Consider the following 141,082-nt stretch of genomic DNA (forward strand, 5'->3'; position numbering starts at 1 on the left):
GTAGCTATCTACTTCTTAATCCCCTCAGCTCTTCCCACTTTCCCCCATACCCCTCTCCCATCTGGCAACCATCAAAATGCTCTCTGTATCCATTATTTTGTCTCTGTTCTTCTTGTTTGCTTAGTTTGTTTTTTAGATTTAATTGCTAATAGACATATATTTTTTGCCATTTTATTGTTCATAGTTTTGATCTTCTTTTTCTTAAATAAGTTCCCTTAACATTTCATATAATAATGGTTTGGTGATGATGAAATTCTTTAGTTTTTTTCTTATCTGGGAAGCTCTTTATCTGCCCTTCAATTCTAAATGACAGCTTTGCTGGGTAGAGCAATCTTGGCTGTAGGTCCCTGCTTTTCATGACTTTGAATATTTCTTGCCAATCCCTTCTAGCCTGCAAAACTTCTTTTGAGAAATCAGCTGACAGTCTTATGGAAACTCTCATGTAGGTAACTAACTTCTTTTCTCTTGCTGCTTTTAAGATTCTCTCTTTCTCTTTAAACTTTGACATTTTAATTATGATGAGTATTGGAGTGGTCCTCTTTGCATCAGTCTTGTTTGGGACTTTCTGTGAATCCTGGTCTTGCATGTTTATTTCCTTCACAAAATTAGGGAATTTTTCTTTCATTGTTATTTCAAACAGATTTCCAATTTCTTGGCCTTTCTCTTCTCCTTCTGGAACCCCTATGATGTGAATGTTGGACCTCTTGAAGTTGTCCCAAAGGCTGCTTACACTATCCTCATTTTTTTGGCTTCTTTTTCTTCTTGTTGTTCTGATTGGTTGTTTTTTTCTTCCTTATGTTCCAAATCATTGATTTAATTCTCAGCTTCATCCACTCTACTGTTTTTTCCCTGGAATTTTTTCCTTATTTCAATTAATGTGTCCTTTGTTTCTAACTGGAACTTTTTTATGCTGCTGAGGTCCTCACTATGTTCCTTGAGCATCCTAATAACCAGTGTTTGACTGCGCATCTGATAGATTGCATATGTCCATTTCATTTAGCTCTTTTCCTGGAGTTTTGATCTGTTTTTCATTTGGGCCATATTTCTTGGTCTTCTCATTTTGGCAGCCTCCCTGTGTTTGTGTCTGTGTATTAGGAAGGGCTACTTTGACTCTGTGTCTTGGTAGTGTGGCCTAATGTAGTAGGTGTCTTATAGGGTCCAGTGGCACAGTCTCCCCTATCACCCAAGATAGGTACTCAAGGTGTACCTTCCGTGTGGGCTGAGCACACCCTCCTCTTGTAGTTGAGCCTTGGTTGCTTTTGGCAGATCAATGGAAGGGATTTACCCAGGCCAGTCAGCTGCAAGGACTAGCTATGACCACTGACCACCAACCTCCACCATCTGTGGAGGACCAGCTGTGCAGGGGCAGGGAGTTGGTGTTCCAAAGTGGTCTCTAGCTGTCCACTGGGTGTGCTGGCCCTGGGTGGTGCAGGCCGAGTTCAGACTCCACTTGTGTTTTGCCCGGGGCCACCCTGAATAAGCTATAAAGCAATCTGAGATGGCTGCTGTTTGTGCTGGGTTTGGAGATTCCCAGGTGAAGCCAAGCTGTGAATCTAGGCTGGCTGCTGCTAGTGCCAGGCCTGGGGCTCACTGAGACCAGCTGTTGCTTGTTTGAGAGGATTTAGGAAGTTGTGAAGCATGAGTCAAGACCAGCCATTCCTATGAAAAGCAGCTTGGGTGTGCTTATAAGTTAGGTGGGGCGGAGTCTCTGGGGATCTCCAAGGCAGGTCAAACAGTGTTAGCCAGGTTGGTGGAGTCTCAGATGTGGCGTCAGCTTGCAGGCTCCGTGGTGGGAAGGTTTAGAAAAGGGACAATGGCCTCTGCTTGCCTTGATGTCAGATGCTTCAGTTCCTACCTGTATGCCACTGGTGCCTTTGAAGCTGCTACACTGCTTCTGGAGCTCAGAGGGAGTGGGTCTGAGTAGGTGAGCCCATGTATGGGTTCTTTAAGAGGAATTGCTTGAGGCTCCAGAACTTTCTTCCACCTGCTCAATCCCCACTGATTTTTATAGCCAGAAGTTATGGGGACTTACTGTCCTGGCACTGGAACCCTAGGCTGGGGGGCCTGGTGTGGGTTTGGGACTCCTCGCTCCTGAGATATCCCTCCCGAAGTTTTATCCACCACACGTGGGGGAGGCACCAGCTCATTGTGTGTCTGTGCCCCTCCTATGGGTCAGGATGGATGTAGTTTCTTCAATTCGGTAGTTGTCAGACCCATTAAACTCGATTTCTGACAGTTCTGATTGATGGTTGCTCTGTATTTCAGTTGTAATTTTGGTGTGGTTGTGGGAAGAGGTGAGCCCTGTCTGTCTATGCTGCCATGCTGACTGGAAGTCCCTGTATATTTGCTCTTTTAAAGGAAAAAAGTTGATAAATAGCAGGTTTGTGGGTCTAGAAATGCCCTGGCTTCTTGCTTTCAGTGGCAGAGTTAAAGTGACCCACTGTGTCTAACAAGAAGGTATCTGGTGAATTTATATCTGCCATTGCCACATGAAAATTTTCTTAATCATTTTTATTCAAGAAAACATTGCAACTTCTCAAGTGTCAACATAATCAATGATTAACTATTAATGCATGCAGATGCCACCTGCTGCTTTACAGACCCTGTCACCCCTCCTGGCCCACACTCCAATGGCACCTTCCAGCCTCCCCGTGGCCAGAGGGCTGGCGAACCAACTTGGGAGAAGTGGGGCTTCCAGAGACCACCTTCCAGAGGTCCTCACCTCCTTGCTCTCTTCCTCCTCCCAACCGTTTGGAAGGGAGGCAGCCCAGTGACCTGGCAAGTCCCTTGTGGAAGATGGCAGCCTGGTCCCTGAAGGGCTGAGTGGGTAAGGGACCCTCTGTTCTACTCAAGCCCCACCCCCCACCCCACTGCCCTCACCCAGCCTGCCCCATCAAATAACCTTTTTCAACCTTCATAGGAGCAATGACCACACTTGTCTTGTGTTTAAGCCAATGAAACACCTTTGTGACTATTGGTTATAGCAGCTAGCCCACCCCACACGCTCAGCCAATTGTAACAGTTCCTTTTACTCCTTTATCCTGAGACCTTGCTGACATTTCTGGATTTTCTATTCATCTCATGGTACTAGCTTCTGTTCTGTGGCTTTAACTCTCCAGAAATATCATTCCCAGACACTGAGGTTCTGTTCCCAGCACCAGGTCGTCATCATTACCGTCCCTGCTGCCATTGCCGAGACTCAGCTCACATTTGCTGTTTTCTATCCATCCTGTGCTAGAGCTCCTGCTGTGGCCTGCGGCTGCACTTCCAGCACATTCCATCCCCAGGGTGTCTGGGTACCTGGCAGGTGTTCCAGTGGCCTGAGCAACCAGACTCCAGACACATGTGATCAAAGGAGAGCTCTTAATTAACTGCAGACTCTTCCAGCAAATGGAGCTTGCAAGGCCTTTCCTTCCAGAAGGCTCTGCTGGTTGGCAGAGCTCTGAGCAGGTGCCAGGGCAGAAGCAAGACTGCAGAGGGTTGGCTGTTCCAAACCACATTTTCCAGAGACTTGAGAACTAAGAAATGGAATATGGAGTCTGCTCATACCATGGGAAGCACTTTTTCCACTTTTGCTGTATGAACTACACATACTCATGGCAAAAATAGAATAAAATAAAATGAATAAATGAAAAGACACTCATAACATGATCACACAGAAAAATGCCTCATATACCTATACATATATGAACACAGATAATTATGCCTGTTGTCCTCTGTGAGCTGTGATATATGACCTGTCATATAGAGTTCCCATTTAATAATCACATCACGGTCAGTTTTCAAGGTCAGTAAACGGGAGTTGCATAGAATGATGTTGCTTGAATCAATACAATTTACTGACTAATTCTTCGCTGTTGGCCATTTAAATTGTTCAGATTTCAGCTTTTCTAAGAATGAATGTTGTGAAAACATTGTTGTGCGTATATTTTGGGGAATATCTCTTATATTCTCAGGCAAGTTCTAAGAAGTTGGACTCTTTTAAGGTTTTGGGTAGGTGACAGACAGCAAAGTACCCCACAGAGACAAGTGAGAAGAGCTCCAATGTCCCAACAGTCACCCCCCTTGACATTGGTTTTAGTACTTGCTCACCCGGTAACTGAAACCTGGTGACTCGTTACTCCTTCCATGTACCGTTGTCCCAGCAGTGCTGTCCGATTTTCGTGGCAATTGACCACTTGCTATTCCTGTTAACTGCCAGCAGCCCTTTTACCAGTTTTATTTTTAGTTTGTCTTTTCCTAATGGACAAATGAACATTCTTTAACTGTCAAGACTTAACCCCTTGTTTGCTGCGTGCATTGCAAAGCTTCCTCCCAGTCCGTCAATCATCTTTTCACTTTGTTGCTCAGTGCTTTCGTTATTGTTGTTTTGTTTCAGTCTTTCAGTTTTTCTTCCCATTCGGATTTATGCCCGTCCCTTCCATTATTGCTGGGAAGGAGTGTGTGTGCGTCTGTGTATTTGCCTTTACAATCAGCTTTGCAAATGCTGGGTGCTTATTTTGGCTCATGGGCGAGGTGAATTCCCTGTCCACAGGGAACATGTGAGTGGGAGACCAGCACCCTGAGCCCGGCCCCCCTCTGTGTCTGCAGGGAAGGCTGCTGGTGCTGCAGTGATGGACTGGGGCCCAGACCACCCGCTGGCTGCGTGACCCCAGGATGGGCTGTGCCTCCTGGTACCTAAATCTACTCGCCTGCAAGTAAGAACCATAGTCATGGCAACCTCATGGGTTGTTTTGAGGATCAAATAAGCATATATATATAAAATATGTACTTCTATCAGCATCTGACACATAGTACGCACTGTAGAAATGTTATTCTTGTAGAGTCTGATCCTAATTTAATTAAGATATATGGTTGTTTCACTGCATAAAATCACAAATTAATATTTTATAAGCTCTTTTTAGAATTTCCCCAAGTCATCAGATCCAAGTGGGCTGCACTGGACACAACTGGAAGCTAATGGTGCAGTCGGAACTTACACTTCCATAACCATCCCTCCCGCGGCGAGACGCCGGGCCTGGACTGTGGAGCTGCACGTGTGTGGGTCCCTGGGACTAGCTGCCTCGCGGTAGGAAAGTGGTTGGCAAAGATGGTGTCCCAAGGAGGGGAAACCTAGAAGGAGAATCAGGGCCCTCCAGAGACTGCCCATTAAACAGAGAAATACGCTCTGGGCGCCAACTTGGCTCCATGGCCTGGATGGGAATAGACCAGAGCTTCAAGCATAACCAAACAGGCGGGTGTCCAGGAGCTTTAATGCAGCCACAGCCCATCGACTGAGGTGGACACAGGCCACTGGAGGAGTTGACGGGCTGCAGGCTTCTGCTCGATTTGTCATCCTAAAGGGATGAGCTCAACCCATACGGAGCTGGCGGGGATTCCCACACTGTCAGATTCCGAATGAGCCTACGTGCCTTCCTCCTGTCAGCCACTGCGGGCAGACACAGAGGGAGTGGTGTTGGGTCCTCAGTAACTCTGCTGTTTGTAGGGGAAAGAACTGGAAACTATGGATGAAGCATTATAGGAGAGGAATGCGTTTCTGTGTGCTGACCACAGAGACGATGCAGGTCCCAGCACAGCACAGCTGACCGTCAACCCTGCCCCACTCCCAACCCCCCATCTGCCCTGACCTCTGCCCTGCACCCCTTTGCTTCTCCTCCAGCCACTTGCCTGGGATCTCATCTTGCTATGGTGAAAATGCAGGTGTGCTGCTACCCCTGTCCCTGGAACTCCAGACCAGCACACCTGTATTCTTCAGGGCTCTCCAGAGAAATGGGACCAACAGATGTATCTATAGGAAGAGATTTATTACAAAGCATTAGCTCACGCAATTATGGAGGCTGACCTGTAGGCTGAGCTGGCAGGCTGGAGACTCAAGAGAGCTGATGGTTTAGTTCCAGTTGAAAGAGGAAAAGGCCAATGTCCCCATTCAAATGTTATCAGGCAGCAGAATCCTTTCTAACTTGGAGGAGATCAGTCTTTTTTATTCCCCTCAAAATGTCACCTGATTAGTTGAGGCCCACCCACAATGAGAAGGGTGATCTGCTTACTCAGTCTACCTATTTAAATGTTAGTCAAGAACACCCTCACAGACAGACCCAGAGTGATGCTGAACTAAATATCTGGCCCCCTGTGGCCCAGTCAAGTTGACATGTGAAATCAACCATCATAGCTCCTGAGTGGAATGGTATATATAGCACCATCACCTGCCAGTTTGGGTGTGGGAGGGGAGGGTCCTCTCCAGTCCAGGTGGAAGCTCTTAATGAGGAGCCATCTAAACCAGAAGCCAGGCTCTGAAGCTTCAGAGTTCAGGGTGGCCCTCATGGAGGGTCCCAGCCACAGGGAGTGGCTGGAAGCCACCTTCTTAACTTGTGCCCTGCTGCCTGTTCATTACACAAGGTCCTAGCCTTCCCAGAGCAGGTGGAACCAGGGGCTGCAGGTGAGCTGAGTCTCCCATCGGGCCCAGTGGCCTCGGGTTCCAGGATGGAAATAGAGTGGAGAGGAAGGACAATTCTGAAGGGGTTGCCGCCTGGGAAGCTGACAGGACTGGCAGTGCAGGAAGGGAAGCCACACTTGTCCCTTCTTCATTCACACCTTGCCAGTGGGTCATGGCGAGGGCACATCCTCAGGAAGTGCTGTGAACTCAAGATGACCCTCAGGTAAGGCAGGAAAGTACACCTGTCAGAATTACCCCAGAGGGTCTTTCTCAACAACATGGGGGTCCTGAGCCCCTGGGAGGCACCACATAGAAACTGGCCAGCGTGGCAGCGCCCACGACTCTAGAAAATGAAGCTGCTGCAGAGCTGAGACAGCATTGGGGGAGAATTCTAGGAGCAAAGGGCAGTGTAAGGCGGCCCTACTTCCGGGTACAAGCCTCCAGGGCAGAGGCTGCCATGCTGCATGGGGGTATCTGGCATCCTGGGCTACGGGCCCAGCAGCCACCACACCACAGTGGGGTAGGTGCCTGCCCTTCCTTAACCAGATGCCATCAACCTAAGGGCCCTGCCGAACAAGAGCCGCTGTGACGGGGAGGGAGGGAGGTATTTTTAGACTACGATCTGCCAAGTGTCTTGAGCAGCATTAGCAGAGCCAGGCACGAAAAGCCGGCTCTGCACACGGCAGCACCAGGACTGCACTCCCACATGCGAGGCCTGTTGAGGAAACCCCTCTCCCATCCAGATTTAAGCCACCCACTTCCCTCTCTTAAATAACCAGGATCTCAAATTAGTCATGAGAAAAACCAAACCAAAACAAAAGGCCATTTCTTTGTTGTAAAAAGGAAGACAAAACCCAAAAGCTGCCATGTGGAGCAGAGGCTGCTCCCTGTGTTGACGTTTATCTCTCTTCCTGCACCTTCTGGCTTCTGTTCGTGAAAGGACAGAGGTGACCTGCAGCTGAATGGAAGGAAACGCAGGACAAATGGGCGGTTTCGGCAGAGCGGGGCCATCAGCTGTCCCAGAAATCCTGAAATAAAAATGGTTTTCCCATAAAACGTTTCCTTGTCATAGATGCAAATTAGATATATTTTTAGGCCGTATTAATGCACCGAGCACCAATGTGTAGACTGCCACTTACTTCTGCCTGCCGCCCCCCCCCCCCCCCCCCCCCGGCAAACTGTACCAGTGTGTGGCTCCTTCCTTTTAAATCCTCTTTTAGAAAAATGACTTGGTGGTTCCCCACAGGAGGGTTACATGCACGTGTAGACTCAACAATTCCAAGAGCTGCAAAGGAGAAAGCAATAATAAACAAAAAAGTCACTGGCAGTTGCATGGCCAGAAAAACTCCTCAGTTGTTTCGGGTGGGGCAGGCCCATGCACACCACCGAAGGAACGGCGAAGGCAGAGGGAAAGGAAGTAAGGATTGTCCTTGAATATAACAGAAGAAAAAGAAATGGTGTGAATTTGAGGACTGCTAAATGTTACATAAATAAATCTTTGTCGCAAGAAATAATTTCTGAATGATCCCTCAAAGAAAGCCATAACACCCTGAAAAAAGGGCTCTGGGTTGGAACCAACTCTCCATATGGCTCGACATCCCCAGTCAGGTGCACGAACAGACCAACCGGGACAGGAGAGAAAGCTGGAAACAGGCCCATGTATGTAGGGGAGTTAGTGTATGATGAAAGTGACATTCAGGGGGTCATGTTCAGGGAGGTCCACACCCAGGAGGGTCCATACCACTAGGAGGACCTGCTTGCAGTTTTGATGCTCTGTGGTTACTATCTTGACATTTGAATAATTGTGTTGTTGAACTTGTGTTCTGAAAATGGAGCATGTTCAGGGCTTGGAGCCTGGGCTCAAAAGTGACCACATTCCTCACCATTTGCCCACCCCCGCTCAGGGACCACTGCCACCTCTGCTCTGTGGGAGTCCTGGACACAGGGCTGGGAAGGGGTGGAGATGGGCTCATGAACCCAGAATGCTAAATGGTAGAGTGGGGTCCCTGGTGCCTGTGAGGGTCTGTATTTGCCCTGCAAGCTCGTATTCCCATTCCCCAGGGAGCATGACATTACATAGCAAATTGAAAACACCATGACCTGGACAGAGAGAAAGAGAGGCACAGACACAGACTTCCAAGGAAAGGAAAGGGCTTTAGTCCTGCCCTTTGAAAACAGTGCCCACATTTTCATTTTTCACTGGGCCTGCATATTACATAGCTGGTCTGGCCCTCGTGAATTCTACAGATAGGTGCTATCCTCCCAGGGTTTGCTCTTTAATGAAAATTGAGAAGGCAGCCAGACCCCAAAAGAAAAATCCTATATTACCTTTCTCTTGTGGTTTCTCGGGCCTTCTGCACCATCTGTTCCACCACCCCGTTAGCTCATTTGTGTGGCCTCAGCAAGAATACCATCTGCAGCCCTGTATCCTGGTCTTGGCCAGTGCAATAAGGCAAGAAAAAGAATAGAAAGCATACAGAGAGGAGGAAGTAAATCTGTGTCTGTTCATAGACAAGATGGTTATAGACACAGATGTAGAAAATCCTAAAGAACCCACAAAATGCAATGGAATTAGTAACTGAACATAGCAAGGGCAAAGATACAAAATCCACACCCCAAACCAATCACACTTCTCTATGTTGGCAAGACACAACAGGAAAATTAAATTTAAAAACACTATTTACAGTAGCAGCAACAAACAAAGTATCTGGAATGAATTTAAGAAAAAAATAAGCAAGACCTCTACTCTAAAAACTCTAAAGGATGCTGCCAAGAGAAATGAAAGCAGTGAATGAACAGCCATGAAGCCACTACCAGGGAGGGAAGACTCCGCCCATTTAAGTGTCTATTCTCCCCAAGATGACCTAGTGACCACTACTGTCCGCATCAAAATCCCAGCAGGCTTTTTTGTAGAAATTGAGGAGCTGATTCTAAAAGAGTGATGGAGACACAAAGGGCTCTGAGGGTCCCCAGCTGTGCTGCCGAGGAGCCTGGGGGACTGACAGACAGCAGCTCCATCTGCTGCGAAGCTACAGGATTCAAGGCAGCCGCGAAGACCAGCAGTCGATGGGACAGAATGGAGTCCAGAAATAGACCTGCTGCAGGTCAGAAATCACAACAATGGTTTCCTCTTGGCCTGAAATAGCCTGTTAAACTCCCTATCTCCACTTATAACAGCAGTGCCCAGCACCCACCACACACGTTTAGGGCGGTGCAGTGAGAGGGCAGACTGCATCCCCTCCCTCTCCCCTCTGCTTGTCCCCTCCTCTTCTCCCTTCTTCCTGTGGGGGCAGACCTGTGACCTGGGGCCTGGAATCCTCGCAGAGGGGCTTCTCTGGAGTCCTCAGTTACCGAACGGTGGGCACATCCTCTGTCCTCCTCCAAATCTGCCTGTTGGTGTATGTGCTCAATACTGAGCATGAACAACTGAAATAAAACACAAGTCTGGCTCGGGAAAGCTGTCTGTGCGTGGTATTCTCAGCCAGCCCCCGCTCAAGGAATCGGGACGGGGGCTCACCCTGCGCCCACAGATGGAATGGGCTTATTTAATGGGCAACCAAGATATTATGACAGTCAAGGAAAAAATATGTCTTTCCATTTTGGGAAATAGTCAAAGCTTTTATATTCCACCAAAAATAGAAGTGGAATTCTAGAAAGCAAAACTAACTGGGCTGAAGCACGTCCACCATCCAAAGGAACCCGCACAGACCGCGAAGGCTCTCATCTTTCTGGAATGTGTGCCCGTGTTTCCCTGAGGTCCTGGACCCTGGACAGGAGGGACTGTGGGACCCGTTTCGGGTCTGCACCAGCGGGGCCACGCCGACCCTGCTCCCCAGCCTGCCACACCATTCTGTGCCCTGGCCTGTGTCCACGCGGGGCTGCGGTGACCCTGAACCTTCAACGATGTGTTCTCCCCAGCCTATACCTGCCAGGGGACCATGATAAATGTGAGATTCTTTCCTGAAATTTTTTTTTTGTCACTTGAGACTCCCCCCTGAAAAGAGACTTGCTTCTCCCACATTCTCCAGTGCCTTCTACTGCTCAGCCTTGAGCAGGGCACGTGCGGTGGTGGCCCAGGGGGAGGGACCGAGCAGAGAGGGGTTGCTGGAGGATCACAGGCTCCCAGGAAGCATTGGGCACACAGGCCTCAGAGGCATGGGTGGAGGGAGGCACCAGGCCCTAGGCAGTGGTTCAGCTGCCACCTCTCTGGGGAGCTCTGCCACCAAAATAAGCCTCATCACAGATCACTGCACCTGTGCACGGGGCCCTGTGGAGTCTGTCTTGGTGTTTGGTAAAGAGAATGTGTAGCAAAGGGGCTTTGCCCAACCAGCTTGAGACAGCAAACATATATATATATCCTCTCAGTGGCGCTCAAACCCCCATGTCCCTGCACACTGCGTAGGAGCTCTTCCAGGACTACAGGGGTATCAACCTTGATACCTCACCAGGGAGTTCTCCCTGCCTGATTCTTGTCTTGCCAATCTTTCTTCTCTTAAAACTTACATTTTAAAATATACTTAATATGCTATTTCACTTACCAAAAGGTTATATATAAATACAGGTAACTTACAAATCATCGTGCATGGTCTCTCCTTCCTCAGGGCTGCGGCTATCTTCTGTAACCTTGGTCTGTAGGCTCTTCCCTGGCCCATCCCCTGCCATCTTCCTGCTAGCGGAGGCCCTCACCCGAAACTCAGCTTATCACTCCCTTACTTGTAAGTGTATCATGTGTGCAAAGCTGTGTATATCATGGAGGGCCTGGTCATACCGCACCTGCTCTCCACTGCTGCTGGGGGAGAGGATGAGATTCACACCTCCAGCTCCAACTGAAGAGCAGTCATGTGCCTTTCCCTGAGTTAAACGACACTAAATGAAGGCCGGTGGAAGATGGCCACAGGAATGGGCTCCCGTGAGTCCTGCGTCCCTTTGTGACTTGCTTTGGTCAGTGAGATTTTAGTAAACACGGGACAGAGGCTGGAAAAGCCCTGTACATTGAGCTTTGCCTGCCAGCCTGCTGACCGTGGGTGACACGTGGCCCACCCGTGGTCCCAGACTGGGGCCCATCTGAGAAGGCCCAGCCCACACACCACAAAAGCAGAGCTGAGCTGTTCCAGCTGCTGGCCCACAGGACCGTGAGCAAATGACTGCTTTACACACAGATGAGGGCCTCATGCACATACTCCCTTATTCAGGGTGACTCCCCAGAGGGTGTCCCAGGAGTCTTGATTTTTACTTAGTTGTCAACGTGGCCCTTGAATACTGTAGCTGGCACTTGGCCCTCAGGCAGGGTCATGGGCTCTTTCACTGGCTGACCCCAAAGACAGGTTTTTCCTTTCCCTCAGACAGCAACCTGAGGCAGGTGACTGGCCTTCTGTAACACTTTCCCCTGTGGTTAATTTATGCTCTGGATCACTGAGTTTCTATGTCACGTTCAGTTGTTACACGACTCCTGGATAGGAGGAGGAGCTCACACTGATGGAGCGCTGACCACGCCCCAGGCTCCACACGGACTCTCCTCCTGTGAGTCTTCTCCATCGCACATGTTAGGACAAAGGCAGAGGTCCTGAGACATGCCTAAGGCCCCTCCGCGGAGAAGTGGCAGCGGCTGGACTGGACTTGGGAATACAGCCTCTACACCCACTGCCCCCACCCTGCACCAGGTTTGGCGTGCCCCGACCCTCTCTCCACCCTTTAAACATGAATAAACATGAATAAAGAAACCCTCATTAAAATTGGGGTGGGAAGCCCTGAAATGGGGAGCCCTCATATACACTCAGCACTGTCTGCAGACTTCAGTGGGAAGAAGCTACCTTGCAGTCCCCAACAGGCAAAAAGCCCACTTTACTATGGAGGGAAGAGGAAGGTTTTCTCCTGACTCAGCAACAGCCCAGCCAATGAGGGACCACCAGCCTTACCTCTCAATCCCCTCCAATGGACTTCCGTTCAAAACTGCCCCTTCTGACTTCCTTATTTTTCCCCATTGAGTAACACTTTTCTCCTTTGTTCTCTGGACTTGCCTATGATTCCCCCGGAATTTGCAGTCCGGAAATGCAATACCTCTGATATTCCCGAATAAACCCATTTTCCTCGTAAAATAACGGGCTGTTTTTTTTTAAGGTTGACATCCTTGAGCTCTAGTAAATCACCAAAAACCGATCTGCTTCTGGCTTATTACCCACTCTTCGGCTCTCAGCATCCATGCTCAGGTTTTTCCTTATTAAACTTTATTTTCTGTTCTGAATGGAATTGCAGCCTTGAGTTATTCTAGTCTTCAGAAATGCACTTCCACGTATGCTTATTGCATGTAAACACTTCTTGGTATATAACCATATTGCATCAAAGTAAGTTTATTGTATGCACTGTAAAAAGGCTTTAAAATGTGTTTACTGTCAAAACCAGCCAACTCAACAACCACATTAACTTCGGTAATTTGGACTTGCTTCTGATGTCATTGAGAGTGCTAGAGGGAAACCGGGAAGCCCCCTGGAGTGTGGGGAGCCCCGATTTCCCACTGCACATCCAGGGTTCTCGGGAACGTGGACCTGCCGGAACACGTCTGAACGTCCAGTTCACAGCGGGACCTCCCCGAGAATCTCCAGTCTCCCAGCTCCCCAAGCTACGTCACCCTCATCCCTGCAGGTCTCGCCTTTCCCAGCCTCAGCCTTGGCTGGGGCTCCGCAGCTGGGCCCCACCACTGGCAGAGGTCTTCTCGGCGCGGCGCGTGCGCGCGCACACGCACGTTCTGCGTCTCGGCGTCGCTCCCCGGCGTGCGCGCGGCCGGGTGCGGGTGGACAGAGGCGGAGGCTGTTGCGGCGGCCCGGTCGGGCCGCGCACGGGAGCGCGCTCGGGGCCGCGCCAGGCCACGGCCCGCGCGCCGCAGCCCCGGGCGGCTGAGCGGTGCGAGCCCCGGCGTGGCGCGCAGAGCGAAGCAGCCAGCGGCTGAGGTGAGGTGAGACCGGGGCTGGCGGGGGTCCCACACCTGGGGCAGACGCAAACCGCGGGATCCCTGTTTATGTAAGCGCCGCGGGGCAGGTGGGGAGGCCAGGCTGGGAGTGCGGCTCCAGCGGGACGCAGTGCTGCCGGTTGCGTGTCCGGAGGGGCTACAGGCCGGGTCGCCCGGGTAGGGAGACGGCACCCCAGGATGACACCGAGCCCGGGACGGCCCGCGTCTCCTCCCTGGGGCGCTGCGTCTGCGCCGGATGCTCTGCGCTGCGAGAGAGGAGGCTGCGCCCGGGGATGGAGGGGATACTGCGCCTCGGGACGAGGCTGCGCCCGGAGAAGGGGAATCTGCGCCCCCAGAATGAAGGGGAGACTGCGCCCTGGGATGCGGCTGCGCCTGAGGGGTGGGGGGCTGCATCCCTGGATGAGGCTGCGCCCCGGGATGAAGCTGTGCCCCCGTAGAGGGGAGGCTGCGCCGGGGACAGCCCTGTCCCCACCCTGGGAGTGCCGCGTCTGCTCTGGATTCTCTGCCCCAGGGAGGGAAGGCTTCGGCCGGGGGTGAGGCTGCGCCCGGGGTGAGGGGAGGCTGTGTGTCCGGAATGAAGCTGCGCCCTAGGATGAGGCTGTACGCCCAGGATGAGGCTGCACCCCCGGGATAAGGCTCCGCCGCGGTTGGCCCTGCGTCCCTTCCCGAGGGCGTCGTGTCTGCGCGGGATGCTCTGAGCCGCGGGGAGAGGAGAGGGTGCCCCGGGGGAGCGGACGCTGCGTCCAGGGTAAGGTTGCGCGCTCCGGGGGGCGCCGTGTCCGAGCGGGACGCTCTGAGCCTCGGGCGGCCCGGGGCGGGGAAGTTCCCGCTAGTGCCGGACGTCTGGAGCGATCCGGAGCAATCTGGGGCGATTGGGGGCCCGAGATGACTCCTGACGTGTTCACATCTGCAGTGGGAAAATTACCGGGTTGTGGATGGGTCGGAGGGAAGGTGTCAAATTGGGCTGTGGACGCTAAATCGTGTTGGAGTCCCGATTTACATGCCAGATAATATAAAATGTATTCTAGCCCCTATATATCCCGTGGGAGACCCGTACCGTTTTGTTTGGTTCGCAGTTAATATTTTTAGCCAACCCGTTTTGGTTTTACTTATGATGAAGGCATTTTGTTTTCTTCTTACACAATCCATAGTGGTTAGCGTTCCATTCTCGAGGTATAATGAAAAGTGGCTTGGTGTCAAACTTGCCTCTTTACTCTTAGTGCTCTAATTAAGAGGATCCATCCATCATTAAGTTTTGGGGATAGAAACATTTAATCCTTTTTGTTCCCTTTTAAATTGGCTTATGTGTGGAATGCCTTTGAAAGGTGCTATCCAGGGCTGCGTTTTCCAAGACACTGGGCTGTCTACAGAACAGTTCCGGCGCAGTGTCTTTGATTACCATCTTTTCTTTGGGGCTGAGGCTACTTTTTCCTCTGCTGGCTGAGGGCTTCCCAAAGGGAAAAGGGAGAAGGGAGGAAAAAGGCAAAAGGTTGAGTGATAGTGCTCTGCCCTGAGTAAGAGAATTAGCTGCCTCTCTGTGCTGGGTCCTCATAGGGCAGGATCCTCTCTCATGGGCACCCACAATAGGGGCCTGGTAAACAGGTGATGAGATGCACTTGAGCTGGGTGCCCCATTCTGCACGGAGGTGGAGGTCAAGGCTTTGAAAGGAATCCATGGTCTTTGAGTAAAGCCTGTTAGATGTCTGAGGCTTCCTGAGACTGCGTGCATTTAGCTACGTCTTCAACGAATTTGAAGAGATAACTGGCAGGACAGAGAGGAGGCCTTTCTGCAGCGGGCAGTGGGGAAAAGAAAACTGGTCCAGCCCTGAGAAAGTCAGTACACATGTATCCGAGGTTTGACGCTCTCAGGAAGTCAGTACTAGGAGCCAAGAGAAAATTAGCTAATGACATCATTGACAAAAACTTCTGGACTCATAAGGCTAATTCGCTCCTTTGTAGATGTATGCGTCGTAATAGCAGTCCAAGTGCTTTTTGATTTTTGGAATACGAAAATTCTTTTAACTTATATTTGTCTGTGAGTGAATACAGCAAACTTAATACATTTGGTTAATACTTACCCTTGGCCCGCTGCGAGCTAGGCCCCCCTGTGTTCAGCCAGGGGACACAGACATGAACCAGATAGGCAGAGATCACAAAAGCTCAAAAGCTGGTGGTTTGTTTTATTAAGCACTCTCGTGGCACTGCATTTTTCAAATAGTATTTATAACTTTAGTTATAAAATTTTCAAGTGTATAGCATTAAAAATTTTTGCAGATTTAAAAATAGCATGCACACAGTGTGTTCTGAAGGTACAGAAAGCTGATAAAACCTGCTTTCACTCCTCGCCCAGCTGCCCATCGCCTCCAGCTGCTATGACTGCGTGTTCTTCTCCCCGCAGTAGTCAGAGTAGTGGGCGCACAGTGGTGTATGGGTTTTAATGTTGTTTTTTGTGTTTGCCGTAGCAGACAGTGCTGCAGGGGACATTTTTATACATGGGTGCCGTAAAACCTGCTAATCGCTTTTTATTAATCACCAAAATTCCTTTGCTATAAGGCTTATTAAGAGCTGGGCTTTATTCCCTTGAGTGTTGTGACGAGCTATGTCAGTACCTAGGACTGAGGCCTATTATTTAAATAGGTAGAAGATAGCTAGAAAGGACACTGTGGAGATTAATAGGTGAACTTATACACTTTCCAGCCTATTAAAAACTTGAAGAAGAATTACAGGTCTGTAGTATGAAGCTGAAAAGCTTAGAGAGGTCGAATTTTATTGGAAACTCAATGGGTTTTTTGGTGTCAGTTTTCTAAAATGTGAATTTCTATATCTCTAATTTGGTGATAGACACGGCAGTGTTTAAAAAAACCCTTTATAAAATATATTCATAATATGTGAGGTAGGAAAGGCCGGTTGTGAGAATTTCGTTGACAAATTGTACGTTGGAGTCATTGGATTTCTCACTCCCTGAATGATTCTCTTCGCAGTGCGCACTTGGTGTGGAGCACGGAGAGGGCAGGTGCGGTGGCCAGCCGAGGTCGTCACGTGGCCTCGCTGCAGCGCTTGCTGTTGGGCTCGGACCGTTAGAGTCCTCACCTCTTTGTGAAATCTGATGAGTGTGCTGGATGCTCTTCTCCACCTGCACATATGTGAGAAGCTCTAGGGGTGTACGAGGAAAACTGACTTCTAGGCTTCCCGTCCTTGTGATGGATTTAAGAGGAAGACAAGCGATGGCGGGGCCGGGGTGGGGGTGGGGGCGGGAGGGTGCTGGGAGTTGCTCCAAGGTGCCTGGTATTTTTGTTGGCAATGCAGCGCAGCCCTGCTTGCCGCTGGCGTGGTTTTGTTTCACCTGCAGGGTCACCTCGCAGGGATGTACCAGGTGCCAGGTATTGTTCTGGGCGTGGGAGACCTGGGAGCTAGCACACATGGGTTGTTCCCGCCCACGTGGGGTTCATATTATGGGGAAGGAAGGGACCTTAAGCCCCACTTAAAGTCGTAAGGCCAGGCTGGGCAGTGTGGTAGGGGGTCGCGGGGCAGGAGTCTGAGAGGGAGGTCAAAAGATGGAGGGAGCTGGTGCTGCCCTGGGGCCTGGTGCAGGCAGCAGAACTCTGGAGTCAAAGCTTTGGGGCCACGGTATTGTCCTGTGCTGGTGATAGCAGGGGGGTGGGGGGCGGGGGGCAGGAAGTGAGACTAGTTGTGGGGGGTATAGAGGGCTGAGGTTAGAAATTCAGATGCTCACCTCTTTGGGATGGGAAGCCTTGGGAGGGCTGCCTTCCTGTCTGCCCCCCCTCCCTCCCTCTCTCCCTTTCTTCCTCCTCTCCTCCCTAGTTGACATTAAAGAGTTTTGAATGAGGGAGTGACATGATCTGATTTATCCTTAAAAAGAATTGCTCTGGCTGTTGTGTAGCTAACGTTTGTTAGGAGCTCTTGACGTGCCAGGCCGCTTAAGTACTTCACGTGTGTTACTTAATGTGATCTGATAGTCCGATGGGCAGGCACTGTTGTGTCTCCAGTGGGTAGAACTAGGCACAGAGAGGCCTCAGACAAGTGGCAAAGGCAGGACTACCCTGGGCAGCTCTTCCCATCTCCCTGCCACAGACAGGAGGGCACAGCAGGGGCACCGGTGACCATGACCACGCAGGGCTTGGGCCAGGGCAGAGACGGCCAGACCCGCTTGCTGTATGCCAGCACCCGTGAGGCGGCGGTTCTGGTGAACCGTAGCCTGGCCATTTGTACTGTCTCGGGGGCGTGCCGCCTGTCAGACTGACACGTGCTTGCTCATCTCTTAGCTCTCACTTATGCTCTGGGGAAGTGCAGGCTTTTTTAAATTTTAATATTTTATTTTTACTTGAAGGGAGGGAGTAAGAGAGGGAGAGAAACATCGATTGGTTGCCTCTCGCAGGTCCCCAGCCGGTGACCCAGCTGGCAACCCAGCCGTGTGCCCTGCTCCGGGTGGGGTGGGGGGTAGGGAATAAATGGCATCCTTTCAGTCTGCAGGCCGTTGCTCAATCCACTGAGCCGCACCAGCCAGGGCTGGATGTACAGACTTTTAAAGTCACATTTCTCTCGTGCTTTCACAGGAGAGGAAAGTATGAGTGAAATAAAGCAATTCCAAAATGTCTTCACATCTAGAATTGATTCTTCCAAATCAGCTTTGACGTGCTGCCCTGCGGTGCGGACCACTGTGCCGAGACAGAGTGCTCCTGCCTGCAGCCCTGCTGTCCCCGGCCGTCCCAGCTCCCATGCGCAGCCAACAAGTCTGGATGCTCTCTGGTTCTCACTAGCAGGTGTTAAGGAGAGGTTTCCGGTCCTGAAGGGACTTGCTGACTGCTCCTGGCCAGTTCCGCGGCCCTGCCATGCCTCCGCAGGGACAGCTGAGTGTGTGCAAGCTCAGAGGGACTGCCCTCACCGTGGCTGCAGCCTGGCGACATCCCTCCAATGCCAGGCATGCCAGTTTCCCAGTTGTTAGAATGTGGGGTACGCCCTCAGCACTGAGGAATGTGGCCTGTTTAGCAGGTGAGCCCATCAGGATTGCCCATAGACCCTGTGAGAGAGAACATTCCAGAAGGACCCCAGGGTTGTTGGTGGGACAGGTGGCTGACCGTTGTGAGGTGAGGATGTCTCTGGTGGGGATGGGGAGCCTAGTGGCTGCATGAGCTTCAGACTTGGGAGACAGTTCCTCGGTTGTCCCCACAGACCACACCTCAAGGGCATGGCCGGGTCCTTGTCCCATCGTGCCCCAGATGTGTGATCTCGAGCAGACTGTGTAATCTTCCGGGCTTTGGTTTTCTCCCCGTGAATTAGGAAGAAGACCAGCAGCAGGTCTCCTCCGGTTGCTGGGTGGATAAACTGAGCTCAGGCAAAGTGCCTAAAATATGCCTCACCTGGAGGACTTGAGAGGGTTTACTTTGCTTGTTACTTTTAGGCTTAGTCACCTGAGTGCAGGTGTTTGGATAACTTAAGGTTGACTTCAAGAAGATGTTGGGGCCATGTATGTAAATATGGCAGTGATTTGCGTATCGATGGTGTTTGAAACTGGAGGCCGGGCTGTGGGTCCAAGACGGGAGAGCAGAAGGATGAGGACTGAGCCTGGGGGTTTCGGCCAGGGTCCAGGAGAGGAGAGGACCTAGCAACACCCACTGAAAGGGGCCTGTTGAAGGAGGGCACCTGGAGGGTCTAGTGGTCTGGAGCCCAGGGCCGAGGGCTGGTTAGTTCCGGCTCTTGCAAGAGGCAGGTGGCCTTGTGGCCGGTCGAGAGGGTGGGAGTAAAGAAGTGAGAACATCCAGTAGAGTTTCATCGAGAGGGGACAGAGTAAAGGGACAGTAGCTGGGGACGGGGGGAGAGGGGGAGGGTAGGCTCTGGGGGTTATTTTTTTTAAATGAGAGCCATTATAGTGTGTTTTGGGGCTAAGAGGAGCACTTCTGTGGAGAAGGACAATTTTCTAATATGCTGGGAAAGGGGATGATTGCAGAGCAAAGTCCTCGAGAAGGTGAGAGGGGACAGCTGGAGGAGCAGAGACTTGAAGTCCCAGGAGCTGGGCAGGCCATTGCGCGGGCACCTTGATTCACTTACAAAGCGTTTCTGAAGACACTGCTGTCTGAAAAGAGGGCATAACATGAAATACAACTTGTGTTCAGTCCAGGAGACTTGGGCTTGTTCTCCAGGATTCAGGATCTAGTGCCTTAGTCGCTTATGGTGCTAAACACGCCTTGGGGCGCCCTTATAGAAAGATACCGTGGAAATGGCATTTTCTTTATTAAAAAATTCACATGTCCCTGAAAGTATCGTTAACTTAATCAGAAGTTGGAACTTTTACTAGAGAACTAGCAAGACTTGGCTGCTGGTTGGTGCTTTATTTGTTTTAAGGATCTATCTGGGAATGCCAGTGTTGCATCCTGGACAACTCCCCCACCTCTGGGTCGGAGGGTGCCGTTGCCAAGGCAGGTCTGCCTCCGGGGCAGCAGCGCTCACTTAAAGTCCTCTGTTGAAATGATAAAATACCTCCGTTGTGTGTCCCTTTGCATTGTTCATGGTTATTTGATTTTTTTAGGGTTGGAGTTTCGAAATAGGAATAATGAGTTTTCTCATTAGCTCACAGGTGTGACGCAACGTACAGGCCCTTCCTTGTCCTCGCCTTCAGTCCATTGTCTGGCGCTTTCCCTCGCTCTGGGCACCCTTTCAGTTCACTCTGTGCCTCAGCGGACGGTCTCACGAGGGCCTTCGCTCTGTGTTGCTGCGGAAGGACGTGGGGAAGGAGGAGGTCTCTGCCCTGTGGAGCCAACGACCCACCCAGCCCGGGAGACTAAGCAAGGATGAAGGCAGACATCGAACCTCACAATTAAGCTGTCTGTGGGCTGTGTGAAGAATCAAGGGCTGGGGTGGGTGGTGTCAGAGGGCCACTCCTGCTGGAGGCCAGGCGTGCTGGGCAGGCCTCTTGGGCGGGGGTGCTAGGCTGAGGCCTGAGGGACAGAACGTGCTCTTCATGTCAGGCGGGGGGCGGTGGGGGACAAGGACACTTCAGGTGGAAGGGACAGCCTGCAGGAACCCTGCTGGTTGGAGTCGCTGAGGTGGGGAGCTATTGTCCAGTCCACCATGAACAAGAAGCTCCGGGTGAGGTGACATTGAGAGACATGCGTGGCCTGGCTGTGCACGCTCTCATGGGTCCCAGGAAGAGTTTGAAGGACAGTGAGGAGGGCCAGGGGTGGGGCGGAGGAGCTGGAGAGCAGAGCGCTGAGTGCCTTGTGGTGGAGTCAGCAGGGCTGGTGGCGTGGGGTCTGGAGAGGAGGGAGGGGACTGGAGCGAGCCAGAGGGCTGGCTGCCCTCAGGACTCAGCACTGTGCTCACGCTGAGGACCAGAGGGTCCGAGGGCAACTCTTCAGTTACAGGCGTTATCATGTTATACTGGGTTCTGTTTGGATCTGCAAATCACTTATTCCCAGAGTGTGGTGTGCAGAATATTTATCTATACCTGTGTATGGTCTAGACCAGGGGTGTCAAATTCATTGTCACTGGAGGCCACATCAGCCTCGCAGTTGCCTTCAAAGGGTCGATGTAACTTTAGGACTGCATAAATGTAACTACTCCTTAACAGTTAAGCGAGAGCTTGGTGCTGCCACCAGCTAGAAAGAAGGTGTCGGGCTGGGTAAAACAAGGCGGAGGGCTGGATTCGGCCCATGGGCCTTGTGTTTGCCACCTGTGGTCTATAAGATGGATAACGTGCTGTTTGTAAAACAGACAGACACAAATGTTTAAACCTCTGCTATGTACAACTGGCACTAACGGGGTGTCCTTGGACCGACGTCACTCCCTGCAAGTCTCATGTGGAGGTTTCGTTACCTTGCTTTTCAGGTCAGGAGCTGATTTGAGAGGTTCAGTAACTTCCTGGGAGAGCTGGACAGTGTTCCGCTACGTTTATTAGGCTCAGACTCTGCGTCCGGCAGGGTGGACCAGTGTGTTCTAGTTTGCTCCTCATGCAAACCTTAGGAGGTCACTTTACGTGGGGTCACCATCATCTGCTCTTACTGACAAGGAGACCTGCCGGGCTCACCTGAGTTGCCTTGTCACAGGTCTCCTCTCCTGTCTGTTTTAGACCAGCAGCCAGAGAAGAGGCTTAAACGGAGGGTAGATGAGCCACCCTGTGCCTCAGAACCCGGTAACTGCCTCATGTCAGCGTCCTCCCAGGGGCTTCCTTTCCTGCCATCCCCTCCACTGTCTTCTAGGCTGCCCTCCTCCGCACCCTCACCTGCTCACCCACGGTGTGCCCTGCTGTCTCTGCTGTCTCCCTCCCTCCCCCCCACCAGCCTGCCAGCTGGCAGAGTAGAAGCCCCAGGAGGCAGGGGTCTTGCTCTGTCTCTGTCCTTAGGGCTGAGAACAAAGCCTGGCAGATAGCAGGCACTTTGCAATGTTTGTTGAATGAATGAATAACTTTTTCGTACTTTTTATGTTGGCAGTAAATGGTGGAACCCAAACTGGGGCTGTTTGCCTCTGAAAACATGTGCTTTTCTGCCTCAGCACCTCCCCCTTCTATTGTGCCTGGAGCATCAGCCATGTATTTATGGCCACATGTCTGTGTTATCTCTGGAGTTCCGTGCTTTTCTCTGTAGAATAGAAACATTTACTGAACGCTCAGAATTGTTGTGAAACCATAAAATGCAGTCTAGTAAATGAATCTGCCGAAAACAGTCCTGCCGTTACCATTTTAACCCCTTTCGGGGGACATGTCATTGGAATACATTCTCTTAGTAGTAACAGTGTCCATAATAGTCAGAAGTAACAGTTGTAACTACATGTTGACAAAAATGAGAATACTTTAAATCATTCTGGGAAGTTTCAGAAAAGCAGCCAAATAAAATGAAACTACTTGAGTCCACTGTGGAGGCATAGAGGGTTTAAACCTCGTGGCTTTATAAGCTGTGTGGTAGAGGAGCAAACGGAAGCCGTTCCAGCTCAGGATCCTGGAGATTTAATCCCAGCCCTGCCCTGAACTTCCCGAGGGCTCCCTTCCCGGCTCTGCCGCAGGTTCCTGCCCTGTAAAACCAGGCTGACTTGTGGTCTCCGTGTCTCCTTGCATTTCCGGAAGACCGCTGCACGTAGGAGGAAAACAGTGAGTTCTGAGGGTTTCAAGGGTGATGCAGTCAGTTGTCCGGAAGCTTTTATCGTAGCACCTCTGTGCAGTCCTGGGCCCAGGGCAGTGACACCACCTCAGTTCATGGCTCCTTAAGATCCACGAGAGGCCAGCACTGGTCACCAGGTGTCCCGTTGCCCCCCCCCCCCCGGACCCGGTGGCTCTGCTGGAAGAGGTGAGGTGCACAAGGGAAAATCTGGGGGAGCAGTGGCAGGCATGACTCTGTGAAGTGGGAGACTCGGGAGTCCAGGTGGCCTGCTGTGTCTTCTCAGGCCTAGGGCGCTAGACCGCAGTAGTGGGAACTGGTGAAGCAGGCCTGTTTTCCGTGGAAGTGGCATTTCATCAGCCCCTCCCATAGCATTACAGAGTTGGAAACGGGGGTCTAACACACAGATCAGTCAGGCTGGAGAGTACGTTTGAAAGGTGCATCGTACTACGGGCGGCGCACGCACATCCGATTTCTTCTGTTTTCTTGGTTAGTAAGTGCGTGCGCAAGTTCTCTCCCTCTCCAGGTGTCAACCCGCTTAGGGCGAGCTGGTTTCTGTGAGGACGGGACTTTGCTCAAAGCTGTCAGGAAGCTTCCCGTCCTGTTCATGAGGCCGAGAGCCATTTCCCGCGGAGGGGGGTGGGGCGCGCGTGCACCGAACACGGGTCCTGCTCATGTCCCCCGCCCACGGTCACCTCCTGGCGCCCAGGTCTCTGTCATCTCAGCTTCCTCCCTCTTCAGGAGTGGACTCTGCCAGGCACCTGCTCGCTCAGCTTTCTCTTTCGAGGCGAGGTCCTGTGTGTGCCTTACACATGCCCTGGCTGAGAGGGGACAGGCATGCCATTTCCGGCCTCTGCCTTAGGAAGGGGGACCCCTCCAGGGGGTTGTCCCCAAGTGGAGGAGGGGAGTCGGGGTACTGGGTGGCCATCAGTGCGGGAATGATGGAAAAGCGACCTCACTCCGACACTCCACCGGGATCAGGCCTGAGCTCGAACAGCCTGACTCACACCTAAGTGCAGGAAGTGGTTTCGAGACATGCGCAGGGCGCAGCTTATAGCAGTGGTCTGACTGTGTACGTCCGCCCTAGGTAGGAATGCAGTCAGTCACATCAAATGCAGAGTTATTAGTGTTGGCCATTTGAATTTGATTCCTTTTTAGAATAGGAATCTGCCCAAAATAGCAGTCACAGTTATTATTCTTGAGTCAGTCATCGGCCTTAGGTTCTACAACATGCCTGTTATAGTACAGTGTTCTTTGGTGAGCTACTTTAGAGGTTTATCTTTCCTTTCTTACTATATTAAAATTTTATGTCACTAAAATGCCATCTAAACGTTTAAAGAGCCTCATGTAATGTTTTTTTAACTGAACAATTCCGGGAAAGCAGCGGCATACGCAGTAAACACTGAAGAACTATTTGCCGCAGATAGAAGTGGGTCTGGGGTTGAGGCTGAGAGTCGTAGCCCAGGAGGACTACACTGGAATTCACATTGGAGAAAGTCACTCCCATCACGTCTCAGCCAGTTTTCAGGAATGGCAAGATGAGAACCTCGGCGTCAGGACCGTGAGCTTGTGTCCCGTTTACAGTGAGGCACAGCGTCACCCAAACGTAGAGCAGGGTTACATCCGCACCTCCTGGCTCCTACTCTGGGGCGTTCTCCTTGTCTTCTTCTGGTGTCACGTAGTACATGGTTTCCGCCCACGTGCACATGAGTGAGTGACATATTTGATGATTCCACAACGAAGCTTTCTAATCTTTAATTGTATGCCTCTAATGAAGCTGTGAGGGAATTGATGGTATTCCCACAGGAGAGGCAGGCGCTTTGTAAACCTTCAGGTTATTGCAGAGCTCAAAGCATCGTGCGCTGTGCCCTTTGTCCCCCAGCTGCCATTAGAGTCTCCCCATGGGGTCAGCTCTGGGCGGGCAGGGCACAGGCAGGAAGGGGGTACTTGGGGAATGGCGGTGTTTCTCACCGAAAGCCCTTGCAGCAGGGAAGGAAGGCTTTCCTTTTAGTTCACCAAGTCTCGAGCCACGACACAGTCTGGGGAAGGTGCATGGGACTCATGGGACAGAGCAGCACTGGGGACGCACCACACTGGCCTGCGTGCAGTCATGTGGAAGACCCCCCATGTGCTTTTCCAGTCTCACTGAGAGCTGAAGGAAATAGTACAGGTTGCTCGCACGATCAGCTGGGGTCTGGGTGTTCATCTTCCCAGTCCCTGGGAAGATGTGGGTGGAAGACAAGGTGGGAGGGGCACTGCAAAGAGGTTTTGCTTCTGGTGTTCAGCAGCTGCCCTGGACTCGCCCGCTGTGAGTAGACAATTCCGAGACTTCCGTGACTTTCTCGCTGTGCAGCCATTACCACAGTCCCACTTTGAGACCTTTCCATCACCCCAGGACGTCCGTGCGCTCGTTTGTGGTTAACACCCATTCCACGGCAGCCACCCTCTCTCTCCGTGTGTTTGCCCTTCCTAGGCATCGCACACGAGTGGAATCTGGCACCATGCTGTCTTTCGAGTCAGGCTCCTTTCACTTCACGTGTTTGGGGCACGCCCTCGTGGCAGCAGGGACATGTCGCTCATTCCGTTCCTTGCTGGGAGTACGCCAGGGCGTGCACACGGCAGCGCTTGTTTGTCGCCACGCTGGCGAGGGCCCTTGAGTTGTTTCCGCCTTGGGAGGGTGAGGAGCAGTGGTGCTCTGGCCGTCAGCTAACACGCCTTTGTGTGGGCACATTCTCGTGCGGCCATGAGCTTTGAGTAAACGTGTTCCTTTGGTGTTGATAGCGCTGGTAAAAAGTGCTTGTCAGACTTCAGGTGTGTCTCTGGGACATGCGTGGAGCTTCCCGAGTGGTGTGAACCTGTCACCTCCAGCACGACATGTCATGGTCATAACGTCACTCACAGTCTTATGATGGCTCCCTCTGTGTGGTGTGCGCCACTGGGTCCCCAACAGGTGAACTCTTTCCCGATATTTGATTTTTCTTTCACCCATCAGGGGAGGAAATCAGTGAAGTACTGTTGGGCATATTAGGAACCGCGTCCAACCTGCAGAACCCCACACGTACTTATGTGGTGACCCAGCAGCTCCACTCCTGGGAATGTACCCGAGCACGTGCCTCTGGCACCCTGAAGACACGCGGGTAAGTAACCTAGTTGTGTGTACAGGAGAGAGTGAGCCTGCTCTGGGGGACCACGCAGCAGAGCGCTGTGCAGAGGGGCCTGCTCTCTGGGAGCCGATGAGCAGTGATTCCCGGCGTGGGCAAGTGGGCGAGGCAGAGCGCCCAAGAGTATGTAGCGTGCAGCCCTTCACGTGAGAAGGTGTGTGAGAAAACCCACGCCTTCCTGCAGAGTCCTGCCAAAGGGGTACAGGAGGAGTGAGCCAGGACTAAAGAGACCGATACGCCCAGGGCAGGCGGTGCCCGGGAAGGGGCCTGCGTGGCTGGAGGGGTGGGGACGCAGCGCTTCTCTGAGGGGACCTGTGTGGCCGCTCTCGGAGCCACAGCAACACCTCACAGGCCCCAAAGGAAGCGAGTTAGCATCGGTTGGCATGTGGGGGGACCCAGAACGGAACAGAAACAGAAACAAGCCTCGGTGTTGGCGAAAACTAGCAGAGCCACAGCCAAGGGGTGGGCACGATGTTTTGGAAAAGAATATTTTGACGAGATTTTGAAGCTGAAAGACAAAAGGGTGGTACACGGACTGTGCTCGCGGGCGTTTGTTTCTCATGGGCGCCGGCAGCGGTGTGGGCCTCCATGTGCACGAGGGCCGACAAACAGCAGGTCCCAGCGGGAGTGAGAGCCGGGAAGAAGGGACGCCAAGGACAGGAGGAGACCAGTGGGCCTACGGCGGGCTGCAGCCAGGTGTTGGCGTGAGCCGAGTGTAGCACCGCACAGGCGGGGGGTGGGCACGCAGAGAAGTGGGGATGTCCCTGGGCAGCAGCCATGTCCCCTGGCTCTGCCCCTGAGTGGGCCTGGCAGCAGGAGCACACCCGACATCCTCCTCCAATGGCGAGAAGCCAGGCTGCTGGAAGAAGGTGCGGGGGGAGCACCTGCTGGTGCCGAAAGGAAGGAAGTGCTGGAAAGGATGGGGCGGGTGGAGGGCAGCGGGCCAGCTGGAAGGAGCAGAGACGGCCGCGCTGGACCGGTCTGAGCACAGAAGCAAGTAATGACAGCACTGGTTTGCAGTCCATGGAATGAGTGAGCATCCATCACTCCGTGCTGGTGTGAGTAAATAGTTGGAGAAATCAGTAAGTGAGGGAGAAGGGACAGCTCCTCCTGACGGAAGGATTTCAGGTAATCAGTGTAGAAGGAATGAGGAAATAGAAAATCACCATCAGGCTTGACCCCACAGAAAAACCACTTCAGGTTTAGACCTAGGCATCAATCGAGGCTAACATTAGGGAGCGAAAATTTGAGGAGAAACAGGATATTTGCCTAGTCTCATAGTATCTCTTCCCCAAGTTACTTATTTATTAGAAGGGGAAAAACAGTAACTTTATAAAGTGGAGAAAGCCAGCAGATGCTACATTCTTCCCCAGGCGACCCAGGTTAACAACACCTGTGATAAGACAGGTCAGTCAGGTGCTCCCTGACACCACATGGCACGTCATCTCCCTGGTATTCTTGTCACAGATTCACTCTCACAGTGTCATCCCAGAAAGAAGCTGCCAGACCCCAGGAGAGGGCACCCTGCGAAACGCCCGGCCCGTGCTCTCCAAGCAGCCGGACAGGCAAGGACAGGGGACAGTCTCGGCTCGGAGGAGCCTAAGAAGACACGGCCTCAAAATGCAGCCTGGCCTCTGGGTGGGGTCCTGGGACACATGGGCCATTACTGGGAAACTGGGGAATTCAAACGGGATCTGACCTTAAGCTGACAATGACCCATTTCCTAACTTTGACAAGCAGTCAGTGGTTCTGTGGGACGTGAGTGCTAGGAGAAGCTGGGGCAGGGTGGTGGGCACTCTGGGCTGGTCCCCACTCTCTGTTAGTCTCACCCTTGGAACCAAGAGCTGAAAAAGAACGCACACGCCAGAGCTTGGCGAGGGGCCCGTGGAACCGAGGTAGGGCGGGGCTGCGGCCCTACCTCGTCTCCTCGCTGGGCTGAAGGAGGGTCCCGAGCTGTCTTCAGGGAGAGGCCTTCGCCGCATCTCGCTGGGCCTTCTGGCCTCCTGGGGCCCAGTGTGGAGCCCCTGTGTGTGTTGGGGGCACGCTCTTCATGCAGCACCCAGGATGACCTGCTTCCCCGGGAGGGGGCGCTGTGACCTGGAGGCTCCAGATTGGGGGACCTCGCCTGTGGCTACCAGTGTTTTCCCAGGTTGTCTTGGGTCTTTTGTTTGATTTTATTTTTTCCAAAGGGAAGTTTTTAATTGTTATGTATTCAGATCAGTCAGTCTTTTCTTGGAGACTGTGTTGAGTCTTGTCTCAGAATATTTCCCTGCCCCAGGGCCGCTCTTTTTTCACTCCGTCCAGCGGGTCATCCCCTGGGTTCCACGTTCAGCGCATTACTGACCTCTGTGAAATCTGCTGCTACACAGCCTGAGGTCAGGACCCGAGGCTTTTCCCATTGGTCGGCCGGTTGCCACTCCCAGTGTGTGGTCTGCCCTTTGCCCAGCGGTCAGAAATGCCACTTCTGTCAAATGCTCAATTCTTTCTTCGATTACATTCTAATTGCTTGTCACTGCTGTATAGGAAAACTGTTGCTTTTGCGTGTTGATTATGTCCAGACATTGTCACGTGTCTCATATTTTCAGGTAGAAGATCAAATTGTTTGTACTTTTCCCCTTATTTGTTGGCTGGAGATTTTGGTGCCCTGCCAAATGCAGTGTTTAAACAGTAGCGTGATTAGCGGTGTTTCTCTTGTTCTAACTTGAATGGAAATGCCTTTAAGTTTCCTCACCAGGAAACTTAGTTGCTCCAACACACCCTTTGTCTAGTTAAGCAGTTACCTTCCCAGTGTGCTGAGAGTTTTAAAATAAACTTCATTGTGAATAGCAGTAGACTGTCACTGTATGCTTGTTCTGTGTTCAGTCTGTGGAGATGATCCTATGTTTTCCCCTCCAATCTGCTAATATAGTAAAGTTCTTCAGTACATTTCCTGTTGCTAAACATTGCTTCATTCTCAGGAAAAGCTTGATCTGTAACACACTGAAAATTAAATTTGTTATTTATTTTAATACCTTCTTCTTTTTAAAAACAAGGCCCTCCTCTCGCCCCTCCGCCCCAGCCTTTTCTTTTCTGAGACATAGTTTGCATACTGTGAAGTGTCCGCAGTGGCAGGCTGGTGCATGAGCAACAGCTGGCTTTCCTAGGGTGCAGGTGTCCCAGCCCTGATCTGTAGTGCTGGTCAGTTTTTGTGGCAAAAATATTCTCTCACTTGCCTATTTTCAACTATCAATGAGCTGACAGCTGCTTCACAAAACTCCCGAAAAACGTCACAGTCCTTTCTCCTGTGCTGGTGCCAGCTACCGCCTGACCCTGGTGTGCAGCCTGGTGACTTCCACGTCTGCGCATTCTGCGTCACCATCTCCCGTGTCCACGGGAGGCTTCATCGTGCCCAGGTCAGCACTCTGTCCTCCCCAGGCCACCATGGGCTCCTGGCGTGAAGACCTAGCGTATTTATTTTCAAGTCATTCTTGTTTTCTACTCTGTGCGTTGACAGCTGTTCATTTTCTGCTACGAACTACCTCGGCCACTTCGCTGATATTGTAGATAGTAAATACAGGGCTCGGAGTGATTTTAAGTGACAAACTGGGCATCTGACCCATAGATACATGACCCGCAATTGTGTGTAACAAAACCAGTGTAGGTCTGTGACCGTAAATCCTTAAATCTGAGTGGCTGCTAGCGTCTTACATTCATGCAGCTCTTCGTCTTCCCTGATATAAATTAAGCCATTTCTCGTGCATTACTTATGCCGTCATTTGACAAACATTTTTTGAGTATCTACTGTGTGTCCAGCCCTTTGGATCCCAAAGGTATAAATAGCAGTGAACAAAATAGCCCCTTCATGGCGCACAGGTTCTGATACATCCTTAAGTTGTGTGTTTTCCCTGTTCGACTGTCCTTGCCAATTTTCTCCTTCTCGGACACCCACTTGTGTTTGCCGGGTATTTTCTTAAATCAACCTGAAATTAATCCGGTTTTTCCCACTGCTTCAATTCTGAAACTCCCTGCTTCCATACTAGCTGATGGTTAGCTTAACTATATTTCTGCTTCGACCAAATTTTCACAAGGAAAAGGCAGAGGAATTGAGACTGGTGGTTTTACATTAGGAAAGGTTAGTGCTTTAAGAGGGGAATGACAGGAGAGTAACTGGAAGCATTCAGTGAAGTGACCCTCTTTCTGATGCGTGGACTGTCACCTGAGGAGGAGCTGTGGATGAGCGGATGGTCTCCAGCGGCAGTTCTGGATGCTGGTGGGCTTGCTCCCTACCAGCATGCCTCTGTCTGGCTCCAGAAGGTATTAGGGTGCATGGGGCTCTGCCTTCTGGCAGCTCGGTGGCTCCGTGGGGCAGGAGCCGGGGCCCCAAGTGCTGAACAGCACAGTTGTGTCTTTGCTGTGTGCTTTGGAGTCAGGTGGAGGAGATCGGGACTCAGGTCCCCACTCTGCAGCGGGCTGCAGTCCCGGGAGAGTGGCGGGTCTGCCTGGGGGGGAAGGAGCTGAAGGACAAGACAGAGTGTCGTGGCGGGTAGCCTGGGAAATGTGGATGCAGGCCAGCGGGCCTCAGAAATCCATCTGCTCGTGTCTCTGCCAAACAGATTTGGATCTCTGCTCTTTAAATCTTGTACAAAGTTAACGTCTTTAATTTAAAAGTCAGTATTTTATTTTAATAAGAGAAAATGGTTCTGATTTATTCAGACAATTTAAAAGACCGCAGAGAGGCCTTCCTCATTCCTGGAGGAGGATATGGGAGAACCAAGTGTGTGAGAAGCAGCCTGGGTGGGGCTTGGCTCGCAGTCCCGGAACAGCCCGTCTGCAGAGAGGAGCCTTCTGAGGAAGCACGGGTCACCCTGCAGGGGGCTGTCGGTCCAGAAGGTGTGCCCTGGCCCTCAGCCGAGACCCAAAGCCACCAGCACACCCCCTTTCCTCACTTGGATCCTGCCCGACTCCCTTTCTACCAGCCAGGTGCCTGCAGACTCTAAGGATGGAGAGCGGCTTCTAAGGCCTTTTGTTTCCCAGGCAGCCCCTGCCCTCTCACAAATGAATTCTCCTGAGCTGGCCCCTTACCCTTCCTGCCATATGGCAACTGGCTGGTAGAGGGACATAAGTTATAATATCAAAAAGATTTAATGGGAATACACATTATCTTTTTTTATAGTATAGTTATACCTTGGAACTTAACCTTTGGAAGTAATAATTATGGGATCAAGTCAGTCTGAGGGTTGAATCCTTGAAAATTACCTTTACGTCACAGGTGGCAAACAAAAGGCCCGAGGGCCGAATCCGGCCCTCCACCGCGGTTTATCCACCCGGCACCGTGTTTCCACCTGGCTGCAGAGCAGAGCTCCTTGCCCCTAGTTCAGGAGTAGTTACATTTATACAGTCCTAAAATGGCATTCGGCCCTTTGAAGGCTGATGTGACCCCCCCGTGAAAGTGAGTTTGACACCCCTAATTCACATCTTAGAACTCAGGGGCCTTGTCAAAGTCACTTTTCCATTGTTGTGCCCCTGTTGGATTAAAAAAAATAGATACATCTTATTTATCTGCACTTAAATTTATAAGTCAGACTGATGCTAATAGTATCACAGAAGAGCAAGAAGCAGAACACTTTCTGCAAATGTGGAAGTAACGAACAATTAGGGACTGTGCCAAAACACAGAGCGGGCGAGGCGGAGCAAGTCCGTGGAGCTCCTGATAACTTAAGTCTTAACTCCCTGCCTGAATGATTATTTAAAAACTGCTTTAATAAGCAGAGCCTCCCAACCCTATGAAATAGGCATACTTCGCCATCACACACTTGTATTTTCTGCTCTTTGAAGACAGGTCCTAGGGCCTAAAGATGTCAACACTAGTGACACATGTAGCTTTCAAACGCCAAGGAAATCTTTGTCCTTTTCTCTGGGGGCCAGCAGGGCCATCTGTTCCTAGGCTGCTGAAGCCCTTTTGATGAGTCTCCACCCCTCCCCACCCTCAACACACAGTATTTACACAATAGCCACAGTGAAAACCAGGAAATCAAGGCTCCGAGATAATCTCGGGAGGAAGGAAGCAGCACAGTACTGCCCTGCTGAGGGCCACACACTCCCCCGGGGGTAGGCGCTGAGGTGCCACAAGGGGCTGTGCTCTCCTGACTCTCCAGGGCATGTTCTGGGCAGCTGTCCCTCGCAGCTCTAGGCCCCGGCACCAGCTGTGGCTGTTTCAGGTCAGCTCAGTGCTCCTGTTGACAGGTTTCCAGAGGTACCCACTGACGTCCTTGATGAGGGAAGAGAGAGGCTGGCATGCCGGGTGCTGGGCCCACAGAGCCATCTGCTCTGGTTCTCTGGTTCAGTGGCACTTTCCTGCCACCACTCACACTCCGTTCTGCAGCTCTGGAATGAGTTCCCGTCCCGCAGGTGATGGTGCAGGGCGTTCACAACCTGAGGCTGAGGTCTGTCATTGTCTGTACACAGCCCTGTCCCCGAGAACCCGCTGTCTCTTGGCTTGGCCTCAGTGTCCTGCAGCTGGGGAGGCCACACAGCTGGTCTACAGGGTGTGGGTGGCCCTGTTCCAGCCCCAGGACTCTGGGCAGGGTGGCGAGGCCCTGGTGAGGAGGCCGCTGGCAAGGCCTCCTGATTTTTAAAAGACTGTCCAGACTTAATGAGTCTCTGCCCCTCTGGCTCTAACTTTGGGTGCACAACTTACCTGCCCCATTAGGCACCTTAGGACTGGGCTTCGTTTTCCTCCTCCTTCTCCCCACCTTGCCTGTTCTTAGCCCAAAGGCCACCTCCTGTCCTGCTCTGTGTGCCCAGGCCTCTCGCACCAACTTGTCCTCCAGCCCCAGCTCCAGATACGGTACAGTGAGTACCAGCTCAAAGCTGCTCTCATGACCCCCACCCCATCGCTCCACCCCTGCTTCCCGCATGGTGGCAGCCATCCTCACCCTGTCTCTTACCCTCACTCTGGTGTCAGGAGAGGCTGCCATCTCCTCCTCCCTCGTGGGTTCCTGTCTTCTTTGCAGAACCCACTGTACACCACAGGGCTCCTCATTGGCTTTCCTGGATCCAGACCTGCTCCCAGGTGGTCCCCCATTCGTGTGGTCACCGAGTCATCTTTCTAGGGCACATCCCCTGCTTGACCCCTTCCGTGACTTCCCATCACAACGGGAGAAGTGAGTGTCCTCGCAGCTCCTCCCTGGCCTGTCCCCTCTGGGCTCCATGTTTGCTGCTCTGTGCAGCCCCACCTCCACCCCAGGCCGGTGTCTGCTGGTCTTGGGGCACTGGTGGGGGGGCAGAGGCCCTCAGGTGTTCATCGTTCAGCCATCTGTTCAGATGCTGTCTCCTTGGGGAGGCTGTCTGTCCCTGCCTCCCTGTGTCATTCTTGTCCATGGCCCCTGGTTAAGGAGCCCTTAGGTGGCCCTGTGTTGTCTGCCCTCTTCCCTGGCACTGAGCTTTTGTAAGCCGGGGTAGTCCTGGTCTCTGTAGCGCTCCAGGCTGGTGGCAGCCCTGTCCACAGGACCCGTGCCCAGGCATCCTCCCATCTGGGTTTGACTTGGGGTTGACTTGTAGCAGGCAACCTGGCTGGTGTGCCTGGCTTTCAACTCCTAGGGCCCTTGTACTAAGAAGTGGGCAGTCTGGGGCTGCAGCCGCGGTTTCCGGACCCTCCGGTCCACTCTGCTAGTCATCCTCATGCTCGTCCCTTCGGGTGTGGTGGCAGCTGTTCTGACTCCAGCCCGATGTTCCAGAAAGGAGGGGAAGCAGGAAGGGGCAGTGTCTCCATCGGGAAAGCATTTCAGGAAACCCCCAGCTTCTGTCTCATTCACTGGACAAATGCAACACGGCCACCTCTGGTCACCAGGACGTCTGGACAGAGTCTGTGTTCCACAACATCAGGCTGTGTGAGGAGGGGTGCGTGGTGGGCAGTGCCAAACGGGTCCCCCACGGCCACATCTGCAGGGGCTCTTGCATGCAACTGCTGGAGGCTTTAACAGTGTTGGGGGTCTTTATTTAGCAGCCACTTCTTACTGTCCCAAATTCTGCAGCACTTGCGAGAGCCCCACACAGCACAGGCAGGCGAATGGAGAGCAGGGGCAGGCCCGGTTTTACATAAGACTAGGCAGAGAATGGGCTGTCTGTGGCCATAGGGACCTGCTAGTCTTTTGTGGCAAATTAGACTTACGTACATGGGGACAAGCACAGCTGGGGACAAGCCTCTTTTGCACAGAGACCCGAGTGTGTGGCTGCTGCAGGTGGGCGCGAGGAAGACCAGGAGAGCGGAGGCTGGCTGGGCAGGCCCTGCTGTCCCTCCAGCAGTGACCTGGGCTCCTTCTGCAGGGGAGAGTGCCAGAGCCACATTTTCTGCACAGGGCAGAGGAGCAGGACTTCAGGAGGAGAGTGAAGAGTAAAGGCAGGTGGAGACTTGGATGTCGGGGCTGTGCACTTGGCCTGGGTGGTGGCGTGGGCAGGGGGATGGAGGACGGTGCTTTGCTGGGAACCAGCGTGGTGGCAGGAGGGACAGAGCTGTAGGTCTGACTTGGACCTTCACCGCCTGAGTCTACAGGCAGACTGTGACAGTGCAGGTGTCACAGTGACGGGTCACTGGCTTTTGCTTTTCCCTTTCCAGCTCCTGCGGCACTTCGGGCCCAGGCCTGCAGGCTTCGCAGTACACCCCCCTCTCTAGGCTGACATTTCCCGTGTGTCCCAACAGAACATCTGGGAACAACTACTTCATTTCCCTAAATTTCGTACCCTTCCTTGTGGCAGTGAATGTCACCAGCACCCCCCCCATCTGCTAGAAACCTGGCAGTCATCCTGGGCTCGTCACTGTCACATCCAGTCCCCAGCACGCTCTGTGCCTGCTGTCCTGCATTCACCCTCCCCTCGGTGCCTGCTTCTCCGTGCTCCCCTGCTGCCCCACGCCCCACAGCCCAGCTCCGCCTTTCCTTTGGTCTCCACAGGCATTCTCGCAGCTGGCCCTGGATCTTCCCTCATGTTTCAGCGCCCTCCACGACACACCAGAGGTCACTGTCTTACACCTGGGCTTACTCACCTTGTGTCTGCAATAAAACTTATTCCCCCTTAAGCCATCAACACCCTGCCGGATTGGGCTCTCTCTCACCTGTCAACAGCTGCCCCCTGACCTCCCTCCCCCCAGGTGCCCCAGGCCACAGCCTCCTCCCTCTGACCCCAGTCTGCTTGGGTAGAGCTCCTGACCTCCTCGCTCCTGCACCTGCCTGGCTTGTTCCCACCTCGTGCTTTCCCTGTGCTGCTCTTCCTCCATCAGATGACTGCGCCATCTGAGATGGTCCTGACCCACCGGCTTGTGGAGGTGCCCTCTAGTCTTCCGCAGAGAGGCAGCTGAGGACATGGTGGTTTGGCCTCTGGAACCAGATTGTTGGGGTTGAGTCCTTCTGGCCCTGCCTCTCTACAGCTGTGTGATTTAACCTGGGCCTCAGTTTAGTGCCCCATCTGCAAACTGGGTACACTAAACCCCACCTCGTTACCATGAGAGCTGATTGTGTGAAGCCTCATGACAGTGTCTGTGGACACCGAGTCCCGGGACGCATGGGGCTGGCTCCTGGAAGAGCACCTGCTAAACGGTGGGTTTCAGGACGTCAGGAGCTGGCACCTTGTCCTCGAGCCTCGTGCCTTTGCTTGGGAATTGGGGGCGAGGCCAGGTTATTCTTAGCGTTTTAGGCTTATAGTTCAGGTTGGGCATCTTCTGTGTTGGGGCACGAATGATGGACCGCAATCCAGGGACATAGTGTCCCCAAGAAAACAAATACTGCCCATCCAGGACCTGCCCAGGGGCTCTGGGCTCATGTGGGCACTGATTCCCACCCTTCCCCACACCCCAGGTTCCGTGGCCCTAGGTGACATCCTTCTGAAGCGCACACCTGAAGGCTTTGTTGTAAAACCCTAGAAATTGTGAAAAGTGTTTCTTAAGTATACCTGGGACATAACTGAAACATTTTTTCTTAATGTTTCTCTAAGGATTTGTGAATGTGTAACACTTCCTGTGCTGGACCTCAAAGGGTAACTTATTTCTCAATTAAATCAGGAAACTTCTACTTTTGGAAGTTACGGTGAAGGTCACTGTCATCACAGCCGTGGCGTTTTCCTCCCCGAGCAAAAGTGTGAACTTCTCCAAGCATGCTCACCACACAGACACTGGGATTTTTCTGGATGCCCATTACATGAGCAAACCGGAGTCTCTGCGACTGTTCGGGGGAGGGGAGCGACTTAGAACTGGCTGAGGGGGAGGAGGGGCCACAGCCATGCGCCAGCCGTGCCAGGCGTGGCGCGTTCGCTTCTGAGCACCAAGTGAGCATTCGTGCTTATTCTGATCATAAACCACAACTGTGCTAACTTTCTCACTTGGGCTTGATCACTACTGCTTATAACACAAGGGTTTAAAATGATTTCACAGCATGTCCTTGGACATATTTCTGCAGGCAGTTTAACACGGAGAGCCTAGGCTTCCTCCGAGACGCCCCCACTGCAGGCAGCTCTTTCCGTGGGGCCCCCTGGCAGTGCTCCGTGGGAGAAGCCATACCGCAGCGCACGTTTGCGGACCTGCTATCGGGAGGAGGTTGGCAAAGCTGACTATCTCCCACAGGATGTGCTTAACGGTGGCTGTATGCTCCATGACAGGGCACATGAAAAATAAAGGGCGAGGACCCCTTTCCAGGGCTGCCAGGAAGTATGCGTGATGAGCCTAGAGCTGCCGGTAGTGCCAGCCGGTGGGAAGTGCCGAAGACCAAACCGCAGCACCCTCACATCGAGGGCTGTGACAGGGAGACAGGAGCCCGCAGAAGTTCCCGGTGGCCAGAACGGGAGCATTTTCACCACAGAATACAGTCACGTTGGGTTACAGCCCCGAGTCTAAAATAAATACCCGTGAGTCCACACTGCTGTGAGGGAGTGATTGGTAAGTGAAGGGGAGAAGCGTAGCTCTCTTGTGCAGACAGTTCCAGGTGGCTGCTGTGGCCGCTGCGTCCTCGGGGCAGGAAGCTCAGCACAGTCCCTGGGGGTGGGCTGTGCACGGTGACTGCGACCCCCTTCCACAGAGGACAGTGTGGGAGGGAAGGTTAACGCGGAGTGGAGGATGATAGACACACCACCTGCAGGGGACCACGGCCACTGCCAGCGGTGACAGGTCCTGTTGGTAGTAGGTACTCTTGATTTATGATGCAATGGCACTACCTCTGTGGTCCCCCTCCCAACACCCCATGTCCCAGGCCATCGTGAGAAATCATCGTGCTAATCCTGGTGGGGGGGCACCCTGACCGGCCCTCCAAACTGCCAAGGTCATCAGGGTCAAAAAGGAAACTCAGAGAAGCTGTCACAGCCCACAGGAGAGCCAAGGGGACGTGATGACCAAGTGTCCTGTGGTGTCCTGGATGGGGTCCTGGGATAGAAGAGGGACATTAAGTAAAATCTGAGGAAATCTGATTACACTGTAGCTTGTTAGCTTAGTTAATAATAACGCGTTCATTAACTGTAACAAGTGTACTGTCTAACGTAAGATGGTAACTGGGCAAACCGAACGTGGGTATGTGGGAAATCTCTGTACTGTCATTTCAGTTTTTTTAAAATATAAAATGGTTCTCAAAAATAAAGTCTTTTAAAAAATTTTTTAAAAGATTTTATTATTTTTAGAGAGAGGGGAAGGGAGGGAGAAAGAGGGAGAGAAACATCAATGTGTGGTTGCCTCTCACACGCCCCCAATTCAGGACCTGGCCCGAAACCCAGGCATGTGCCCTGGCTGGGAATCGAACTGACGACCCTTCAGTTTGCAGGCTGGCGCTCAATCCACTGAGCCGCACCAGCCAGGGCCAAAGTCTATTTTAAACAATAGTGTTTGTAAAAAGCTAATAATGCCTCAGAAGCCCCTTGTGTGTCCTCATCCTCTGCCTTGGGTACCATCCCGATTCTGAGTTGGTTGTTCCCTTGGTTTTCTTTGTAGCTTCATCACCTTTGTTTGTTGCCCTGAAGAGAATGTACCCTTTGGTTTTACTCAGCAAGGCTCACTGTGCCAGCAAGCCCTCCTGGGCGAGGCCAAGGTCTTCGTGACTGGTGATCTCCGAGGACTTCACCGGCAAGGGTCCCTCCTGGCAGCGTCACCAGGTCACACATGTTTATGTATTTTTTCAAAGTGAGGCCTTTTGACCCCAGACTGTTAGGACTGCCACCATCTCCTTCCACACCTCCCCCTTACCTGCCTCCTGGACAGGATGGCCTGGGGCCATCTTCCTTAGAAGAGGGCTTTAGACATCTTAGTGTGCAGCTGAGAGGAAGCTGCATTGGGGATGCATTTAGTTGGGGTTTAGTGGGTTACTGTATGTGGGTGCGGCCCCCTCTGTGAAGAGTTAGGTGCTGTTCGGTGGTGGAAGCTTGGACTCTGGAATCACCCTGCGCAGCCTGGGGCATAGGGGAGCCAAGCCAGAGGGGGGCCGTTGCCTACTGCACCTGTCTACCTCAGGACCCTGGGTAGAGTCAGACTGCAGAAAGGGGAGGGACGAGGGGACAACGAGGACACAGAGGGAGCAGGGCAGGGACCGTCCTGACTGCCACTTGGGACACAAGGGAACGTGGAGGGATGGACCGGGAATGGAGGTGTTTCCAAGGAGAGGATTCTCAGAGCTTTGAAATCAAACTCCCGCCACACTGCCAACAGTGAACTCGAGCAAAATCGAGGTGGTCCGTTTGGCCAAGTCCAACAGCAAAGGGCTCAAAACAGAGGAAGCGTCAGAAGTGACAAGTGGGTGTTTGGGGAGCAGGGACTCTGCCTTGGGGGGTGCAGGGTTAGAGATGCCACCTGCTGTCCTGGCAGCTAGCCCGGGAGGCCTCAGAGCCCTGCGCCACACACCCCGCTGTGGGTCTCTCTGGGGTGACTGGGGCCACAAGGAGTCTCGTGTGTTTTATGACATGAACACACAGTTGGCGTGTTTCCTCGGGGGAAGTACTCCCCAGTGAGACACGCACGCTGTGAGCATGGAGTTGGGTGGCAGGGCAGAGCGAGGGGAGGGTGAGGTGGGTGAGGTCGGGCTGCCTTCCCCAGGGATTTTTCTGTTACGTCTTAGACGCATCGTTGACCCCTTGCAGGTCTCATATTTGACCGCACCGTTTGTGGGTTTTTTAGACGAGCATTTGGTTTCACTGCAGCCTTTTAAGTCTGATGAGAGGTGGACGGCCCGGCTGCTCCATTATCACCAGCTGCCCTTGACCGGCTGCCCGGCCGGCCACCATCCCGCAGTGTTGGTGGTTCTCAGATCACGAGAAATTGAATGCATATTATTTTTTAAATATTTATAAGATTTCATTTATTTATTTTTGGAGAGAGAGGAAGGGAGGGAGAAAGAGGGAGAGAAACACCGATGTGAGAGAGACACATCCATCAGTTGCCTCTCGTACATGCCTCAACCTGGGACGGAACCCACAACCCAGGCATGTGCTGTGACCGGGAATCGAACTGGCAACCTTTCACTTCTCAGGATGATACCCAACCAACTGAGAGCTGCACCGATCAGGGCAAATTAAATGAGACAGCCCATGAGGGTTAGCCCAAAGGAAATGCTGACTTATTTCTAACATTGTACAGATTAAAACTTCGTTCATTCATTCCAATATGTCTAAGTGTTTTGAGAGCTGGCCGTTTAAAAAAAAAAAACAAAAACCCTCACCCAAAGATGTATTTGTTGATTTTAGAGAGGAAGGGGGGGTGGGGAGGGGAGAGAGAGAGAGAAAGGAAGAAGGAGAAACATGGATCAGTTCCTGCTGTATGTGCCCAACTGGGGATCGTGCCCAACTGGGGATCAAGCCCACAGCCGAGGTGTGGTCCCTGACCAGGAATTGAACCTGCAACCCTTTGGTGTGTGGGACTATGCTCCAAACAACTGAGCCACTTGGCCAGGGTGGGAGCCGGCCTTTTTTATGAAAACATAGAGGGTCGTGGGAACACTTGGGACCTGTGAATGGGATTCACCTGTCGTCAGAAGTGCAGGAAGCTGACCACTGCCAGCGATACCATTGTCTTTGCTCTGCGAAGCAACTGTGGAGGACTCTCCGCAGTCTGGAGCAGGGATTCTCTGTGGGAAAAGCGCCGCCTTGATGCCATTTCATGTTAGGGTTCTTCGCTGCTCAGCCTGCTGACGAAGTCGTTCTTAGATCCCCAAGTGTTATCAGTAGGATTTCAGGCTTTCAAAGCTGTTTGCTTTTGTTTTTGTTTTTTTCCTTTTCCACAGCAGTATTAATTCCTTTCTTTGTCTTTATTGCAATTGTATCCTCTAACAACGGGCTTATTAACTTTCTTGGGAGGTTTTTACAGGTTCCTTTCTCCGCTCAGCTGTGATGCCAGCCGGGTTTACAGCCCTTTCACGGCACTTAACGAAGCTCTCTGTGTTCAGTGTGGGTTGTGGTCATGTTTAGTGTTACAACCTAGACTGATACATTAAGTACACACACAGTCAAATTAGCTTCATATTCCAAATATGTTCATTGTCATGTCTCTAAAGCCATCCTAACGACATGCACTGGAGACCAGAGGGCTGCAGCGACGTGAGTGCCCCGATGCCGGAGTTGAGTCTCCCGGCTGTGGGAAAGCCCCAGAATGGCACTAGGGAAGCCCCAGGCCTTCGGTGCTGTTGCCGTTCCCCTTGTCTTCTACTCCCTAAAAACAAGTGGCTTGAGAATTAGTCAAAACAACAAATCAATAAAAAATAAATTTTCCTAGCAACATAAAAGCAGTTTAGCCTGTCTCACTTTTACAAGCCATGCTTAGTGCTGTCTGTGGCAGATTCAGTCCTTCTAGGGGAAGGCACACCAAGCCAGAGGTCAGCAAGGTGGAAGGGGCCACGTGCGAGTGGGGACGACACACGTGGCTGAGATGTAGTGGGCAGGATGTGTGACTGTGGGGTGCCACCGTAATGGTGTAGGGTTAGAAATGGGTTTCTGTCCACTTCAGCCTCCACCCAAAAGTAACATTCAGATGTTGAGAACTCTTTTCGAGGACCCATGAATGTCAGTCACCCCGTTTGTCGTAGGCGGCGTTTTGCTGTTTGTGGCCAGAGAAGTCTTATCAAAGGTTTACTCGAGAGCCAGAAGCTGAAGGAGACGTTGTTGGAGTAAATGAGGCAGAATACATTTCTGGGTGCTGCCTGTCTCCCTCCTCTCCCCGCAAGCTGGACTCCCACAGCAGGAGTAGTGCGGGCCTCGCGGGCCTCAGGGAAGGGCCGGGAGCAGAAGCTGCGCAAAACACAGGCATGCGGTTTGATTAAAAATGAAGAAGGGGACCCTAAGGTTCCCACCGGCCAGGCTGGGAAAACAGCAAGCGAAAACAAAGGCTTGCAGTTCTGACTAGAAGAGGTAAATGGTCTCGGCTTGCCGTCGGCCCAGTGCCCCCAAGCCGCAGTGCTGTCCAGGAGCCCGTCCAGGAACCCGTCCGCCGTGGGGGCACTCTGCATCCATGCTGCCCGACAGCGTCCGCCCTGTGGGGGATCACAGCCCAGAGGGTCAGTGACGAAAACCACTGGGATCGTGGCAGAAGTTCAGAATGAACATGCAAACACTGAATAAGGCTCGCGTGCACGACAGATAACCAGGAGACACCGTGGAGGAGACGGCCTCGTCACAGTCACAACAACAGAGACAGCAGCACACACAGGGTAAACGTAGTAAGAGTGTCCTACACCTAAGTGAAGACAGTTCTGAAGAACCTCCCGAGAAAGACCAAAGGTGACCGTGAGCAGAAGGACGTGCTTGTTCTTGGTTAGGGGGTGGTAGCATCACTCAGGTGGCAGTTTTCTCTAAGTTAACTCACGAATGTAACGTGATTCCTTAAAAATACGAACACAGGAGTCATTTTTTTTCTCCTGGGCTGGATGAGTCGCTTATAAAATGGACACAGGAAACAAGCATGCGTGGGTCCTAGAAAACTCAGAAGAGGAAGGACTGAGGATGGAGACAGCCGCAGACGGTGAGACTGGTGGGGAATAAAGTCTGTGGCAACACGGCCTGGTAGCGAGGCATGAACTGACCTGACACGTGGAATGAGGAGGGAGCTCAGAACGAGCCAGGCCGGGTGGAATTCTAGTACGTGCGTGATTCAGGTGGCACCTCAAGTTCCCAGGTCAAGGTGGGCTTCTTGATGAGGATTTGGGACAACAGACACATTCTGTAGCAGCCGTTAGATCTCCACCTTCCACACGCACGGCCGTGTGCCCCAGGTCCGTCGGAGAGCCAAGTGTGAAAGATGGAACCATCCAAGTGTTGGGAAAGCATTTAAAAAGTGCCACTCAAAATTCAGGTTCAGCAAAAGGAAAAACGGTCACATTTGACTCCCTTAAAAACTACTGCAGCCCTGGCTGGTGTGGCTCAGTGGATTGAGTGCCAGCCTCCGAACCAAAGGGTCGCGGGTTTGATTCTCAGTCAGGGCACATGCCTGGGTTGCAGGCCAGGTCCCCAGGTGGGGGCGCACGATGTTTCTCTCCCTCTCTTTCACCTTCCCTTTCCCTCTGTCTAAAAATAAATAAAATAAAATATTTTTAAGAAATAGTGCAATAATGGAAAACTATCTGACCAAAACCAAAACAACAAAACACTGTAAGTTAGGTCAGAAGACAGAAAGACAATTGTGAGGGAAAAAACTCTTTGCAACATATAAATATTTTAAAAATCGCAGGGTCGGGGGCAGGTGTGGAGACCTAGGTCCTGTAGGAAGACAGGCAAAGGATGTGAGCAGACGGCGCGCATGCATGCACACAGCCCTTCCCTGAGACACCAGTTCTCAGGCGTCAGACGGGCAGGAACTCCAGAGCTCTTTCAGAGCTGTCCCTACTGCACGTGCTTAGTTGGAAAGGATGCACTGGAAGCAGGCAGTGGGGCCTTTCCAGCTCTCCAGACCACTGAAGTTCAAGGTTGCTCACTCCAAGAGTGAGCTCTGAAGTGGGCTGTATGGTGATGGAATGACAACTCAGCCCCCACTTCTCCTAGGTCCCGGGTGCTAATCCCATGGACGCAGTGGCACTTGGGAACTTGTGTGCATAGCGGCTGGTGCCCTCGAGCCCACGGGCTCCCGTGGACACTCCAGGCTGCTTGCCTTCCCTCCAAAGCCCGCGCCTCACCCTCACCTGGGACTGTTGGATCAAGGGGTTTTGCCTCTGCTGCCCATTCTCTTCGGGCATCTGGGTGGTCACCTGGGTCTCATGCTCAGTGTCTGAGAGGGAGGAAGTTCAGGGGGAGGGCAGCGGTCTGTTGGTGCTGGCCATGGGATCGCCGTCACCAGGCCATCCACTGGCTGGGTCAGCCAGCTGGCCTGCCCTTGGCAGATGAGCCGTGCACACGGCTGTAGAGTGTCAGCCTCACTCGGGCAGGTCTGTTTATGGAGTTTGAACGGAAGAGGTCAGACAGAGATGAGGAGACACACAGATGAGGAGATGGAGGCGGCAGAGCCGCGTGCGGGGCCAACTGCGTGCTCAGGACGTGCGAGAACCTTCTGTCCCAGAGCCGAAGGCCTGGCCCCAGCCGCCGTATCTCAGCAGACACCACTGCTGGCAGTACGCTGTGTTCTCTGTGCCGGGCGCTGGTGAGGGCTGACTTGATTTGATTTACAAGCTGATTTTTCATGGTTTCTCATGTGGACTTAAGAATACAGTCTTTCCTCTGCTCGAGCGGCTTCCACACAGAGATGACAACGGCACAGGGGACAACGAAACAGAATGAGCTGGTGCTGCTGGCAGGCCTTGGACAGGAGGCCCCGTGTTGGTCCCGCCGGTGCCAGTGGGCTCCCGAGGCCTTGCTGCTCACTTGGGCAGAGGACAGCTTTGCCTCAGGCAGGTCTCAGCAGGGGGACAGCCACAGCCCTGCCCAGTGAGGCAGAGTCGGGTGCAGCTAGTGCCCAGCACCCAGTGGGGCTTGAAGTCACACAGCGGGAGGCTTGCTCGCTAACTACCGGGTCCCCTTAGACCTGTGAAGTCCCATGCACTCAGCCCCCTCGCCTATTGCCCTGAGCCCCTCTTCTGCTAACCGGACCCATTAGGAGTATTTCTGTGTGAGAGAAAGCCTGTCATTGTGTTAGGGGCCTAGCGGGCAAGCACCTGCCTTTCTCTCTCCTCCACTGTGGCGCTTATGCCATTTAAAGGATGTCCTGCCCAGCGTGGTACCCCTCCTGCTGCCGGGGCACCCTGCACCGGCTGAGTGCCTTGAGCCCCGGGCGGCCTTGGGTCTGGCCACATAGGCCCGCAGGGCTGTGCCCCTCTGGCACATGCAGCCCTGTGCTCTGAGTGCTGCGCTGGCACAAGCCCATTGGAGGGTCATGTCTCCCTGATGAGCATCTTCCTGCTCCATGCGTGAGGCCTCCAGGCCTCATTTCATTTGGGGGTTGGTGTGGAGGCCAGAGGTCGCCTCACCTCATTAGAAGGTGGCCCTGCGAGGAGACTGCGGACCTGTGCGGAGCCCTGAGACCACGGCCCCCTCCCTGAGCTGCTTTACGTATTGCAGGAACATTGGAAGTGGTGCCGTCAGCCACTTGTGGCTGTCGACACTGAAATAAAATAGAAGTCCATGTGCGCAGCTGCAAGGCTGCAGTGGTGGCTGTGCTAGGGGACCGCCCAGGGCCAGGAAGAAGTTGGGGGTGGCACCGATGGAAGGCGAGAACTCGGGTCCTGGGCAGGGTGGTGCAGTCCGAGGCTCCCCGCCTGCCTTGCCCGTGTGTGGCATCATTTCTCCCACTGCTCTAACTCTGTTATGAAATTGTGTGCGTCAGTGCGAAAAACCCGGACCATAGACACAAGAAACAGAAAGCAGGAGTCATCTCAGCTGTCAGATAACCTCCGTGAAGGTCTTGGGGTGGTGACTTCACCCATGCACATGCATGCAGCTGGCACGCAGGCTGCCATTTGGGGGCTCACAGGTACACGTGAACTCGTTCACTCTCCAGCCACCGGGACTGGGCATTGCTGGCCTCCTGCTCTGGTTTATAGCTTGAGTGAACTGGGGCAGAAAGCCTGAGCAGCTTCCCGAGACAGCACAGAGCTCGCCAGGACCGGCCAGGCACGTGGGCTCTGGAGGTCACGTGTGAGTCACTGGTCTGCACAGCTCCCACTGTGCACGTGTGTGTGCATGCAGGTGTAGGCATGGGCACGTTGGGCACACACGTGAAGACTGCACTCCTGCTCGCCGCTGGGCTGGTCTCCCTCCTGGCACGGACATGCTGCTGCAGAGTCAGAGGCGAGTGCAGCGTTCTTATCCTGACAGGGCGCCTTTTGGCTGTGGCCAGCTTTGCTTGCAGATGAGTGTTTGGGATAACTCTCATTATGCCCTTGGCGACAAGTGACAGAAAAACCAACTCAAACTGGCTTACGCAAGAACAGTTTATTTACTCGTGAAGTTATCTCTGGACTTCTACAATAGGTCACGCCGTGTATGAAGTTGTCTGTCAATATGTAGTTTCCAGAGGCACTGTGAGCAGTTTTCCTCTGTTTTTCTGTCTCTGTGGATAATACTTAGTGGAGCACTGAGAGCAGCTGTAGACGGTTATAATTAGCTGCTTGGAAGTCAAGTGTGAGCATATATTTCTGTCCCGCAACCCTTTTTCTGAAAAGTTCGGGCCTCTTATTTTTAACTCTCTGCTCTATTAGCTAGTGCAGGGAGAAGAGAAGCTCAAATTAGTTGGCTTTGTGTTTATTTTTACTTGACCTTTTCTATTTCAGATTTTGAAAGGAAAATGGGAGATTCTTTTTTCTTGTTTTTGCATAATTTTCTTCCTTGACAAGAAGTCACTTTTAATAACAGACTCTCTGAAAGGTAGAATTAACCTCAGGGCAGTGTGGCTAGCATTTTCTGTTCGTGAGACAAACTTTCAAATGTTAATCTGTTTATTCTATGAAATACCTATTAATTCCCTTTTCAGCCGTTCTAGAAAACAGCACGCGTTTGTCCCAAGGAACGGTTGTGTTTTCCAGACAGCCCGGCCGGTTTCCAAAGCAGGGACGTGGGGCAGGGCGCTTGTGCGGAGCGTTTGTCGGAGAGCCAGATGAGGCAAGAGTGGGGAGGATTTGTTTACTATTTGATTTGGTTTTCCTTCAGTAACTGAATGAAGTACTTGTCACTGACAGGAGTCTATTTTAACTTCTAGGAGATTAAACTGCTCACCTGTAGCAGTTTGAGGACTGATTCGGGTGTTTGTAAGCACCTGGCCATCCCTCTGGTCAGTGTGGTGGTCCAGGAGGTGCCGGCATTTATTGCACCTTCGACGCTTCTAGTTACAGTTGCTATCAGGATTCACTTACTCTGAGTAGGTAATTAATTTTTTGCCATTAGTTTCAAAGGTAACAAATAAGCATGTTAAATCACATCTCCTGGATGATGTTATGACAGCAGCTTCCTCTCCTGCCTCATTCACCAGAGCAAGCTGGGTGCCTCCCAGGTTTTGTTCTTCTGGAAGCTCCTGTGCTGAGATCTCTGTCCCCATCCAGGTTCTTAAGACACTCCTTCCCCAACAGCCTCTGGAGGTGATGCCGCTGCCTCTCCAAGTCCCTGCTGCTCTGACTCTTTCCCCTTCGTGCTCAGCAGCAGGGACTTGTCAACATCCGTGTTCTAACCTTTGTTGGGAAGCATCACACGCTGGGCAGTGTGCAGAGCTTAAATGTGCAGCTCAGTGAGTCGGCACAAAGCCAACTTCTGTGGGGCCTCCGCCCCGGCTGGAAACAGCACCGCTGTCCCTGGGCCCCCACACGGGCAGGGGGCTGGAGCCCACGGGTTTGTCCTCCGAGCGCCTGCCTGTGGTGGGCCTGGGGCGGTGGGTCTGCCTGCCTGCTCCATAGGTTTGAACTGTATACACGTGCGTTCTAAGAATGCGATTTTGTATCTGTTTTCTTTTGTTCAACATTGTGTCTGTGAGACTCCCTGGAGGGTTGGAGTTTTTGTTACTGCTGTGTAGTATTCCACTGTTCGATGGTATCATGCATTTACTCAGTCTGTTGATGGATATTTAGGTATTTGGGCAATATGAGGAAAACTGCCGTGACCATTCCGATACACAACTCTGGATGAAAAATGCAGGCCTTCGGACCGCAGGTGTGTGCACCTCCATGCCAGTGGGCAGTGCTAGGCTGTGGCCAGCGGGTGCTGCGGGCGCCCCTCAAAATGGACTCTGATTGGTGTCCTAAGCTTTACCATTTTGTGGGTGCTTTGTGGTGTTTCCCTGCAGTTCCAATTTTCATTTCCCGGACGGCTGATGGTCGAGGACTTCCTGTTACACTTAGCGACCACTTGGACTTCCTCTTTGGAAGCGCCTTTTAAAGTGCCCAGCTAAAAGCCCAGGCACCAGAGAAGAGGTGGGTTAGGGGCAGTGCTGGCTGCCACACCTCCATCTTTTCTTCTTTAAAAAGCCCTTTTCCCCTTATAAGTTAAAGAAATTGGCTCATTTCTGAATTCTATCACGGGTGACTTCTCTGGAGTTATCTCTTTCATTTTGTTTTTTAAAAAGGGATAAATACTTCATAATCTTAATAGATGTTTGTGGCAAGTTCCCGTGGATGCTTTGGGCAGCCTCTTCCCCACCCGCTGAGACTCCCACAGTCTCCTCTCTGCTTGCTTCCCAGCATCTGGGCGGGGGTTGGGGGGCCAGGGCAGAGTGCTGGGGAGCCAGCTCTTCTCTGCCATTAGTCCCTGGGAAGAGCTGCTCAGCGAGAGATTTCTGTTCTCAGTGCAGCCAGGCAGAAATAAGGGGCTGGGCTGTGGGTGGCCCACATTCCTTTGGGGTGACCTGCCTGGTGTGAGGTGGAGAGATGAGGAACCCACAGCCTTGGAAGACCCTCTCTCCTCCCGTTTGGGGATGCAGGCTGTGTTAAAGCAGGCAACCGTGTAATTTACTGCTTGAAGGGGGACACTTTTGAGAGTGGAAGGGTCTGTGATTAGTAACTGTCAGGCGGCAAGGGAAACTGGACGTCCTGGGCAGACGGGGTCATGACCCCGGTGTTATGATCCCAAAGTCTGAGAGCGTCTGTCAGGGGGAGAGTGAAGGAGGATCTGTGAGTTGTAAGGGGCTGCGTGTGTCCCCTGGGCCACAGGGCAGAGGGCCCTCGCGCATGTCCCCTATGGCCCTGCTAGATGGGGCTCCTCGGGGCGTGGGAAGATGGCTGGATGGGGAGGCAGAATGTCTAAGTATTTCACGCCTCATCTTTTGACTCTGTTTAGTTTTATTCATCTGTGAAAAAGCAGAATCTACTTGCCTTGCTCGAATGCCTTCCCTGGGGCTCTTTGGGGGAGTAAAATGTGAGGATAAAACTGAAAAATGTTTTGTCAAATGTTACTCAGTGTGCCCTCAGCTCTTCCCTTGTCTGCTCTTCAGTGGGTGCTGAGAGGAGGAAGTGCCTTCAGAACGCTGTCTCCTAAGACTGTTCTGATTCTGCCCCGAAGCGGCCGGGACAGGTGGATTTCTGGAGCGGCGCGCTGACTTAGAGGGTCTCGCCCGCAGGAGCCACGGAGTGACTGAGAGCTCTTTAATGCTGGACGCTGTGTGAGTGAGCTCCTTACCATCAGCGCGGTCACAGCCCCGTTAGCCCTTCCTTGACACGTGCGAAGAGTGTTTAGCGAACCACTTTATAAATGTTTCAAAGACTTCAAATTGGAAGTCACAGCTGGCTTTTACTTTTGTAAGCAACCCTCTGTTATGATTAGTCAGTCATATACAGATATCACATAAAGGAAGATAAATAGTTAGTTAAGAATACTTCTAAACACCTGCTGAAGCAGCAGAGTTTTTCCATACGTTGAGGAGAGCCAGGATCCAACCCCGCGGTGGCATCACCTGCTCTTTTTTTCGGGGAATGTTGGGAGCAGGAGACTCCAGACGGCCAGAGGTGCTTAGGGGGCTCCTTCTTTTTTAGGCAGTGGCTCTGGCCGGAGGGCACCTGGGGGTTTTCTTGGTTCCTGCCCTTAAAAGGCTGACAGCCTTTGAGATCAAACACACAGATAACACAAGAATAACAGGAGGAAGGAAGCATCATCGTTTATCAGGTACCTCAGGAGGACAAGAGTATCACCACTTGCACTGCTGGACCCATGGCAGATAATGATTGATTAACGATTTATCGTTGTTGAAACTTCTCCGTGGAGGTCACAGATGACCCCAAGATTCATCTCTGGATGACACTCATTTTATTCAGAGGCGAGAGGATGCAGCCATCTCTCTTCACCGGGCAGGGGGCAGTCCGGGCTGGGCAGTGGGTGGAGAGCCCACACTTCGCATTTGCAAAGTCTTCCTGGAGGAGATGGAACACACACATTAAACAAGGATGACAATAGGAAGGTGGGACTTGAGTAGAACTCTGCTGAAACAAACATTAAGCTGTTCAGGTCCTGACTAGTGTCGCTCAGTGCACTGGGCATCTTCCCGCAAACCAGAAAGTCAGGGCCCACGCCTGGGCTGTGGGCCAGGTCCCCAGCTGGGGGTGTGCAGGAGGCAGCCGATTAATGTTTCTCTCCCTCTTTTTCTCCCTCCCTTCCCCCTCTCTAAAAACAAATAAATAAAATCTTAAAAAAAGAAGAAGAAGAAGACTATTCAGGCCTTGACTGGTGTGGCTCAGGGAAAGGCCGTTTGTTCCATTCCTGGTCAGGGCACATGCCTGGGTTGTGGGTTTGATCCCCGGTTGGGGCGTGTACAGAGACAACCAAACAATATTTCGCTCTCTCTCTTTCTCCCACCTTTCCCCTCTCTAGAAATAAATAAATAACTGACGGACTATTCAGCATCATTAATTTTTGCTGATTAAGAGCGTATCTGGGGTCTCTAGTCAGCGCGGTGACTTGGTTGTGTTAACGTGGGGGTTGGTCCCCTCCCCCGGTCACCCCCGTTGCCGCCAGCTCAGCTGGCATTTACTGAGCCCTCACTCTGTGCCGGCAGCTGTGCAGACTTCCTCGCCTGGATTATTCTGTTCAGTCTTCAGTGCAGCCCCCTGTGGGTGGCTCTGTTACTAACCCAGGTTTCCAGGAGGAGGCCTTGGGCACAGTGTCAACTCAGGTGGCTTTGTCCCCAACCCGGGGAAACGGTCACACTATTTTGTGCAGAGGCTGGTGGGCTGGCTCACCAGGGAGGGGGTCTGTGAGCTTCTGTGGAAAACAACAAAGCAGGGTGATCATTTGGGGGATGCACTTCTCCTGCCTCTAAAGCCCTCTACCAGCTCACAGGCAAGCTTCATAAAGGTCCATAAAAGGGTTAACGTGACCCGTCATCTGGGCACAAACAGTATTTGGGACTCAGTTCTATTTCTTCATCCCAGGAACGCAAAAACCCCTGTTTTGGGGTTGACCTCATCTGTGGTGAGCAGGAGACAAGGTGAGTGGTATTGGGGTGCCCGTTGTCACGGATTAAAGCCCTGTGCACACTGGTGTCCCTGTCGGGCCTTCGATAGCCAGGGTCGTTCACAGCATTGCCGTAGCTCAGCGTCATCCAGCCAGTCCCTGACCTGCATGAGCCAGAGACCCCTGACAGTCCCCACCAATGGCTGGTACTCTCACATGCCGCCTACCTCACAGTTATGTCCCTGTTAAGGTCCCGGTGTCCTGTGAGTACACTTCAGATGTGATCCCCCCACCCATCGGGCACCTTGGGTTTTGAATATTTACTATGTAAGTTTAATGGTTGAGACATTTTTAAAATTCTGATCAGTTAAGCCCAAGAATTCTCGCAGAAGCCGTGTGCTTCTTCTGCTTTTGCCTGTAGCACATAAGGAATTGCTTGCTCTGAAAGGCCGCTGTGGTCTGCGGTGCTGTCATGTGACACAGGGCTGCGCTGGTGAGCCCACGAGGCCTGGCTCCCCGCAGCCTGGGGCCAGGGCATCCGCCCATTACACATTAGGGACACCGACTTACCCTTCAGGGGACTTTATTTTATTCTTTTCTGCAAAGCCCAAAGCTGAAGCGATACGTATTTGGTCATTAAGTGATTTCACCGTTATCGCCCTTTGCATACGGAATGTGCATTTTTGCTAGTGGAAACCAAACCCTTTGCGTGAGGTGGGTGCTGGGCAGGAAAGGTGAATGCCTTGAGGGGTGCTGGTTGAGGCATCCTCTCCTGCATCAGTCATTGTCCCCAGGACAAAGTTCCTCTCGGGCATCAGCACAGGAGCAGGTGCTGACTGAGCTGGTTTTGACCTTATAAATGGGATCAGCCTGGGAATCTGCCTCATCTAAGGGGTCTGGCGGTGGGGTGTGGGGGCACCTGCAGGCCTGTGTCTGGGCAGGGACTATCCCCACAGCATTTGCCCTCTGCCTCGACTCCAAGTCTTTCCAAAACATGTCTTATATTTCTGAGTTTCTTTTAAGAAATTTTACATTTTATTCAAAAACAGAATAGGCTCAGTGGGGACTGTGTGTAGTAACAGAGGCGCACAGCTGGGAGGAAGGAGGCGCTGCAGACTCCGCTGCCTCACAGCGTCCACCGGGGACGCGTTGTGTGCTTCCCCTGTGTCTTTTTTCCACGTGTGGGGGGCGCCCATGCAAGCGGGGTTCATCTGTAAAAGGCTGTGTGTTTATTCTCACATGTTTAACTTCAGTCACCTTCAAAGCACTCTCCATCCGATGCAGTGCACCTATCGAGAGGGTTTTCCACTGCACCAAATGGTTTTTGAACTTGTTGACTTTGATGCTTTTAGTGCTTCTGCCCTCAGCAAACTGTTTCCCTTTCAGGGCTTTTTTCATCTGGGGAAACAAAAAAAGTCGCTGGGGCGAGATCTGGTGCACAGGGAAGGTGGGGCACAGGGATCTTGCCATTTTTGGTCAAAAACTGCTGAACTGGTGTGGGCAGATGCACTCGTGAATCACCCGTCATGAAATGGGCAAACGCTTTGAAAAAGTCTTCAAAAAAAATTCACTGAAGCTGAACGCAGCCTCTCACAACAACGCCAGCTGGTGCACTGATCCAGATGGGTTCCTAGAACACTCACCTAGCGGGAAAGCCTGTACTATAAGGGGCCCGCCCTCCAGAAGATAATTCCAGTTTTGGGGGGGATCTCCCCACGTACACAACCCCACCCAATGGACTGCTGCTCCTCTCGGCACTTCCACAGGCCTCTCCAGGCCACGGAACAGATGTGACCCAGCAGAGTAACCCAGGACGACGGCACGTGGAGGAGCAGTCTGCGTTTTAACCTTTACTGTTTGGCAACACTTTAGCACAGGCTTCACAGACGGTGTTTCCTGTCCACACCCTGAAGACACCACGAGGAGCAGGCAGCGTTGTTGTAGCTCCTGCATGTCTTCCTCCGGGGTAAGGATAGAGGAAGCCCTCTGGAGCGCTGCTGCCTGCCCTCCATCTCTAGGAGAGCGCGCCGGCCACCCTCCTCGGCTTCCAGGACACCGGCTCCAGGCCCACCGGCTCGTTCTTGTGCCATCTATGACCACTTACTTTCCAGGCCGGCTTTTGGGCCCATGGAAATGCTGTGTGTGTAGAATGCATAGGAAAGCCACGGACGGGTGCACACGAAATGGTGCGTGTTCTGTAAGGGGGGCTTCTGTGATACAGGTGGGATTTCTGGTGCACAGCTGGGACTCCTGTGTCGCACACGGGTCTGGCCTCTCATCGCTCTGTGACAAACCTTTCCCATCACACGCGGACGTCAGTACAGATGGCGCCTCCCTCGTCATAGGACTGGCGCATTTGACCTTTTTCTTTTCTCCTTTCGTAGTAAAAGAAAAGGTGGTGTTAAAAATTCCGATTTGGGCCTGGCTGGGTGGCTCAGCTGATTGCAGCAGCATCTTGTACTCCGAACGTCTGCTGGGTTGGTCAGGGCACATACCCAGGTTACGGGTTCAGTCTCCGGTTGGGGTATGTATGGGGGGCAACCGATCGGCGTTTCTCTCTCTCTCCCATCCTCTCTCTCTAAAATCTGTAAACATATTCTCAGGTGAGGACTGAAAAAACTGATTTTATGTGAGCAGTGTAATGCACGTAACCACCCACTCGCTAAAATGAGTGCATCTTAGTCTGTGCTGCGAGCACACTGCAGTCACTAAAAAGTCCCGTGGGATGAGGGCACCCCCGAATGCCACTGTTTAAAGTAGCTGCCGACGGTAGTACTATGCGTGGTGGGCGGCATATTCCGGCTGCCAGGGAGTGCGAGTCAGGGTAAAGACTCCCTCTTCTCTCCTCTCCCCAGCTGTAAACAGCTTTCGGTCTGTGCCTCCTTCCCCTTGGTCCTCGTTCTCCTTGTCAGTGTCACCATAACTTTAAGTCACACTTCTATTTGTCAGGTCATGTGGGGACTTAAAAAATATCACCTCTCCAGCTCTCGGTCATTATGAGTTGTATTTTGAGATTTATATGGACAAAACTGAAAACATTTTTAGCCTGTTTCTCATCTGTCATTAGGCTTTCTGTGCTTTTTTTCACAGCTTTAGTTTAAAAATGTTAACACGCGGAAAGTAATATTTATAGTGTCGTGATAATATAAATGTATTTCACTGCAGAACCACGTGGTGTGACTGGAGAAGGCAGAACATGTGATTCCACATCATAGAACCCTTGCCCAGGACAAGGGAATGTCTGACTGGGACCTCGCAGTGTCTTTTCAGGCTTCCCTGCTACTTCCGGTGGCTCTGGCTGCCACGGTGGCGTCTCACGTCTTACCGTGTCTGTTTCTTGGATTCTGTTTTTGTTTTGCTGGAGCGTTCCCTTAACCCACTTCTCCTTGGAGTGCGTGGCTCACAGACTTCTTGGGCTCCTCGCGCAATGGTCAGAAATACAGGCATTTTTGTTCCCGTGCTTGATTGATAATTCAGCTGGGTCTAGAATTTTAGGGCCCTATAATTCCCCCTGGGAACTCAAAAAGCATTCTCGGTTATTTTCTGGAGTCTACATTGCTAATGAGAAGTCACATGCCAGCTTTATCCCGTTCTTTCTCAGGTGAATCTCTCTGCTTTGGCCTCTCCCTCACGTGGCTGATGGTTTCTTCAGGAATTACCCATCGCCTCATACGCTTCTCTTCCAGGCCCAAGTGACCGTGCTGTCGCGGAGCGCTTGTTCTCAGGTCTCAGCCTAGGAGTAGAAGTCCTGTCATGGCCTCAGTTCTTGGGGAAAGAGGCCCCCACAGCCTGCACTGCTGTTTCCACTACTCACCCTTCCAGTCATCCTGATGTCACTGCTTCATGCCACAACCGCTTAGGCCAGTGCCCTTGTCGCTGCCCAGACCCCTTTGTAAGTTTTCAGCACTGCTCTCATTCATTCGCTGCCAAACATTTCCTTTTCTGCCACTTCGGTGGGGTCTTGGGAAGAAAAGAATGAAGATGTATACTTCATCACCATTTTCAATTAAAAGCCTTTTTAGCTCACTGGTAGCCACAGGATTCTGTACCTTGAACATTTCTAACCATGTGGTTCTTTCTTTCCAGTGAAAAAATTGCTCCACATTATCAAACAATTGGGAAGAAATTAATTGAGCCAGTTCCTGTAAATTTGTCAGCAGCAGGTATAAGATCCTTCCCGGGACTCCATTTGCCAGCATGTCAGAGTGCTCCGTGAACTGAGAAAGAGCGCGGGTAATCTTGTTACACTTCCCTCGATAGTGTGTTGCAAGTTAGTTAAATTACACATTCTGAGCCAGCTCATTGCCAGTAAATGAAATGTCAGTACCCCACAGAAAGTGGGCGGGGGCGGGACGGTTCTGTGTATCTGTTTTGTAGTAAGTGTGGAGATGATTTATGAGACTTTATGATACTGTTAAGTTAACTTATTGAAAAGCTATGGTTCACAAAGAGATAAAATTTTCATCACCGTGCCCCCAAACAACCCATATTAAACTAGTGTCAAATGACAAAACAAAACTAACATAATTATAAAAATAAGAATGGTGGCAGCTGAAATCTATGATAAACAAAAGCAATCATTGATAAGGAGCTGTCCTTTCTGAAGCTGCGAGCTCATGGCCTCTCCGTGCAAGCAAGCCGTGGGGCCAACTCTGCTGCCGAGCATGGAAGCCATGCTTCTTGGGATTGAATTAGACCTCTGTCAACTCTAGTAACACCTCAGATTTGGGTTATAAATTCTGAATTTTAGTGCTCCTTAATAACTCACTTTATAGGCTACCGTTGAGTACCATAGTTGTATTGGAAAAAGCAAGGCTGTGAACTCTTGTTGGTTAAGCGCCAGGGAAAGGACCAGGTTTGGGGTTAGCTCACAGCCCCTGGGGGGCTGACTTGGGGCCTCCCTGCTAAACCAGCGTGGAGGCCAGAGGCTTTTCTGGGCGTGCGAGCAAAGCTATTACATTTTCACCAGACAGATGCCCTGGACGTATCAGCACCATTCTGTGTGTGATTCTACTGTCTTCATGGGCTCCGCACCCCCTCGGGGAGCACCCACCCCGGTTACGCCTGCGAGCAGTTGTTTCCGTCCGCGTGGCACTCACCAGGGGGCCTTCCCATGTGTGGAAACAAACTCGGAAGGGCTGCAACGGCTAAAGGTCCCCCTCTTGCTGTATCCTTTGGCCCTATTTTTGGTAACTTCATGCTGGCCACACTAGAATCTTCTAAGGGCACCATCCCTGGTCGCCCCCACACTCTGGTGTGTCTTCTGAGCTGGTTGCCTTCCCTCCCCCCAAGGAAGGAAGATACTTTGTGTACTTGGGCTTTATTTCCATGATTGGAAAAAACATTTGTTTCCATTTTATCAGCTCCTTTATTTTCCCTGTTTTCAGTTACCATAGTTTTCGGACTATAAGATGCACTCCCCCCCCCATATTTGTGGGGGGAATGAGGGTGCGTCTTACAGTCCAAATGTAGCTTACCTGGAGGTTTCTTTTTTTTTTTCCCCTATTTTCCACCTCTAAAACCTAGGTGCGTCTTATGGTCCAGTGTGTCTCATAGTCTGAAAAATGCACTATGTCCCAGAGTTTGAATGTATTTTTTTAAGAACTGTGTCCGGTTCATTGTACAGATGGAGATTTGGGAAAACACGACTTGAATTACTGCGGAGTCTAAGTTAAGGCACTCTGGAATGGAGACGCCACTGTCGATAGAGCGCACTGATCTGTGTCCAGGTATTCAGCCAACTGTGCAGTCTCGGCACTGCACCTTGAACTTGGCTGTGAAGCACTGTCTTTTACATGGCGCTAGATTTAAGTTTGTGGTGTCTCCGCTCGTAAGAGGTGCTGACCACTGATTTTTCACCCCTGTGACATCGTTGGCAGGCCTCCTCTCAAGGCGGTCGGCCTCACGAGAAGGTTGGGGACTGCTCCCTCCCTCTTCTCTGAACGGTCTGTGAGGTCTGCCCGCCCAGGAGCCCCTGCTCTTACCGTCATTCTTCTCTGTCCTGTCTCTCCAGGATCGCTTTCTTCTGTATCTTCTAGGGTTTCTCCTAGTGAGGGTCTGCTGCGAGCAAAGTTTCTTGGCTGTTAATTTGTTCGAAATCATCTTACTTGTCATTGCAAAGAGACTTTGGTGGGGTCTAGAATCCCAGGTGAGCAGCTCTTTCTCTCTGCACAGTTAGGATCTCACCGTCCGCTGCCAACTCCTCTCAGTCATCCCTTCAGCTAACCAGGGAAGGTGCTGCCGCTGTTGAAGTTGAAGTAGCAGTGACCACAGCTAACGTGCTTCGGACGTCTTTATAGTCAGGACAGTTGGAAACCGCCCTCTTCTGCAGTTTCCTCTTTTTGATTTTCTCATGTGGGCTGTCAAATTTCATTACCCCCCGCGCGGAGCCGGGATTCTTGGAGTCACCCAGGCTTGGTTTCATCTCTCCACCCGGACTGCTAGCTGCCAAGTTCTGCCCATCACACCTCCATCATATGTCTGATGTTGCCGGTCTCTGCCATCCCTCTGCCCCCGCCTTTGCTCTCCCCCCCTCCGCTCCCCCCCTCACCCCCCAAATGTATTCCCAGCCTCTGGTCCCAACCCCCTGGCCGTCAGAGCTGTCTTTCTGAAAACAGACTGGGCTTTCTTTCTTATGCAAAGTTTGTCCCTGTCGCCTTCTGCCGAGAGGCTTTCCACCCTCCCTCTCACCGAGCATCGGAGCATCCAGGCCAAGGGGCGTCTCTCTACCTTCCTGCTCCCCCAGGCTCAGTGACTCTGGCCCCACTTGCATCCCCTCGCTGCTGCCCGCTGGCTTCCATCCTTCTGTGGTGGGTACGTTCTTAGGACTAATTAAGCACTTAAAAAGAAGTCACTTTGAGAAATTAGGCTTCTTTGTCTTAGCTGCCTTCCACCCATGATTATTTACCTGTCGTCCACTTGTCTCGAGCATATCAAGCCTCCATATCTCGGAGTAGCTGGTGTTGCTGAGCGTCGGGGAGTCTGCTCCGTCGGAATCTCGGTTTAGCCGCACTCATGTGATGGACTTATGCAGCGGCAAGGTAGGAAATGGGAGTGCTTAGTTTTGGCAGAGTGAAGCCTTAATTTCCAATCTAATTAAATTATAATGATAAATATCATTTAAAAGGAAATACAATTGCTTCACTTAATCAATATGATTATTACTGGCACAGCCAATCAATCCATCCAGTGCTAAGTGATACATTTATTTTAGTACAACTAGTTCTGTACTTGCTATTAGTGCGAGGCCTGTTCAGTCTTACAAACCCCACTTTTAACCAGCACGGCTCTGGCATTTGAAGTTCCTTGTGTCCAGAGATAGTTGGATAGGAACCTATTGTAGAAGCCTCTCCAGTTTGACTAAGTTGGGGGTCACACTGTTTTCAGGGGGAGATGTCCTGAGCCTGGGAGCATTCAGCAGAAGAAGTCTCCGGAAAGGCATGGGGCGGGTTACCCACCTGAGTGTGTCAGGAGCTGGGGGCCACAGAGCTGCCCAGCTGTGGGGGCTTTCTGCTCATCCCACCCTGCCCCAGTTCTCCCCTTTAGGTTTTTAGGTGGCTGCACTTCCTGCTCGTTTCACCTGGCAGACCCAGGCAAGTCGGGAGGGAGGCAGGGTCACGGCTCTCAGCCTGTTTACTGACTTGCTTCCTGTCCCCAGACCACAGCCCCTGTGCCGCTTCCTCCTCAGTTTCTCTCTGATTCTCTTCTGTCTTGACTTTTCTCACGCTCTTGTCACCCTCTGTTCCTACGGAGTGTTAGCGCTCCTCTTGTCTGCCACAGATGGCTGGCAGGTGGCCCTTGTCAGTTGTCATGTGGTTACTTGTGTAGCAACTCCTCTGTCCCATCACCATTGGGATGGTCCTGGCAGAGCCCTGACACATGGCGCAGGTGTGTCTAAGCAGTCACAGCCGGGAGATATGGAAGGGTCTTGACACAGGTCAGTTCCACCCACGAGGACCGGGAATTGTGACAGGAGCTCTGGCCTGGGGGAGCGTCCTGGTGACCGGACTGTCTGCATAGCCGGGGCTCCCACACGCTCAGATAGAAGGACCTCGTCTGCACTCCAGCCTGTCTGCAGTGGCCGCTCAGGGGCCCTGTGGCTCCTGCAGTCCGTGTTAGCGCGCAGCTCTGCCAGGAGGACTTCCCTTCATTGGGACGTCAGTTTGTTTATCAAAGAGAAAGAGTCCTAACCTTACACAGGTTTTGGAAGTATATGAGCATGTGCAGACGCTCTCATTAGTGACTTGCTGGTGGAACCGCTCTAACGCAGGCAGGGAGTGACGTGCAGATGTCGTTCCACAGCCCTGTGCTGGTCGGGGGGTGGCCCGGGGCTCCTCTGCCCAGGCAGCAGGGGTCCGGAGAAGCCTGGGCCTGTGCAGTTCTGTCTGCACTCACACACACGCTCACCTTGCAGAAGGGAGGCTCGCACAGGGCTGGCCCAGGGGCACATTCCTTGGCCTGTGCTTGGTGCCTGTTGGCTCTCGTGTGTTGGGAGCAGAAATGGATTGTGGGTGTTCCCCGTGCATCTGCCTGTCCTGGAAGGTGGGATAAAGACATGATTGATTATTGTGTATCAGCCTTAAAAGTTCATAAGAATACATTAAAAATCATTTAAACTTGTATTTAGAAGGAAGATTTTTAATTCTTTATTATTAGAGTTCACCTCCGAAAGGGTGACAAGCATCTAATACTGAGTTAATGTAATTAATTGAATCTTTTCATTACACAGAGTGAAGTCTTTCAGGTTGGGCGTGGAGACCTTGAGAAGCAGCTGAAGAAACGCACTAGCCACGCATATGTTCTGATGACCTCAGTCCTCCACGCGCCGACGGGGGCCTGGCCCTCGGACCAGAGTGGACACAGGAGCTGAACTGATTCCAAGGTAGGCGAGCACCTGCAAACATTGCTAACATTTGCCTGATGAACAATGCCTTTTGTTTGATGTAAACCCGTCGTGCCCTCTAAGATGAGTTTTGTTGAATCACCCCCAGCAGAGGTTACTGTCAACGTGGATTCATTCCATGGCAATGGCTCACAAGTCCCTGCACCCCCTGCCCCGCAGGCCGGAGCGCTGCTGCCCTCCGGAGGCTGCCGGTGCCGCCACTGGCCTCAGGGTGGGGAGGTTGGTGCCTCCTTCTGTAAATCATTTACAGAAGCCTTTTTACTGTAAATCATTTCCTTGGAGGCGATTAGAAAACTTCTTTAAGTACTTACCTTTGGTGATGATGGTGACTATGGTGACTATTCAGTGAGTCAGCACCTGCTTTTGAGAGAAGCTGAGACGAGCGTGTAGGGGGTAAAGACAAGCCCCATCTGACCACCGAGGGGGTTGAGTCTGTGCCTGGAAAGGCCCTGCTGGTGGTTTCTGAGTCTGTAAATGCCGGGAATGTGGGGGAGCTGGTTCCCAGGGAGACCTGTGAAAGACGATTGCTTGATCCCCCGCTAATGCTCCTTCTTTGGCACCCAGGCAGTGAGATTGTGAGGGGGCACCTTTGAGGTTGCTTTGTCCGGGGCTTGTACCCTGGAGTGGAGTTAACTTTCAGCCACAGATCTTCTTGTAGCCTGATGGGTCACATGAAGTGAGCTTCTCTGTAACTCTATTCACTGAAGGCTGGAATCCCGGGGCTGGCGTGGGTCTGAAGGGGACCCTGAGCCTACTGCTGCTGAGCGAAGTGTGGTTGTGACCACCTCCGTGTAGCAGGCCTCAGGCATGAACGAATGAGTTATGTGGAGGAGCAAGTACTTTTATACAGTACCTTTATACAGTGTAAGTGTGCACTGGAGAAACGAAGTGTTTATATTCTACTGCACGAATGAATTGTCCTTAGAGCCATAGAAGAAGTACTCAGGCCAAAGCAGTGTCGGAAGCACATGCTGAGAAGGCACAGGCGAGGGCTGCAGTGACGACATCCTAAGTCCTGTGTGCTCCTGACTCCTAGCTAGAGCTACCGGCAGGGCTGCAGAGACGACCTTGGGCAGAGGGCTCTTTGCAGGGGGTCAGCACCAGAGTACTGGTGGTGCCGCTCTGGCCTCCTGTCATCTGCCCTGTGTGGGCGCCGATGTAAGGACCCAGGAGCAGGTTTCACAGTCTCCTGGTGTTCTGTGTACGTGCGGGCCCTGAACACTCCTCTTGCCCAGCTCAGGGCCTCCTCCCAAGCTGAGAAAGGGGGCACGTCCCAGGTGAGCCACAGACACACCGATGCAGGGAAAGTGATGTGGGAAGGTGCAGGTAGATGGAGGTGCATCTGCCGAAATAGGTTCAGAGCTTTGGCATTCGTCCCACTAGGAACTGCAGTGCATGGAGCCTGCTGCAACATGCAAGAAAGGCCTGTGCAGCGCCCTGGACCTGTGCTTCGCTTTGTCCGACACGCGTGCCGAGCGCCTGTGGCAGGCACTGACCTGGCCTCAGGACCAGGTGGACAGAACAGCTGGTGGGGCAGAGAACAGCCCCACTGTCACCACCGGGTGGTATCGCCCATGAGAGAGACCAGGGGAAGGAGATGTAGGGGTTCTCTGAGGAGGTGGCATTGGAGCCAGGACCCAGGAGGGGTCACCACACCATGATGAGGTGCGGGGCCTGGCCTGCCTCCTCTTCTCTGACCCCTCAGGCAGCAGCAGGTTTAAGGGCGTGGGGGACACATAGCTACCTGCTGCTGGCCGCAGGCCTGGGAGCTAGTCAACATGGAGCAGCAGGGGGCATAGCAACTCAATTGCCTTTATAGTGTTGAGTGCAAACCAACACTATAAAGTGTGTTGTTCTTAGGAGTCTGTTGGTAACTTTCTTCTAGCTGTTTTGTGTCTGGTCGTGACTAAAAATAAGATAATGGGTGCAGGAACCTTCAGACTGATGTGTAAAAACCAAAGAGAGTGCTTCGTGGATTCAGGAAAGTCTGGCATCCTCCCGCCCTTGCTGCTTTTCAGTTTCTCCAAAGGCTCCCTCTGCAGAAGGGACTTGGGGAAACACAGTGGTGCCCTCTTGTGGACAGTTCTTGTGCTCCCGGTGTGCAATAGAGAGTTCTGGAAGATGGCCCTGACCGCCCCATCAACCCAGCCTAGCTGTACCCAGCAGACATGTACCACCGCTGGCTGCAGGTGCACCTGCCTGGCTGCACAGCCACGATGACCTGCAGACACAGGCGGGAGCATTCGATGTGGCCCCTCCGTCACATCCTCGCATTGTGATGGGGGATCCACATTCTAGAAGCTGCTAGAGGAAGGAGCAGGGGTCTCTTCTTCCGCTGGCACTTCCCAGGCAGACATGGTCTTTGGCCTCAATGTGGACAGTCAGGCGGGCTCAGGGTTGTGGTGTCTGCTCGTGCTGCGACAGTGGTGGGGAGACAGGTAGCCTGCTGTGGAGGCAGGGGCGGTGAACTTCGTGGGGTGAGGCGGAACCCAGTCTTGAAAGGTGAGCCTGTGTCACCCAGGGGGTCTCATGAGGAGGTGAGCACGGGTTGGAAGGGGCTGCAGAGCAGGGCAGGAGATGGCTGCAGTAGCCTGGTGGGCCTGAGAGGGGCTATAGCTGTGGGCGGGGGCGTGGAGGGGAGGGCCCTTGGGTGGGTGCAGGTGGGGGTGAGGGAAGAGACCAGACCTGTGTTTTATTTTAGTTTTATCAAAGTAATGCCTTCCAAGTCAGACAAATCCCATAATTTAGAAGGGCCTTTGGTAAAAAGCAATGGTCCAGAGCCCTCATCTAGGCCTTTCTGATTTGTTTTAAAGGGTGTGGCTGTCTGTGATTCTGGCTTGGTCCATGTTGGGACTGGCTACAGGAATCAGAGGCATGGCATAGGGGAGAGAAGAGGCTGCCCCTCACAGTGGTGTCTGCTTAGAAGACAGGGCTGGAATGGCGTTGTAGCTGTGAGTGCCCCACACTCCTTCTGTCCTGGAATTCCACCTGCGACGTGTGAACTCACGCACAGTTGGGACGTGCGCTGGAGAAAGTATCACAAAGCGATGTGCCTGCTGTTCTTGAGAAGGTTCCCAGGAGCTGTCACAGGACACTTCTCTTTTCATCCCAGTGGACCTACCTTTAGCTGTGTGACCATGACTGTTTGTAAGGTGACTGGAAATGCGGGCGCTCTGCCTCACCAAAGAAGGGAGGAGTGGATGTTGGTTCGCAGATGGCAGTCCCTGCCATACTTCTCATTTCCAAATAACATACTTTTTGATTTGTAAATTTTAGACATTATCTGTTGACTTTCAGTTCAGGTAGAGGAGGATTTAGCTCATTTATACTTCTCCTTTCCTCCCATCTGCTCCTGTGTCAGTTAGGAGAGCTTTTGGCTGAAAGCAATGGAAAACATGACCTACAGTCATGTTTTAAACAATTGGGGATTTGTTTATTTGTTTCATTATAGGTAATGCAAAAGTAGACTTTTACTAGTGTTGAATTAGAGCACAACCACATTAGGAATCTGGGCCAGTGTCTCTGCAGTTCTCTTAACCACTCCCTCATGGTTGCAATGTTGCTGCCACAGCTCCAGTAATCACATCTACATTCAAGGTAGGAACAACTGGGAAGGAACAGACAGTACAGCCCATGTTTGTCCTTTTTATGGGAGCATTCAAGAAGCCTCCATTATATATTTACTTACATCTCATTGGCCAGACCTGTGTTGGGCATCCAGCTGTAATCACAAAGGAGGAGGATCACTGGGGTCAGCCAGCCAGGACAGGCAGCTTCATTCCTCTGCTGGTTATCTCAGAACTGTGCATGCCTACCTGTCCTTGTTCCCTGGACCTCAGACATCTCCTCGCTCCCTACCCTGTTGGACATATGGGAGCACTTACCCCACCATGCTTGTCACCTCTTCTCCCTCTGCACTGTTCAGCGTCTGTCAGGTTTGTTTTTCTGCTTCCTTTCACTGTATTGAAGTAGAAAACTTCATTCTGTACCCAGAGTTCAATCGGTTTCAGATCCACGAACAGCATTTGTGTTATTATCGTGATCAGTAAATGTCATCTGTCACAGAACCAGGTGACACGCATGTTATCCTAGTTCCTCCTCCGTGTCCCACACCAGGACTTCTCTGCGGACAAAGGAACCTACCAGCAAGACTTCCCTTTTAGCACCCTCAATTGCCGTGAGTCACCGGCATTTGCTTTTCATTGTCACAGACTCAGGCCTTCTGGTTTGGTTGCACCTTGTCCTGCATCCTTGCGTTGCCTGGGTGGTGGAGCAGAGTGTGAGAATGGCTGCAGACCTGGCCCTCCCTGTGAGCGCCGTGTCCTGGGCCAGCTGACCAGTTTCCTCGCAGGTGCCGTGACAGCGACCTCGGTGACAATGAGCATGAATCAGGTTAACCTGTTTCCATGGATGTTAGTGCTAAGCCTCTGTTTTCTCACTGAGAGAGGACCACCTGCTCTCTTTACTTTCTCCCCAGACTTTTGCAGCTTTTTTGTTCTGCTTTTGGAATATACATTCTTTCATTTTCCTTGAGATCTCTGTTGGTCTAGTTCATTTCCAATTGGACTTGGCTCAGTTTGAAAGCTTGCTCATACAGCTTTTTTGCGGGATTTTTGTTTTTCAAGCTGGATTTTTCGTGGTATAATTTACACACAGTAAAACTTGCCCTTTTTAAGTGACAGATTCACGTGTTCTGACAGATGTGTGCCGTTAGCACACATCTCTTTCATCCCAGCGGTGCGCTCCTGCCCACGCACATGCCCTGTCCCATGTCCTGAGCGGCCTGCCTGATGTTGATGTCCTGGGACATTGTGTGCGCTCGACGGAACACCCAGGCCCTGCATTGAGGACAGGCCCGTTCCCACAGCAAGCCCAGCGGCGAGAGCCCGTCTTTGGGGCACTTGTGCGGACAGCTCTAGACAGTAGGTGGTGCTGTGGGACCGCGTTAAAAGGACCAGGAAGCAGCTCTAAGGAAAAAGACCCGTCCTCTGTGGGCCCAGATACCAGGTTCCCTCAGAAAGCTCTTGCTCACTGGCTTTATTTTCACCATTTTAAAGGGCCCGTCAGACAGCATGTGGAACTTGCAGCTGGTTTAGTTCACTGAGTGATCTCATTTGTGAAGGAAATATCAAACAATTTCTAAATTCAATTATAATAAATTGAGTCTCTGGAGGGGCTGACTGCATTATGGAATTGAAAGGAACAATTCATACGTCTGCTCCAGTTTTTCCGATTGTTATTACTTTGACTCGGGCTGGCGAGCACACAGGTGTCAGGTGCACAGCGTGTCAGGCGAGTTGTAGAACTGCGCACCTGACACCTGTGTGATTTCGTTCACCAGTGTCACCCCCAAATTCAGTAAAAAGGAAAAAATCGTTGCTTTTGCTTGTGCAGTTTACATGTAACATTTTATGGTTCTGCTATTTCAGCTTACATTTCAAATAAGAAGTAATTAAGATAAAAGGCAGATACCTATACTGTCAAGTTACAAACATGCCGTGACAGATTGCCGATTTTAATTAGTGTATAATAAGGTTGCCAGTATTAAGTGTACCGTTTGTAAATCAACCAGAACTTGTATATGTGAGTGTTTGGTCTTTGTTGCCAGTATAAAGCAGAGGAATAATGTAAATAGTGAAGTTTTAAAATCTGTCTTCCATGAACTCTCATCCTGCATCTGTCACCCTTCACCGGCCTGGTTGCCTGCTTTTGTCGTCTGCCCCTCCCCCACCTGTCTTCTCAGCCTGACGGAGCAGCTGCGGCGTGGGGACAGGGCCCTAGACGGTTGCGGCTGGCCAAGCAGCTGCCGAGACCCACGATGCCAGCCGGGGGCTAAAAGTCTTTGCCCAGGCTCTGCCCACCAGGTCCCAGGAGACCGACGTTTTAGAGGGAAGGGAGACCACAGCCAGTGGAGCTTTCTCTGGCCAAAGCAAGCGAGGGACCTGCCACAGACCCCCCTTTGCCGGGCTGGCCCAGGGCAGTACCCAGCTTACCCGGGAGCCTCAGGGTGCTTGTCCCCCATTCCTGCACCCTCCCCCAGGCTCTGGGCAGTTGAGGGATAGAGATCTGGGAGTGGGGTGAAACTCAAGGTTACACTGTTACACTTGGGTCTCTGGAGATGGGACGCAGCGCACCAGGTCCCTGCATTTTGTGGTGGGGGTGCGAACACACTCCTCAGAGCTGAAGACAGCTTGTGGGAACCTGGTTGGTAGTCACACTCTCCTTCTCTTAGAACTTGGTCACAGTCCATTGCTGTCCTCCGGCCAGACTTGACCTCCCCAGTCATGCTTTAGTCTAGATGCCCTTAGGGTTCTTTATTCGTGCATTTTGGTGATATTGCTGAGAACACTGCATTGTCATGCTTCTGTCCCCTTTTCGGTGCACATGAGTGTCTGGCTGGTGGCACATTCAGACCTTGATTTTGGGGGAGTTTCTTCTGTCCTGCGTCCCTCCCGTTGGAGTCTTCTGGCCTTTAGACCCACGCTGTGCCTCGTCTCCACCAGGGCAGCCCGGCCGTGTGGTCCCTAATTCCTGGTCAGCTCACTCTTTTCTCCAGGCAGTCTTGCTTCGGTTTTCCTTTGGACCTGACCGTCTGTCTTGTCCTGTTTGTACATCCCTGTGCACACGTGTGTTCGTGCTGCTGCTTTAATCTACACATTTTCCATTAACAAAAATCCTGGAATCATTTACAGTAGATGAAGTCTCCCAAAGGTTTTCTGTTCTAGAACGAGCAAAACGACTCTGTCATCTTTGAAGGACCAGCTGGTTTTACTTTACATTTCAAAGGGTTTTGGTTTTGGTTTTGGTTTTAATAGTCAGTTATAGTAAGCATTGTTTTTAAAGGATGATTCAAAACTAATCCTTAAAGAAGTACCCACTTAAACTGTGGCTATCAATTTAGTTTAGTTTGAAATTTATGTTCAGGCTTTTTTTTCCCATTGTGATTTGTCTCCCTTATTATGGTCAGGCTTTTAACAGTATCTTTCCAAATTTCCCCTCAGTCTGTAAGTAGGAACCAGAGCTCTCCCTGTGTAGCCCCAGGCCTCAAAGATCTGAGTTGTCCTTTGCTGCCAGTATCCATCTGCGGGCCCCCTGAGCCATCTGCGGGCCCCCTGAGCCATCTGTGGCCCCCTGAGCCATCTGTGGGCCCCCTGAGCCATCTGCGGGGCCCCTGAGCCATCTGCGGGGCCCCTGAGCCATCTGCGGGCCCCCTGAGCCATCTGCGGGCCCCCTGAGCCATCTGCGGGGCCCCTGAGCCATCTGTGGGCCCCCTGAGCCATCTGCGGGCCCCCTGAGCCATCTGCGGGGCCCCTGAGCCATCTGTGGGCCCCTGAGCCATCTGCGGGCCCCCTGAGCCATCTGCGGGCCCCCTGAGCCATCTGCGGGCCCCCTGAGCCATCTGTGGGTCCCTGAGCCATCTGTGGGCCCCCTGAGCCATCTGCAGACCCCTCAGCCATTTGTGAGCCCCTAAGCCATTTGTGGGCCACCTCAGCTACCTGTGGGTCACCTTAGCCATCTGTGAGCCATTTGTGGGCCACCTAAGCTATCAGTGGCCACCACAGCCACCCATCCGTGGGCCACTTGAGCTGTCTGTGGCCACCATAGCTGTCTGTGGGCCACTTGAGCCACCTGTCTGTCACAGTCTGTGACTGCTGTCTCACTTGAGGTCACTTTAGTCTATTGGAACTAATTATAGGGCCTTCAAATTAAGGGCCTTTTGTCTCCCCCTTTTTTTTTTTTAAGTCCAATACCTGCTATACTTTTTTGAGAAATGTAGATTTTGATTGTAATCCAAATTTCCTTGATAAAGTCACCTTAAAAGAATGAAAGAAGCCTAATTGAATTCATGATCTTGAGTGGAGAAATATTGCAAGTAGACTGAAAACTAGACATATCCTATTTGAAACCGTTTCAATATGGAAAACAGAAACGTGTTAATTTAAAGAAATACGCATATGTTATTTTGACTTTAAAACTTGTGAGGAATCTTAACGTACTGCAGAAAGTACCCTTGAGTAGTTGGGCAGTCATCGGGCGACCTTGTAGGAGAGGGAAGACCGTGGGGGCTCCTGGATCCTGCAGTGTTCTGCTGCTCCCCAGGGCGCGACCTTGGACAAGCCACCTAGCCTCTCCAGCTGCCGGGCTCACCTTCAGGAAGTGGTGGTGCCGATGCTGTGACCACAGCTAGAGCCCAGGTGGCTACTGTGTCCTTGCATGCCTCTCTCCACAAGCCTGGGGTTTGTGCCATGACCGTCACCGTGTTGTACAGATGAGGAATGGGGGCCTTGAGGGTAGGAACTTTCTCCAGGTCCCCCGGCCAGGGGGAGGCAGAGCGACGTTCCACCAGGAGTGCCTGCCCTGGGTCCGTGCTGGTTACCACCGGGCTGTTCTCAAGGCCCCACGGCACCCCGTCCAGTGGCGCACAGCGCAGCCCGCTCGTGGACACTCAACAGCTGTGAGACAAGCAGCGGCCGTGTCCAGGCTGCCCCTTGGGCAGCCACCTCGGTGTCCCCTTTACTGAGACTTGGTGAAGTCTGAGGAAGCCACGCACGTGGCGTGATTCGCAGGTCACTTGGTAAACTCACACCACACACTGCCCCAGCAGCTGCTCCCTCACAGGTGCCTGCCCATCCTTCCCTCCTAACCTCCCAGCAGTCAGCAGCGGCACACTTCCCACTGCACTCCTGGCTCAGTCCTGCCCTCTCCCGGCTCTGTCTATGCCCGTGACTCGGAATCTCACCCCCCAGCTCTGTGTGGGAGAGTTCCCCACCTGCCTCCCCAGCCCAGAGCTTCCTTGTGCCGTTCAGACTCAGGTCCGGGTCCACCAGCATCTTCTTTTGGGGATTCACAGACGTCTCCAACCTTGGACGGCAAACCCAGCCCCTGACCCCCAGCCCACTGGCAGTCTCTGCCTCAGCAGTTCCACCCTTCAGCCTCTCAGCCCCTCAGCCAGGGCCATCTCCCCTCTCCTGCCATCACCTAAACTGTTGGGGAAGCTGTTAGAACATGTCCAGAGTCAGCTTATTCCTCACCTTCCCTGCTGCCTTCAGTGCTTTGAGCCACTGGCTCCGTCCCCGTCTGGTTAGCCGCTCCTGACCAGTCTGCCTGCGTCAGCCCTGTCCCATAGCTTTTCTTCCCCAGGGACCCGAGGCCAGAACCAACCTAAAAACTCCTGGGCAGAGTGACCACCACATCCTGGCACTGGCCCGGGAGGTCCCACAAACGGACCCCCAGGAGCTCCCAGCCTTCACCTTTGCCATGCCAGCCTCCCAGCTGTTCCTGGGGCTGCTGGCCACTGCTCAGGGCTTTGGCCCTTCTGTGTTCTAAGAACATTCTTCCCGGTATCTGAGCTGCTGGATCACACCTCCCCTCAAAACGCAAAAGCCACCGCCACTGCCTCCTGCCCCAGGCACTCCCCCTGCAGCGCCTGTCCCCTCAGACATTCGGCCTGGGTGGTTTCATTGCTCAGACACACTGGGTCGTCCTTCGTGTCCTCGTTAGAACCGGGGCTCGTGCAAAGAGACCTCGCTGCCCTTTGCTCACCGACACATCCCAAGCCCTCGCAGCTGGCCTGGCCCGTGGCGGGGCTCGCTCACTGTTCGTCGGATGAATGAGTGTTTGCTGTGTTTCTTATTAACAGATACTCCTGGGTTGCTTCACTTTACTATTATTATTTTTAATCCTCACCAGAGGGTATGTGTATTGATTTAGAGCGAGAGGAAGGGAGAGAGAGAGAGAGAGACATTGGTGTGAGAGAGAATCATCGATTAGTTGCTCCCCCTCCCTGCCCCGTACGCACCCCAACTGGGGATAGAACCCACAACCTAGGTGTGTGCCCTGATCGGGGACTGAACCTGCAAGCTTTTGGTGTACGGGACCATATGCCAACCAACTGAGTCACCTGGCCAGGGCCGGGGTACTTTAATATTAAATTAGATAATGTTAGAAATTTCCCATGTGTTGATTACATGTAAATAATTAATGAACAACTGACTCATTTAGGGAGTTTAGAATTTTAATGGAATAACCTTTTTTTTTCTTCTGGTAAGAGTGGAAAAATAGTTTTTAAGAGTTTTATCCTAAATTAATATTCTAGGAACATTAAATTTTGGAGTCTTTACTCTGAGGACATAGATAAAAATAAAATTAATTAGATACCAGGATTGTCAGATGCTACATGGCGTGTGGCTATTTATGACATTCTCCTAGAATTCGGTAGTTACTAACTTGCAAAGGCAGGGCAGCTGAAGTCGGAAATTGATACACTTCTAAAGTGGGAAAAAGAGCGTTGAACTATTTTTTTCAATTATAAACTGTCAATTTAATGGTCCTAGAAACCAGATCCACTGCATTAAATCTTTGCCATTCTGCTGCGAGTCTCTTGACTTTCCCGACTGCAGGCGTTCTATTTTTACGTGTCTCTTAAATAGCCCTGGAGGGAGAAGCGAGGCTGGGAAAGGGGGAGAGGAAGGAGATGGTAGATGCAGAGTTAGGACGGCGGCGCTTCAGCTCTGGTGACTTCCTGTGGCGTGGCCGAGACAAATGCCTGCGGTCAGAGCGCCGCTGCGGTGGGCTATCTGCAGGCCACCGCGCACCTGCCGAGAGACCTGGACTGCTCTGATTTTCAAGAAAGCAAGAAGTACGGCATTTATTATGTTTGGAAGATCTGCTGTGCGCTGGGTCGTGTCATTTGATGAGGGAAAAAAAGAAATGGTCACAGTGAGGCGAAAGCGAGTGTAATGTGTAGCTGGCACTTTTATCTAACTTACTCAGGTAAGCGCACGCCACACAGGATTGCACAGCGTGGTCGGAAACCGGCCCGTCCCTGAGTGCCGCTGGTCACGTGCCCTTTAGTTAACAGGACCTGAAGTAGACTGGTGTCCTCAGACCCAGCAGGTCCTGAGAACCTGCTGCTCCCTCATTGGTGCCCCGGGCTCTAGCTCGAGTGGGAGTGCCTGAGTGACACCAGGGAGAGGCCAAAGCCACTGAAAGAAGACTTTATCACTTGCGTCCCCCTGCAGGAGCGGCCCACAATACCACATAGGGAGCACCGGTGCAGTCAGGAGGCAGAAAGGAGTGAGGGGAAGGCCTAGACCAGAGACGTTAATTGGGACTCCTACCAGAAAAGCAGGCAGGGTAAAAGCTTAGGATTGGCCAGTTTGGATGATTCTGGTGGTCTTTGAGCTATAAAGGTGGCCCCTCGGTGCCTGGTACCTGGCCCGGGCTGATTTAGGGTAGGGGAAACGTTGGCATGGTGCATGAGAGGTAGATCAGGAGAAGGACCCACGACCCACCTCTGGCTGGGCCCTCTGCTGTCCCTGAGAATGTCCTTTCTGGGAGGGGCAGTCTCTCCAGGTTTGCAAGGCCCCCAAATGGCAGAGCACCAAGGAGAGGAAAACATAGTTAATATAATCTGCCTGTGATGAGTGGATGCCAAATAGATAACCCAGACTCTCAAGGCACAGCTGGCACAACCGCCTCCACTGGTGACATGGTGCATGTCACCCAGGACAGACACACGCCAGCAGACGACCCAGCAGAGGGCCTCCCATCATGAAGACTTGCCGTTATGTCTTTTGCAACATCGACTGTGATCCCCAGGTTACTTTTTATCGACAGCATCTCTCTCGTGAAGTGTATTTTCACTCCAAGCAGCATCTCATTGGATGGATTCCTGAGAAGCGCTGCCCACGATCAGGTTTTGTTGGTCGTGTCACGGGCCAGCTCGTGCGCCAGCGTGGCCGAGTTTCCACCGGCGCTGCGGGCAGCCATCCTCGCTGGTCCTTGACTTACCAGGTTTACGTACACTTTGCGAATTTTTCTTTTTATGAATACACTGGTTATAAATTGTGATATGTCTTGATGTCAAATGTTTTGTTCCTTTTAGGTCAGGGTTATGAAGGAGGTGGAAAAATTATAATACTCTCATTTCAAGGAAGCGGATTGGAAAGCTATGAGTCACCACGGCAACTTGGTCTCACCCAGGGCTGTCCCTGTGGAGCCAGGGGTGCAGAGAGCACAGCCAGCCTCTGGGAGTGGCCTGGCCTCTCTGCCACCTCTTCCCAAGTCGGGGGTACACTAGAGACCAAGCTCAGCTTCGTGGAGGAACCAAACCCAAATGGAACTGACCCAGCGAGACCATAGAGGTTTGTTTTTTCAGAAATGTGAGTGTCTCCAGCAGCTGGGAAATGGTCCTTATATTTCTCTGGCTTCTTTAAGCATTACTTCCCCAGAATCATTTCATCATAAAGAATCCAGAGTCCAGACAGCTTTTCAACATCTACCCTTTTTTAAAATCCTCGTTTGTTTTGCTTTCGACTGCACAGGACTCTGGCGGTAAAACTCTTTCTCCTGGAGAAGAGTGCTCTAGAAGTTCTGGCTCTGTTCCTCACACTGTGTCTTCCTTGGTTGGGTCCCCGTTAGGAGACCCCTGGGACCAGTCTTGCTGGTCGCATGCTCCAACCTGTGTCTCCTCGGAGGCCAGAGACCCTGGCTCCTCTCAGTGAGCCAGCTCACCCTCCGCTGCGGAACTCAGCTCCCGGCGCCCCCTCTGTCTCCAGCCTGGTTAGGCGCACTGTGTGGCCACGTTCACGGTTAGGGACATGACTTGCTCTGATGCGTGACAAGGGAATAAGTAATAAGAAACCCATGGAACTCCCCAGACACAGTTTTTAAGTGCAATAAGTGACTGCATTCTAAAACAGGTTTTCTTGTTTCTTATTTGAAATAAGTGGGAACATTTATGTTTCCTTTCACCAGTTTCCTTTGTGGTTTCCTGGTTCTGATTCCTGTGGTTGCCTCTGAAATCCTTTTGGGGACACACTGGAAAGCGTGGTATGTCAGAAGGCGGAGAGAAGGCGCTATTTGGTGGTGTTCAAGTGCTGCTTCTACTGGAACGGGGCGCTGTGGACACCTCAGGCCAAGCCTTTGGGGGCATAGTAAAAGCACGGCAGCGGTAGAAGGGGGGCGTCCAGCCCATGGCCATGGAGCCGAGGGAGCTCCGCCCACCTGTGGCGTTGGTCCTGCACTGCCCCCTGGACCTGATGTCCCTGGGCTGTATGTCTGCTCCCCACCCCACCTCTTCAGGCCTCTATTTCTTTGTCCTGCCCCCAGGTCCCTGCAGCGTCTCTTAAGAGCCTGATTCAGGGCTCCACTGCATCCCGCCTCTGCCTCCTCCTCTTCCCTGAGGGTGGCCCAGGGCTCTGTCCCACCAGGGCTGACCACCTGGGGGCTTCATGGGATGGCCTGCAGGGCTCACAGCACAGGTCTGCCCCAGCACTGTGGAGTGTCACTGTCACCCCTGGGCCCAGGTCATAAGCTCAGATGCTGTAAGAAAGAAGGCGTTTTTTGCTTCCTGAAAGAATCCATCTGGACACATGGCAGCTTTTGTCAGAAGCTTGTCTCCCCTCTCAACCCGAGGCCACGCCAGCCTTGTTGAATCTGTAAGCTGTAGAGACATACAGCAGCTACAAAGTCTAGGATACTTGTCTGGCCCCTGACCCAGGGGAGGGTGTCTATCTGGGCCAGAGGGTGTGAGGACCGTGGGCTGTGCTGTGCCTAAGCGCTGGAGCCCAAGATTCAGGCACCACGTGCTGTGAGGTGTGTGCATGCGTGAGCGTGCATGTGTGAGCATGGGTGTGCGTTCATGGGTGTGCATGTGCGAGCGTGTGCATGTGGCACGTGGGCCCTGCTGCCGGCTGGTCCCACTAGCTGTGCTGTCACCCCCCAGGCTTGGTAGCCAGTGTAAAGGGGTCAGGTCTGCCTCCCCCCAGGAGTTCAGCGTGTGGTGAGGGCCCATCCTATGCTACAGTGAAGGGCCAGCAGCGGGACTGGCTCCTGGAAACAAAGGTGGGCAGAGGTGACCCGGGGCAGGGGGGTGGGTGAGCACAAGTCCGTGCAAGTCCTCATCGGTGCCCTGGCTCTCGGTGGTGCCTCTGGGCACTGGCTGGCCGCTGTGCGGGGTGTGGCAGCTGAGACTGCGGCTGGTTGCTTGGTGCACAGTGCCCGCTAGCTGACACTTTCACATCATCCTTTCAGGCACTGCCTCTTACAAAGAGGACAGAGGCTTTTTACTTAGACAGGACTCAGCGAGCATCCCTGGCACATCCTTCCTCCCTACTCCCAGTGCTGTGTCCAGTTCGGCCCTGAAGGGTTAACCGTCACGTGTCACTCTGCGTGGGGTGCTGTGCTGGAAGTCACTGTGGTGTTGGTGTGAGCGCCCTGATTCTGCCGTTTGATGAATGAGCCGGGGCTGAGGAGGAGCGGCCCCCACGTGCCGGCAGGGGACTGGCCATTGTTGCTTCAGCAGCGCTGCTGAGGCGAGTCACAGTGAGGGGGGCATGGAATGAGCTCGGGCTGGCGGCTGGCGTTGGCTCGGCTGCATGGCCTCGCTTGTCACTGGGACTTTCTCCATGGGGACCTTCTTCAGTATCATGGGACGTCGGTATAAAAGGAGGCGCAAGAAACGCTCGGAGAGGAGAGGTGATGCATTCACTTTTGTTCTAAAATGTAAAGTATTGGACTTTAAGGGCAGTCCAGGAGTGTGCTTGTGGGATTGAGCTTTGTGAATTAATGTTGCTGCCAGTTAACTTCATATTTTCCCTTTTAGAGTGCTGCTCTTCTGTTGGCATTTTCTAGAATTTTAGACAGGGGCTGACTTAAATTTTAGGCAGGTTTTAAAACGTGTCTATAAACATGTATAGAAATCATTTTAGCTTCAAAGTTTAAAATCGATTTTAGGAAGATATTTGTGAAACTATAAAAGTTTGTAGCTTTGCTTTATAACGGTTTACCCTTGGCTGCCACTGTTCGTTAATGACTTTTCTAATGTTGAGAATACTTCTCCTGCTGAAGAGAATAAGACTGTGGCAACCATTGTTAAAATATTTTCCTTCTGAAAACACAGACAGCAAGTTCTTTACGTTCAACACTTCAGGTAATTTCAGACTTTTAATTCAACTTGATGTTTTAAGACTTTAAAATCCATTATATTTTCTTAACACTAGACTCAAAGGTTGTCCATGACTATAAAAATTCCAAACTACTGCTTTTGGGAGGTGAATTGTTGCTTTAAAAGGTGTTGTGAGTTTGCCACATTTGCATAGAATGCATTAACTCATAGAAACGGTCCTGGGCGCGGAGGTGCTTGACCCAAGGGGCAGCGGGGTGCCGGGGGGTGAGCCTCGTTCCGGGGGCATCACAGACCCGCCTCCTGATAGGACTGGACAGTCTTGCACTGCGACAGCTCCCTCGGATGCTCGGTGGCAGGAAACTGTCAGCCCTCGGGAAATAAAATGAGCCACAATTTTTAGTGTGGCTTCCTAAAAAGAAATCCGTTTCAGAGTCAGCAATCTTAGGAAAATAGCATCTTGCTAAATATAACAAAGAGGACTGTGCCAGGTGGGACCTGTGTCTGAGAGTGGTGACAGCATCGTGACCCCTAGACCTGTGTGGGCACCATGCTCACTGGGGGCCCAGGACAAAAGGTGCTTCTGGAGGGGACGTGGGTGTTTGGGGCGCAGCCCGCCCACCCCCAGGTCTTGGTGCGACTTCCACAGCACGTCTCTGGGACTCTCTCCACTCGCATGTCCAGTTGCAGCGTTGATGAGTTTTGTTTCCTCGGTCAGGCATTCAAAAGCAGGATGTCATGGAGATAAGCAGCAGATAAGGTGAAGGCAAAAGTGAAACTGCTAGAAATTTTGATCAAATACCCTAAATTTAGAATGGCCACCATTTTTTTTTAGTTGGTCCCTCATCAGTGAACATTTATGTTGGAGAAAATACTGAGTGTTACAAGAAAAACTCTGTCATCATCCTTTTGGAACTTACTGTAATTCAGGTGGTTTGTGTCGCTCCCCGGCAGACCGACTAAAGTGTCTTCCCGCATCCCGGAACAGCGTTTTAACCGGTGTGCTGCGGCGCACGGGGCGCCGCAGGCTTCTAAACATGCAGTGCCCCCCTTTTAGTCGGGGCACTGACCTCCTTTCGCTCAGGTTGTCAAGTGAAAAAATGACAAGAGCCAACACAACGATAGCCATCCACTGAATGATTCTAAGTTGTGCCTATTTTTTGTCAGATAGGAAAAATATATATTTTTTGGTGTGCTGCAGAATTTTAGTAATTAGTTTACATGTGCCACGAGATGAAAAAGGTTGAAAATTGCTGCTTCCGTAAGTAAACCTTTCTCAAGTATGTTGCATTTTTGTAATGTCTTGGTAAATCGAGAGTGTTACAAGATGTAGCAGTTAAGCCCATGTATTACTCATGTTCCCTGGACATTCCTGAGTGCGTAAGTTTACTCTGACTGTTATTAAACAGTACCTTGTTGTCTGCTAGTGCCTGTTCTTACCTGTAATATGTGCTCCATAAAAATGCCCTTAAAACTGATAACAATGACTTTTTATTGTGACTGGCCGTCCTGTTACAAGATGTGAAATGTAGTCTCTTGATTGTATAACTTCAAGGTGCTGCCAATCATGTGTTTTGAGCTTTTCTCAGACTGCTGTGGTGTGGGCCTCTCCATGTTTTTCACGTGCTGAGGACACTGTCGGCTTCAGCGACAGTAGGTTGTCGGTGACTTTTCATCACCCCTGAGTTATCCATGCAGTGCCCCTTCCATGGGGTGGGCTGTTGGCTGTGGACTGTGCGTGAGACTTAGGTGGATCAGCCAAGTCATCAGAAAGTTACGGGTAAAAGAGAATCCCGTACAAGCCAAGTACGTATGGCCAGGCCCCCCTTAGCCGAGAGTGCTGCCCTGGCAGGTACTGCCAGCCGAGACCTGAGGTGGGCCTGCGGGTGGGCCAGGTCATACTGCCAGGGATGGTTAGACCCCGCACATCCGCCTTCCCTGGTCCAACCTGTCCAGTGGAGTACCCCCACCCCCCACACTCAGGGCACTGTTGTAGTTGGAGGGTGGAGGGAGCGGGGAGGGGGGGGCATGGTGGGTGACGTGCAAAGGCACTCTCGCCCCCCACCGTTGTGGGACTGCGGCCCTGTTTTCTCAGTAAGGGCGTTCTCAGGGAGTGCTTTGTCCCAAGTGGGATAGCGCCCCTCGCTGGGCCCGGTCATTCTGCGCACTTTGTGAAGACCGCCGTCATCTGGGCACCAACTCTGAACTGGGCTGCAGTTGGGAGCTGGGATCCCCCGGTTCCCGGGATGGGGAAGTGTATGTGGTGGGGGAGCCTTTGTTGCAATGGAGACCCATGGGGGTGTGCTGCCTCTGAGTACTGCTGGAGGGTGGGCACTGAAGGTGGCGTGCTGTCCGTTCTTTAGAGAGTGAGGAGATGCGGCTGGCTGTGGGGTGTCGTGCCAGCCTTCTCCCTGGTCTCACATTGCCGAGAGAATGCCTCCTCGTGAGGTGGAGAGCATGGTTACATGCTGGAGGTATAGGATGGGATGTCTTGCATCTCTCCGCCCACCCACCCGTCCATTCATTCATCCAGCCCCCGTTCACCCATCTATCCATCCAGCATTCGTCCATCCGTCCATTCATCCAACAAGTACCGCTGGAGCTTTGTGTGCCGGCACCGGGGCTTTGGGCACGCACAGGATAGGGGTGGTGGCGGGATTGCTGTGGCAAAGGGGCAGCCCCAGCTTTCAGACTTGGGATTCGCTTGGGAGTGGGCCCCCTGAAGCGCCATTAGAGGGGTGAGCGTGTGGAGCTGTGTGTTGAAGTTGTGCAGATGGAGTCTGGCTTCCATGCTGTGTACATCGGGGAGGGGGAGGTCTTCCTAGTCTCTGGCAGGAACGGAGGACACCGTGTCTGTCAGGGGAGGAGCACGAGGCAGGGGTTGCTGGCCCCCTCACCCCGCTGGAAACAACAGGTTGTAGGCAGAAGGCCCAGGTTTGGGTGGTTTCACAGCACAGGTGCGGACCCTGCTCCCTGGGACACGCTCCCTCAGCTGGAGGTGTGTCCCAGGGGGAGGCAGAGCCCTCTTGGTCGACCGTGGAAAGGACAAGGACAAGCAAATCTGGGTCTGGTTCTAAAGGTGGGGATTGCCCAGCCTGCTGTGCTGGGGCAGGAGGTGCAGCAAGAGGAGAGAGCGTGTAACACACATGGGTTTGTGTGTGAGCACACACACGGGGAGGGGGAGGGGACTGAGTGAGAAGCAAGCCCAGTGCTCTGACATGGCAGGCTCTTGCGATTGCTCAGCGACCCAGGTCTTTTGTTCTGGAGTCATCCTGCGGTTGCCCACCCCGGCCCAGTGGCAGGGAGGTGAGCGAGAACACCCCCTGCCCCCGTTTGCAGGAGGCTGTACGGCCAAGCCTGGAAGCTGTGCCCACTGCAGGAGGAGCACAGCACCTCCTGTGGGAGACAAATCCCCATCGCTTCAAAACCCGTGACGCTGCTCTGTCAGTCTGGCAGCTGACGCCTTTCTTCACTCACTGGGCAGTGGGCAAAGCTTCAAAAAGTAAGCTTTTTAAGCCCATTTGCATTTATTGTTTTAGCAATTTTGTTCAATTTTGTCTACCACCTTTTTGAGTTGGATACTGTCTTTCTGCTGTTGGCTGTAGTCGGCTGTGAAAGATTGACTAAAGAAACACGACTCACATTCAGATAGACGGGGCATGAGGAAGTCCCCAGGTGCCTGGAGGCCTTTCTAGAAGGTGCTGCCTTCTGACACGGGGGCACCTAGAGCCCCTGAGGTGTGCAGGGGCACACGTGGTCCTTCATCCAGCGGACTGGGTCAGAGTTGATCCTGGACGGGGGGCCTCTCTTCCACTTTGAGACCTGCGTCGTTTCCACGGGCTCACGGGAGCAGAGCGAGGAGGCGGGAGTGAAGGGTGGGGGCGCAGGCACAAAGCCCAGGGCTGTCAGTGGTTTTAACCCAAAGAAGTTGCTTTTTGTGTTTTCACTCTCTCTGTTGCTGTATCAGTCTGTCCACTATTTTGTCTGAATCTGTGCCGCTCACAGCATGTCCAGGCCCTGGCTGAGTGCTTACAGATGCCTCGCGTGTGTGTGTGTGTGTGTGTGTGTGTGTGTGATGCTGATCACACTTTATGAACATTCCCAATAGCTCGGTTCTGTTTGGTTGTCTCAGTGCTCAGTGCAGTTAATTAAATACATGCAGAAGATTCTAGATTTCATGTGTCTAGAATCTCACTCAACATCTTCCTGGCTGTGACTCGAACTCATAATATTGTGGGCTTTTGTCGGAAGTGAGAGGACTTTTGTTTGCCGCCAGCCTTTGGTTCCAGCAGGAGTTCTGCCCGGAGAGAACGTGCTCAGTCTGGTCTCCTTTCCCGTTGCGTGTCCGTCCGCAGACAGAACTCCGCTCATTGTCCCGTCCTCCTCGTGGCCCCCGTGTCGCTCATTGCGGAACCCACCAGCCGTGTGCACCGGGAAGGGGAAGGGCTAGAGAACAAGTTGAAACATGACTTCGAAAGTGTATTTCTTTAAGCATGACTTTAATTCTCCTGAGATTATAAATACCGAGGTTTCTAATACCTGCTGTGGGACTTGAGCTGCAGACAACTGGGCAGAATTCGTTAGCCTGTGTTTGTTTCCTGTGGTCACACCCTCTAGTGTTTCGATCAATATTGGCTTTGGTCCCATCAACTGAGTCTGGAGTTCTGACTTATCGAGAACAGCCCCACATGACTGTGGATACTGAGAAGTGGGGGCTGCCCTCGCTGTAGTCTTGGTGACAGCTGATGCTCAGGAGCGCTTGCTGCACGCAGGTGCTAACCCCTGCCCCCCACAGCCCTGTAGGCCCACTGACCCCTGAGACATGTGTGTTCCTGATGGAAGTGTGGCTCAGGGCCCTCGAGAACCACGCCCACTACCTCATAGCTAGAAACTGAAGCTCTTCCCGGACTGTCGTCCCAGCCTCCGTCTGCCTCCAGACAGCAGCCAGCCTGTGGGCCACGGGCACAGGCGAGTTCCAGCAAGGCATTCGTCACCCACGTGGAAGAATTGTCATAGTGCTGGCGAGACATTTCTTCATCAGAATTGTGCTGAGCAGGTGACTTTTACAAAGGTTGTGTCGGCTCTTCTGGGTCTTTGCCTCTCCATGTTTACATTAGAATCAGTTTGTTGATATTCACAAAATAACTGGCTGGGATTTTGACTGAGATGGCAGTGAATCTGCAGACCAGCCTGGGAAGCACTGACACCTTGACAACGTTGAGTCTTCCTACCCATGACCGTAGACTGTCTCACCCATATTTAGTTCTTTGATTTCTTTCATCAGAGTTGTATGGTTTTCCTCATCTAGGTCTTTACATATTTGTTTGATTTCTCTCTAAGTATTTAACTTTGGGGATGCTAATGTAAGCAGTCCACTTGTTCACTGCTCTTATATAGGAAGGCAATGGACTTTTTTATATTAACCTTGTATTCTGCAATCTTGCTCTAATTGTTAATTAGTTTCAGGAGTTTCTTGTCAAAAGCTCTGCTTACTTTAATTATCTTATGTTGCATTTCACTAGAAGAAACACGTTTGCTAAAAGTAACGCACGAACCTTATTTGCCGTGCGCAGTCTGCTCGTCTGCTCTGTCCCGTTCTGTGTGTACAGGTCTCTAGTGGGTGAGTGAACTGAACACCCATTACCTAGATGGTGTCCTTGAAAAGAAACTATCCCGTTGTAAAATGTAATAAATTGATAGCTGTGAACACTCTAGTGATATTTTGTTTACATAATACTGAATTTGATTATTTTCCATCAAATAATGTGAGGATTTTCTATTTCAGTTTCCTTTGCTAAATAAATAATCACATCATCACTTCATGTTTTGCTGTAGCTACAGGGTTAATCTGGCCTTTAACCTGTTGCTTGATCACACTGAAGAATCAACTGGAATTGTCTCCATTTAACACCTCTTTTTAAAAATTTGCAGTGTTGGCTATTAAAGATAAAACCTATAACAATCATAAAAATATATAAAATGTTTCTCAAGACCATTTTTTTGAGACTAACATGGGTTAAATCCAGTAGTAATCACTAGTAATGTTAATCAAGGTTACTGTTTGTCTTAAACACTTTTAATCTATAAATCGTTAGTGAATCCCTAAGGATAGTACTTTTCACCAGCACAGCAGACAGTATTCAAGTTCTGATGCATCTTCGCTGTAGGTGAGTCACGTTCTTTGTATTTTATTCCAGAATATCGTTTTTCACTGAGGGAAGGGGAGGGGAGGGAAAGGGTGGGGCTGGGTGCAGCTCCTCTCCCACAGACCTAAGGAGTACAGTCAGTGGTCAGGGAGCACGACATTTGTCTAAATTTTTATACTTTGCTTTACAACATAAGCACCTACAAAGGAATAAAGAATAATATAGCAGGTAACAGGTACCCACCGCCCACTTAACGAAAAAAATCATGGCCAGTGGATCCTGTGACCTGAAATGAAAAGTGACCCACGGAGAACTGAAGTGGCACTAATGAGTGGCACTGTGGACCAGCCTCGTCTTCTTCCCTATGGTCCCACATACCCAGTCCGGTTCATTACAGGTGCCTCCTGATGTCACTGACCCGGGAGGCCACCTCCATCTGAACAGTGTGATTCTGAATGTGCTGTGGCCTGGGTCGGGCCTTCTCATCCTCGGTCCGCAGGCCCGTGCACTGTCTGGGTGTGGGGCCCCACCTCGTCTCTCCTTTCATCCAGCATTTTCCCCAAATACTCACACCTGTCTGTTCCGTGTAAACCTTGGAATCTGCTTGTTCAGTTCTATTAAAAAAAGAAAAGTTGGAACTGGAACTGCAACCAAGTTAAACATCAATCCCAAATCTTCTGATGCCAAGTTTAATGGCTTTTTAAATTTGGCTGCCTCCCAAGTTTAGCTTACTTCTTTCTTCCTGCTTTACGAGCATGCTGAAAAGTGAAGAAATCGTTTGAATATTGCTACCAAATAAAGCTTTTCTTTAATTGGTCATTCCTGGAATTTTGTTCCATGTGGGATTTTTGATGGGCTTTTAATTCTGATGTGTTTATAGTTCAGGCTGTAAGGGGTGTTTTCAGAATGAGAGAAAAGTGGTTGTGTGAAATGCTCTAAAGTGTGTGCACTTGCTGTTTTGCTTTGTTTTATAACCTTTGGTACAAGAGTTGGCATTTGTAGGAGGTGAAAATGTTGGCTCTTGCTCAGCAAGGAAGTGTTGGCTCCTTTCAGGCCTCCGTGCTCAGTGTGCACAGCCTGATCGTTTTCCACTGTGAGACATTTCCATGTCCTTTTTAAGAAGTTTTGTATGTGAGAGCAGGAGAACAAGGCGCCCTGCAAATCAGGTGAGCTCCGCCAGGGCTGGCCGCCTCCCGGGGCTCAGACTCACTGTCCGAGTCACTGGCCACGTGTTCTTCCTCGTCCCTGACCCCCAGGTAGGCCCGCCTGCTCAGCACAGCCCTCACTGACGAACCTTCTGCCTGCTTTTAATTAAACTTTCCATTTGGAGGTCACGTCGATTCACACGTAGCCGCAAGAAATAGCACAGAGAGAGTCGTGTTTACTCGACGTGGCGCAGCGTCACCGTTAGGGTGCGACCTGGATGCAGTCAGGGTCCAGAACGTCACACCGCCCCCTGGGCCGCTCTTCCCGCTTTTATAGCCATACCCTCACCCTCCCAATCCCGGCAGCCACTGGTCTGTCCTCCATTTCTCCTTGTCTCATTTCGGGGATGTTGTAAAATGGACCACGCAGTAGGTGGCTGTGGGACTGGCTTTTCCCACAGCCTCATCTAGGGAGATTCCCCCAAGTGGCAGCGAGTGGGCAGCTGCACGCGGGGCCCTCAACTGCTCACCTGTTGCAGGCTGCTGGCTTGTTTCCAGTTTGGGGCTGTCGTGAATGACGTCGCTGTGAACATTTATGTGCGTTTTTATGTGGACTTAAGTCTTCACTTCTCTGGGACGAATGCCCGTGTTTAGTTTTTAAGAAACTCCCGAACTTACCAGAGAGGCCACACCATTTACATCCCCTCCCGCAGCGCAGGAGGGACCCGGTTTCTCCGTGCCCTCGCAAGCATTCGGGGTTGTTGCATTTCTCGCTTCGGCCGCTCACGGTGCGCGGTGGTGTCTCACAGGGCTGTAAGCTCTATTTCCCTGCCGGCTGATAAAACTGGCCATTTTCATGTGTTTTTCTTCCGTCTGAATATCCTCTTCAGTGAAATGTCTCTTCATGTCTTACGCCCATTGTCTAGTTGGATTGTTTGTCTTACTGTTGAGTTTTGAGAATTCCCTGTGTGTTCCATTTGTGGAATGTGTGGTTTTCAGCTTTTTTCCCTCAGTTGGTAGCTTGTCTTTTCATCTCCTTAACAGGGTCTTTAGCAGAGCAAAAGTGCCTGATTTTGATGAGGTCCAATTCATCAGCAAAGCCAATTTATACTACGGATTGTGCTTTTGGCGTCTACTCTGCCTGGGCAAGCCCTGCCTAGCCCCCGGCCCCCATGGTTTCCTCCTGTGAGTCCCCTACAGGTTTTTTGTGCATGTTTCACACCCGCGCCCCTGGCCCATCTCGAGTGCAGGTTGGTGTCGGTGTGAGACTCGGCTGCCTGGTGGCTGCAGCGCCATCTGTTGCCAGCTGCCCCGCTCCTCTGCACTGCCCCCAGCCGGGCACGTGTGGGCCTGCCTGTCCCTGGGCTCTGTCTGCTCTGCGTGCTCCGTTTGTGTGTCCCTCCCAATACCGTGTGGCCGTCAGGTAGAGTGGGTCCTACCACCTCTTCCTGATGGCTGCCTGAAACCCTCTCAGACGGTCCTGATGTCTCTGCGTCGGTGCCTATTGGTTGCCTTTTTTCATTCAGTTTGAGGTCTTCCTGGCTGTCCCTATGATTTCTGATTGAAACCTTGTACGTATTATATTACAAGACTCTCCATCTTACTTTAACCTTTGTATTAGATGATTTTCACTCACACTGCTCTGTTAGGGGAGGGGGATACCACCTCAGGTGCCCCACCAGGCCTCTGCTACCCCCCACCCCCCGCCATGGCTCTGCTGACACTACTGGGTGGGGTGGGGGGCAACAGTCCTAACTCCACTGGGCCTCTCCTGATACCCCAGCAGGGCAGGAATGGGCACCTCACTGCCATGATACAGGTGGGAGTGGAAGGCCAGCCCCCCATGTGTTCTCCCTGATGCTGCTGCTGCCTTGCAGGATGGGAAGGAAGGGGAGTCCAGGCTTCCCTCTCATCCTTGCTAGGTGGAAGGCTGGGGTCTGGCTGGAGTAGGATGGTTATGTCACTTTCTGTCCTGAGGGAGGGACCTCTCCTGGCCCTTTGTCAGATAGAGCAGCATCTGTTGGGGTGTTTTGGGTTGTGCCCATTGACGTTTCCAGGTTGCTGGCTCCTTCAGCTCCAAGTCTGGGGTAATGACACAGAAAGAAGACCAGGAGACCCATGCCGTGTCGTCCCTTGGGTCCCAGCAGGTCTGCCCTCCTCCTTCCGTCTTTATATGTGGTGTCAGGGTCTTCAGTTGTACTGAGCGGGGGAAGGGAGGAGGACGTCTGCACCACCCTCCAGCCATGCAAGTCTCTGCTGCCTGTTTCAGAACCGGGGTCGGCGAATAACAACAGAGTGATTAGAACAATTAGAACAGTCATGTGTTGTTTCCAGAACTGATAGTTCGGGCTTCCTCAAAGTGCTTGTGATTAGTTTTCTCACACAGCCTCCATGTTTTTTTCCCTACACACCCCGTCTCCTGTCTTCACCGTCCGTCTGACCGCCCTCTCCTCCAGGCTCAGCGTCACCACCGCGTGCCCATCTTCCAAACTGCCGCGCAGCCCAGAGGCCCTCGGAGCACCTGTGCCTTGCCGAGGGCGTGCAGTGGTCTCGCAGCCCTGCCGTGTCTCACCCCTGCTCTAAACCTCCAGGAAATCACTCCTTATTAACACTTTCCATAATGGGCCCTGACCGGTGTGGCTCAGTGGGTTGGGCATCATCCCACAAACCGAAAAGTCACCAGTTTGATTCCCAGTCAGGGCACATGCTTCAGTTGCGGTTTAGTCCCCGGTCAGAGTGTGTACAGGAGGCGACTGATCGATGTTTCTCTCTTTTGTCAATGTTTCTCTCTCTCTCTCTCCCTCCCTTCCCCTCTCTCTAAAAATAAATAAATAGATACAAATGCTCAGTAATGGAAATTGTAAAACAGGTACAAATACAGCATTACACAATGAACCCACTGCCTGCCAGCCAGCCCGAGCAAAGACTGGCCGCGGCCCTTCAGTTTCAGCTCTGCGCCTTCTGCTTTTCCCCCACCTGGGTCATGTTATAATAATAAATCCCAGATATTGCCATTTCATCTCTAAATACTTCACTAGTGCTAAAAGGTAAGTCCTAGTTCCACACCTAAAACGATTAACAAGAATTCCTAGATCTAATCAGCTCTCCAGATGGCATTTATATTGGAATTTCTCCATCACAGAATCTGTCTGATTCATTTCAAGTTCGTGTCGTGTCCACGCTGTGCTTTGCACAGAATAGGTTTCTAGGAAACATATCTACATCTAATTAATGAATATAAGGGAATAATGCTTTTAAAACTGTCTGGAACACTCTCTTGAGTAACGGATTCTAAATAGAAACTCATTGAACTTTTAGCAACAAATTTACCAGATACATAGTGAGATTCAACATTGTCAACAAATGGTTGTCATGAAAACTGTAATATTTTAGACATTTGATGTATGAGATGTTTATAGATGTATGTGCTTTAGCACATTTTAGTCACCATTTTCTTAAAAACAATGAATTTGCCTTTTAGTGATTTATAACATCAATTTTATTTGTATACAAAGCAACATGTGGATACAAAATTTGCAAGTATTCTTTTTTTTTAAGATTTTATTTATTTTTAGAGAGAGGGGAAGGGAGGGAGAGAGCGAGAGAAACATCAATGTGTGGTTGCCCCTCGCGCGACCCCCACTGGGCCTGGCCTGCAACCCAGGCATGTGCCCTGACGGAATCAAACCAGCGACCCTTTGGTCCACAGCCCATGCTCAATCCACTGAGCTATACCAGCCAGGGCATAAGTATTCTTTTTCATCAATTACAATTTGATGGGATCATTCATTATAAATTGTGTATTAGTAAAATTTTGCAAATTATGGCCATACTATTTAGGAAGAGGAAACTCTTAAGTTTGTTAAGAATTAGATCATTGGAGTAATTGTTCTTTAAGGATTTCCTGTTATTTCTCCTGCTAATAAAATAATGTTATTCTTGGCTAAAACATACGATGATATTTTAACAATTCCATGCTTTTTAGATTCATCCATGTGAGATGCGACTCAGGAAAAAGGAGTCCTGAAGCGAAATGCCATTGGCACTCCTTTTCTCTTTGCAGCTGTATTTTATGACCCAAACCGGAAGTCTGCCAGAGCAAAGACTGAATGGCGGGTGGGCTGGAGTCCTGTTGGGGCTCTGTGGCCATCTGTTGCAGTGCGGTCTTCGGTCCCTCGTACAGGAGAGATTGAAGACGTGAACACTGCCACCCTTCTCCCTGGTTTGGGGCTCCCCAGGGCCCCCGCCCCTGGAATCAAGGCCACCCTCCCCAGAGTGGCCCCAAACCTTCCTTGCTGGGACCCGCCCACCTCAGCCACCCTGCCTGTGACAGAATCCGTGGGGGCCCTGTGGTGACCCGTGCCGACGGGGCAGGAGCACCCGCACGTCCTGTCCCGGTGGCAGACAGACCGTCCTTGTTTTGGGCGTGTTTTTTGGTTTGTAGCTGCGTTGGCGTCGTTTCTGCAGAGGAGACTTACCCCATGTTGCTCGTGTGATGGACACACTAAATGTGACTTCTTTCTGCCTTTCAGACAGAAACAGTCTCCGCCAGTCAAGAAGCCCTCCAAAGTATTTTGCCATGGATCTAGAAGATGAAGAAAACCTGAGTAAGACCTAGGCCTGCCGTGTAGTCTGAAGTAGCTGGTTGTCCATTAGTGCTGGTGTTTCTGGAACTTCATTTCATGACGCTGGTTTGGGGGGACGATCTTCCTATGATACGGGCTCCAAGCCATGGCGTGTTTTTAATTTGCAATACATGCTCTCTTTACTGTGGGCATCTCCCTCTCTGCCACGCGTGTAGGGTTGTCACTTGTGGTCATCGTCCTGGCCATGGCGCCCTTACCTGGGAGGAGAGCATGCCTCTGGGCACACATCTCCTGAAGCTGCACGCTTTGTGCCCAGTGGCAGCCTGGTTACCATGGTGATGGTCAGATTTCCCTCCGTGCAAATCTAAGATAACCTTTGAGGTGGATTTAAATACCTGGCCATTTGAAATAACAGCACATGCATTTTCTGTTCAAATACAGTGGGTTCTCCTACATTTGTGAGGGAAAGGGCTCACATGAATCTGCTGAATGTAAGTTTCCAGACTTCCATGAGCCTTGGGACCCATGTGGCCTGAGACACCTTGGGGCCCTTCTCCTTCCCACACTGTCCTTTCCAGGGCAGGGGGACGGAGGCGATGGAAAGGCCAGAGCTGTGCCAGCTTCCCCACTCCATGCTGCTCTCTGTGAAAAGTCCAGTGAATGCACTTCTCTTCTGTTTTATCTCTAATCCCAGAGAGCAGTGCGTTTAAATAAGGCTTAAATGTTCCCACAGAAGTTGGGAGCTTGTAGCAGGGAAATTGCTACAAAGACATCCTTTTCCTAGTGCATGTGCCTATGCACGTTCTTACCGGTTGGTGTTCAGTTGCTGCTGAGAAAGAACGTGCAGGTCTAAATGATGAGTGACATTTTACTAAGAGTGGTCATCTGTGACCAGAGCACAGTTCAGTCCTTTCTCTGTGACTTCACCCAAACCGACCAGCTGAGTCCTTGGAGTTGGCTCGATTACACAGAGAACCCAGAGGCCCACGCAGCAGAACGGCCTGCCTCGCACACAGGCCGCGCCATGAGTTCAGCCGCAGATGGGATGGGGTGGGCTGGGTCTTGGTCGCATGAACTGCACAGTCGACGCTGTCTCTGGCTGAAGTCAGTGCCTCTGGGATGGATGCCAGCATGAGCAACTGAGCAGTCGTGTTGCAGCAGCACATGACACTGTGCCCGTCCTCCTGCCGACCTGTGCGTAGCCTCCTGCTGCCTGGTCGCCATCATAGCCTGCTCCTGAGGTCCCTTTAGAACCGCCCTACATTTTTACCGGCCAGTTCCACTCGCCATCCCCAGTTCTGCCTGTGCACTATTCCCCATGAGGAGTGTGCGTGCATATGTCCCCCAGCCTCCTTGCTGTTGGGACTCTGGGCTGTCGTCCGTGGCAGCAGTCATCTGGTTTGGGTAGAAATGTCACAGAGTGTAGATTGTGTAATTGTCTCCAGACTGATCCCGTGGTAATTTAGATAAAGAATCCTTCTGAATAATTTTTCTGTACAGATAAGCTGCCAGTTTAAGTGCTGAAACTGAGTAATACCAGGCCTGTGTTTTTATCATTTTGAAAGCAACAAAAAATGTTATCATGATTAATAGTTACACTCATGATACAAAGTAGCATGTATGTGACGAAAGAAACAAAGTAGCATGTATGTGAAGACGGAGGGACTAGGAAGAATTGTGATAGTGGGGAGGTCTTCCTCTACTTTTATTGTTTTCTCTTTACCTAGTAGCATTTTTAATAGGATAGAATATGAGTAGCATTTCAGTGCTTCTGAAGCAAACGAGAACTTCGAATTTCTGTGAACTATGTTATAAAAAAGTGTACCTTTCCTATAATCGCAAGATTGTCAATGCAATACTGATTATTTTAATTTCTTAAAGGAAAGCATTTGGTCGTTTAAGGATATAAATAGTTGGTTAAGTGCATGTCAGAATGTATTTACGATGATCTGAGTATCTATATCGCTAGTTCTGTTTGGCAGAAGCACCGGCATGTCAGCGGCCACCTGTGTGACGTCCTTGCTGTTTGCTCATCTAACCTGTCTCCCTCTGCCCTTTTCACCTTTTGTTCCCTCTGAGCACCGAAAGGAGTAACCTATCGAGCTTTTGCTGGAGGATGTTATAAATGAAAATTTAGTGTCTATTCCGTCAGCTTTGTCAACTGGGGGAAGTGGTGTGTGTGTGTCAGGACCCGGGAGGAGTGCCATCTGCAGAGAAAGTGTACCTGTCTCTAATCTCTGCCGAGGGCCAGTGTCTGGTCTCCCACGGGCCGTGTTTGAGCCAGGGCCATTCTTTACCTCTGGGCAGATGCTGACAGTGGGGGAAATGAGAGGACTCTCACTGTGGTGCTGGAAGCCGACGGCCCGACTTTCTGTCACGTCACGCCTCCCATGGGTAGAGCCGATGAAGCTTGCATAGCATGACGAGAGGCTGCTTTTATATTATGTTGTTGAAATAGACCCAAGCTACTATACTGGGCACCTCTAAATTGGTTTACGTTGTAAAAACTATTTTGATTACTCACAAGATACATTGTGGGTTTCGGAAGCTAGTGGTAGGTCTTTAAATTCCACGACGTCAACACCCTGACTGTCCTGCGCCAGGCGGCCGAGGACTGAGCCCGGGCAGCGGGGATCGCTTATTGTTCTTTTTCAAAAAGCTTGATAAACATGAAGGGAAGAGTAAGTGCTTTGTATACCCCTTTTTGAAATTAAAATTGTATTTATTTGACTGTGAACTTATAGGGTACTAAAATTATCTTTATTAATCATAAATATAAGCTACCTCTAAAAGGTTGAACACCCAAGTTATTTGTAAATCCATCAAATGTTTGTTTTAAACAATATTCAACAGACATAGTTTCCAGCCTTAGTTTGCGAAGTTGCAGCCCGCCTGCAGCTTCAGTTTTACACCTTCCCCTACATACTTTTCCTGCTGTGGAATATTAAGGGCTCAGAGGTAAATCAATCCCCCCAAATTTTAAATGGACACTAGAAGTGAAGCTATGTCCTTCAGAAATCATTTTCAAGCAGCCAGAATACTTTACATAATTACATAAGCAGATTTTTAAGATTGATTCGTAAACTAAATCAAGTAACTGCACAAATTGATCGAATATTTCGAACCTGGAAAACTAATCAGCCTGTAAATGCTGCTTTTAAACATGTTACCTCCTCTGCGAGATGCTGCAGCTCAGAGCTGACTATGGGAGTAAGTGCCCCTGGAAAGAGGGAAATGCCAAACTAAATCGGCACTTGTCAACACTAACGCTAGACTTCCTAATGTGAGGTCTTCTGGACACATCTGTTGTCCACACTTCGATGCTCCAGAATATTCTCATAAAAGTGATTTCGAAACTCACCTTTTAATGCAAAAGCAGTTGGGGACACTAAATAGAGATGGTAGGAGCCGTTACTCAGTGAGGTGCCCAGTGGCCCAGGTCATCTGAGGCCCCGAGTTGGGGGTTAAGCATGCAGCCCCTCCTGGACAGAGAGCAGCCCCTCCTGGACAGACAGCAGCCCCTCCCAGACAGACAGCAGGGACAGCGTAGGGCACACACCACTTACCCAGTTACAAAGAGAGACAAAGGAACCCATAAATTTTGCATTTACAAGATCCTGCAACGAAGGCGTTGTAAGTTGCTCTTTCTGGGCACCACAGGTTCAAGCAGCACAGAGGCTAAGGACAGCTGCAGTGCGGACCACGGGCCCCCCGGGGATGGCGGCGCTCTAGGGCTGGCCGATGGCTACCTGCTCCCCAATGGGGGCAGCAGCACCATCAGCAGGAAGCGGCCCCTGGACGAGGGCAGCAATGGGCACGCCAAGTTCCGCCTGAAGAAGAGGAGGAGGGCACCGGGGCCGGCCCTGCCCAAGAATGCACTCATGCAGCTGAACGAGATCAAGCCCGGCCTGCAGTACACGCTGCTGTCCCAGACGGGGCCCGTGCACGCGCCGCTCTTCGTCATGTCCGTGGAGGTGAACGGGCAGGTGTTCGAGGGCTCTGGCCCCACGAAGAAGAAGGCCAAGCTGCATGCAGCCGAGAAGGCTTTGCGGTCGTTTGTCCAGTTCCCCAACGCATCCGAGGCCCACCTGGCCATGGGGAGGAGCCTGTCCGCCAACACGGACTTCACGTCTGACCAGGCTGACTTCCCTGACACACTCTTTAATGGCTTTGAGACGCCGGACAGGTCAGAAGTGCCATTTTACATGGGCTCCAATGGTGACGACTCCTTCAGCTCCAGCGGGGACCTCAGCTTGTCAGCGTCCCCGGTACCCACCAGCCTCATCCAGCCCCCCCTCCCTGTCCTCCCACCGTTCCCTCTGCCCAGCGGGAAGAACCCCGTGATGATCTTGAACGAGCTGCGCCCCGGTCTGAAGTACGACTTCCTCTCGGAGAGCGGGGAGAGCCATGCCAAGAACTTCGTCATGTCCGTGGTTGTGGATGGCCAGTTCTTCGAAGGCTCCGGAAGGAACAAAAAGCTCGCCAAGGCCCGGGCCGCGCAGTCTGCCCTAGCCACCATTTTTAATCTGCACTTGGATCAGACGCCTTCTCGCCAGCCTATCCTCAGCGAGGGCCTCCAGTTGCACTTACCCCAGGTGAGGAAAAGTCTGGTCGTGGCCTGATCATGCTTTAAGACAGAACTGGGTTCATTATCACTGCTGACTTTCCATCTTATGTCACTCTGTCCTCACCACAGTTACCAGTAAGTGTGGCCGCTGCGCAGGCTTTCCTAGATTGTGTCGGCCCTGTAGCCCCTGGGCAGCCGGCCCAAGGCTGTCGCAGCACAGGGTGGGGACACCAAGGCAGTGCGCTCAGCCGTCTCCGTGCTGAGCTTCACCCAGAAAGGCGGACCACGCACCCTCCCCGTGTAGCTGCCCCTGCAGCAGTAGGCACCCTGTTGCAGCCTTTGAGGAGGGGAGGGAGCCGGATGCTGGAACCTGCCCCAGCCCAGGGTGTTTTCCTGAGCCTCACTGGGATGGGGGCACAAGAGGAGTGAGCTGGCCAGTCAGCTGCTGAAACCCAAGGGTGGCGGGCCTCTGGGCTCCAGCGGGACTGTCTGGCGGCTGCATTCCTGAGCCCAAGGCGGCAGGGAGCACGTGTCAGAGGGACAAGGGATGTAGGGGGCCCTTAAGCAAGTGCTCCAGGGCCCACCAGGCATCCGGGGCTCTCTGTGCCTGGTGTTCACCACTTGGGATTCATACAGTCTCCCTCCTGCCTGGCTGGAGGGGGCAGCCACTCTTATGCTCGCCCCTACTATCAGGGTGCACACAGGGAAATGTCCAGGGGGCCCAGATCAGTGTATGTGAAGGAGGAAGCGAGAGGGGAAGTAACACATAGTGTCATCTCCAAATCCAACACCTCTGCTGGTGTATTGCTTCTTTTCTTAGAAAGTCAAAATTCTCTGGTCTACTGTACAAACCAGTCTTTCAGGGAGAAAACCTGTCTTTCTTGTCTGTTTATTCATTTTTGTCAAAGCATTATTCAGTTGGAAGATAAAATATGTAGTGGTTTGATCAGAAAGATGGAGGACTCGGCATCAATAGGTGGATGGTCCGTATTCTCTCAGAAAGACCGCAAATGTCAGCCTTTCACCTTCAAACCAATTGGAGTGACCTGGGTGCAGATAGATGTCCCCTGAGATGACCAAGGCCCTCAGTTTTAAAAGGAGGAAGTTTATTTCATTTTTTTAAGGCAACCTAATGCAGCATCCTTATAAAGTAACATGCTCAAGATAATGTGCTGATTTTTTTATGAACCAAGTAATTGTTTCCAGTGTTAACCTCTAGCTCTTAGACCATTTATAGTTTTACAAATCAGTGGCACTCGTTCCCAAGTGCTTTTTTTAGGTTTCAGGTTTACTGTTTGCTAAGCTATGTCAGCTTGAGCTCATACAACACCTGACTTGACCTGTCCCTGAACATGAGCAGGGCCGTGTGTAAGAGAAAGGAAGCCTGCCGAGCGCTCTGCCTCCCAGATGCCAGGTTTTGCGGTGCAGATGGGGAACACGGCAGAGGGGCTGTGTGTGCATGTGTGCACGCCTGTGCACTCGGGCTCAGTGGAGCGGTGACCAGAGCCCCTGGCCTGGGGGGGGGCTGGGCCTGTGCAGCATCTCTGGGGAGGGCATCTGTGGGCCCCTGCAGGGAAGGAAGTGGAGGGCAGGGGCCACCCCAGCCCCAGCCCCGCCCACACCACTTGCAGGCTCTGCAGGAGCTGAGCAGCAGTTTTAGCACCTCTGGGGTCCCTGGCCCCCCGGTGAGACCTGAGGGAGTGAAGCTGCTCAGGTCAGCCATCACTGGTCACCAGTCGTGTGACCCTTCCCCTCCGTGGTGTTCACAGCAGCACTAGAGAGTTTAAGAGCCAGGCGCCACTGACCGCATGGCGAGAGCGAACACCCTGTGGGCAGTGCACGTTATTAAAGTGGCCCAGCCGGGCCACAGCCTCCACCCCTGAGTGTCATTGCAGGAGGGGGTGCCAGGGGCCTGTGGGGGTGTGGGGACGCCATTTAGGAGCATGTGACCTTGTCATTATATCCACCGCCACATTTGGAGGAAGAGGCGCTTCATCACCCATAGAGAATGAGGTAGTAACCGCTTTAAGGGGGTGGAATTACTGCCCGTGTGTGCAAATGCCGTCATCAAACAAGTAAGTAAGTGTGTGCAGAAGTGCCCGACCTGCATCTGAACTCAGGTGCAACTCTTGTGCTTTCTCTGAAAATGTGCAGACACGCCCAGCTTTCTATGAAAAGAGACTTTTATCTGCTCTATCTTTAACGTCTCTTTATTTTTCCTTCTGTGTGAGTTGGAACGTGTTGTCCTTTATCGTCGGTGCCCTCGTCTGTGTGTGGCTGCACCCCCTTTCAGTCTGTGGTCTTCTCTGTGCTCTGTGTTCACATCTGCAGCATCCAGGCCTCTGCCAGGTGCCAGGCGAGGCCCTCGGGCCCTGCCTGGACCTTCTGCCCACTCTCCCCTGGGGCTCCTTGGAATTTGCTGGCACAGTGATGGGAGCAAAATTTCCTGACAGCTGTGCTTTTTCCAAATAAGTCATCATTTAGGATGAGTGACTTTTCTGTTCATTTCGAGAGGGTTGTATTAAGAGCCAAGGTGGGGACGCTAGATTTGGCCATTTGATTATCAAGACAAGTGTGAGATTGAGGGCGTGTAGGTCCAGTGTGGCTCTTACACACACACAGTTGTGCACCGCTTCCCGGAACTCGAAGGGTCCACTTCATCACGATAAATCATGAGTCATAAAAATGAGACACATCCCAAATCTAACAGAGGTGTTAGCTTCTAGAAGCACTCCCTGTAGCACAGGTGCTGTCGAATCAGGTCACACGCCAGCTGAAGTGTTCCAGGCCTCACTGAACACCTTCCCCTGAGTGCATCCTGCTGTCTCTTGGTCCTCGTGACCACTGCCCTGCGGGCTCTGGTCAGTGCGGGATTCTGAGAGCACGCCTGAGCCGGGGTGATCCGTCTCCAGTGTTGAAATAACGAGGCACCTGATGGGCGGGGGCCTCTGAGGGTGAGGTGCTGCACAAAGCTTATGATTCTTTAGTTTGATCATGCCTCTGACTGCCCCTTTCTCCTGCCCATGACGTTGGGTGGCACACCCATGGGTGGGCGCCCGGCCTTGCCAACCTGAGCTGGACACTGTCAGAGCAGTGGAGGGTAGAGGCAGGTGACGGCAGGAAGGCACTGTAGCCACCCTACACCTCGGTGTCCTCATCAGAGGGCAGGGCTGGTGTGTTGTGGGGAGGGGAGGGGCGGCAGGGCATGCCTCACAGGCCAGAGCTGTCCTTGTGCTCCAGACCCTGTCGAAAGACTCCCTCCATGGCCTTTGCATGCTCTTTGGGTGTGTGTTTCCATGGAGTGTTTTGGAGCAAATGCACGCACGCACGCACTCGTTGGCCAGCTTCACTGTGGGACTCTCCAGAAGAAGAGCCACCTGTGCCACCACCCTTTGAAGGGAGAGCTCGCGTTGGCGTTTGCAAGCAGGTGCAGGTGCCTAACCCCCTCTGTGGTCCTCAGGTGTTAGCGGACGCTGTGGCACGCCTGGTTCTGGATAAGTTCGGGGACCTGACAGAAAACTTCTCCTCCCCCCACGCACGCAGAAAGGTTCTTGCTGGCATCGTCATGACGACAGGTAAACATCTTGCCCTGTAAGATCTCCGACTCTAACAGGAAAACCGTTCTGTCCTCCTTCAGAATGTCTGCCACCTGCAATGTGGGAACCATGCTTACATTTTTTCCCAAATGTCCATCTGTTCATCCTAAGTTGTTTTTATCGGGGGAAGCACTCTGTTAATACTGGCTTCCCGCATTCATTTGTGAGGGCCTGGAGCTGCTCGGAGAACTGTAGGAGACGCCCATTCCTGCTGTGCTGGAAAGTGGGGCGCGTCTGTGTTACCAGCTTGTGCTGCCGGGCGGGGTTTCTGTGTGAGTGTGGGGGAGAGCGCGGGCTCGGTGAGAGTCAGAGGTCTGTGGGGAAGAAAGCACAGTTTGGGACGGCGGGAGGAACCCATTAAACTTGTCCAGCAGTTCCCTGTCGTGGAAGGAGCCCTTCCCCTGGCCCCTGGCCCACACCCAGGCGTGGGACTTCATGCTGCATCTCCGTGGGCGAGTCCTAGGAACAGGAAGCCTCAACCCGACCAGTGCCTAGACCCCTGCAGGGACATGCAGGGCAGGCGGGGACGTGGAGAAAGGACCCCGCGTCTGTCACATGGGCCCCTCTCTGTTGGCAGCATCCACAGCGTGAGCAGGAGATGGGCCACGGAGGCCAGGGAGCGAGGGGCCTGAAACGGCGGATCTGTCTCCGCTGGCGGGTAGAAAAGCCCTGCTCTAGGTGGAGGTGGCTGCATTGCCTGCCTCTCCCGAGGCAGTTCTCTGACCCAGTGGGGGGAGGACGCGATTCTGTATTCCTCGGCATTGGTCCCCCACGCCCTGGAGAAGCTTGACAACTCTTGAATCACAGCCATCTCTGCCATGATGTGAGGGCTTTGGCGCAGCCGAGCTTGTGTCTGGGACGGGGTGCAGAGCTCTGGTGGGTAACGTGGGTTTTAGGTGTTCTGGGACGTTTGGTGCCTCCGTTTTCCTCCCTCTGCTCTCTGTACTTGTGCAGTTTACATGACTGAAGGTGATTGGGCAGAGACAGCAGTTCCCGGGCAGGCTCACGGCGGGTGCGGTGCTGTCCCCCAGCTCTTCTTGCCACCTTAGAAGAGGCAGCTGGCCTCAGGGCAGCATTTGCCCCTCAGTGTGAACCCCCCTGGGAGGCTGCTCAGAGCTGCGGTTTACATCTGCAGGCAGGACTACGCAGCCTCGCTGGGGGTTCTGACCTCGGATGGCCTCCACGCACTGAATGACTTGGGGAGGTTATTGACCCCTCCGCCTGAGTGCCCTGCTCTGTAAAATGGAGGCAGTGGTAGTGTGCACCTCCAGATCACGGAAGGGAGTGAGAATACCTCTCCTGGTAGACCCAACTCACTGCCCGCCTCGGGGTGCCCCGCCGTTCCGTAGCTGATGGTGGCGCGGTTTGTACCTGGTGACGGTCAGGGCCTTTGCAGCAAGTCTGCGGTACGTGGTCTGTTGACAGATTTGCTCTTCTGGAGGTTCCCGGGGCGGAGGGTGTCCCTGCAGCACGGTGAGACCGTGCCAGGGGCTCCTGACTGCGCCCTGTGAGGGACCTGTTTTCTCCTTGTCCCTTCCTCAGGGCCTCTTTAGTGCTCCAATGTTGACTTCAATGTTAGTAACTAGACCACTCAGTCTGCTTTCACACAGTGCTTCCCATCTGTGTCCAACGCGGACTGGCCAAGAAGAAACCGTTCCCTTCCAGAGGAAACGGCTTCCCCAAGTCCAGAGCCTTCACGCTGACTCACGAGGACAGTTCACTCTCAGGAGTCTCACAGAGCTCGTCCCCTGGGAGGCCCACAGTCATGGGGGAGGGGGGGCAGGGAGGGCTGTGAGCAGGAGCTGAGTGCTCTGCGAGGCGCCCCCACCAGGGGTGCACGTCAGGCCCTGGGGGCGCAGGTAGGCGCAGGACTGTGACTTAGAGGAATGGTCTCTCTTGTTTTCCAGGCACAGATGTTAAAGATGCCAAGGTGATATGTGTTTCCACAGGAACGAAATGTATTAACGGCGAGTACATGAGTGACCGTGGCCTTGCTTTGAATGACTGCCACGCAGAGATCATATCTCGGAGGTCCTTGCTTAGATTCCTTTATACACAGCTTGAGCTTTACCTAAAGTAAGTCTAGTAAGTAAGTACGTAAAGGAAGCTGTTTTAAAAAGTATCCCCCCGTGTTAGAAAGCACTGCAAAACTTTCACTGAAAAATTCTCAAAATGGTGACTTTGTCGGCAACAGCGAGGTTGGATGCCATTTTCCCATGATGCCCCAGCTACATGTACAGTTGGCTAAGTTACAGCACACACACGTATGTACACACGTGCATGCATGCACACATGCACAGCAGCATCGCAGAAGTCAGATCTGCGCACGACCCCGTGCTTGTTCCGTGCAGTCTGACGTCAGTAGAACTCCGCTGCCTGGTAGACGCGGTCGTCTCTATTCTAGTCACCGTGCCTAAAATCGGCCCGTCGTGTGTCTGAACTGCTTTTCTTTACAAAGCCATCTCTACACATAGCCACTCTGTTTGAAGTCATCGGTGGGACAGAAAGGAGAAATACTCGCGTTTCGATGACATGCCCGTTGTTGAGCAGACAGGAATTGTGAGGAGAATCATAAGCGTGTAAAATAAAGGTCCCAGCCCAAGCTTCTCCGTACCCCTTTGAAAACATGGTCCTTTGAAGTCACAGGGAACTGGGATAGACTGGATTTTGACCACACACAGCTAGAAAGTTTATTTTGTGACTTGTTTCCTTTTAGTAACAAAGATGACCAAAAAAAGTCCATCTTCCAGAAGTCCGAGCGGGGAGGCTTTAAGCTGAAGGACAGCGTCCAGTTCCACCTGTACATCAGCACCTCTCCCTGTGGGGACGCCAGAATTTTCTCTCCGCACGAGCCGATCCTGGAAGGTACGGCCAGGTTTCCTGGCAGTCAGCAGGGTTTCAAACTTCATGGCCGTGTAGCAGCAGACAAGACACGAAACTTGCAGTAGTTCCCTTTTTGTAACGTCAGCCTCCATTGTGGATCTGAGGAACATACGAAAGCATGAGGTTTTACTTTTCACTGAATAATTAATTAGAAAGTTTTACTGGATGAACAGTGTTGATTCTCATAAACGAAGTGATTGGAATAGAGTGAGGGCATCAGACCAGAATCGCTTCTGGCACTTAAGTTTGGACACCATACGTCTCTAAATCAGCAGTGTACGTCCTCTTCCATAGTTCTGAGGAATTTTGATTGAATCAGTGTACAGTTGGAGTGTTTGGCTGCAGTTCCCAAAGCAGCTTCAGACTAATGGAAGCGGAGGCCCTGTTCTGTCACGTTCCCCCCCCTTCTCTGCGTGTGAGTTAGTTCTTTGGTTTTATGTGACTCTGCGTCCGCGTCTCTTCTCCCAAGCTTAAACATTATTTATTACAAATGGAACATTCGATTGCGTTATGTTCCTTGATTGTAAAAAGCAGCACATCCCCACTATGGGAAATTGCTAAATATTTTTGAAATAAGGAAAATTTAAATCGCCTGGTTCCTATGACCCAGAGGTAGTTGCTGTGGAGGTTTGCACAGGCTTCCTATGGGCTTATTTGTGCACCGCTGTGGGGTTTTTTTGAAAATTTAATAAATAAATTTTCAAAAAAATGGGGAAATATAATAAACACTCAAATATCCAACACCTAGAATTGACAAATGTTAGCATTTTGTCCTATTTGCTTTAACTGCTTTTTAATGATAGAAATAGATCACTTTGGTTAATGAAAAGCAGCCCTCTTTTTCCCCAACTCCTCAAAAGGCCACTTGTGTGAATTTGGCCTGTGTTACACCCTTCCTATCCAATCTTATGTATTTATGCTTTATGTAGATCCTGTGGGTACAGAACATAGCCGTGTGCTCAGAGAGACGTGAACTGCATTGTAAATCTGTAGGGTGTTGTCCGACGTGTGTCTCAGTGAGTGAGACGGATGGTTTCCTCCTCCCGCTTCTCTCTCAGAACCAGCAGACAGACACCCGAATCGCAAAGCCAGAGGACAGCTGCGGACGAAAATAGAATCTGGGGAGGGGACCATCCCAGTGCGCTCGAATTCGAGCATCCAGACGTGGGACGGGGTGCTGCAGGGGGAGAGGCTGCTCACCATGTCCTGCAGCGACAAGATGGCACGGTAAGGGCCCCTGGGGACTCTCAGCCCTCCCACCACACCAGACTCACCCCTGCTTGTGCCCAGGCCCTTCTCAGTGTGCCAGTCACCCCGCTGGCTTTCAGAACAGTTGGGTCTTGTCCCCAGTGTCCCCCCTCATTCTTTGAATGGCTAAGGCTCCAGAGGGGCTCCAGGACCCTTCAAGAGGATAGAGGTGGGCCTTTACCCAGGAGGCTCCAGGCTGCCTCTTGCCCTTTGTTATTACTGTTATGTGTAGCTTCTGGGTGAACTGACATGTTGCGCTGTGATACTTTAAAACAATTTGCTCCCAGAGAAAGCGGAGTTCCTCATTCACCGTAGTTCCTCATTCACCGTAGATGAGACTGTAATGGTCACATTCACTGTTGAGTTACTATTTGGGTAACTGGTATTTACATCTTACAGACGACATGAAGCCCATCACAGGCATTCTGCTCTGGGCACCGAGAGCGCCCTCTGGGGGACGTGCCGATGGGGGGCACTACAGGCACACATGCCGTTTGCACCCCTCGGGGAAGTGCCGTTCTTCCAGGAGCCTGCATCCATGTTCAGAAGACCCCATTCCTTCCGCTGCTGGCCTCCATTCCAGCAGGTCTTTATCTTTTAACAGACGTTTACTTGAAAAAAGTTAAGTGGTAGAAAAGCGTGTAAAATGAAAATCTCATCCCCCTCCGAGCTCCCCGTGGCCGGTTGGGAGTGGGCTCCTGGCCATCCCAGATAGCTGTCAGGCCTGACACACGTGTGTGCGCATGTCTCGTCAGTGGTTTGTGAGCCTTTGTCTTGGCTTCTCTAGTGGCCCCGTCAGGGAAGCTCAGGGACACGGAGCCCGTTCCCACCCAGCAGGGCGCCCACGTGACGTGTTTACTTACCACATGCCCTTTGTGTCCATCTCTGTGTGTGTCTTTGGAAAACACCCAGTAGTGTCACCTCGGGGGGTGTGTGTGTATGTTGTCAGTCTGTTGTCCATCTGTTGTCCGTTGGCAGAAACCGTCTGGTGCTTAAGACCCCCTCCTGCACCTCGTATTTCCACTCGGCCCATGTCTGGGGGACTCCCCCCGCGATGCACTGTGAGCAGCCCGTCGTCCGTCCCCTCATGGTGGAAATTAGGATTTCCTTGAACTTCCTTCCCAGTGCAGCCTTGAAGTCCCCTAAACGCAGCGCCTAGAGGCCTTGTACCCCAGGGGTTGGACTCGGGGGGACCGTCACATGGTGCTGGCGGGCGTGCCCAGGCGGTCCCACCAGCTGCACTGACCAGCAGCGCATGTGAGGTCAGCTCCCCCGTGTTTCCAGCTGGGGTCTGGTGGGTTTAGTTTCTGTTTCTCTTCCCGCAAGGAATGTTGCACATCTCCTCAACCGCCCACTTTGCTCCTTTGAATTTCCCGTTTACACCCTGGACTTCGGCTTTCGGATCGCATGCCTTTTTCGTCTGGATTTGCAGAAGTTCCTCTTTTAGTGTGTGCTGTGGTCCTCAGCAGTTGGAGATGTTTCGGCGTCTTCTCCAAGTCCTTCTTGACTCTGTGCCATCTCTTATCACATAGAAACCCCTCATTTTGAGTAACTTTATCTATTAGTGTGTCGCCTTGTGATTTTCACTTTCAGGATCTTCCCTAAGAAGTTCCTTCTCCAATTAAGGGCATAAAAATATTCTGCTGTACTTCTTTCTAAGACCTTTGTCATTCGACACTCACATGTAGGCCTGTAACACATTTGTATTGTCAGTAATAATTCAGCTTTCTTGTTCTAGCTCAGTGGGCCAGGTTTCCCACTGGGCCAGTCCCACCCGCTGAGTGGCTTGGATTTTCCCGCTGATCTGCGAAGGCACCTCTGTACGCACTGAGGCCCTCACAAGGGTGGGCCTGTTCCCAGACCCTCAGCTCCGTATCCGCCTGTAGTTCGCTGTCATCGCACACATTTCACCGTTTTTCTGGCATTTTAATATGTTTAAAGATCTGGTCGGATAAGACTGTCATTCTCTACCCCTTTCTTGTTTTTTCAGACCTTTGGCAGCTTTTTGTGAACCTCTGTCCTTCTGTACATATTTTCGAGTCCTCCTGCCAAATGTCTGCAGACGTCTTTCTGACATTTTATATGGAATTACATTGAAGTTATGGACTGCTTTGGAAAGAACTGGCATAAAGTTAAATCAGTCCATCCGTGAATATCGTGTACCTTTCTCCATATTTAAGTTTTTTCCTTTATGGCATTTATAGTTTTTCATGAAGATGGCAGGCAGTTTTTGGCAGATTAATTCCTAGGACTCTGTGCTTTCGGCGTTGCTGGTGCGAGGTTGTCCTGACGGCTGCCACGCACTCCGCGTGACTGTTGCTGTGCAGACAGACACCGTGGGTTTCGTTTTATTGTGGTGAAACACACGATGTAAAATTACCATCTCACACATTTTTTAAAGTTTTTTCATGATCGGTTTTTGATGCAGAACAAAATTAAGATGGAGGTACAGGGATTCCATATCCTCTCTACCCGACCCCACCAGAGGGGATAGTTACAGTCGGTGAGCCTACACTGACCCAGTATAATCACCCCATGTCCACAGTTTACATCGGGGTCACTCCTGGTGGCGTCCATCCTGTGGATTTGGACAAATGTGTAGTGACATGTGTCCAACTTTCTTTGCGATGCCCAAACTGGAAGCAGTCCAAGTGTCCCCAGTGGTTCGGGGCCAAACAGACCATGGCTGCTCCATGGGGTGGGCGCCGCTCAGGCAGATCCTCCTCTTCCTCCTCCTCCTCCTCCCCATCATCATCAGCTGATATGCAGACAACGTGGACAAATCCCAAAATAATTACACAGAGTGAAAGAACCCAAACCAAAAGAAAGTGCTCGCTGCGTGGTCCCAGTCACGCACATTTCTAGAAAACGCAAACCGATCTACAGTGACAGGAAGCAGACGAGCGGTTGCCCAGGGTGGGCACCAGCGTACCAAGGGACAGTAAAGAAGGAATAGGGCGAGGTGTGAGGAGAGTTTGGGGGTGACGGCCCCCTGGGTGTGTCCAAGTGTCAGGCGTACTGCATTGTTCGCTTCCGTGCGTGCAGCATGCTGCGTGCCCCGTACACCTCAGGAACTCGCAGGGGAAGGAACCACAGTGAAAACTAGAAGATAACCGTCGGTAAATGACAAAGTGCCACAGCAGTGGGTCAGAAAGACAACAGAACAAGCCCAACTGGGGAGAAAGGAGCAAACAAAGACACCCAGGCAGGAGTGGCCACCCAGGGCCAGGTCTCTGGACAGGGAAGTGGAATCAGCGGAACTCTGGCAGCTTCGACCAAGGACAACGACAGGAAAACGGCCAGACCGGTGAGGCCGAAGTAGGCTGCAGGTGCTTGTAATGGACAATTAGACAACTTCATTGCCAATATTGCAACACCCAGATGAAATTTTAAATTTTCAGAAAAGTGTACATTTCTAAAACTGACTGAAGCGTAGGCAGAAATTTGGAATAGAATTATAGTCATTAAAAAGTTAAACCAGTCACCCCACACCCCCAGGAAATACCGAAGATCTTCAGAGAAAGGAGGCAGGGGTAGGGAGAGGAAACCGCCCACCCGGATGGGCTGGACGCGGGGTCTCCACGGCCCTGGGGGCCAGTAGTCCCTGCTCTCTGTAGTCCTTTCCAGAGGTTGGAACAGTAGGGAAAGGGGGATCCCACCTCATGCTGTGGGGTTACCAGCACCTCTACCTTCGAAGCAGACAAGGACAGTAAGGGAACCCAGGTAGCGAGCTGTCCTCGGTTGTAAAACACACATGGGCACGCGATCTCAGGTGTAGCAAACCAAGCCCAGCAGTGCACTTTAATAATCCGTCGATTCCTTCCATATCTGTAACTTGAATGCAGTTTTAATCAAAGTCTCGTCATTCTTTGTAGCACCTGGAACCCTAATCCCAACACTCAGATGGAAAAGTACCGGTGGAACAGGGGGTGGCCATTGGCAGAGGGTGGTGGCATGAATGTGGGTCCAGAAGGAGACCTGTGGGTGTGAGACGCACCACTCAGGGTAATGTCACTTGTGTTTCAGAGGGAACGTAAACTAGATGCAAGTTTACTTCTCTCTCACAGAAAAGTCCATTCAAAAACGGGCTGTCCAGAGCTGCTGTGGTGAGGGCTTGGTCACCCAGAGCCAGGTCCTTTCTTCCTACACCATGTGGCAGGTGCCTGCTGTCCTTGGGGTCTCCTGGTGCCCGGACAGGGCCAAATCCCCAAACGCCGGGTCTGATCCCCAGTAGTGGGAGGGAAAGGACAGGTGGCAGGGGTTGGAGGCAGCCAGGCAAGCCCCCGGCCTGTGCTGTCTGGAATAGGGGGATCAAGACTCTTGCTTGGAGGAAGGGAGGGACTGTGGGGTGGCCGCCGCAGCCTCTGCTGCAGTTGGGGCTCACCGGGGAGATGAACTGGCTGACCAGCTGTCCGTATAAACAAAGACAGGCCCTCCGTCAGGCACAAAGGTGTGTTCCCAATGAATAAGGACCTGGGTGAAGAGTGGTACCTGGCGGCTTTTTTGGATTCCACTTTGCAGGCACAGAGAGCCAAATTACAAAGAAACCATGAAATAAATGTGACTAAATTGAGTTTTTAAAACGTATTTACCAAAACCCTCATAGATACAGTTGAGGGAAAAGCCATGTATTGGGAAGAGTTTCAGATTTACATAAGCAGTAGGTAACCCGGATTATAAAGCAGACCCCCCATAGCTCAGTCACACAGGGGTGTTGCTGGCAGGGGCTTGGCTGGGGGTCCTGTGAATGCTCTATGTCTCAATGAAAGGGGTCACACACGTACACGAGAGTCAAAACTCAGACATGCGCCCCTGCGACCTGCATCTCCCACTGTATGCTGATGGCACATCATCAGAGGAAGAAGCAAGGAGGAGCCAGAAGGAAAGGAGGAGGGATGCTCTTGGAAGGGACAACATGGGGACCACAGCCACAGCCTGCTTCTCCCAGCCCCTCCGGCACCAGGCATATGGGTCCTGCACCACGCAGCTCTCCAGTTCTACAAGCAAGGCCAGTTCTGACGGCGCCTGGGGTCAGCACAGCCCCCACAGGCTATGGGACAGTCCCATGAGACTGTCCAGGTACCCACACTTCTGTCTGACTGGGCTGCAAATCCCAGTTCCCTTGACCCCCTCTTCAGGCTCAGTAACTTGGCTGGAACAGCTCATAGAACTTTGGGAATACAGTAACTTAATTTATCATTTTATTGTAAAGGATGCCAGTCAGGAACAGGCCCATGGAAGAAATACCTGGTGGGGGGTGGGGTACAAGGCTCTTCATGCACTCTGAAAGCTCCCCGAGCCCCCTTTGGTCAGACTTTAGGCAGATTTCCACCATATAGCCACAGCTGATTGAATCATTGGTCATTAGTGATCAACTTGATCCCATTTCCGGTTTCCCCCTGCGCTGATTATGTGGTCAGTTCCCCTGGCAAACGGCCCCCATCCTCCTAGAGTCACCTCATTTGCATAAGTTCAGGTGAGGTTGAAAAGGGCTTAATATTCGATATCACACCAACAGATGGCCATGGCCGGACAACAGAACAGCCGTGGCCCAGAATCAACGTTGGCAGCCGGAATGCTGCCCGCCGGCCGCAGCCCTCCTGTCCTGTCCTGAGGGAGTGAAATGAACGGCCTCCTGAGTGGCTGTCACCGATGCGAGGCGGTGGCCAGGTGCTGGGAGAGATGTCCTGTGTCTCTTACAGAGGGACAGAGCAATGTCCCATATGTCTTGGCCTGAGGGGCAGGAAATGGGGGCAGCAGCAGAGGGCAGGCTTGGTGGTGAGGGCCAGGGTGGGCTGGGGGAGGGGAGGGAGGTGCTGTGCTGCTCCTGGGGTCACCAGGTGGGCGGGCCGTTGGCTGAAGGCAGCCACCACCCCCTCTAGGCACACGGGTCACAGTGATGAGAGTGGGTTAACCATCTCATGGTGAGTTGCGTCAACTGGGCTGTGGGAAGGCTCCAGGGTCTCAGACCTGGTGACCTTGGCCTCTGTGCGCTGTGGGAGGAAGCAGAGACCTCCCTCCTGAGGGCAGACAGCTTGTTTAATCAGAGCTGCTGTAGCAGGGGGCCCGCCCCCTCTGTGTGGGTGAGTGGGGGGTGCAGCTCTAGTGGGGGAGGGGGGTCGGCTCAGGTGTGTTCCACGGAGGCTGTGGGTCAGCTAGCCAGAAGTGAGGCCTCCTCTGGTTAGAGGAGGGACGCTCTGGGTAGCCCCAGGTTGGAGGCAGGGACAACTGTTGGGCAGCTGAGCCTGTTCTGGGCCAGTGGCCGTGGAGGCTCTGCTGGGTCAGAGCTGTCCTGTGACTCCTGGTCTGGCCACCGGCTGCTGACACACTCAGCCTGCCGGGGCGGGGCCAGGCCCTTTATGGATCCAGGGACGTACTTGCAGCACTCTGGACCCTGTCTGCTAGGAAACAAAGGAAGTAAGATGGAGAGGTAGGCCCTGCGGCAAGCCCAGCAGGCCGAGGGAGTGCCCCTCAGCACCTGTGCGGCTCTGCCACCCCAGCGAGTGTCATGGCAAACTGCTGTGGACCCTGCAGCCTCCCCGGGTCAGGGGGTGGCAGGGAGGGGGCTTCTCCACTTGGCAGCCGTCTGTGCCAAATTTCCTGTCTTCTCACAGGCTCACTGGGGGCATTTGACAACGTGGAGCCTGGCTCAGCAGTACAAGGCCCTTGGCTGTCACAGAGCCCCCTGGCCCTCACTGAGCATTTTTACCCCTGGTGAAGTCCGGCCCTGTCCTTTCTAACGCCCTTTGGCGGGAGCCTGTCAGCAAAAGTGGCGGACGTGCACACCGCTTGCCACCAGGCCCTCTGCAGAGCAACCCTAAGCTCCTGGCATTCTCTTGCGAAGCATGTGTTCAGAACTAAGGTCTTGAAACAGAGCTCTCTGCACACCCACTGTGTTGAAGTGGCCCGGGAGGGTGGACTCGGCCGAAAGACGGCCTACATCCACACACACACTCTGAGTTTGCATAGCAGGGTGCCCTGTGGTTTTGGCAGGCATCCAATCATGTCATGCTTCTTCTTGTACGATAGGGAACCTGTGTTTCCATTTTTGTGTGAGAGGGCAGGAGGGGTGTGTTGTAGGAATTGGAGGGTTTGTCAGCTCAGCACGTATTTCTTGACCTGTATGTACCAGGTACACAGTGTAGGCGTCGGAATAGATCGGTGTTGGGACAGATCAGGGTCCCTGCTGCTGCGCCCAGGCCTGGTGACTGGACAGAGGTGGGGAGTGTGCCCCGCCCTCCTGGGCGTGGCTGACCCCCTCCATGTGCTAAACGGAGCCCGACTGCAAGATGTCACCAAAGAAGAGGAAAATGGCGGTTTACTGTTTTCAGGGACTCCAGAGCGATCATTTTTATTGGAAATAATAAAATATTTACTTTCCCTTTTGATTTTTCTCACAAGAAATGTGCCTATGGATACTGTTAGAACAAACCTCTAGTAAGTGTGTTGTGGCAAAACGTCGGTTCCACAGCTAAAGTGATGTTTAAGTCAATTTTTCTCTTTAAAACTCTAAACTGCTAAGTCAGTTGTTTCCAGGTACTCTCTTTTTAATTGACCGACATTGTGCAGGATGAACGGGGCCCCTGTGGACAAGGCAGGTGCACGTCAGGGCTGCGACGGGCTCAGAGCCCCCGCTGAGGCGTGTCCCTTCCCTCTGCTGCAGGTGGAACGTGGTGGGTATCCAGGGCTCCCTGCTCAGCATCTTCGTGGAGCCAATCTACTTCTCCAGCATCATCCTGGGCAGCCTCTACCATGGGGACCACCTCTCCAGAGCCATGTACCAGCGGATCTCAAACATAGAAGACCTGCCCGCTCTGTACACCCTCAACAAGCCTCTGCTCAGTGGCAAGTATCCCCAGAGTGCGGTCTCATCCCTTTCAGATAAGCTTCCTGTGCAGGGTCCAGGTCACATGAATAAAATCTCCCAGGGAAGCTGCCTGTGGAGGAGCCGCTCGGAGGGAGGGAGGGAGCAGGGCTGTTCTAGGGCTGGGAGGGCCGTTCGGTGAGTCCCGCTGCAGGGTTCACCTCTCGCCACCCGGAAAGGATCGGCAGCCTGGGTGTGGCCTTCGTGCGTATGTATTCTCCTGTCTCTGCGGAGAGACTGACGTGCCGTGGAAATCATACACACTCATTGGCTGTCTGTGGTCAAGCTGGGCTGGGCCACCAGGATATGCGGGCACAGTGTCCAGCTGCCACTGCAGAGCCAGCCCCTGTGCAGGTGGTGGCCTGCCCTGGTCCTCGTGCCCCATTTGCTCTTAGGAGGTTGGTCATGGAACCGAAATGTGCCCGTGACAAGGTGTGTGTCAGGGATGTGACCGTGAGGACTGTGACAAGCCGTGTGTCAGGGATGTGACCGTGAGGACCATGACAAGCCGTGTGTCAGGGATGTGACCGTGGGGACTGTGACAGGCCGTGTGTCAGGGATGTGACCAAGAGGACCATGACAAGCCATGTGTCAGGGATGTGATTGTGAGGACCATGACAAGCCGTGTGTCAGGGATGTGACCGTGGGGACTGTGACAAGCCGTGTGTCAGGGATGTGACCTTGAGGACCATGACAAGCTGTGTGTCAGGGATGTGATTGTGAGGACCATAACAAGCCGTGTGTCAGGGATGTGACCGTGAGGACCATGACAAGCCGTGTGTCATGGATGTGACCATGGGGACCGTGACAGGCCATGTGTCAGGGATGTGACCATGAGGACCATGACAAGCCGTGTGTCATGGATGTGACCATGGGGACCGTGACAGGCCATGTGTCAGGGATGTGACCATGAGGACCATGACAAGCCGTGTATCAGGGATGTGATTGTGAGGACCATAACAAGCTGTCTGTCAGGGATGTGACCATGGGGACTGTGACAGGCCATGTGTCTTGCACTTGCCCTGGGCACCCATTGTTACTAGTTTGTTGTTTTTCTTTTAGAATCTCAGTGGCTAACTGCAAAGGGAACAGGAGCTTTTGAATTCAAGGTCCTAACTTCTCTGTTCACCCTTGTTTTAAAGGACACAATTAAAGTACTTGTCTCCCATTGAAAATATCATTTCACTTATTTTTCAAACTCAGAACTAAGCCCACACCCTGAACTAACTGCAAGTCCGGGTGTGCGTGTGCTCCGGCCGCAGCGCTTGGGCAGCCAGACCGGGGCAGCGTGGGGCTTCCTGGAGGCACGGCTCTTCGAGCTCCTCTGTTCGCACACGTGGAGAAAACCTGGGTGTCCCGGATCGAGTCTTACAGCTCCCTAACCTTAAGCCTTGCTCGCTAAGAAAAGGAATAGAGTCTGATAAACTTGGCTATGGGAAGTTGAAACTGTAGTGTCCACACCCACTGCACGTCCTGGAAGCTGCAGAATAAGTGTCCGAGTCCCTCTGTGTGTGGACCTACTGGTGTCCCGTGGGGCAGAGAATGGTTTTTTCCCTGTTTACTGTCTGTACTCTGCACCTGAGGGCTTTCTTTAATCTCAGCTGGCACCCGTCTCTTAGATTCATATACACTTAGAACGCTGCGTGACATGTGTGGCCCGTAGGGGCCACTCAGCAGAGCTGGTAGCGTCCTGAGGGGTGCCATGGGGACCATGTCCATGATGGGAGGCCGAGGGGACAGGGTCGTTTTGCTGAAGGAACACTCTAAGACACTGGGACGAGAGCTCGTTTAGAACAGCCAGGTTATTTCATCATCTGGCTGAAAAAGGAACTGAAAAGTAGCCTTTGCAAGAGAGACCTCAGAGTCATCGATGCGTTCTAGGAGTTTGTTAAAAAGAGGAAGTAAATAACGAAGTAGGAGAATCTGCTCTGAGTCTCCTGTCCCCAGTATCACCTCAAGCCCCAGAGCCTGAAGCCCCCTGCCCTATGGTTTGGGCTGTGCCGAGCCCACGTGGCAGGCAGCCAGAGCCTAAATCAGAGCCGACAGCTTCGTGCCTCAGTTTCTCCCTGGGCCTAGTGATGGGGGCAGACCAAGTGCCCTCCGTGGTCCTCTGGACGGGTATTAGAATTCTGTGAAGGACAGGGACAGCACTCAAGTTCCAGGAAGCAGAGTGTTTCTCGATTGCTGAGCTGGGGCAGCAGCTCGTGGATTCACAGTCTGTTTTGAAATGCAAACTGTTTGAGGTATTTTACCTTGGACAAATGCTTTGTTTTGGAAACAATGAGGCTTTGCTATTGTTTTCCTTGAAGAGAGCTCAAAGGGGCGCAGCAGGTCACTTTGGGGAAGACACCTGCTGGCAGGGCACTCTAGTGAGGTTTGCAGGGGACGAGGCAGCCAGGGGCAAGGGCTGAGGGCGGCGGGGAGGCAGGGAGGCCCTCCCTCACGGGCCGCACAGGGCTGCCCGGGCTGTGGAAATCCACCGTTCTCACAGACAGAGGGAATCGAGTGCGAGGACCTGGTGGGAGAGCCCTGGTGTCTCAGATGTGGGAGGTCACACTCCTGTGGCCAGGCCACGGGGGCTGTCCCCTTCGGTCCTCTTGCTGCGCCTGCGCAGCGTGCACGTGCACCTAGCACAGTCCGCCCCGTGCTCGCTGTGCTGTTCTCACCTGTACTCACAGCCGTGGCCCCCACGCTAACGTGGGAGTGGTGCCCAGCGATGCCCAGAGAATTGCAGGGCTCTAGAGAGGGCAAAAACGGGAGGTCGTAAATTCAGCACAGAGGGTAACTAAATGAACTCAAACAAGATTACCTAAAACCCAAGCAAACCAGGTAGGCCTTTAATAAAAAATGTAGTGATGGACTACTTTTTAAAAAGCTGTCTAGGCTAAATTAAGAATTTCATGTTATTTCAGCATAAAAAGCGCATCTGACTTTAAGAAAGGACCGTGGAGGGGAGCTTCGGACTGTTTGGGCCGTGAGCACTCACCCTCCCTTCCCTGGCACTTGGGGAGTGGAAGCCTCGTGGTCCTGCTCACCTCTTCTTCCCAGGTCACTTTTACCTCTGCTCCTGCTGGTTTCCGAGCAACGCCAGCTTCTAATTCCCGTCCATCGGCCCCTGAGCCCAATTCTCCACTGGCCTGGTTTGCTGTCCAGGCGTTGGAGAGAAGTCTAGAAGGAAGGCCAGTGTTCTCAACTGTCCCAGTGCCGAGGCCCCAGGGCCGGGTGACAGGCAGGCTGCCCTAGGGCCACAGAGACGGCTCCCCCAGTGCTGGTTTTACTGCCACCGCGGTTACAAAACACTGACCAACAAAGCAGCACAGGGAGCAAGTCCTAATGATGCCGTCTGCGCTGGGGGATCTCTGGGAAGACGGGGCAGGGCGCCGCGGCTGGCGTGCCAGAGACAGAGCCCCGTGGCCCCGCCAGGGCAAGCCGTGTCTCCATTTATAGCAGTTGGTAAAACTCGGACTCCTGTGCCTGCATCACGAAGCCTTACATGCAAGAGAGACAGAGACAGAGACAGAGACAGAGACAGACTGTAAATATGAATGAGGATGAGAGAAGGTGTGTGTTTTCCAGGCAGGAGCGGGCCCCGAATGGTGGGGACCCTTTTCCTGTGTCTAGAAGCGGGACTCATACCACAGGCCCTCCCTGAACAGAGCGAGGTAGGAGGGGTGGGGTGGGGCGGGGCGGAGCAGGGAGGGGTGAGGCGGCCATGTTCCACCCACAGTGCAAAACCTCACCGTGCCTGTCTTCTGTTTTACCTTCCTGCTGATTTCCTCCTGCCCTTTTGCTGTCTGGATTACAGTGGCTTTTTCCCTTTTTCTGTACCAGTGGTTTGTAAGTTCTAAATATTACTTCTTTTTTACCCAGTGTTGCCCCTTAATTTTTAAACAAATGAGCACTTAAAAAAATCAGCATCAGGAATTAATCAGTATTCATAACAACCCAGCCCGAGAGGAGCCGGAAGCTCAGGCAGGTTTCACCCTACTTTCTTCCCACCTCCGCCTGCAGATTCTGATGGCGCCACCTTGAGGTTTAGAAAGTCTTCCCAAAAGCCTTCCTCACAGGTCCCTCCGCCGTACTGTCAGTGACTGTTTGGACAGATGGACGAACAGGACCACAGTTCCTTCCCGATTGCTGTGCGTTCAGGGTCAGTCTTCGCTTTGCTGGGACAAAGTGGGGTGGCTGTTCTGGTCGACTTGGGAAGGTGCCCCTGGGCGGTGCCCCCACCTCTGCGTCACCCTCGCCTGGCACCCCTCGGGGTCTGCAGCAGCCGGGCTGGGCGCTCCCCCCCAGGCTGTCGTCGCCCTCCCTGGTCTCCTAGGCTCAGAGCCACCTCGATTTTCTCCCCTTCCAAGAGACTCCCACTTTGTTTTGTCTCTGGTAGCATTAAATTTATCTTTTTACCTTAAAACTCAGACATTTCCCCAGAGTAAGCCCAGGCTGCGGTGTTTCTCCCCCTCCCCCTTACTCCTCCCAATGCCTCCACCAGGACGACCTCGTCTCCAGGTCGGAGAGACTCTCTCCCATTTTTGTCTTGTGCTGTTGCTTTTGCGCTGTCTTCTCTGAAAGTCTCGGTCAAGTTTCTCCTGTGGCGCGCTGTCCTTCACAGTCCCTTCTGTCTGCCCTGCTCTCTGAGGCGGCCGACCTGCCCCATCACGGCTTCACACGGGCGTTCTGCTCACAGGGGAGGGTTGCTGTCTGGGTTAGCCAGTGTCTGGGACCCACCGGCGTGTGCCACAGCCACACACTCACAGTCCCCGCCTGCTCGGAGTCTCCCTTCTGCGAGGACCTGCCGTCTGGGCTTTCACGTCTCCTGTGTCCCAGAGAAAAACTTCCTGGTGGCCGGAGCCCTAGAAAATACAGGGTTGACCAAAAGTTCATTTGGTTTTTTCCCATCAGATGGCTCTAGTAGCACTTAGTTGTCCTTAACTTTGTTCAGAAACCTTTTGGCAGATGGTATTGTGACAGCTGTCATATTGGCATGCATTAAAAACATTTATCAAGATCGGTGAATTTTTGTGTAGCTATTTTAACGTTGAAGATGAAAGAAAATAAGCAACATTTTTGGCATATTATGCTTTATTATTTCAAGAAAGGTAAGAACGCAACTGAGATGCAAAAAAAAAAAAAAAAAAGATCTGTGCAGTGTGTGGAGAAGGTGCTGTGACCGATCAAGCGTGTAAAACGTGGTTGGCGAAGTTTCGTGCTGGAGATTTCTCGCTGGACGATGCTCCACAGTTGGATAGACCAGTTGAAGTTGACAGTGATCAAATTGAGACATTAATTGAGAACAATCAACATTCTACTATGTGGGAGATAGCTGATATACTCGAAATATCCAAATCAATAAAGTTACTGGTGAAAATGAAAAATCTGTCTTTTATTTTACGGAAAAACCTGAATGGACTTTTTGGCCAGTCCAGTAGTTTCCTGAGAGGAATTGAGCATCCCTGACCGGAAGGAAGCGGTCCAGCTAAGGAGGATGGCCAGCGCCTGTTGTGGACGTGGTGACGAGGGCTTGTGTGACGGACTGACCCAAATGACCTTGAACTGCCTGTAGACTCAAGGTTCTACAGGGTGTGGTTTGCCTGTGTTTTGTTTGTTTGGTTGTTCAGCATTCTGTATAGGTGTCTGTGATGGTAAAGTGGCATTACCTATTTTATTGGTAACTCCTTTGAGGATTTCTCAGCAATAACAGTTGTTACACTGAGAATGTCTGCAAACCATGTCCAGGGCATACGCATGCCCCGCTCCTCTCCCTGCACCGGGAGTGTTGTCGGCCGGGTCGGGACTTCCGGTTACATGCACCCAGTCCTGCGTTGTCTTGGCAGTGCAGGCTGGGTGAGAGCCCTGCTGGATGCCCTGCCTCCACGTGACACCGGGCTCCTGCAGGCCTGGCGGCCAGCAGTGCACACTTCACTTTCTGGACCGGAGACTCGGGCTCCCTCCCGACATTGCGTTTCAAAACCCCAGGGTTTCAGCTACGAAGGAAGTTTTATTTGGCCTGAGGTCAGGGCCTGAGGTCAGAAGTGGCTTGCCGTCCCTGCACGGGCCGCCCTGCTTTTCTGCCTTGTCGTCCAAGTGAGTCACAAGTGCTGTGAGGTCGCATGGCTCTCGGTTTTGTGGGCCTTCCGCCCGCCTCCCAACAGATAGTGCATTTCTGGGCAGCAGGAGGTGGCACTGGACTGGTGTGAGTTCCCTGCTGCCACACACCTGTCGTGAGGGACTCTGTGCCACCTCGCTTGTCTCTCCCCTCCAGGCATCAGCAACGCAGAAGCACGGCAGCCAGGGAAGGCACCCAACTTCAGTGTCAACTGGACAGTGGGCGACTCGGCCATCGAGGTCATCAACGCCACGACGGGCAAGGACGAGCTGGGCCGAGCGTCGCGCCTGTGTAAGCACGCGTTGTACTGTCGCTGGATGCGTGTACACGGCAAGGTACTGAGGCGCCCCCACGGTGACGCCCGCCCCACCCCCATGCTAGTCCCTGTCGCAGCCCCGCCACCGTCCACACGGCCCTTCCAGACCTGCTCCTTCTGGTGCCCTCCAGCCTAAAGTCTAGCCCTGGCTCTCCAAGTGTAAAGCAGCTCAGCCTCAGAAGCAGCTTTTCCTTCCCCACCCCTCCTGCCGGGAGCCTCTGTCCCCTTGAAGAGCAGGCGCCTAGAAGGGCAGGCACTGCCGGCCTCAGTGAAGCCGCCTGGAAGGGTCTCAGACCATTCTCTGCGGAGGCAGCGGCGGGGCCGTTCTTTCACCACATGCAGCCTTATATAGCGAATCAGTATATCGCTGTTTTTCATCAATTTATGAGTCAAGTTTGTGGCGTTTATTATGAAGCTGGCCTTGAACTTGACTCGGAGGAATAGACACATTGCAGCAGCGCACATACGATGTAGCCAGCGAGGGTGGGGTGGTGCCCCAGTGATCACGAGCACACGACACCGTGTTCCTGAGTAGCTACAGTGTTGGGAGTGGCCGTCAGAATCAACTGTCGGCGGGTGGCCGGGGACATGGCCTGTTTATCCGCAAGGCTGCCTCTTGGGGTGGGAGCACAGACCCTTGGACGGGGCGCCCAGGCTGCTCCGTGTGAGGGCTGTCCCTCTCTGGGAGGCCCCTGCACGTGGCGGCCCCACCCCCATAAGCCAGCACAGTACTAAATGTCATTTTGACCATGATCTTGAGTTTTAGCTTCTCCTGTTACTTCTTAAATGGTTGTACTTGCTTTTTATCTTCACACAGGTGCCCTCCCACTTACTGCGCTCCAGGATCACCAAACCCAACATGTACCATGAGTCCAAGCTGGTGGCGAAGGAATACCAGGCGGCCAAGGCCTGCCTGTTCCGGGCGTTCATCAAGGCAGGGCTGGGCGCCTGGGTGGAGAAGCCCACCGAGCAGGACCAGTTCTCTCTCACGCCCTGACTGCCGGCGGGGAGGTGGGGGTCCCTGGTGTCAGCCCTGCCCCCAGAACCTCCCATCTGCTGTAGGGGCGGGCACGCGGCAGGGTGGGGTGGGGCAGCTGGGCTGGTGCGGCCCTCTGGCACCTCTGCAGCACCCTCTTCCTGTCTAGTTGCCGGCAACGGCTTTCAATCTCAGTTTACGATAGAAATCGAGTTCTACTGAGTAGGGCTTCCTGAAGTTTAGGAAATAGCAATTACTTCGTGTGAAATTCTTGAATAAATAATTTATTCAGAGCTAGGAACATGATTTATAAAATAAGAAGTAATTATGTCAGGTCACTCTTATGCCACATTATTTTAATTGCAAAAAAAAAAGCATTTATATATATATACTTATGCAGGAAAAGAGAAGGCAGAGTAGGACGTAGTAACCTAAAGAAAGTCCCTGTGTCCACACTTCCCAATACTGCTCCCCGCAGGCAGGTCCTCGGCCTGTTGTGGAGATGGCCCCACGGCGTCCGGCCAGGTCCCTGCAGCCTCCACTCTTCCAGAAGCTTCTGTGCCCCTCACAGGATCACATCACAGAAAACACTTCTTGGTTACTTCTAAATAACTAGATATAAATGCGGCATTCCTTTGGGTTCCAAAGCAGTATTTAGCCTTGGGGCCTAGCGGGTGTGCGTTGGGCTACCGCACAATAATCAGCCTGACCCCCGCTCCTCCCTCGGGGCCCTATGGACGGGAGCAACCGTCCAGAGGTCTTCATGGGACCGCACGAGAATTAAGGTCGTAGATGTTCATTTTGGAAAACACCACTTAAGACATATTTCTAAATTATTCTTTCCAGCTTTATGAAAGACATGCTTGAAAAATAAGTTCAGGCTGAAAGCTGGCAACACAGTGGGCCATGGGCATAGTCATGGCAGGGAAGGGGGTGCTGCTGGCATCTTAGGGGACCCAGGGGCTTTGCCCAGCACCCTACAGCACACAGGACAGCCCAGGGCAGCTGAGCGAGGGGTCAGGCAGGTCGAGGCCCGGGCGCCACCGGACCTGTGCTTGGAGACCGGGACCAGATATCTATCGCTTCCACTCAGGGCCAGAGCAGAGAGGACAGAGAGAGTGCTCCCACCCCTGGCTGATGTGTGGTTGTGCAGGGTCCCCTGGTGCCATGGGCAGAGACGGGCACACCCCTCCCTGCAGCGAAGTCCAGGGTGTCGCCCGTGTGGCACCAGGTGTGTACCTGGTGTCCTGTGTCCTTGCCAGCCCAGAACATGAGGAACAGGAGCAGAGCTTGGAGCCTGCTGTGGTCACATTGCAAGAGGTGTGTCCTGGGGTGCAGGTCACTCAGGCCTGGGGCCTACCAGCTTTTGGGAGGGGCGTCACCCTCACTGGCCTCCCCCTTCGTGAAGAGTGGTTGCTCATCCTGAGCCAGTCAGAGGGGTGGACTCAGGCCCCTGTTGGTGGGCTACGGTCTAGGTGCCACGCACTGGCATTCTCTCCCCATCACGGGAAGGGTGTCTGGGGGTGCCGGCCCCTCCCCAGAGCAGGCTCTCCCGTGCCCAGAAGAACATCGTGAGAGGCCCTGTGTTTTTATTCTTCTCTCTAGAAATGGTATTTTTTCTAATGGGGATTGGGAGATGGACTTAGTTTTTAAAAAAGATATGGATTTTGATGACAAAGCCCAGTGGAAATACATTCCATAGACATGTCCCGTGTGTCTGGCCTTCCCTTCCGTCGGTGATGGTTGGAGTCAGCGTGAGGCTCCCTCCAGCCCCAGGTGAGCGGATGCCCAACTGTGTGCAGTCCCCATGGCCCCCGAGCAGTGCACCTTTCCTGGGCCGAGTTTGTGCCACCAGCCAGGGCAGGCCTGATGCAGGGCCATGCTCTGAAAGCACCCAGGTCCGACCTGTGGTCTCCGGGGAGGAAGGCAGGGAGGTTGGGGTGGGGGGCAGCCAGGAGGCCTACACAGGACAGCCTGCCTCTAGGCTGGGCGACCAGAACCACTCATCCTCATCGGAAAGCAGGACGGGGAAGGCTGATCAACTGCAGGAGACGAAGCAGGAGACCCAGCACTTTAAACTGCCCCTCCCTCCTGGGATCGCTGTGCATGAGACACACAGCCCTGCGTCCTCAGGCATTAATCTGCACCCGATGTCCTCCACCTGGACTATAGAGACTTCACAGAAAAGTTGCAACAACCAAGGACTTGCTTTTTGAGAACAATAAGTGTGAGGACTCCTGACGAGTGGGGGTCAGGAGGGGTTCTACTCTGTTGTGTCAGCCACCCGTGGAGTGTCGGCTCCATGGGAATGCTGGTTGCTGTCCACTCCAGGCCACTGGGCAGCCGTCCTGCTGGCGGGAAGGTGGAGTGAAGAGAAGGCTCAGCTGGGGTGGCACATTTGGGACGTGAGCCAGGCTCTCCCAGGTCGGGCCGAGGTCGGGGGATGTTATCCCAGCCACGTGGCTCAGCCCTACCCCCTGCTCAGGGTCAGCTTCCACCTCCTCTCAGGCAAGGACACCAAAGAACTGCAGCTTTGATTCTGGGTCTTAATTCAACGTTTCATCTTCTTTTCCTATTTTGGAGATTTTTATTGTGATCAAAACAATTATTTAAAATGTCCAAGCCAACATCTCACAAGGCACTGATTTCTCTGGAATTTACTTGTGTTCAGATGCTGTCACTGGTCCTGCAGACTGTGGAACTGCTTTGTAAAGACTGTGCTTCCTGTGCGGGGTGCCAGGCAGTGTCACGGGGCGCCGGTCTGAGAGCGGGGCCGGGGACTGCTGTGCAGAGGCGGTGGCTCCTTTCCTCGCGAGAACCAAAACCAAAATACAACACAGGTGCATCTTCTCGTTTCTAAAATATTCACACCAAAATATAAGGCCTGCCCCAGACATACATTTGATCCAGCAAGAGAAATAAAATTACCTGGCTTTTCCATCTGTAAATTCTGTGAAATCTCTCAGAAGATTTCTTTTCACCACCCCAACTGTACAAATGGGGAAGGGCAGAGTCCTCGTGACCGTGTGTGTCCATTTGTGTGTGTCCTTGTCCCTGGCGTGTCCTGTGGCCCGAGGCCGGCCCACAGCACATAGTATGTCCACACAACGGGAGGGTGGGGAGGGGTCAGGGCCTGATCTGACCGTGACTTGGCGTCCTGTTCGCTGTGTGGGCTCCACACGGGCTGATGGTGCGGGAGGGACGAGGGCGTCCTTCTGGACGTGACTCTGAATGGCACAATCCGTGGAATGTTCATGGGGTGAGCCCTGAAAGCTGTTGGCTTCTCCAGACTTGAGGTTGTATGCTTTTAATCTGACTTTAGAATTTGGACACTATGTGAATGTCATTCAGCCAGGAAACCGTCGCTCAGACACGCCCCGCAGCGTTCTCATATGTATATTGATGTATATACCACGCGTCACCACCCGCATGAGCTCCTCGCACACCGAGACCAGCGGGACCGAGCATGAGACGCTGTCACGTAGACAAAGGACCTGCAATGTCCTCAATAAAACGAGGCGTTTCACTACCACGGTGTTGCTGAGAGTTTCTCTCCCCTCAGCTCCTGCTCTCCTTGGTCCACTGACTGGCCAGGCCCAGGGTCCGGCGCCGGCTGGTCCAGTCAGCTGTGCCGCACCGACACATCTCCATGTGGGGACAGGCTCTCTGGGTCTTCTCCCTGCTCAGATTCTCAGCTTTTTCACCATTTTCCCAAGCACGTTAACAGCTCCCACATGGAAGGTGTGCGGGAACAGAGAGAGCTGCCCCTGCTGGGTCCCTTCCGCAAAGAGGGACGATGACATATGCCCAGTTACCTGTAGGACACGTGCGGACGATGTGGATGGGGACTGGGGGGCACAGGAAAAACGTAGACCCCAACAATAGGCCACGGGCCACGTAGACGGGGTGTCCGGGCCCAGGGAGGAAACGCAGGTACCATGTGACAAGCTAGACTTGTGATATTTAGGACCCACTCAGCAAACCAAGGGGGAGCTGGCCACAGGGCAGTGTTTGTGAAGAGCCTGTGGTCGTGAGGAGGCAGCCCGACTGGGGAGGGTAGGGGCCGAGTCTGGTCACAGTGCGTGGGAGATGGGATTTGGAGGGATTTTTGGTTTGTTTTTCTTTTTTTTTTACTTATGTATTTGTCAATGTGTCTACAGTTAAATGAAAAACAGACATGAAAACGTTTTGGAGAGTCAAAGGCCCCGTGCGAATAAAAAGCAGCCCTGTCGCAGGCAAATAATTTTCCCTGTTGTCAGTTTTGAATCTGTTCTTTCTTCTCACACAATAAAAGCAACAGAAAAATGAAAACATGTTGCATTTTTTAAAAAATTAGGCGGCAGAGAAGAGATGGCGGCAGGGGAGGGTGACATCTTCTTACAAGTTTAGTCCAGGTTCCATGGTGTCTTCTGTGGCGTCTGGCTCCACATCTGGGCAGATCTCCCAGCTCGACAGAGACCGCGCCCTCGAGGGGCTCCTGTTCTCCTGGGGAAGGGCTGAAATAAACACCCCGGGCAGGACAGACCAATGCGCAGGGGAGCCTCAGGAAAGAAGAAACGGCTTCTCTGGGAGGTTTGGAGGCTGAACAAGCAATTATGTGATAAATCATCAAATTATTTAAGAATCGTTAACTAAAATGTAACATTAAACACTGAATTTTAGTTAACATCGGCCCTGGCCGGTGTGGCTCTGGGTTGAGCATTGTCCTGTAAACCAAAAGGTTGCGGCTTTGATTCCTGGTCAGGCACACACCCAGGTTGCAGGTTCGGTCCCCAGTCAGGGTGCATGCCAGAGGCCACCAATCGATGTATCTCTCTCACATCCATATTTCTCTCCCTCTCTCTCTCTCCCTCCCTTCCTTCCCCTCTCTCTAAAAATCAGTAAGCATGTCCTCGGGTGAGGACTTTTAAAAATTAGTGTCAGTAAAGGCAGAGGGAGCTGGCGGGTTGGGGGCTCTGTCCGGCAGCAGCATGGGGTGCTGAGGCTAAAGTTCCAGGAATTTGGGGGCAGTCGCTGGACACGGCCATTGTTTACAATCACTTTATGTAAACTCACAGTTATATTAACAAATGCAGTGAGTGAATGCTCAGAACTCATCACTTCTACTTACTCTGCTGCACTTTCCTGCCATCTGTGCCCTCGCTGTGAGAGGGTCACCCGATGCGGGGCGCCCTCTCCCTGTCTGCGGCACCCTCACGACAGCGCCCGGGAAGCCGTCCCGGCACCCCACAGACGCCTGCTCGGCGCCTGGTCTGTTGCTGTGATTGTCTCTCACCCTAAGAAGGTGATGCAGAAAATGCAGGTTACATTTAAAATGCCCCGATGACATCGTGAATGGCACAAAAACTTGAGGACATTTTGCGACATCTGAAAACTATCACCCATGTGTGGAAAAGAGCCCCCGTGGGCCCAGCACGGCTCCAACACGCGTCCTGCGGCTTCATGGGCACCTGAGTCAGGTGAAGTGCGCCCCGACACTGCTGTGAGAGCCACGCTGGTCCATTGGGCTCCGCCCTGCGCTGGCTGTGGATGCCAGCATCCCCCGGAGTGACAGAGCCTCCCGGAGACCCAGCGACTCCGCGGGGTTGCTGATAGCATGTCTTATGTTTTACTGTTATCCGTGAAGTGTGTGCCGCATCTTCATCTCCGTAAAACTGACAGCCTTACGTACTCAGATGCACACATGTGGGGGGTGGGGATCTGGGGTGAAACAGGTACCAGCACCCACTGGGCGCAGGTGTCCTCCAGAGCAAAACCGGGGCACAGCTAAGGCCCTGTGGGGGTGTGGGGCCGAGTCTGGCGGTTGCTTCCCCCACCTGCTCCCACCTCCCAGGACTGTGAACGCGTCTCCTCGTGCAGCGGCAGAGGGTGACACAGGACCTGGGGGACGAGGAGTGACTGACTGTGAGCTCCCGCTCTGGGCTCCCTGGGTGCTCAGGTCCCGCCTTCCTCCTACACACCACCTGAGCCAGTAGCAAAAACCCCGGGGAAATGTCCTCATAAAGAGAAACAAGACATTTGAAGAGTACGATTATTTGAATATAAAATAGTAGAGTTAGAGATTCCATCAGAATATATTCTAATATTTTAGGACAGTCTAAGAATTTAAAATGAACCTCACATTCTAAGTGGTAAGAAAACAAGAGAAACAAGGGAGAATATGAAATGATGAGCACAATATGTGAGCTGAATGATAGAATGAACTTCTGATCAGAAGGCCAGATGGAAAAGGAGGGGCGAAGAAACAGGAAATACGAGCAATACCCACATATTTGGACACTGGCGCAGAAGTGCTGGCACCTGGCGAGGAGGGTGCCCAGGTGACTGTGGCCCCGCCCGCTGCTGTTAGACTCGAGCGCTGAAGGCTTGCAGGTGAAAGGACCTGTCCGGGACTTCCTTAACAGAAAAAAACAAAGAACAGAAAATGTGATGGATAGCAGGAGAAAAGGTCTAGAAGAAACGGTAGGCAATCACTGGAGCTGGTACACGGGAATTCATTATACTGTCCTCTCCACTTTGATGTGTTTAAAACTCTCCATAAGGAGTTTTAAAAGTCCGAGCATAGACTTTTCAAACATCATTTGTATGGTACACCAAGTGCCCAGGGATTTTTTTCAAACACAAAAGCAGGTAATGCACACACACACACACACACACACACAAATGTAATGCTGTGAAGTGTAAACTTTCCAATGTAAAACAAAGGGAAATAGCGACAGGTTTTTAAATTCCAATCGTTTACTTCCATGGAGAGTCATTTGAAACGCGTCCTCATGCGAGTGAGTACTTTATGCGTCGGCTGACTTCTGGCGTTCTCCCCCTGCTTGGTTTTTCCGCCTACATCTGCCTCTCTGACATACTGGCATTTTGTACTTGTCCCCCATGAAATGTGAACTCTGTGGGTTTGGAGACATTGGTTTGTTCGCGGCTGTTCCCGCCACTCGGCGTCAGCCTGCAGTGGGGCCGACACTTACTGGGTAAACGTCCCGAACTAATAAAAACAGTTCTTCGCCTCCGAGCTCTGCCGCACCAAGACCTGCGCCGGAAGCAGTTTGGATGAGATCCTTCAATGGAGAAACAACGTTTAGTGATCAGTATGTTGGCAAGTTTGTGGTGGTTTTTAAAAAGCTAAGCTCCAGGTAAAAGAGAACACGTTCACTTAATAACACGGAATTTAGGGACTGGGTGACATCAGGTGACACAGGCTGGAATCTTACTTATAGACATCTGTTATTTTTCTAATAAACACTGTTAAAGATTCTATTTGATTCTAGTTAATGAGGAAACTAATAAGATGTTAAAACCCATTCCATAGAGAATTTGACTCACTCTATTAGGTTAAATGAATTTGACCTTTTATCTGCTTGTCTCTGTGAGAAAACAGTAGGGCGGAAACGGATGCCAAGAACTAGTGGATAGTTTCTGGCCTCGTGAATATTGAGCACCATCTCATGAATATTGAGTGACTCATGAATATTGAGTGCCTCCCTGGCACTCCTCTCCAAGTCAGCGGACTGACGTTTAATTTCTTGTGTCAAACAAGCTGTCCGGCTCTCTACTCATTTCTGATTTTTTACAGACGGGTTCAATATTCTTAAATAATATTGCAAACACACACTGCAATGTGTCAGCTACCAGGCTGCTTGGTTTTTCGCAATATATGCCTTTCTTTTTCCTTAAACACAAGGGAAACTTTGAACATGATGGTTAGCAGAATTAATGAAGGAGGGTTTTGTAAGGTGAGTTGTATACTTAGTTCTTATTTAATCTTTAGCCGCTGGGACTAATGTTCAGTACACCCTTATATGCAAATCCCTTGTCATCCTCCTCACTCAGCACAGAACCTGAGGGTTTGCCCACATACCTCACTGCTGTTACACAGTAAGAAGAGCGACAGGTTGTAAAGTGGGTCTGTCAGTTAAGTTAAATCCACACGTTTTAAGTCGTTACTGCCTTCAGTCATTTCAGGTGTGTGCTGTGATTTTATTTCTCAGGGGGTTTCTTTCTGAATGCCCCAGAAAGCATATCAACACTTTTATTGGAATTGAAAAAGTGAGTCCGATCTTTCCTAACAGAAAAAGTCCACTGTGACTCACTGGCTTGACCAGGAGACTCACGTGACATCGGGGAGGACGCCGGCCATAAGCAGGACGGACTAACCCTGCAACTCCAAGGTTTGATGAAGATGCACTCAAAATAACAGTGTGACCAAAGCCTTTTGTTGGAAAATGTTGAATTGGCAAAAATCAACGACATTAACATTTTAATGTTCCAAATCCCCTCAGAATATATCAGCCTAAACAACGTACCACGGAGTGACAGACAGTCACGGATAAGTGACGGTCCCTTGATAAGTCCAGGTGAGGCCAGTCCTGTAAATGTCCCCCAAATTGAGGGTGACAGGAGAGCAAACACTCTCACAGTGAGCTAGTTTCCAGCCCTTCGAGGTGAAAACGTTTGAATGAAAGGCTCATTGAGTTGACAGTTGATGAAGCATTAAAGTAAGTTACAATTTTTTATTTCAGATCACCTCTGATTTGGGGGATACTACTTAGGAGTTCTAAAACTCTTCAGGGATATCCTGTAATATCCACCCTTCTCCGGTGTGCCTGCAGCACGTCCTGGATTCACGCCTGTCACAGAGACTGGTAACAGACACCTGGGTGGGGCAGTTGCTGCCCCCAACCCTGACGCCGGGCCGTGCGGCTGGAAAACGGCCCCTCGTCACAGAGAGATGAGCTTACCCAAAGATGTTGCGTTCATGTGTGAAAGATACCTACGTGTGTTTGTAACATGTTTATCTGGTTTCTGAAGTTGTGACCTGAGAGTGTCTGAGACACTGATGTAATCCAGAGACTACTAGAAACAGGTAAAGCCTTTGTCCAGGGGAAACGCCGGGAGATGGGTGTGGGGCATGGAAGATGGCGCCAGGTGCGGCGTGGTGAGAGGGGAGGGCTGGGGTTGGACGGTGGAAGATGGGGGTGGGTGGTGGAGGTACCCATCCATCTCTTCCTCATGTAGAGCCCGGCGAGCCCACGGCTCCGCCCTGCCGCACGTGGCACCACTGCTGCACAGGTCATGTGGTTGCGGCCGTGCTGGTCTCTGGGGTTTTTCCTGACCCCACCTTGAGGGGGTGGCTCTCATTTTCTCTGGGGGTTTCAGATGGTAAAGGCATCAGGGGAGTGAACACTCAGGTGGCAGGTGGCCCGACACGACAGAGTCTGAGGAGGGCTCAGAAGGCTCCAGTGTTGGGTGTGTGGTATTGGGGGGGGGGGGCGGGCAGAGAAAGGGGCTGGAAAACTCGAAGAGCATGTGGGGTGCAAGGGCACTGGGCTTGGGGACGGGAGGGGAGGAGGTATGGATTTATGGTGGTGACAGGGGATGTGCATCTTCGGGGTGTGGGACCGGGGCACATGGCAACCCTGGAGACCATGGCAGCCCGTGCCCTCTCCTGGTGCCCCAGGGCCTTTGCTCAGGCTCTGTCTGCAGAGAGGTTGGTCACCTCAAACCTGGGTGGCCTGTGCGCGCTGTCCACCAAACCCAATGATCCTGGGACCCCTGTCCCCAGGCTCATGCAGGTGTGTGGGCACCAACAGGTCTCTGGATGTGGCTGGCATGGGGCCCTCCCTGGGCTTCCCCCAGTCAGGGTCAGGGGGTGGGCATCTTCTCTTTCCCTTGGTTTCTTCAGCTTCACTATCATGTATGTAGATATAAATATATTTTTATTTATTTTCCTTTTATATATTGAGCTCACTGGATCTTCCAGGTATCTTTAAACTATCTGAAAAGTTCTCAGCCATTGTCTCTTGAAATACTGACTCTCTTCATTCCATCACTTCCTTCAAAAATATTATTATATGTATGGTTGATCCTCTATTTCTATCCTCTATGGTTTTATCATCTTCTTTTAAGTTTTCCATCTCCTTGTTTCTCTGGGTTGTGATCTGATGTAATTTCTTTGCATCCGTTTTTCAGCTCACTGTTTCTCTCCTCAGCTGCCCCTAATCTGTTGTTTAGCTATGGACCGTATGGTGACTGCTTTCCTTTGTTCTTAGGACTTTTGAACATCAGCTACCTGTTTGCCTTGGAAGTGTATTTGGTTGAAATTCTTTGAGTTTTTGACTTGATTTTTTTCTCAAAAATATTTGCATTTGCTTCTGTCCCCTGGGAGATGCCACCAATATGGGACCACTTTTGTTAACAATCAGCTTGAAATTGGGACCACACAGTTAGCGTGAGTTTAAATCCCCAGCTTCGCTGAGGTCCGTCTTCAGCTTATGAATTCTCTGGGGAGTTTTCGTTTTCCTCCGTCAACGTCAGGGCTGAGGCCGGAACATTTTTTGTGTCGTTCAACTCCTGTGTGCGGGTTTCCATTCATCACGTGAGGTCTCAGCTCTGTGAAGTGTCCTCGCCTGCCTTTCCCACCTTGGGAAGATCCCCGGCCTTGTTTCCCCTCTCCAGGGCTGTGTGCTGTCGGAGCCACTCGTGATCTTCAGGGCACTGGAGAAGCTCCGCATCTGAAGGCTGGTTTTGACCTCGTTGCTTCCTGGGAGTTCTCATTTTCCCGTTTAGTGCTTTGCAACTTCTGTGCTTCATTTTCATGATTAGATCAGTGATGTATTTTATGTGTTCTTTTCATTCAGCTACCCAATTATTTTCTTCAGAAGAGTCGTTTGGGGCGTCTAATCCACCATACATAAGAAACAGAAGTCCCACGGCTGTTCTTCACTTCCCCTGTTCCTTTGGTGTAGATGTGCCTCAGCCAGGGGTCCCTAGGAAACAGAGCCTGAGGCAAGGGTGAGAGAGAGTGAGGGACGGCAATGTGCTCAGTGCCCAGGGGGTCTCGCCGAACCCGCTGCTGCTTCAGGAGGAGCTGGAATAACCCAGTTCGGCAGCTGCATCCCCTGGGTGTGTAAGACTTCTCAGGACAGGCTGCTTGGAGAAAACAACCCTGGGGAGGCCCAAGGGAGGGAGTGGGAGGGGAATTGTGTCCGCCTGGCCCCTTCTTGGTGCCCACTCTCCACTGACCAACATTTGCCCCGCAAAATCCGCCGCCCCGTGTTGTGTCCCTGGGCTCATCACAGCCACTCCGGGTTCCACGTCTGTGCTGCAGAGCTGTGTCTCACTCAGGTCCAGCTGTGGCAGGAGGGGCGTGCGCTAGTCTGCCTGGCGGCCACGGTGGCTGAAAGGGAGCATGAGGAGCAGGAGGTGCAGGGGATTTGTGCTGATACCAGTCTGTGTGAACTGGCCCCTGTGCACTGCAAGGCCACAACTGCTGGACTGGGGCGTCCACATCGTTATAAGTCATTGATTTCTGGGTGATCTAAACCCTCACATTTTTGAGGCAGCACACACTGATTATGTTCCCAGCCCCCATGCCCCTACTTCCCTCGAAGTCTCCCACCCATCCTCCCCAGCCCTGGCCCTGACATCCAAGAATCAAGTCACATAAAGCTCTGGGTGGAGGTCATGGGGCAGAGGAGGGGTCATAGGCTCTGTCCCTTCAAGAGTCGGGGGCTCTCGGCACCCAGCCACAGCCTGTGGTCCGATGCTGGTCAGAGGAAGCAGTGGGAAGCTGGCTTTGGTGGCAGGCGTATGCCTGTCCCCAGTCCAGCACCATCTCGGCAGGTTTCCCTGACCCTGGCTTTCCCAGGGCAAAACTCAGGCCTCCACGGTGGCGCTCGGCAGTGTCCTCGGGCATCCCCTCCGTCCCCGCCTGTGAAAGGCCACAGGAACCCACGACACTCCTGCACAGACCCCTGTCCTTCACAACCCGATCACTAATGCCCTAAAACGTCCGGCAGTTGCTAGCAGGAGAAAGGGCACCCACACACTGCATTCATAACGCCTGTTGCTCAAAGAAGTCATACTGGATCGTGTAACCAGCGTCTGGTGGACATGAGCCAGCGTCTGGTGGACGTGAACTTGGGCAGCGTGGCCAGATGGTCACCCCTCCCCTGGCCTGGGAGGACCTTGTCCAGGTGAAGCAGTGTGACTTTCAGGTGTGTGTGCCAAAGTGGGGAGGGCAGGAGGGACAAACGGAGACGCTGGAACTGGAGCAAACCAGGCTCCTCCTCAGGCCCCACGTGCACCCGCTGACCCTCCATGCGGGGACATTTCTAGATGACAAGTCAGCGGGGTGAGGTGGGCCTCCTCGGTCCTGTCTGGCTGGCAAGCAGGAACTTTGGGGAAGTTAACCAACAGAGAAAACGCCTCGCAGCACTCAGTGGGCCTCGAGGTGGGTTAGTGCAGGGGAATCTGTTATCTAAGGGACTTGGGACGTGCCGTGGGCCCTAATGGTGGGGGTAATGGGGCGGCCAGGATGGCTGCGGCCCGCTTATTTCTCTCTGGAGCCAGAGTTAATTGTGTGACGCTGCAGGTGGCAGAGTTTCTGCCTTCCTGCTTTTTTTTTTCAGGCCGACATTGCGAGTTTGCCTTTCTCAAGTCCTCTCCCGCTCTGCGTGGGCAGGAGTTGGTCCCAGAGGCTGCTGAACTCTTGTGCCACACACGCCTCTAGGATGAGCCCTGTGGGGTCGTGGGGGCAGAGTCAGGGCCCTGGAGAGCCCTCGCCCCTCTAACTGCGTGAGGCTTTTTAGTGCTGAGAATTATCGCACAGAAGTATCACCACAAGTGACAATGGAATCATGGCATTAAGTTTTTCAACATAAGAAACCAGAAATATTGAAGAACAGGTGAAAAGTCAGCTCATTTTCCTAACCCACCCACGGGTTACACACTCTGACTCACGTTATAAAGGTGCTTGATCCTATTCTGACACGTTCCCTTTCCCTCTATTTCAAATCAAACACCTGTCTCTGCGCCTCGCGGTCCCATCACATCTCAACGCTGCCCGTCGAGGTGACGAGAGAAGTGCCTCGGTCTACCCAGCACCACCCCCTCTCCCACCCTGTTGGACCCTCTTTTTTATGTCGATAACGCTGCCACCACCGTGTGCGTGCCTTCGCTTTGGGCAAGATGTTTTCCTGAGCTGAGTCCCTGCCTGCAGGTCTGCTGGGTCACCTCTTCAGAACTTCAGCGGCATTTTAGCAAAACTGGCCACGACAATAATAGTAAGTACAATTTGCCAAGGGGTTGTGTTCAGGTCGGTTCAGAAGGAGTCAGGACTTTCGGGCCGCGCAGACATTTGCAAACGCTACCCCCACTCGGGCGGATCAGGGCTCCCACAGGAGGAGGAAACAGGTCCGTGTGGCTATTGAGCAGGACAGACGTCGCTCGTTGGGTCTGTCCCCTTAGTCACTGAGTAACCGTGATTTTTCCTTTTACCACAGTGGACTTGTGGAAAAGCTTAGCTTCAGGTGACTGATTATTTGTGATAATAACACCCACTCGCTGGCACTGGCTGAACTCTTTTCTAAGCTCCTGGCACCCCGGGAAAGCGCCTTCGTGGGTTCTCATCCTCATGGCAACTGGGAGGTTTAGAACCCGCGCTTGGAGACACACGCAGCCCCATTGTGCAGCTGGCACGCGGGGCTGGGGGGGTGTTGCCCGTCGGGGTGATGGCCACATTCCCTGGGCCCCATCCTGTGTGTCCAGCACTAGTGTCTTCATCAGGGAGCTGTGACGGACATCACCCCACACCCGGCAGGCAGGCGGGTGACTGGAGCCACTTTTCCACGATGTGCCGGCAACGCTGGAGCGGTGAGCGGGCCAGGCAGGAGCTCAGCCCTCCCCTCGGTGCCCCGGCCACCAGTGTGGCACTGAGAACACACACCACTGACGAGGGTGACCTTTGAAGACGGAAGGGCAGAACTCTGCTTGAAATCGTGTTTTGCTACATATTTAGGACAAAACCCCCAACCTGGTGTCACTGCCTCCTGTAGGGGAAGGTCCATGACTCCCCTTCTGGGTGAGAATCTGACACTGGGCAGTGGTCCAGCTCTGTCCCTCCAGAAACCATCAGGGACCCCTCATCCACTCGGGTCCCAGGTGTGGCCGGCAGCCTCCAGGCCGAGATCTGTGGCTTGGAGGGAGATGCCCGTGAATATGTGACCTGTGTGGCAAAAGGGACAGAGCAGATGTGAGTAGGCAAGCACCTGATCTGAAACAGGAGGCTGTCCTGGGTTTTCTGGGAGGGCCTGGTGGAGTCACCTGGGTCCCCAAGCGCAGAGGCAGGAGGGCAGGTGGAGCGTCAACACACGGAGGGACCCACGCACCGTTGCGGGCCTGGCAGATGTGAGAGCCACGTGGACCTCGTGACTAGGACTTCTGACCGACCGCAACTGTGCTGCTTAAAGCCCGACTTGTGGGAGGACCCACCGCACCCGGGGCCCCACCCTCATTGCGGGCCCTCTTCTGAAAGCCTGCCGTCCCCGTGCTGGGCTCATGGCGCCCTCCACGGAGGGACCTGGAGACTCACACGGGACAGGGCAGGACAGGCGCCCTGCTCTCGGCTGCCCCCGGCCTGGCGTTCAAGCAGCATCCCGCTCTACTTCAGGAAATCAGCTTAATCGTGTCTTTTACTCGGAAGCTTTGTCTGCTCACAAGTATGGTTTTCTCACACCCCTTTATATTGTTTGCTCATGCCTCCTTTTCCATGCTTTTTCTTCTTCCTTGCCTTTTCTTCTGTTTGATTTACACTTTTTTCCCTCATTCCACTGTCTGCCCTTCAAACTAGTTGGAGAGTTAGACTCTATTGCTATCATTTTGGGGGGGATCTAAATCTTTAATCGACTATTTACCTTAAAAGCTCTGAAGGTGTTCAGTCTCTTGATTCTTCCCTAATGTGCTGTGATGTTTTAGACCCTTAGCTCTGCTCACACCTGCCCGGGCCTGCCAGCTGTTGTTGTTATTGCTTAGAGTTTCTTTAATATCACTGTTGGTTGTGGTTTCCTTGCCTCTGTTTCTCTTTTTGCGTCTTTGCGATTATTTTCTGTCCTTAGTCTGTACAGAGCTCACCGCCTCCTGCAGTGAGACCCGCTCACGGGGCTCCTTTGCCTGGAAAAGTCGATACTGTGCTCTGGTTCTTGACCGAGGGTTCTGTTGGACAGAGGTCTGGGCCGACAGTCACTGGCTCCAGGTTTGTCACGGTCACTCCCACGTGCAGCCTCCGCAGCTGCGAGGGCCCCAGCCAGCATCCCGTGGGGGTGCTTCTGTGGATCATCAGCCAAGTCACCCCAACTTTCGGGGACCCGTAGGACCTCCTCTGTCATTGTGTTCCGGCAGTTTCCTGGTCACTCTCCAGGGTCTCTCGTGACTTAGGCTGCAGGACTTCCCTGGGCCTTCTGAATACTAGGATCGACATCTCCCCACCGCTCACACCTCCCCCAGCGTGACCCGCCCTGCGTGGCCTGGTGTCCCCTAGGACACCCACGGGAGAGAGGCGAGGCCCATGCCTTCTCTCCCCACGTTTCCTTCATCTTATCTCTGGTTTCCCTGTGCTCCCTGCCGGGGACTATCATCTCGTTTATCATTCAGTTCACCCACAGGTGTTTTGGGTATGTTGAATCTGCTGTCTGAATACTGCATTTCTAATTTCCATCGTTTTTTCATTTCTAGACGTTATATTTCATTTTTGATAGTATCTCGGCCCTTCGTCATACTTCAGTACCCTCTTTCATTTCTGTAAACATGTCAATCAATTACCTTCCATCCTGTTCCCATCATCTATTTATCTGCAGAGTGTGGTTCTGCCCGAGGTGTCTCTGCCAACTCTCGCACCTGTGCTCCGATCCTCGCCTGCCTGTGGATGCCGTGGTGTGAATTCACGCTCACTGGGTGGGAATTCTGAGAGGATCGGGGGTGGGTGGGCTCCTCCAGAGGGTCTGCCTGAGCTTTCGCCAGGACCCCAGGTGCTGCTGGGAATACTGTGTGTGTGTGTGCACGCACGCACGCTCGCACACGCACATACGTGTGCTTCAAACCCTAAACCCTTGTGAGGATGGCTTAGGGTTAGAGATTCGCGGGATGGGGTGGGGTGGAGCTTTTTCTTTTCCTTGCCCCTCAACCCAGAGCAAGGCTCACAGAACTACATTCCTATCCCTTTCTGGTGACCTGGCTCCCCGCCTGCAACTCATCCCAGGAAAGCCCAGGGCTTGGCCTTTAGGGTCAGAGCTGCGTCCTCCGTGACTCCTGCATGATTTGTACTTCTCTGTCATCTCTGGCCTCTGTATCTCCCGGTAACCTCTCCCAGGCACAGCCTGGGTCCGAGAGTCCCCAGACTATTTATTGGGTGTCTTCAGGTTTTAGCTGCTGTCTTGGACAGCTCCCTCCCGTGTCCTGCCCTTCCCAGGCCAGCCCCCGGTGCTCACAGTGGACCACAAACCGCTTTGCTGTCTTTCCAAGTCCACCTTCTTCTCCCCGGGCATGGGCCATGTCCCCAGCAAACAGCCGTCTCCTCTCTCGATGTCTTTCCCACTCTGCGTTCGTCCTGGCAGCAAAATAGCACTCGTTCTACAAACCACCATCTCCAGAGGCTTCTGAGTCCTTCTCTTAGTGCCACGTCACTGACACTGCATCACTCTCATCCTTGCTTGTTGGTCCTGGACACCCCCAGGAAGCTGAGGATCCTGGAGGGCAGTGGGGGGCGGGCACTCAAGCCCAGACCCTGGTCCAATCTGTGCCAGACACCATGGGACTTGGTGAGGGGACATGGTGCCTGCTTGCATTGGGGGTTACTGCTCTACCGGCTGCTGGCCACAGTGGGCTCACTGCCTCCTCCCGAAGGTAGGGTGATGGTGTCAGGGGCTCTCTCCTGCTCACTTGGGAGGAGAGGTGGACAACACCGTGGTGTTCACGTATTTGTCCGCTGTGCACAGAGCCGCGGCTGCCCAGGGCCCAGCCATGAGGGACTCGAAGCCGGCCTGGTTTGTCCTAAAAAGGCCTCTTAATAGAAATGAGAGGTTTAATTTGTCACAGGCCATTTCTCGCAGCATCAGCCTTCATTAGTCAGCTAATGTGGCCGCAGGAGCAATGGGACGGCCTGGGGAACAGATGGCGCCGGGAGCCAGCAGCATGGTGTGACTTCACAGCCACTCACCCCCCGGGACGTAGAAACCGGGTTACTGAGTCCGCAGACCGTCTGCTGACTTCTGGGGGTGCTGTGCCGGCCCTCCCTGGGGAACCCTGGCCCTCCTCCTTCTGGCAGTGGGCCCTCCTCTGCCCCCGCCCGAGGTTTCTCTCACATGCCTGCACATGTGGCCCAAACTCTGCTCCATAAGAGTGGCCTCTGCTCCATGGCTCCATGGCTGGGGCTCCTGTTGCCCCACCAGGACAGGGGACAGGGCACAGAATGAGCAAACCAAACAGCACCAGGCTGGCCAGGCTCGGGGCCAATTCTGACCGCACGGCAGTGAGAGGCTCCTGGGGACACCGAGAATGCAGGGGAGGGTGGACGCCACCACACTCCGCATGGTGAGGCCTGCAGGGCTGCCCGCTGTCACTCCTGCAGGGAAGGGCTCCTTTATCTCCAGGTCAGGCCCAGTGAACTTCAGCCTTATGTGTTTGTGGGGGAGGGACAGAGATGGTCACCTGGCTCAGGCCATAGGTCCCAGGTCCTGCTGGATGGCCAGCAGCAGCTCTGGGTTTATACAGTCTCCTCCACACCCCTCAACCCCAGCACTGGAGAAGAGGCTGGAGGCCAGCTGCCACCCCTTGGGTTTGGACCCCCGAAGTGCCCTGGGGCACAGCCACCTAGGATGCCCACATTTTTTCCACATTTTGTCATTGTTCTTGTCCAGCTAGTGAGCACAGTGTGTTAGGTGTCTACTGCTGCACACCCCAAAATTTAGGGATCAAGCCAGCATCTGTGGCCCAGGACCTGGGCATCAGGATCTGCCTCTGGGGTGTCCGCTTGGCCAGAGAAACTCATCTCGAGGGTCCCCAGGCAGGATCTGGTCCAGTTCTGTCAGTGGAGGTTGCTGGGGTCCAAGTCTTCACAGAAGTTGGACTGGGGACTCAGCTCCTTGTGAGCGGGTGACCTGCCTGCGCTCCTCCCCAGCTGGGCCTCTCCACAGGGCAGCTAAGGGGCAGCTGGCCAGGCTCAGCAGGGGAGCAAGCGGGAGAAAGGCGGAGGAAGAAAGGGAAAGGTAGGGGAACAGAGAGGCAGAGAGAGGTAGAGGTCTTTTGGAACCCAGTGTGGCAGAAATGTGTGCCACTTTAATGAGGTTCCGTTGTCAGCAGGAGCCCCAGCCCAGCCCAATCTCAAAAGCAGGGGACCATGGAGTGAGACGGCGGCACGAGGGACCATCAGGCCATGCAGAAGTAACTACAAAAGGGTGATGCCACCCTCCTAAGGGTTCCACCATGGAATGCACTGGGGGGAGGGGACAGTTCTTGTGAAGCCTCCTTGCTGCTGAGCCAGCTGGGCCACAGAGCAGTCACAGGTCATCTGAGGTCCTGCCTCACACAACATCAGTGACCTGGCCAGAGACCCAAAGCCCACATCTCTCCCACCAAACCCTGGTGGGCTGTGGCACAGACCTCTCCTGACCTTCCTCCCCGCTTAGAAGGGCCACCTGAGTCACAAACACACCAGGAAAGCTGACAGTTTCTCTTCTTTGGGGGCTTAAAGCAGTTGAAGTCATATCACTAAAAATAAAACTAATCTTTTTTAAAAATATATTTTATCGATTATGCTATTACAGTTGTCCTATTTTCCTCCCTTTATTCCCCTCCACCCTGCACTTCCCCTCCCACCCACATTCCCCTCCTTAGTTCATGTCCATGGGTCGTACATATAAGTTCTTTGGCTTCTACATTTCCTATACTATTCTTACCCTCCCCCTGTCTATTTTCTATCTACCATTTATGCTACTTATTCCCTGTACCTTTTCCCCCCTCTCTCCCCCTCCCACTCCCCCAATGATAACCCTCCATGTGATCTCCATTTCTGTGGTTCTGTTCCTGTTCTAGTTGTTTGCTTTGTTTGCTTTTGTTTTTGTTTTATTAGGTTCGGTTGTTGATAGTTTTGAGTTTGTTATCATTTTACTGTGCATATTTTTGATCTTCTTTTTCTTAGATAAGTCCCTTTAACATTTCATATAATAAGAGCTTGGTGATGATGAACTCCTTTAACTTGACCTTTTCTGGGAAGCACTTTATCTGCCCTTCCATTCTAAATGATAGTTTTGCTGGATACAGTAATCTTGGATGGAGGTCCTTGCCTTTCATAACTTTGAATACTTCTTTCCAGCCCCGTCTTGTCTGAAAGGTTTCTTTTGAGAAATCTGCTGATAATCTTATGGGAACTCCTTTGTAGGTAACTGTCTCCTTTTCTCTTGCTGCTTTTAAGATTCTCTCTTTATCTTTAATCTTAGGTAATGTAATTATGATGTGCCTTGGTGTGTTCCTCCTTAGGTCCAACCTCTTTGGGACTCTCTGGGCTTCCTGGACTTCCTGGAAGTCTATTTCCTCTGCCAGATTGGGGAAGTTCTCCATTATTTTTTCAAATAAGTTTTCCATTTCTTGCTCTTCCTCTTCTTCTTCTGGCACCCCTGTGATTTGGATATTGGAACATTTAAAGTTGTCCTGGAGGTTCCTAAGCCTCTCATTTTTTTGAATTCTTGTTTCTTCATTCTGTTCTGCTTGAATGTTTATTTCTTCCTTCTGCTCCAAATTGTTGATTTGAGTCCTGGTTTTCTTCCTTTCACTCACCGTTGGTTCCCTGTACATTTTCCTTTATTTCACTTAGCATAGCCTTCACTTTTTCCTCTAATTTGCGACCATACTCAACCAATTCTGTGAGCTTCTTGATTACCAGTGTTTTGAACTGTGCATCTCATAGGTTGTCTATCTCTTCTTTGCTTAATTGTATTTTTTCTGGAGCTTTGATCAGTTCTTTCATTTGGTCCATATTTTTTGGTCTTGGTGCACCTGTTACGTAGCAAGGGGCGGAGCCTTAGGTGTTCACCAGGGCGGGGCAACCACGTTGCTGCGTTGTGACGCTGTATGTGGGGGAGGGGTCTGAGAGGGAACAATGCCGCTTGTTCAGCTGTGGGTCCAGTCACTTCTCCTGCTCCATTTTGCAACCCACAAGCAAAATGGGCCCTTCTGGTGCTAATTCCCAGGTGAGTGGGTTTGGGTATGTTCTAGGACCCCCACAGGTGTTTTCAGTCAGAGGTTTTGAGGCTTTATTTCCCTGCACTGGGACCCTGGGTTGCACGGTCTGTCTTGGTCCCCAGTTGTTTCTCCCAGTTTTTCTGCACACAAATGTGGGACCGTCTGGTCCGCCAGCCGCCGCCTCGCTGTGAGTCCTCTCCACCTGGATGCCCATCTCCACCCCTCCTACCAGTCTGGATGAATGTTTCCTCTTTAACTCCTTGGATGTTGGACTTCCATACAGTTTGATTTTCTGTGAGTTCTGGTTGTTTTTTGGTTTTAAATTTGTTGTTGTCCTAGTTTTGGTTGTGGGAGGAGGCAGAGTATGTCTACCTACGCCTCCATCTTGGCCAGAAGTCTCCAAAACTAATCTTAAATAATCTGTGATGTTAGTGTAGGGAGTTGCATGAAATCGAATGCAGCTTCAGCAGCCTCGGGCAGGAGCCTGTGCGCAGGGAGTGAAGGCCGAGCCTAACCCCACGCTGGCTCTGCAGGACAGCGCCTGCACTTAGGCAGGGCTGTGCACTGCACAAGGGGGCCTAGAAAGGGGCTGGGGGGTCCAACTTGCCCACTGTGTGGGGCCGAGTCGGTCAGTAGGAAGGCCTGTTCTGATGCACAAGGCGCTGTTTTCTTTTTTTGTGTTACTTGCTCACTACTCACACTGTAAACACATCGTCAGAAATCAGGAAAGGAAAACAATGTCACCTGAGCAACGTCCCAATCAGTTAGATTTTTCTGTCCCTTATTTACTTGCAGGTGTTTGCATTTTTCCTCTAATGCGCTTAGTCTGGAGACGTGGAGATCCCGGTTGGAACTTGCTCCCGCCCCCATGCCTCCGCCAGCGCCCTCTGCTGCACTACCTGTAACTGCACGCAACGGCTGCGCACCAGCCTCGCACCTGCCCGCGTGCTCTGACCTCAGGCAGCTCCCATGGGCTGCAAAGCCACACCATGTGGGCTTGTTCACCCAGGCACACGGATTACTTATCTAACTTTAGTTCTCAGAGCCTCAGCTTTCCCAAACGAGAAAGCAAAGGAAATCACCTGTGTGCATGGGTAGGTGCAGGGAGAGGCAGTGGGTCCACCGATGCTGTGGGTTCCTGCTTCACTGACCCCGCAGGCTGGGTTCCAGGAGTGCGTTTCCAGGTGGAAAGGGCAGATGTCTCTGCAGTCTCGGGGGCCGTTGGTTCTGCAACACGGCAGTAATTGAGCCAGCCCTCCCTTCCTGCTGGTGATTTGCATGCCAGGGCTCTCACATTTCTCATAAGAGTGTCGAATGCCATGAAAGCGCTTGGGACACAAAACCGTTTCAGATCGCTCCCAGCCTGATGTCATCATGGACTGCTCTGGCGCTGGGGTGATTCCCACCGCAACTGGTCCTGAAGGTCTCCACTCTGGTTAGAGCCCGGATGTGCTTGTGTGGGCGGGGGGCGGAGGCATGGGAAGGGCTGCCAGAGTCCTCATACACGTGACGGGACACCACAAGTGAGCGCAGGGCCAAGTGCCACATCCTGAGGTGCAGAAATCAGCTGCTCAGGTGGGGGAGCTCCCCTCCCCTGCTCTCCTGTCTGGCCTGGGAAGGGACCTCACCCACACATGGGGACCAAGCTGACCCACAGACGGTGCCTAGGACATGTTTGGGGTCAGATATGGCTGACTCCTACTATCTGTCCAGACGGTGACACTCTCACCTGATGGACTTAGAGATGGGCCATGAGAGAGTGTCACTGTTGCTGAGGGTGTCCATCTTGTCACTGGGATGAGAGACCTTCCAGGACTGGGGGTCACCAGGAGACAGCAGAGCAAAGGGGAGCATGGATCTGATCCCAGCAATGCAGCTCATGTCCCCAGATCCAGCTGTGCCTGAAGGTGGATCAGCCTTGGCTTTTGAGCAGTGGGATTTGTGTGTGCTCAGTGACTGTTGAGCAGCTTGGTCAGGTTTCTGTTCTCTTGATTGACACATAGTTTTGAGAAGAGCTGGGTGTCCAAAACCAGAGAACCCATCACTGGAGAGGGCCCCAGGCACTGCTGCCCACAACCCCGGCTGTGTAGATGTCTGGCCTCCTCTTGGGCATCTTGAAGGCCGGGGACTCCATACTGCCACAGAGCTGTCACTTGGGAAGTAGTTCAGCCCCTGGTTCTTCCCCTAAATCGGTTGCTGTGGAGCTTCCAGAGGCCTCATGGGGTCAGCATGTGGACGGGAGCTCCCAGCCCAGCACCGTGTTCTTGTGCACACAGGGCGCTCCTCAGGGCCCAGGGCCGAGAGTTCCATCGTTGGCTCTCCGCGTGGTTGTACGGGAGGACTGAATGCCTCTGTCTTTCATGGCTGGTCACAGGGTGTCCAGAGTTAATTGGCTGTGTCACTGCCTCCATGCACGAGGACCTGATTTAATTAGAGAACAGCGAGGGCAGGAGGGTGGGGCTCACCTGAGCTAGGGGAACATTTATCTCTGAGGTCAGGCCCCCTCACTAGAGCTGCCGCCTTCTTTTGAGGTCACGGAATGACTAGAATATCAAACCCCCAAAGTGCAGGCTCTTCTCTGTGATGTCACTCCACCCAGCCAGCAGGTCCAAGGCCATCAGAGATGAGGCCTCCAAAGTCCCAACATCTGCATTCAATGGACCACTTTGTTTTTAAAAAGATTAAGTGGAAACGGCTGAAAATGGGTGATTGGTGGGTTTGTCAGAATCAGCGGGAGGCGGCGTTGCTGGGAGGGGGGGGTGTGCCACAGGGGAGGTGGGAAGGGCTCTGCCCCCTTGCCAAGGCTCCCTCCTCCTGGTGGGAGTCACAGTCTCCAAGTCCCCAGGAGAAGGGGTGAACTGAGGGGTTGTGGGCTAGAGTCTCATATGGCCCAGAGTCTCACGTGGCCCCTCAGTTTGCTCCAACCCCCAGCTCAGGAAACCACCCACTGTCAACCCGGACCTGGGGGCATCTGAGCCTCCTTGCCCTCCCCTCCCATAGCCTTTAGCAAAGGGAGTGGTTCAACTTGTCAAATGTCTCCCACCAGAGCTCAGCTTGGCCCAGACCCTGTGGGGACTCCTGGTGACCTTCCTGTCCCTTTCTGGCCCTACCCTTTGCTTCCTACCCAGCCCCCTTTCTGCTGGCCTGCAGATCCATAACCCACCTCCCTGCCCCACGAATCACTGCCTGGTCTGCTAGAACCTGCTTTCTGCTGCTTGACCCAGCCTTCAGGGGCCTTTGCCCAGCTGTTCCTGCTTCTCAAAGCCCTCCACCACATCCAGGCATGGCTGTCTTGTCGCAGACCTCACACACCGGTGCAGTGACCCACCTCATCCACCTCCTTGGAGTTCTGACAACCCGCCCCCCCATCCCAGGAGCAGGGGCCTGTGTGCTTACCCTGCACCCACTGCCCTGCAGGCAGAGGTGGTCCTTTGTGCCGCAACGCCCTTCAACAGTGGTGCTCGTGACCCCTTCCTCTCTGGAGCGCAGGCTCCCCTCCTAGCAGCCCCCACTTTTGGTTCTGTTCTAACTTGCTTGCCCATGTCCCCACCATCAGAATGCTCGCTCTCAGGCTCCCGCAAATTTATCCTCTGCCAGCCCACTGTGCGTCCACCTGGCACCCAGGCCCCGGGTGGGGGGCAGGAGCAGGGTGCCAGAGGGGAAGTTGTTACAAGATGCAGACGGGAAGGGGGACAGAGATTGCAGGGTCCTTCCAGCAGCCCAGAGACAGTATCTCAGGATTCCAGCTTTCTAGAAAATTTAATATTTGAATGTACAAATGGAAATAGAATAAATATTTCATCATTTCACCCTGCGCAGCTGTGACACCTCTGGACCCCTGCGCATGTTCAGGGTAGATTTCAGAAGCTTGGGAAGGAGATGGAGCACCCGAGGCCATGGGCCTCACCCTGCCACGTCCTGGCTGCCGGGCTCAGCATAAGGGCCCCATGTGTCCACCCTTCGGACAGCATGTGCTCGCCGTCCACGGCTGTTTGCCCAGGTGTCCCTTTAGTCAGGGCTCCCAGTTAGAGGGGACAGGGTGGGGCCGACCCACGTGTCTGGTGGCATCCCCACCAGTGGCAGCAGGATGAGGCCTCGGAAACAGCTCCTGGGGAAGGGTGGGGCCCGAGGACAGCAGCCTGCCTGCCAGGTCCCTCCCCGCCACACCCCTGCCAGCAAGGGGAGCAGTGCAGGGGGCTTCTCAGACAACTGTGCCACCTCATCCGTGCACGTTGCAGTGACAATTACATGCGCACGGGCAGCCACCTGGACAATGGTGTGATGATGGACCAGTTTCTGCATGAACAGGCCAAATCACTGAAGACCTGCTGTGGAACTTTCTAGCACTCTGACCTGGAGAGGAAAGCGACCGCTTCACAGGCCCCCCCAACCTGGCTCTGTGAGGCAGCGGTTGCCCCCCTCCAGCCCGCGCAGGGTCACACTCAGGGCGAAAGGGCAGAACCAAGGGCTCTGCTCTGGGGGCCAACACAGGAGTTACAATGACTGACCCACAGACCCAAATTGCACCAAATCTGCAGGCCTCGCCGGCTCTGCAGCCCCCCTGGGGTGGGAGCTGGTCCCACACCACGCCTGCCCTTGACTCACTGGGAAAACCCTCCTGACTGAGGAAAACCCGCCGTGGGCCTTGCTGGTGGCTGAGACGAGATTTCAGACACTGACAGAAAACCACCAGAGTCCCCAGAAAGCAGCAGTGCCTTTTCGTAGGTGGTGGCAGCTGGAGACACTGAGAACGGGCGCAGCTCCAGGGGCCGCGTGGCACATGCTGTGGCTCTCGAGGTGACGCGCTGTGCCCACATGTGGCCTCTGGGCCTGAGACTATGAGCCGTGACGGTTTGTCTGTCTAGCTGCTGGCCAGGGGCAGGAGGGACCCCATGGTGACTTGTGTCCTTAGGGGAACCCAGCAAGTCCACTGTGTGTAAAACAGGTGCAGGGCATGGGGCCTCCAAGGTGCCAGCTTAGTACGCGATCTTCCAGTGCGTGGGCTGCTCGCACGCCTTCTCCTGGTCCCCACAGAACCGGTTGTACGTGGTCTTGGGGTCCAGCCCTAGGATCTCTCTCTCCTCATGAATCCGAAAGGAGAACGTGGAGACAGAGGTGCCGATGAAGAACCTGCAAAGCACCAGCGGAGGTCACCAGAGTCGCACAGAACTGGTCCTGTGCTCAAAGACCCCCAGACAATTGTCCAGCCCCCAGACCCTGGCACTCTGTGGCTGTCATCACAGCTGAGTGGCCAGGGCTGGCAGGATGGAGCAGAAACTGGAGGAGCCCACAGGCCAGGCTTGGGGGGCCTGGCTGAGTCTCAGGTGCTTAGGAGACAGTCCTGCAGGGGGCAGACTCGAGACACCTGCTAGATTCTGGCTCTAACAGGCGAGGGCTCAGAACCACTAGCAAGGCTGTGGTGGTGGGAAGAAATCACCTGCAGCCACCAGCCCCCTCCAGGATGGCAGCCTTGGAACAAAGGCAGAGTCTGCTCCGCAAGACGTCTGCCAGGTTTGGGTCTGTGGAAGGCAAGTAGCAGAAGCACTAAGCTCAAAACATCCACAGAACTCTGTGGGCTGAGGAGACAGGGCTCTCAGGCTCTGGCTCAGAAGCCTGGGGGGAGGGGGCTGGCCGAGGTACAGGCGGAGTCTCTCAGCCCCAACCCGCCTCCATCCCTGCCATGGCTGAGCCCATGGCCCAACTCCACCTGCTCAGCGGAGGAAAAGGGCCTCCCACCCTGGTGGAGGGCGTCCCTAGGTCTTTCCTACAGCACCCAGTGCGCCCAAGGACAGATGCACGTGCTGACCCGTGGAAGCCAAACACGGGAAGCCACCCAGGGGTCGGAGAACCCTGAGGACAGAAGGAAAACTCGCTATTCCACTTTTAATTTCCATTTTATGGCAAGTGTCCTTTCTGGCCTCCTCCCAGCGCCAACGGGCAGAGGAGTCCTCAGAGGGACGCACAGGGAGACCCGGGACCCACTCTCCCTTGGGCAGGCCACCTCCTACAAGGGCTGGTGCTTTCCAACCTGGCACATTCCGGGCCCAGTCTCCAAGGACAGGACCCAGGGTGGGGCTGCTCCTGGCAGCAGGACTGGAAGTGGAGGTGGGCCGCAGTGGCCCACCTTTGACAACATTAGGTAGAAGGCAGGGCTTGGGGGAAGCAACGGGGACAGTGCACGACAGGTCAAAGGAATGAGACCCTGAACCACCCAAGGACAACTGAGCTGAACGTGACCGGAGACTTAACAGTGGCGCAGACATGGGGCAGCGTCCAACGAGGGCACAGAACTCTGTCTTGTCAGGGACTCAAGACCTGTGAACCTCGTGAAACGCAACACAAGCGCCCTCAACTCAGAGCACCTGGCGTGCGAGCAGATCCACTGATCGATGATGGCCACACCCCCGTCTTTGTAGAGCTCCAGCTCCTCCCACGTGGGCTCGAACCTCACCATCTCGGGTAACAGCTTTTTCAGCTCCTCGTATTCTGCAAGTTAAACAGAGAGGACACTGAGCAGGTGCCAACAGGTGTCTGCCCACCAGGGTGACACACATACTCTGTGACATGCTAATTCCTCGGGAACTGGCTAAAGAGGCAAAGAGGACAAACCCACAAACTCAGGGTGCCCCTCCTAGCATCAAGGGTCAGTGTGCACGCCCAGGTCCGCCCAGAACGCAACCAGGGCCAGAAGAGGCAGACGGGAGCCGGCGCAGCTCACCCGTCCTGACGGCGTCTGTGGCCACAAACACTCTGTGCAGCCCGTGGCTCTCCATGAGGCTGCGGATCCTCTTCACAGCGCCGCCCAGACTGGGCACGTCCTCCCTGTGGCCCCAGATGAAGTCTTTCCGTCTCAGGTGGACGCCGAGGTACGGGCCCCCCAGCGAGGAGCCCAGCCTGACCTGGCAGAGGAGGACCGAGACACGATGAGGCGGACCTACGAGCTGTGTCAGCGTGCAGGTGCTGGCACTCGGGGGGCGCAGAGCGGACGCACGGTCCACACTCGGCGTCCTCCACTGTGCATCTCCCTGAGGTGCTCAGGGGAACAGGGTGTCTTTGGAAGGCGGCGTCACTAATTATCATACCCTTTGATCTGAGTGTAAGAGAGTAAATAAAACACTGGAAAAAATAATACAAACTTGATGAAAGACAAAAGCCTTCCACTTCTATTTTTCTAGTGAAGACCACCCACATATCTACTAATGAGTGCTTGAACAATGCCATCCCACGTGAAAATGGCCAAGTACCCCACAGGAGAACAAACAGGTGGAATGGCGTTCCTCTCTATGAAACAGTTTGCTGTTAAAAACCACAATTTGAAAAAGCGACATATCATTCGTTAAAATTATAGGAAAAACGCAACCTTTCAGAAGACAATTTTTAAAAGGGATGGCGGTAGACCAAGAGGCGAAGTGGTGTTTTGGGTGGTGTGGATGAGTCCTGCTTCTCCCCCTTTACTGCTCCCGTGTGGCAAAGGAGGAAACACGGAACGTGGCATGACCTCTTACTCTGGCTGGGAGACCTGTCACCACTGTCTCACTCCAAGAGCGACCCTCGGGGCTGCGGGGAGCTGCAGTAATCTGCCCTTCCCTGCACTGCAGAGAAGTGGTCCTAGCAACTGCCCTGAGTGTGCACCAGCCGGTGTGTGTGGGTGTGTGTGGGGGGGGGGTCCCAGTAAGTGGCATCCGTGGGAATTACAGCAATGAAGGCGGACTGTGTTAAGGGCGGTGACACCAAAAGTGACAATCATGCCACCCCCACCTGCTGTACAGTAAGGGGTCCATTATTACCCATCTACAAGGACACTTTACGTTTCCTCTAATTAAAGAGACAGAAACTACCTTCATCTTGGTCCAGTCCTCCTCGTAGGGGATCCTGTCGGCCTCGTCTGT

At 52.6% G+C, this 141,082-nt stretch overlaps 2 protein-coding genes across 12 annotated transcripts in view; one reads left to right on the plus strand and one right to left on the minus strand.

Annotated features, from left to right (window-relative positions):
• Window positions 1-13,215: 13,215 nt before the first annotated feature.
• ADARB1 (adenosine deaminase RNA specific B1) lies at window positions 13,216-117,029 on the plus strand. 11 transcript variants are annotated; one of them, XM_053917696.2, is made up of 15 exons: window positions 13,216-13,377; window positions 25,493-25,637; window positions 54,021-54,167; window positions 55,561-55,663; window positions 56,863-56,974; window positions 58,663-58,815; window positions 85,568-85,642; window positions 89,282-90,216; window positions 93,649-93,763; window positions 95,692-95,860; window positions 96,501-96,649; window positions 97,726-97,894; window positions 105,579-105,760; window positions 112,042-112,220; window positions 113,019-117,029. In XM_053917696.2, the coding sequence occupies exons 7-15, from the start codon at window positions 85,615-85,617 to the stop codon at window positions 113,196-113,198; spliced, it is 2,106 nt and encodes a 701-aa protein (XP_053773671.1). In that variant the 5' UTR covers window positions 13,216-13,377; window positions 25,493-25,637; window positions 54,021-54,167; window positions 55,561-55,663; window positions 56,863-56,974; window positions 58,663-58,815; window positions 85,568-85,614; the 3' UTR covers window positions 113,199-117,029. The 11 variants fall into 11 exon arrangements, 10 of the variants coding, with proteins under 10 accessions (XP_053773671.1, XP_053773676.1, XP_045052451.1 ...); XM_053917714.2 differs by lacking the exons at window positions 13,216-13,377; window positions 25,493-25,637 and adding an exon at window positions 53,657-53,826; XR_008426042.2 differs by lacking the exons at window positions 54,021-54,167; window positions 55,561-55,663; window positions 56,863-56,974 and having other exon boundaries at window positions 113,019-116,017; window positions 116,500-117,029.
• A 19,898-nt stretch (window positions 117,030-136,927) lies between these two features.
• The window catches only part of POFUT2 (protein O-fucosyltransferase 2), a 13,717-nt gene continuing 9,562 nt past the window's right edge, over window positions 136,928-141,082 (minus strand). The window contains exons 6-9 of the mRNA XM_053917723.1: window positions 141,032-141,082; window positions 139,912-140,092; window positions 139,556-139,679; window positions 136,928-138,323 (exon numbers count right to left, since the gene is read on the minus strand). The exon at window positions 141,032-141,082 is cut by the window's right edge and continues 75 nt beyond it. Of these exons, the coding sequence (XP_053773698.1) occupies window positions 138,170-138,323; window positions 139,556-139,679; window positions 139,912-140,092; window positions 141,032-141,082 (510 nt within the window). The 3' untranslated portion in view covers window positions 136,928-138,169. The remainder of the gene's footprint in view (window positions 138,324-139,555; window positions 139,680-139,911; window positions 140,093-141,031) is intronic.

Source organism: Desmodus rotundus, chromosome 2, assembly GCF_022682495.2.
Source record: "Desmodus rotundus isolate HL8 chromosome 2, HLdesRot8A.1, whole genome shotgun sequence".
In the NCBI taxonomy this organism is placed as follows: domain Eukaryota; kingdom Metazoa; phylum Chordata; class Mammalia; order Chiroptera; family Phyllostomidae; genus Desmodus; species Desmodus rotundus.

Excerpts from the sequence above, each read along its gene's own strand:
- ADARB1 (XM_045196516.3), top strand. The coding sequence starts at position 85,615 with ATGGATCTAGAAGATGAAGAAAACCTGA. Across the intron at positions 96,650-97,725 it reads GCACGAGCCGATCCTGGAAG|AACCAGCAGACAGACACCCG; the intron begins GTACGGCCAGGT and ends CTTCTCTCTCAG. Across the intron at positions 97,895-105,578 it reads TGCAGCGACAAGATGGCACG|GTGGAACGTGGTGGGTATCC; the intron begins GTAAGGGCCCCT and ends CCTCTGCTGCAG.